This window comes from Quercus lobata, chromosome 6, assembly GCF_001633185.2.
Source record: "Quercus lobata isolate SW786 chromosome 6, ValleyOak3.0 Primary Assembly, whole genome shotgun sequence".
Classification (NCBI taxonomy): Eukaryota; Viridiplantae; Streptophyta; class Magnoliopsida; order Fagales; family Fagaceae; genus Quercus; species Quercus lobata.
This window is the reverse complement of record NC_044909.1, coordinates 3,147,347-3,282,310: the sequence shown is the minus strand read 5'-3', so window position 1 is coordinate 3,282,310 and position 134,964 is coordinate 3,147,347. Positions and strand designations below refer to the sequence as shown.

The 134,964-nt window shown below is 36.0% G+C and overlaps 6 protein-coding genes across 8 annotated transcripts; 3 read left to right on the top strand and 3 right to left on the bottom strand.

Annotated features, from left to right (window-relative positions):
- The first annotated feature begins 29,068 nt into the window (after positions 1-29,068).
- On the top strand, positions 29,069-44,538 carry LOC115994824 (long chain acyl-CoA synthetase 6, peroxisomal-like). 2 transcript variants are annotated; one of them, XM_031119103.1, is made up of 23 exons: positions 29,069-29,443; positions 33,704-33,764; positions 33,858-33,935; positions 34,551-34,622; positions 34,752-34,833; positions 34,992-35,097; positions 35,190-35,266; positions 36,152-36,196; positions 36,280-36,366; positions 37,530-37,619; positions 37,737-37,816; positions 37,938-38,031; positions 38,550-38,638; positions 38,730-38,818; positions 39,335-39,464; positions 39,572-39,690; positions 40,671-40,794; positions 40,884-40,970; positions 42,708-42,811; positions 42,900-42,985; positions 43,828-43,914; positions 44,012-44,098; positions 44,191-44,538. In XM_031119103.1, the coding sequence occupies exons 1-23, from the start codon at positions 29,329-29,331 to the stop codon at positions 44,284-44,286; spliced, it is 2,085 nt and encodes a 694-aa protein (XP_030974963.1). In that variant the 5' UTR covers positions 29,069-29,328; the 3' UTR covers positions 44,287-44,538. The 2 variants fall into 2 exon arrangements, with proteins under 2 accessions (XP_030974963.1, XP_030974964.1); XM_031119104.1 differs by lacking the exon at positions 29,069-29,443 and adding an exon at positions 33,321-33,464.
- A 13,203-nt stretch (positions 44,539-57,741) lies between these two features.
- On the top strand, positions 57,742-58,875 carry LOC115994691. The gene has a single exon (XM_031118922.1). It carries the CDS (start codon positions 57,742-57,744, stop codon positions 58,873-58,875), a length of 1,134 nt encoding a protein of 377 aa, XP_030974782.1.
- A 6,512-nt stretch (positions 58,876-65,387) lies between these two features.
- Positions 65,388-77,245, top strand: LOC115994760 (chloride channel protein CLC-d). 2 transcript variants are annotated; one of them, XM_031119006.1, is made up of 23 exons: positions 65,388-66,011; positions 66,115-66,187; positions 66,728-66,949; positions 67,049-67,095; positions 67,187-67,285; positions 68,915-68,989; positions 69,869-69,957; positions 70,211-70,351; positions 70,435-70,505; positions 70,581-70,660; positions 70,797-70,946; positions 71,552-71,611; positions 71,715-71,789; positions 72,052-72,203; positions 73,555-73,690; positions 73,763-73,891; positions 74,660-74,737; positions 74,828-74,883; positions 75,522-75,608; positions 75,692-75,848; positions 75,956-76,057; positions 76,141-76,187; positions 77,070-77,245. In XM_031119006.1, the coding sequence occupies exons 1-23, from the start codon at positions 65,832-65,834 to the stop codon at positions 77,164-77,166; spliced, it is 2,403 nt and encodes an 800-aa protein (XP_030974866.1). In that variant the 5' UTR covers positions 65,388-65,831; the 3' UTR covers positions 77,167-77,245. The 2 variants fall into 2 exon arrangements, with proteins under 2 accessions (XP_030974866.1, XP_030974867.1); XM_031119007.1 differs by having other exon boundaries at positions 65,415-66,011; positions 76,141-76,182.
- Positions 77,246-80,031: 2,786 nt separating this feature from the next.
- LOC115995192 (mavicyanin-like) lies at positions 80,032-82,351 on the bottom strand. The gene is made up of 2 exons (XM_031119651.1): positions 82,013-82,351; positions 80,032-80,575 (listed from the first exon to the last, which is right to left on the bottom strand). Exons 1-2 carry the CDS (start codon positions 82,179-82,181, stop codon positions 80,190-80,192), a joined length of 555 nt encoding a protein of 184 aa, XP_030975511.1. The 5' UTR covers positions 82,182-82,351; the 3' UTR covers positions 80,032-80,189.
- A 1,841-nt stretch (positions 82,352-84,192) lies between these two features.
- LOC115995010 (sugar transport protein 13) lies at positions 84,193-89,941 on the bottom strand. The gene is made up of 5 exons (XM_031119405.1): positions 89,675-89,941; positions 88,412-88,731; positions 86,770-86,894; positions 85,399-85,690; positions 84,193-85,098 (listed from the first exon to the last, which is right to left on the bottom strand). Exons 1-5 carry the CDS (start codon positions 89,805-89,807, stop codon positions 84,385-84,387), a joined length of 1,584 nt encoding a protein of 527 aa, XP_030975265.1. The 5' UTR covers positions 89,808-89,941; the 3' UTR covers positions 84,193-84,384.
- A 16,390-nt stretch (positions 89,942-106,331) lies between these two features.
- Positions 106,332-110,140, bottom strand: LOC115994190 (sugar transport protein 13-like). Its single transcript, XM_031118245.1, has 5 exons — positions 109,880-110,140; positions 109,131-109,453; positions 108,897-109,021; positions 107,914-108,205; positions 106,332-107,507 (listed from the first exon to the last, which is right to left on the bottom strand). Exons 1-5 carry the CDS (start codon positions 110,007-110,009, stop codon positions 106,881-106,883), a joined length of 1,497 nt encoding a protein of 498 aa, XP_030974105.1. The 5' UTR covers positions 110,010-110,140; the 3' UTR covers positions 106,332-106,880.
- Positions 110,141-134,964: the final 24,824 nt, after the last annotated feature.

Genomic DNA, 134,964 nt, shown 5'->3' with positions numbered 1-134,964 from the left:
TCACTAAGTGTTAAACAGAACCCAAGTCTTGCCTAGCTCCTCGGACCACAGACTTGGGGGAAATTAACCTCGCAACAGTTCTCACTAAGTGTTAAACAGAACCCAAGTCCTGCATGGCTCCTCGGACCACAGACTTGGGGGAAATTAACCACGAAACGATTTTCAATAAGTGTTAAATAGAACCCAAGTCCTACCTGGCTCCTCAGACCACAGACTTGGGGGAAATTAACCTCGCAACAATTCTCACTAAGTGTTAAACAGAACCCAAGTCCTGCCTGGCTCCTCGGACCACAGACTTGGGGAAAATTAACCTCGCAACAGTTCTCACTAAGTGTTAAACAGAACCCAAGTCTTGCATGGCTCCTCAGACCACAGACTTGGGGGAAATTAACCACGAAGCGATTTTCAATAAGTGTTAAACAGAACCCAAATCCTGCTTGGCTCCTCGGACCACAGACTTGGGAGAAATTAACCTCGCAACAATTCTCACTAAGTGTTAAACAGAACCCAAGTCCTGCCTGGCTCCTCGGACCACAGACTTGGGGGAAATTAACCTTGCAACAGTTCTTACTAAGTGTTAAACAGAACCCAAGTCCTGTATGGCTCCTCGGACCACAGACTTGGGGGAAATTAACCACGAAGTGATTTTCAATAAGTGTTAAACAGAACCCAAGTCCTGCATGGCTCCTCGGACCACAGACTTGGGGAAAATTAACCTCGTAACAATTCTCACTAAGTGTTAAACAGAACCCAAGTCCTGCCTGACTCCTTGGACCACAGACTTGGGGGAAATTAACCCCCCAGCAACTCTCACTAAGCGCTAAACAGAACCCAAGTCCTGTCTGGCTCCTCCAAACGCGGACTTGGGGGAAATTAGCCTCACAGCAATCCTGTCTAAATTATTGACTATCATTCTTTATACATTCATTCATTCACACATGGTTTTCAGCAGTTAATGGCAGAATAAACATCCATTTATGATAAAAGCAGAAGAGAAAGTAAAACAACGAGAATAAAAGGAAACAACGTCTTTCATTAAAATCCCCAAAAGCGATCCTTTTACAACCATTAAACAGAACAAAATATGAAAGGTCTAACAAGAAAGATCCTACACTACTTTCCTAAATCTGATCCCTGAGCAGGCCCGGGTTGATCATTTGCTGGCTGTGGCCTCGGAACAGTCTCCTTAGCCTGTGCAACAACCTCCCTGATTGAAAGACTGTCCTCGGGCAACTTTTCCTTCACGGCCGGCTGCGAATCCTCAGCTTCAGGCATAACGGAGACCGAGGCTAAAGCCTTCGTTGGGAGAGGCTCTTCAGTCGCGACCTCGTCAGGGATCTCGCGAACGTCTTCAGGAAAAAAGATATTCTCAGTTTTCCTAAAATCGGAATCCGCTGGGACTGTAGCCCGGTCCAAGGCTACACCCCAAGACAGGGTAATATATTCCCTGCATACAGTAGCCACCTCCTCGGCCAGCCTGGCCTTAGTGTCCTTAGCCCCGTGATCATAAGAGGCTGCCACTGCTTTCTCGGCCGCCTCCCTAGCCAGACGGGCCTCCCCCTTAACCTTCGCAAGCTCGGACTTGAGATCAGAAACCGCCTGCCTCTCTGTCACGAGATTTTCCTCGGATTGACGGAGCTGTAGGCGCAGATCGTCAGCCTGCTTAGTAGCATTTTTAAGGTCGGCCCTTCTTTGCCTCTTTTACCTCATGGCTCAGACTGTCGTTTTCCTTCTTGAGGTCACCAGTAGTCCTCTCGGCAATGTGGCGGGACTACGCCTCATTATGAAGGTCCTCATGTGCCTTTTTGGCCCACTCCTCAGCAAAGAAGATTTGCTGAGTGACCTGCACCAGAAAATAAAAGCTTAATAAAAAAGAATGGTGAATAAATGGATGCGTAACAAGAGAACGGGATAGTAAAAGTTTTCGCTTACCATTGCCATGTCCCTCTTCAGTGACATGAAGAGTTCTGGTTGCTGAGTATCCCGGAGCCCCTTCATGTCGCTAGGCAGAAGAAGAGGCTGCTGCAGGGCCTCAGCCAAGAATGACGCCTCTTGTCGTTGGGATTCCCACAAGGTTGCATCCCAAGAAATTGGAGCGCCATCCAGTTCGAGCCGCGGCGACCATATTTGTTGTTCCCTCCGAATAGCCGCCTCATCTCGGCTATCAATGGACTTGGTCCTCTTCTCTTTGGGCTCCTTGGTCTCTTTGCCCTTCTTCTGGGGTTTGGCTTTTTCTTGGCCGACCTCACCCTCCAACTCCCCCACAGGCCTTTTCCACCTTAAATTGGGCACAGGTTGTAGTGCCGCATCCGATGTGGGAGGAGGAGGAGGAGGAGATTTGGAGGTCGGCTGCTCCTTTGGGGTATCCTTGGAGGACTGCCCTTTGTTCCTATTGGCAAGGAGGCCCTTGAGGCTAGACCTTTGTCTCAAGTCCATTCCTTCTTCTTCAAGCTCTTGGCTGGTACCAACTTGTGCGGTTACTAAACTCGGGACAGGAGCTGCCGAGGCGCGGTCTAGATCCGAATCAGAATCCGAGAGCTCTACTATCCTGGCCGACATCTCTCCCTCCTCGGCGAAGTGAAACTGGTCTATCTGATCCTCCAAAGACGAGTGCGAGGAGCCGGCTTCTTCCTCTGGAACAACCACTGCGTGAAAGGCATGCTGAGCAGGCAGCTAGACAGGAGGCAAATCTCTCGAGGCGAGAAAACCTGGTATGGAGACGTCGATCCGTGCCAATCGCGGACTACCAGCCCTGATTGCTTGGCCGGGTTCCACTAGAGCACGAGTAAGGGGCACGTAGTCCAAAATCAGAGGCGCAGCCCGCAATTGCCCATCTGCACTCACGTAAATCTCAGACCTTAGAAGGAAATTGAGTGCCTGGACGTTGACCAAACTCAGCCGAGGAGTCGTACGCGCCTTGTCTGCAAGGTCCGAAGAGAGGGTTATGTTAGTCCGAGGAGACAAACAAGCAAAGTTAGAATCGAGACAATAAAAAAAAAAGGGGAAAGATCAAAACTAAGATCCTTTCCAAGGGATCTAACACTGTGGTGCCCCACCTGGTTTTCCTGCCTTGACTGGGCAGTGAAGACCGTCATGCCACTGTCCGGAGACGATCAAAAGGTCGTCCTTCAAGCCTTTGTCGGACTTGGGAAGGTAGGATATCAACCTCACCTCATCGGACCTGGACTTCAAGTAATATGAGTCGCCGAGGCTGTGCAGTTCATATAAATGAACCACGTCATGCCATGTAAGGCCGAGGTTCATCTGATTGTTCAGGACCTTTATGCACCCCAGAATCTGGAACATATTCGCGACGCATTTGTGAGGGGCCAACCTATGACCACGCAAATAATCCCTAGTTATCCTCCCCATAGGGATGGTCATCCCTCCTTCCACAAAGGCTATCACCGGAATGGCAACCTGCCCCGTTCTTCTCTTGAGAAAGAGCTCCTCCAGAGGACAGTACTCTAAACCTACCTCCGGCGGAATACGGTATTTGGCCCTGAAGCCTTCCATACCGGCCGGGGAATTTACCAACTTGTCAAGCTTACCCATCCCCCTAACCCTAGGTGACGCGAAGACGATTTACTTAAGGAATAACGCTGGAAAAAGGGCAATGGAAAAAGAAGTGCGCACTTACAGGTGAGGAACTTGCTGGAAATCTCCGAGGGGACGACTGCGAAGGCTTGAACACTTTGAAAGGGAAAGTGCGGGAATGCTCTGAGTGCTTGGATGCTTGTCCAAAAATGAGGAGGAAATGCCCTCGAAAATCTTATGTAACCTGGAGAAGATGGACAGATATACTCCCGCCTAGGGAAACGGAAACGATCCCAACCGTTGATCTAACGTCTAACCGTTGGATTAAAAGATATAAAACCGCTAAAAGTAATAATTAGTGCCTCCTGGGTCATTAAACACCTCCGTCATTAATGAGTCACGTGAGAAGCATACCGCCGCACGAGTGAAGCAGGAATCCACAGTAAATAGACCAATGTATGTCAAAATCCCGCCTTTCCTCCTCGGTCGAGAAAGAAGGAGCCGAAATTTTGAGGGGCTGTTGTAGGGGTGAAATTTACAAGCCAATAGTGGGCTTTAGGCCCTGCGCGGAGTCCAGCCAGGACAGGAAGGGAAAATGGGGCCAGAAGATTTCCAGCCCAATCCTGTTGAGCCGAACTTATTTAAGGGGCGTCCGAGGAGGAGTGCCTCCTCGGACACGCCAAATGGGAGTCCAACGTACACCCTGCACACAGTGAGGAACCATCCCAAACAAGAGGAGAATGTTAGACGTCTAGGAGGCAACCACAGCTGCCGCATTAAATGCAAGGAAGCTACTTTTCTAGCCCCATTAATGTGGAGAAGACAGGTGAATAGTGTTATCTTGGCCAGTGCAACTCACAGAAAGATAAGGTGGATGTCCGATGGGACAGACACTCAAGTGAGAGTCCAGATGGTTAACAAGTGTAAGGCCCTTATCAATTTGAGGGTGCTATATAAGAGAAATCCCCAAGAAGAGGGGATCGGAGAATTAAGAAAAAAGAGAGAGAGAAAGGTGAAAGAACTCTATAGTCTGTAAACAGAGTAAAAGGTGTACTTATACGTCTCTTCGGACCGATATCCTATTAAACGTAAATGGAATATTCTCACGTTCAACATGTTGCATGGCGTACATCTAACTGACGTTCACTTCGTCTAGTCCTAGCTCTGTAACCCACTCTCTACAAATTCATTGTCTAGGGACATTTGGGCCAGAACCACTTACTTGCTGGGCCTGGGCCCCAAAAACCGCCCCTACACTAAGCATGACCTAACACTACACGTGACATCTCGGATGATGCCTATATCTCCATTGAATGAGGGTCAGACATGAGTTCAAGGCTCTACAGGTGCAGGTAAGCTAACGTTCTGAAACACGATTTTAAATATATCGCATGCAAAACTATTCATACGTGTTAAGATACTTAGTTCAAAATTCATAAACAATAGTAAGTATCGACAAGGGCAACTAATAAGTAACTAAAAGGAAAAAGGAAGAAAATAATTTCATATACGTGTTCAACAGGTTCAAACTACTGGCAGATTACACAGTTTTCAAAATAAAAAAGAAACTAGTTAATCATTAAACTAAAAACAAATACGAGGCCTAGTTAGGGTTTCTACTTCTTTAATTTCGCGTCGGCCACATCCTAGGAAGGCGGAATGGGATCAGCTTCGACGCCCTGGAGGACGGTCCCTTCTGGGGAAGGCTGAACAGGATCAGTGTCGGTACTCTAGGGGACCACAGCAAGAGGAATCGCTTGTAGGGGCTAGGCAAGTATGGCTGGCTCTTCGGCATTAAGCATCTGAGTGCCAAGCACGGGCTCAACAACTTCTTTGGGTACCTCGGGATCCGTACACTGAGATGCTTCTATCACATCTTGAAGCTCTCCTTCTTTGAGCGGCTCGCCAGGAGAGGCGCCGACCTGTACAGTATCTGACTGAGTGACCTCTCCTTCATGTTGGTCGCTCACGGCCTTGGAGCTAGTGGAGGTGTCCTCACGGATGGCTGTAGGGTAGAATATGTTCTCCGCTTTCCATAAATCGGATGAAGCATTCACTCCAGCTTACTTCAAGGCCTCTTCCCAAACCTGGGAGCAGTAAAGCCTGCATACTCCGGGAATTTGGGCTTTAAGGATGGCTTGGGTTTCAGCTACCCCCGCGTTATAACCATCAACCTCGGCCGTTTCCTTGGCAATCTCAGCCTCGTTCCTGGCAAACTCGGCCTCCCGCTCATGGCTTCGTCGCGGGCATACTCCGCCACGCCTTTGTCATGCTCCGCTGTGATCAGTCTTTTATTTAAATCAGTAATCAGCTCCTTGGTTATTCGCAACTGATCCTCGGCTTCTAGCAGACGTTTTGTTTGGTCCTCGGCCTGTTTTTGGGCGCTAGCTAAACCCGTCGAGGCGCTATCCCTATCTCGGATAGCATCTGTTAGGGTAGTCTTGGCCTTGGCGAGGTCGTCCTCAGAAGTTTTGAGAGTCTGCGTGGCCACTAAGCGCTTGGAGCGTTCATTCTTGGCCGCCTTACTCTGATTGTTCACCTTTTCCTCCATCCTATAGGTGGCTTGGAGAGCCTGTCAAGGGAGATAAATATATCGTGAACAACAGACCGGGAGTGAGAGTTAATAAAATTTTAGGTTTCAAGAGCCTTACCATGCCCAAGTACCTCTTCGTACTGAGGAAGACCTCCTGCATCCTCATTTTCTTCAGACCATTCATGTTGGTGGGGAGCAGCATGGCTCTCCCTAGTGCGTCTGCCACATAACCACCCTCACCATCTCCAAGGTCCCTCATGGACGCGGTCTCCAGCAGTGGACCCCCGTGAAGCATTGTGGCAGGAAGCCAGGCATTTGGCAAGGATTGGGCCTCGATCCCCTTTCCCTTACCTTGGGAAGATTGAGACTCAGTCTCTTTACCTTTACTTTGGTACCCAATCTTCAATTGTTTCGCACGTGGGGCTTCCTCCCTCTCCTTAGAAGGGTGAGATTTTCCTCCATCCATGGTTTCCTTGCCCTTGGGACTCCTCTTTCTCTTTGAATCAGTGCTCTCCGGCCGAGGAGGCAAAACTGGTTGGAGAGGAGCAGGAAGTTTGGGGCGGGGGGATTGTGGCTGTGACTTTGTGGAGGATGACCTAGTCTGGATAGCCTGGGGTGGAGGTGGTGGGGAAGGAACATTGGGTTGCGGCGTTTCCTGCACACCCTTCCCTGGCTGACCCTCGAGGAGTTCGAATAAGCTGGTCGGGGGTTTTCTCTTGAGTCCCATCTCGGCTTGAGAAGATGTGCCTGCTGATGACAGTTTCGCCTCAGATAAGGCTGGGTCACCTATATCACCAGAAGGATCCTCGGATTGGTTGGCTAGGTCAAACCCTTCCTCGGGCTGATCTAACCCGCCTTCGTCCTCCGCTACTTGATGAGATAAGGAGAGGTCCACCAGTGGGATGCTCTCTGGGACAGATGATACTTCGGAGATTAGAAATCCTGTCTCGACCACGGTAATTTTTGAAAGCCGAGGACGGCTGGCGCTGATCACGTGCCTAGGGTCGGCAAATGACTTCTGAACGGGAGCGTACCTTAGTATTTTGTGAACAGCTTGGACTTGACCATCATCGTCATTTACGAAAACTGCCGCTTGTAGAATAGTCTCCAAGTCCACCCGGTTAACTAAGTGAAAATGCCGTTGATAAGCGTGTGGATCTACAAAAGAAAAACATATATGCATGGTTAGTTACCGAACCACATCAGATTAGAATGGCGCAAAGGGTCAGCGCCCTTCCATTCCCTATACCCCACCTGGTTCTCCTTCTATTATGGGGCACGGATTGCCATTATGCCATTCACCGGAGACGATAAAGAAATCCTTGTTTAACCCCTTGTTGGAATCAGGAAGGCATTGAATTAGTCGAACCCTTTCGTCTCTCGACTTCATGTAGTAGGATTTCCCCTTCAAATTTTGGAGATTATAGCACTAATTCACGTCATGGTGGGTCAGTCGTAACCCTATCTTTTCCTTTAAAGCATCCACGCAACCCAGAATCCTAAACATGTTGCCGGTGCACTGGGTGGGGACTAATTGGAAGTGCTGAAGGTAACCCCTCGTTACTGGCCCTATAGGGATTTTCATACCCCCCTCTACAAAGGCGAGGACGGGAATTACTACCTCGCCCGTTTCCCTCTTATAGTGCCACTCCCCCATCTTACAATGCCTCAGACTTACGTTGGGAGGAATCCTGTAATCGACGATGAACTTTTTCATCGCCTCTTCAGTATCGACTAATTTCCTCAGTCTCGATTTAGCCATCTCTATGATTTACTAAACAAACTCAACCAGCGATGGGAGAAGAAAGGGAACCAGAGAAAAATAAACCTAGAAAAGAAAAAGTACGAGTTAATGGAGGCAGGGAACTTACATAAAAGAGGCAAGACGCTTCGGGCAGGCTTTTTTGTGCTGGAGATAGACTTGAGTTTGGACGAAAGTTCAGATGAACCCAGGGTATACGTGCTAGAACTTTTAAGTGCAAAACTAAAGGGACAAATCTGTTCCCAAAAAACATTTAGGTTTCCTATTGAGAGTAACTGCACGAATTTTCCCGCCCATAAAGGCCAAGGAATCCCCACCGTTTGATCTCCATCATGCCGTAAAATGTGGGAAACACAGAGCCGCCCGCATTTAATGAAACCACGCTTCACCTTCCAAAGTCTCCAGGAACGTGTCTCGAGCAGATGAAAAGTCTCGGGAATCGATAAGTGATAAGGATTGACAGGTATTGACGGATGTCTGATGTCATCAAAACCCTCCTATCTGTCCGAGGAGTCGGATAGTAGGATTTTGAGGGGCTATTGTGGGGCCTGAGAACTTATGATCCGGCCCACGATCTACCAGGGTCCAGGGCCCATGCCGAGAAGGGTAATTGCCGAGGACGAATAGGGAAGGGCCGAAATGCCTGGGACACGGCCGAGGATGACCCTGTCCTCGGCACTCCAAGACTTCAAAGAGAAGAGCAACATCTCGTTGAGGGCTACCCTCAAAAAGCCCCCTGAAGGAGATGCGAGTAGAATGGGACCCACGTGGGGGTACGGTGTGAAACTGGTTCAGGGTAAATACGTCCCCTCTGCATTAAATGCACCCGCCAACGTCCTAATCATGTTAATGAGAAAAGACACCTGGACAGGGTGACTTCGATCGTCGCGACTAACAAAAAGCAAAGAGGGACAGTTGATAGGACAGGTACCGAAGTAGGCACCTGCCTAATCAACAAGTGGAGGGCTAAGATCAACCAAGAAGGGCTATATAATGTGAAGGTTGACGCACTAAGGAAGTGGCTAGGAAAAATGGCAAAAAACCAGAGCCTCCCAGCCCGCCTCCAGGAGAAAGACTCCTAGGGCGAACACGATTTAATTATGTATGAATACCACGAAAAATCCACCGTTTGGTGACTAAGGCCTAGCCTTTCAAACCCACGCTCTATAAATGATATTGTTTGGACCTTTTTATGTGCGAACCCAACACTATCACGGGTCGTCACAAATCGTGTCCTTACAATATAAATTATATTTTCCATCATTTCCTTTTTCTCTCTAACTAAACAAAAGAGTTTTCCATTCTCTTACTTTTCCATCCCTCCAACCAAACACACAAGAGGGAAAACTAAATATTTTCTATCCTTTCACTTTTCCATCTTTCCACTTTTCCATCATTCCAACCAAACAGACCTTTAAGTAATAGGCATATGATTTCTCTGTTTAATATATATGATTTCATCAAAATTTTTTAAAATGTATATGAGATGTCATTTAATGTAATAGGAATATTTAATATATATATTTTCACATATCTGTCAGGTATCGCGCCATTCCCACACATTTTTCTTCTTAAAAAAACAAGGAAAAGAAGAAAATGAATATTGCATGTAAACATGAAGAGTTTTCTTCTAAATTGTTTTTTTTTTTTTTGCTAAATTGTTCTTCTAAATTGTTGTTAAATCTAGTACTTGAACATAATATGATCATCCATATGTTTTGTTCGTACGTAGATTTTTATTTGAGAAAAGAAAAATTCTGATCCCATCGATGTTTTGATTCCTGTGGTTTAAAAAAGCTAGACATAGTAGTCATAGATGATTGATAGACCAGCCAACCTTAAAAGGCGTGGAACCGAACCCAAAAAATCAGTAACAAAACAAAAAATGCTTCCACACTGTGGACCTGTGGTGGCCGGTGGGGTGGCTGAAAATTCAGATTTGACTTCTTCTAGTACTATCTCTAGAAGCATAAACAATGATAAAATAGTTGATAAAGAAGAGAATAGCAAAATAGATATAGTCAAAATAGATTAAAACAGGGTATGGAATATGAAAACTGAAACAAATAAAATCTTACTTGAAAATACTTCTGTCTTTGATTAAAACTGAAAACTTCTGTCTTTCTTACAAGCTTTGAAAATAAATACTATCTGAAGAGTTACAAGATTACAAAGTAAAATCTGTAAAGGGTTACAAGATTGTCTGTCTGGAGGGGAGGTTACAAGATTACAAAAAGAAAAAGTAAAGTACAAAAGTCTTTCAGAGAGGGAAAGGAAAAGCTAAAAGTCTTTTTGAGGATTGGACCTTGGAATTGAAATGGAAACTTGGACCTTGGAAATGGACCTAAAATCTGGACCTATCTTCTGTCTTCGGAGTCTGTCTATTTATAGATGAAGTGAACCGTGGTAAGTCTTCAAAAGTAACCTGAGTTAAGTAAAGTGGACTCAAGTTAATCTGTCGGTAGAATCTTGAACAGTAAAAGTCTATCTTGAATAGTAATAGTCTGTCTGCATGTGAATAATATTCTGTCAAAATATCTTTCAAAATATCTTTCTGGATCTGTCTAGACTGTAATGGATCTGTCTGGAAGCTATTCATGCATGTCGGTGAATAGTGATCTGTCGTTGGTGAATAGTGATCTGTCGGAAGAGTATTCTGTCTGTCTGTGCCTTCTGTTTATCTTTCTATCAATCTGTATCCGCGTAGTTATCATAATCTAGCGGATCAGAGTTATCCTCATACTGCTTATGCTCGTGGAGCACTCCATAATCATTACATAGGGCACAATATGAAATCGGAAGGAAAACAGGAACATGATCCTTAGCTGTCATCAATCTGGGGTCTTTAACAATCCTTCTTTTCCCAATGATCCTTCCTGTTGAAGGTCTTGGGCCATACACAGCTATTCTGTCGATGTAGCCATATAAATGAAAACCTCTATCTAATTCTTTCTGTTCTTCACAAATCTTATTACTCATGAAATTAGACCATTCTTGAGCCAAAGCACCTGGATCATCCAGTGATAAGTAAGTATCACCTGTATACCAGTTATATTCAAGGATACCACACCAATCATGGATAAGGACTAAAATGTGTGCTGGCTGAACTTCCATATAATAGCTAGTGTCCCAAACTGGAAGAGTACTCCAGATTTCTATCTTCATATAATTAAGTCCTCCAATCTGTGCTGCTGCTTCTTGGATGACTCTGGGAAATAAACTAATCTAATTTGCCGAAGTAATGGTTAATTTTCTGATAAACCCTGCTTCTAGCATTTCAGATAACCATAAGGGATCACAGATTACTGGATCTTCTGTCTTTGTGTTGATAAGTAATCTCGGGTAGGGATCAAATATGTCTCCTGTTTTTTCATAAACTCTGTCTGAATTTCCAAAACTGTCATACCATTTAGCCTTATGAGATAACCATAGATCATCTGTCATGTCTTCTGTTCTGATAAATGTTGTAGAGACTAATACTGTAAAAAGATACATCCATCTGTCATAAGAACTTGTTATAGCTTTATGAGTTAATATATTCTGTTGGATTTCATGGGGTAAGGTTCTAATAGCAAGTCTCGTTTTTTGCTGAATCTTAGGGTGGAGCTTTGAAAAGCTTGTTCCCATAAGATAGCTTTTTAGAGACTGTAGTTCTGTCTTTGTGGAGCTTGAATCTCCATCCTCCTTGCTAGGGAGTTGACAACCGAGAGCTTCAATAAATGCCCCGGTGCTAACAAGATGTAATTCCAAAGCCTGAAGGGTCATTTGGAATAGGGGTGCCCCGGTGCTAACAAGATGTAATTCCAAAGCCTGAAGGGTCATTTGGAATAGGGTTTCTGTTTGAGGGTGAATGCAGCCTGTAAATTATCAAGAAGTAGTTTAATTTGAAGAGGAAGGTCTGTAAATTCTCCATCTTGAAACATAAGATCACTGTCAAGCACTTTTTGCAAAATTATACTTTTATTACCATATGAATACATTGCCTCTGCTAGCAACGTATCCTGAAGGGATATTGTCTCTATCGAGACACCTTCATGCATATCCGAAATTTTGACTGAGGGCTTTCGGAAACCTCTGGGTTGCACTGCTGGTGCCTTGCCCTTATCTTTCTGAGAGAATCTTTTACTCATGGTAGTTTGCATTTGGATTTTTGGAAAAGGGTTATATTTAGAACAAATAAAAACTTCTTTTGAAATTATTTTGTCCATGTCTTTTTGTGAAATTCTTTTGAAATATTTTATAAGAAAAACAAGAAAAGCATTTATAAAATAAACAATATTTATTAAACAAACATTTCTTTGGACACTTTCGTGCTTTTGCTGAGTAGCAACAGTATTAGAGTAATAATGATAGGATCTGTCAGGATAAGTGATATTCAGAATATTTCTGAAAGCTAGTATGATTCTATCCATGTATGTATTACTATATATCTCTTCGTAAAGTCTTTCATTAATAGAACAATCTATTAGGGGATTAATTCTGTCTATAGGGAGATTAAATCTGTCATTATTCAAGAGATTACCACAATTAATATTTTCTTTAATGTTTAATAAAGAAGAGTCTGTCAAAGATTCTTTTATTAAAATATTTATTATATGAATATTTAAAAATGTTATAAAGAGTGTACATTTGTCATTTAGTACTTCTATCAGTCTATCAGTATGCCTGTCATTATTATTAAAAGAAGTAATAATTTTACCATCTATATTTTGTGTGGGGGCAATAGTCTCAAATTGCCATCTGTCAGTCCATATACTATTAGTCCATGCATATTGATTACAAATGACTATATTCATTTCTTCTGTAGATTGGACTTTATGTAAGAAAGCAATAGGAGAATAAGAATGTATCTCTGTCTCTTTGCCTTGTTTATCTTTCTTTTTGTCATTTTCTGTCAATTGATTAGCAAGTAGCATTTCTGTCTTTAAAGATTCCTCTTTCATTGATATCTGTTAAAATAGTAACCTCTTTGGAAGAGTGTATTTCTTTCAGGACGGGTGGTACAATGAATTTAAAGAATATATCTTTTCCTAACACATTAGTTTTAATTCCTTTATCTGTCATTAAAAAAGGATAAATTAAAGCCATAAAAGGAGTTCTTAAAATAATTTTAGAAGGAAAGTCTTTAATTAAAACAAAGGTTGTCTCAAAATATATTATATCATGGCATATATGAACATTAGGTATATTATAATTAATTATTAGTTTTTCTCTATTGGCTTGAATTAATCTTTCAGATGATTTTTCATAATACTTTAAGGGTATTAATCTTTCTTGTATATAATCCATACCAGCACCTGAGTCTGTCAAAGCAATTTCTGTCAAAGAAAACTGTTTAGTAGTTTCTGTATGCCATCTTTGGAGAATTACTCTGTCAATAAAATTTAAGAAATTCTGTCTATCAAATTTATTACTATTGTTTGAAACATTAATATCTATAACTTCTTTATCTGTAGGCGGATCAAAGGGGTCTGTCATAGAATTAGAAAATTCTTTTACAATATCATGTTTATTTATGTCTGTTGGATTTTCTTCTTTAATTTCCTTTTTTACCATTTCTTCTTCTGTCAGTAGAGCTATTGGTTTTATCTTTACACCATCTTGTTTTAATTTTATTTTTACCTTTTCTTTCTTGTCTTTTTCTTTCTTGGCTTTTTCTTCCTTTCTACAATCCGTAACATGGTGACCATATTTCCTGCACCTAATGCAAGCAATAGGTATTTCTATAGTGTCTTTCAATTTTAATAAATATTCTTTCTTGTCTTTATAGTGATTTGGTAGATTTTCTATCAGTTTTATTATTATGTCTTTTTGTTTTCTTTTTCTCTTATTAATTTTAAGGGGGTTGGTTGATTTTAACTCTTTTTTAACTTGATCTACTTCTTTTTTACTAACATTAAATATTTCCATTAATTCATTTATTATATCTTTCTCAAATTCTAATTTACTAATTTGTTTGATAATTCTATTATGTCTGTCACATTGTTTTTTAGTATGTCCATATCTTTTACATTTATGACAAATAGTACTATAAAGATGTCTGTCAGTTTTCTCATTATCTGATAACTTTGTAGTATTTAAAACTGTTATGTCTCTTTTTCTGTCTGTCTCCATTGGTAAACTTAAAATTTCTATCTTTTTAGCCAATTCTATTAAACTGTTATTTTCAGTTCTATCAATTGTTTTAAGTCTCTCATCAATTTCTTCTTTAAAACTATTACACTTTCTGTCTTTTACTTCCATTTTTACTACACTATCACTATTACCATAATTATTTTTCCTACCATTGTTGACTACTTTTTCACTATCTCTTTCTATCTCTTTTGTATCTAACATCTTACGTACCATTTCATTGTTTTGTCTTTCATGCAATTCTTTCAAGCTATCATCATTATTTCTAGGACTGTCATCTTTTCCTATTTCTTTTCCTATCTTTCTACGTATAACACCTTCATCTTTATGTCTTTCAATTCTTCTTCTATCATTTGTCTCTATTAGGCTTCTTTGTCCTTTTATCACTTTCCCTACATCTTCACTATTTTGTCTTTCAAATATTTCTTTCATCTCTTTATCTATCAACTTCTTATGTAAAGATTCTTTCTTGTCTGTGTCTATTAGGCTCTTTTGTCTATCTATGTCTAGCTCTTTACATATAATTTGTAATGAACTAGAAACTTCTCTATTATTTTGCTTTTCCACCATTTCTTTTAGTCTGTCATTTTCTATAGTACTTTTATCTTTTATACGTGTTACTCTTTCTTTAATAGGGCTAATTTCAGTTCCTTCATCAGCTAATCTGTCAGTTGCTTTAAATGTCTGTAAATTCTTATTAACTTCTTTTGAATTACTATTTATATACCAATTATCTGTCATAGTTTCTGTAAAAGATGATCTATGATGGGGTCTAAATTCTATATCTTTTTCAAAATGTGAATTTAAAGCTTTCATTCTTTCATAGAGGTCCAAAAAGCTATCATTTTTCTTTTCAACTTTAGTATATATAGCAGATCTGTCAATATTTTCCAAGGACTCCAATTTTCTATTAATTTTGTCTAAAAAACTATTATTGTGGTTATTAATCTGTCGGTTGATTTTATCTCCTATTAAATTTCTCCAATTATTTGTGTTACCATTATAATTATCAATTTCACTGTCAGAATCAGTTTTGTAATCCATATCACTATTTGACCAATCATCATCTATATCTTTCATGCTATAACCTTCATCATAAACTATATCATCATAGTCCATGTTTCAAATTAGTGTGTGCCTAGCCTAAGTGTGAACAAGCAAACAGATGATGAGCTGATAAATGTATTTATTCTCTTTCTAAGCAATTAATAATTACTGGCGGAACTATTACTAACCACTAGTATCCTTGCTATCGGGACCACCTCCTCGGGAAACTCCATTGCGGGACCACCTAAACAACGCCTGTCCGTCGACTACAACAAAGGGGCTGACCAACACGAAACTATGGTTTGCCAACGAGTCTCTAGGCTGACCAACGCTAACAAGGAGCAAGTAGTGGCTATGTAGTAATATAAGTTCCTAATAACTTCTTAATTGCAAAGAAATAAAACTCATACACCTACCATCCATGGCTCCACAAGGGTAGTCAATGGTATCAGAGCCATGAATGGTAGGTGTATGAGTTTTATTTCTTTGCAATTAAGAAGTTACTAGGAACTTATATTACTACATAGTCACTACTTGCTCCTTGTTAGCGTTGGTCAGCCTAGAGACTCGTTGGCAAACCATAGTTTCGCGTTGGTCAGCCCCTTTGTTGTACCCGACGGACAGGCGTTGTTTGGGTGGTCCCGTAATGGAGTTTCCAGAGGAGGTGGTCCCGATAGCAAGGATACCAGTGGTTAGTAATAGTTCCGCCAGTAATTATTAATTGCTTAGAAAGAGAATAAATACATTTATCAGCTCATCATCTGTTTGCTTGTTCACACTTAGGCTAGGCACACACTAATTTGAAACATGGACTATGATGATATAGTTTATGATGACGGTTATAGCATGAAAGATATAGATGATGATTGGTCAAATAGTGATATGGATTATGAAACTGATTCTGACAGTGAAATTGATAATTATAATGGTAACACAAATAATTGGAGAAATTTAATAGGAGATAAAATCAACCGACAGATTAATAACCACAATAATAGTTTTTTAGACAAAATTAATAGAAAATTTGAGTCCTTGGAAAATATTGACAGATCTGCTATATATACTAAAGTTGAAAAGAAAAATGATAGCTTTTTGGACCTCTATGAAAGAATGAAAGCTTTAAATTCACATTTTGAAAAAGATGTAGAATTTGGACCCCATCATAGATCATCTTTTACAGAAACTATGACAGATAATTGGTATATAAATAGTAATTCAAAAGAAGTTAATAAGAATTTACAGACATTTAAAGCAACTGACAGATTAGCTGATGAAGGAACTGAAATTAGCCCTATTAAAGAAAGAGTAACACGTATAAAAGATAAAAGTACTATAAAAAATGACAGACTAAAAGAAATGGTGAAAAAGCAAAATAATAAAAAAGATTCTAGTTCAGTACAAATTATATGTAAAAAGCTAGACACAGATAGACAAAAGAGCCTAATAGAAACAGACGAGAAAGAATCTCTACATGAGAAGTTGATAGATAATGAGAAAGAAATAATAAAAAAAGGAATGGTAAAAGAGATGAAAGAAATGTTTGAAAGACAGAATAGTGAAGATGTAGAGAAAGCGATAAAGACAAATGATAGAAGAAGAATTGAAAGACATAAAGATGAAGATGTTATACGTAGAAAGCTAGAAAAAGAAATAGGAAAAGATGATAGTCCTAGAAATTATGATGATAGTTTGAAAGAATTACATGAAAGACAAAATAGTAAAGATGTAGGGAAAGTAAAGGACATGCAAAAACCAAAAACAAATAGTAGTAAAGAATCTCTACGTAAGGAGATAGAAGTAGAAGAAAAAGAAAAGATAAGACATGAAAGAGAAAAAGTCAACAATGGTAGAAAAAATAATTATGGTAATTTAAAAGAAAAAGCAAATAGTGATAGTGTAGTAAAAGCAAAAGAAGGAATAGTGAAAGAAGTAGTCAATAGAAAAGACAGAAAGTGTAATAGTTTTAAAGAGAAAATTGATGAAAGACTAGAATTAATTGAAAGATCTATAATAGATACCCTGTTTTAATCTATTTTGACTATATCTATTTTGCTATTCTCTTCTTTATCTATATTTTACCCAGGAGAGAGCACAGCAGTAATATAGAAGCATAAACAATGATAAAATAGTTGATAAAGAAGAGAATAGCAAAATAGATATAATCAAAATAGATTAAAACAGGGTATGGAATATGAAAACTGAAACAAATAAAATCTTACTTGAAAATACTTCTGTCTTTGTTACAAGATTTGAAAATAAACACTGTCTGAAGAGTTACAAGATTACAAAGTAAAATCTGTAAAGGGTTACAAGATTGTCTGTCTGGAGGGAAGGTTACAAGATTACAAAAAGAAAGTAAAGTACAAAAGTCTTTCTAAGGGAGAGTACAAAAGTCTTTCGGGGAAAGGGAAAAGGAAAGCTAAAAGTCTTTCTGAGGATTGGACCTTGGAATTGAAATGGAAACTTGGACCTTGGAAATGGACCTAAAATCTGGACCTATCTTCTGTCTTCGGAGTCTGTCTATTTATAGATGAAGTGAATTATGGTAAGTCTTCAAAAGTAACCTGAGTTAAGTAAAGTGGACTCAAGGTAATCTGTCAGTAGAATCTTGAACAGTAAAAGTCTATCTTGAATAGTAATAGTCTGTTTGCATGTGAATAATATTCTGTCAAAATATCTTTCAAAATATCTTTCTGGATCTGTCTGTATCTGTCTGGACTGTAATGGATCTGTCTGGAAGCTATTCATGCATGTCGGTGAATAGTGATCTGTCTTCAGTGAATAGTGATCTGTCGTTGGTGAATAGTGATCTGTCGTCGTTATCTGTCGGAAGAGTATTCTGTCTGTCTGTGCCTTCTGTCTATCTTTCTATCAATCTGTATCCGCGTAATTATCATAATCTAGCGGATCAGAGTTATCCTCATACTGCTCATGCTCGTGGAGCACTCCATAATCATTACATAGGGCACAGTATGAAATCGGAAGGAAAACAGGAACATGATCCTTAGTTGTCATCAATCTGGGGTCTTTAACAATCCTTCTTTTCCCAATGATCCTTCCTGCTGAAGGTCTTGGGCCATACACAGCTATTCTGTCGGTGTAGCCATATAAATGGAAACCTCTGTCTAATTCTTTCTGTACTTCATAAATCTTATTACTCATGAAATTAGACCATTCTTGAGCCAGAGCACCTGGATCATCAAATGATAAATAAGTATCTCCTGTGTACCAATTATATTCAGGGATACCACACCAATCGTGGATAAGGACTAAAATATGTGCTGGCTGAGTTTCCATATAATAGCTAGTGTCCCAAACTAGAAGAGTACTCCAGATTTCCATCTTCATATAATTAAGTCCTTCAATCTGTGCTGCTGCTTCTTGGATGACTCTGGGAAATAAACTAATCTGATTTGCAGAAGTAATGGTTAATTTGCTGATAAACCCTGCTTCTAACATTTCAGATAACCATAAGGGATCACAGATTACTGGATCTTCTGTCTTTGTGTTGATAAGTAATCTCGGGTAGGGATCAAATATGTCTCCTGTTTTTTCATAAACTCTGTCTGAATTTCCAAAACTGTCATACCATTTAGCCTTATGAGATAACCATAGATCATCTGTCATGTCTTCTGTTCTGATAAATGTTGTAGAGACTAATACTGTAAAAAGATACATCCATCTGTCATAAGAACTTGTTATAGCTTTATGAGTTAATATATTCTGTTGGATTTCATGGGGTAAGGTTCTAATAGCAAGTCTCGTTTTTTGCTGAATCTTAGGGTGGAGCTTTGAAAAGCTTGTTCCCATAAGATAGCTTTTTAGAGACTGTAGTTCTGTCTTTGTGGAGCTTGAATCTCCATCCTCCTTGCCAGGGAGTTGACAACCGAGTGCTTCAATAAATACCCCGGTGCTAACAAGATGTAATTCCAAAGCCTGAAGGGTCATTTGGAATAAGGGTTTCTGTCTGAGGGTGAATGCTGCCTGTAAATTATCAAGAAGTAGTTTAATATGTAAAGGAAGGTCTATAAATTCTCCGTCTTGAAACATAAGATCACTGTCGAGCACTTTTTGCAGAATTACACTTTTATTACCACATGAATACATTGCTTCTGCTAGCAACGTATCCTGAAGGGATATTGTCTCTATCGAGACACCTTCATGCATATCCGAAACTTTTACTGAAGGCTTTCGGAAACTTCTGGGTTGCACTGCTGGTGCCTTACCCTTGTCTTTCTGAGAGAATCTTTTACTCATGGTAGTCTGCAATTGGGTTTTTGGAAAAGGGTTATGTTTGGAATAAATAAAAACTTCTCTTGAAATTCTTCTGCCTCTGTCCTTCTGTGAAATTCTTTTGAAATATTTTTCAAGAAAGGTAATAAAAGCATTTACAAAACAAACAACATTTATAAAACAAACTTTTCTTTGTACTCTTTTGTGCTCTTACTGAGTAGCAATAGTATTAGAGTAGTCATGATGGGATCTGTCAGGATAAGTGATATTCAGAATATTTCTAAAAGCTAGTATGATTCTATCCATGCATGTATTACTATATATCTCTTCGTAAAGTCTTTCATTAATAGGACAATCTATTAGGGGATTAATTCTGTCTATAGGGAGATTAAATCTGTCATTATTCAAGAGATTACCACAATTAATATTTTCTTTAATGTTTAATAAAGAAGAGTCTGTCAAAGATTCTTTTATTAAAATATCTGTTATATGAATATTTAAAAATGTTATAAAGAGTGTACATTTGTCATTTAGTACTTCTATTAGTCTATCAGTATGTCTGTCATTATTATTAAAAGAAGTAATAATTGTACCATCTATATTTGGTGTAGGGGCAATAGTCTCAAGTTGCCATCTGTCAGTCCATATACTATTAGTGCATGCATATTGATTACAAAAGATTGTATTCATATTTCTGTCTCTTATGAATTCTTCTGTAGATTGGACTTTATGTAAAAGAGCAATAGGAAAATAAGAACGTATCTCTGTCTCTTTGTCTTGTTTATCTTTCTTTTTGTCATTTTCTGTCAATTGATTAACAAGTAGCATTTCTGTCTTTAAAGATGACAAACTTCTTTCAGTTCTATAGATTCCTCTTTCGTTGATATCTGTTAAAATAGTAACCTTTTTGGAAGAGTGTATTTTTGTCAAGACAAGTGGTAAAATCAATTTAAAGAATATATCTTTTTCCCATATATTAGTTTTAATTCCTTCATCTGTCACTGAAAAGGGATAAATTAAATTCATAAAAGGAGTTGCTAAAATAATTTTAAAAGGAAAGTCTTTAATTAAAACAATGGCTGTCTTAAAATATATTCCATCATGGCCTATATGAATAATAGGTATTTTATAATTAATTATTAGTTTTTCTCCATTAGCCTGAATTAATCTTTTAGATGATTTTTCATAATACTTTAAGAGTATTAGTCTTTCTTGTATATAATCGATATCAGCATCTGATTCTGTCAAAGCAATTTCTGTCAAGGAAAACTGTTTAGTAATATCTGTATGCCATTTTTGGAGAATTACTCCGTCAATTAAACTTAAGAAATTCTGTCTATCAAATTTATTACTATTGTTTAAAACATTAATTTTATCTGTAGGAGGATCAAAGGGGTCTATCATGGAATTAGAAAATTCTTTTACAATATTATGTTCATTTATTGGATTTTCTTCTTTAATTTCTTGTTTTATTTTACCCTTTTCTTTCTTGTCTTTTTCTTTCTCTTTCTTTCGGCATTCTGTAACATGGTGACCATATTTCCTACACCTAATGCAAGCAATAGGTATTTCTATAGAGTCTTTTAATTTTAATAAATATTCTTTTTTCTCTTTATGGTGATTTGGTAGATTGTCTATTAGTTTTATTATTATGTCTTTTTGTTTTCTTTTTCTTTTGTTAATTTTAAGTGGGTTGGTTGATTTTAATTCTTTCTTTACTTGATCTATCTCTTTTTGTTTAACATTAAAGATTTCCATCAATTCTTTTATAATATCTTTCTCAAATTCTAATTTACTAATTTGTTTAATAATTCTATTATGTCTGTCACATTGTTTTTTAGTATGTCCATATCCTTTGCATTTATGACAAATAGTACTATTAACATGTCTGTCAGTTTTCTTATTATCTGATAACTCTGTAGTATTTAAAACTGTTATGTCTCTTTTTCTGTCTGTCTCCATTGGTAAACTTAAAATTTCTATCTTTTTAGCCAATTCTATTAAACTGTTATTTTCAGTTCTATCAATTGTTTTAAGTCTCTCATCAATTTTTTCTTTAAAACTATTACACTTTCTGTCTTTTACTTCCATTTTTACTACACTATCACTATTACCATAATTATTTTTCCTACCATTGTTGACTACTTTTTCACTATCTCTTTCTATCTCTTTTGTATCTAACATCTTACGTACCATTTCATTGTTTTGTCTTTCATGCAATTCTTTCAAGCTATCATCATTATTTCTAGGACTATCATCTTTTCCTATTTCTTTTCCTATCTTTCTACGTATAACACCTTCATCTTTATGTCTTTCAATTCTTCTTCTATCATTTGTCTCTATTAGGCTTCTTTGTCCTTTTATCACTTTCCCTACATCTTCACTATTCTGTCTTTCAAATATTTCTTTCATCTCTTTATCTATCAACTTCTTATGTAGAGATTCTTTCTTGTTTGTGTCTATTAGGCTCTTTTGTCTATCTATGTCTAGCTCTTTACATATAATTTGTACTGAACTAGAAACTTCTCTATTATTTTGCTTTTCCACCATTTCTTTTAGTCTGTCATTTTCTATAGTACTTTTATCTTTTATACGTGTTACTCTTTCTTTAATAGGGCTAATTTCAGTTCCTTCATCAGCTAATCTGTCAGTTGCTTTAAATGTCTGTAAATTCTTATTAACTTCTTTTGAATTACTATTTATATACCAATTATCTGTCATAGTTTCTGTAAAAGATGATCTATGATGGGGTCCAAATTCTATATCTTTTTCAAAATGTGAATTTAAAGCTTTCATTCTTTCATAGAGGTCCAAAAAGCTATCATTTTTCTTTTCAATTTTAGTATATATAGCAAATCTGTCAATATTTTCTAAAGATTCTAATTTTCTATTAATTTTGTCTAAAAAACTATTATTGTGGTTATTAGTCTGTCGGTTGATTTTATCTCCAGTTAAATTACTCCAATTGTTTGTGTTACCATTATAATTATAATCATCAATTTCACTGTCAGAATCAGTTTCATAATCCCTATCACTATTTGACCAATTATCATCTATATCTTTCATGCTATAACCTTCATCATAATCTATATCATCATAGTCCATGTTCCAAATTAGTGTGTGCCTAGCCTAAGTGTGAACAAGCAAATAGATGATGAACTGATAAATGTATTTATTCTCTTTCTAAGCAATTAATAATTACTGACGGAACTATTACTAATCACTGGTATCCTTGCTATCGGGACCACCTCCTCGGGAAACTCCATTGCGGGACCACCCAAACAACGCCTGTTCGTCGGCTACAACAAAGGGGCTGATCAACGCGAAACTATAGTTTGCCAACGAGTCTCTAGGCTGACCAACGCTAACAAGGAGCAAGTAGTGGCTATGTAGTAATATAAGTTCCTAGTAACTTCTTAATTGCAAAGAAATAAAACTCATACACCTACCATTCATGGCTCTGATACCATTGACTACCCAGGAGAGAGCACAGCAGTAATATAAAAGCATAAACAATGATAAAATAGTTGATAAAGAAGAGAATAGCAAAATAGATATAGTCAAAATAGATTAAAACAGGGTATGGAATATGAAAACTGAAACAAATAAAATCTTACTTGAAAATACTTCTGTCTTTGATTAAAACTGAAAACTTCTGTCTTTCTTACAAGCTTTGAAAATAAACACTGTTTGAAGAGTTACAAGATTACAAAGTAAAATCTGTAAAGGGTTACAAGATTGTCTGTCTGGAGGGAAGGTTACAAGATTACAAAAAGAAAGTAAAGTACAAAAGTCTTTCTAAGGGAAAGTACAAAAGTCTTTCGGGGAAAGGGAAAAGGAAAGCTAAAAGTCTTTCTGAGGATTGGACCTTGGAATTGAAATGGAAACTTGGACCTTGGAAATGGACCTAAAATCTGGACCTGTCTTCTGTCTTCGAAGTCTATCTATTTATAGATAAAGTGAACCATGGTAAGTCTTTAAAAGTAACTTGAGTTAAGTGAAGTGAACTCAAGTTAATCTGTCGGTAGAATCTTGAACAGTAAAAGTCAAAAGTCTATCTTGAATAGTCTATCTGCATGTGAATAATATTCTGTCAAAATATCTTTCTGGATCTGTCTGTATTTGTCTGGACTGTAATGGATCTGTCTGTAAGCTATTCATGCATGTCAGTGAATAGTGATCTGTCGTCGATGAATAGTAATCTGTCGTTGATGAATAGTAATCTATCGTCGCTGTCTGTCGGAAGAGTATTCTGTCTGTCTGTGCCTTTTATCTATCAATCTGTATCTGCGTAGTTATCATAATCTAGCAGATCAGAGTTGTCCTCATCATGCTCGTGGTACACTCCATAACTATTACATAGGGCACAATATGAAATAAGACGGTAAATAGGACCGCGATCCTTTGCTGTCATTAGTCTGGGATCCTTAACAATCTTTCTTTGCCCAATAAGCTTTCTTGCTGAAGGTCTTGGACCATATACAGCTATCCTGTTGGTATAGCCATATAAGTGGAAGCCTTCTCTGTCTAATTCTTTCTGTACATCATTAATCTTGTTACTCATGAAATTAGACCATTCTTGAGCCAGAGTACCTAGATCATCAAGTGATAAATAAGTATCTCCTGTATACCAATTATGTTCAGGGATACAACCCCAATCATGGATAAGAACTAAAATGTGGGCTGGTTGAACTTCCATATAATAGCTATTATTCCAAGCTGGAAGAGTACTCCAGATTAGTAATTTTATATAATTAAGTCCTCCAATCTGTATGGCTGCTTCTCGAATGACATTAGGAAATAAACTGATCTGATCTGCAGAAGTTATGGTTAATTTACTGATAAACCCAGCTTCTAGCATTTCAGATAGCCAAAAAGGATCACAAATTACTGGATCTTCTGTCTCTGTATTGATAAGTAATCCTGGGTAAGGATTGTATCTGTCTCCTAGTCCTTCATAAACTCTGTCTGCATTTCCAAAACTTTCATACCATGTAGCTTTATGAGATAGTCATGTATCTTCTGTCATATCTTCTGTCCTGATAATTGCTGTAGAAACTAATACTGTGAAAAGATGAATCCATCTGTCATAAGAACTTGTTAAGGCTTTATGAGTCAATATTTTCTGTTGAATTTCAGGAAGTAAAGCTGTGATGGCAAGTCTCGTATTTTGCTGAATCTTAGGGTGGAGCCTTGAAAAGCTTGTTCCCATAAGATAGCTTTTTAGAGACTGTGATTCTGTCATTGTGGAGCTTGAATCTCCATCCTCCTTGCCAGGGAGTTGACAACTAAGTGCTTCAATAATTGCACCAGTGTTAACAAGATGTAATTCCAAAGCCTGAAGGGTCATTTGGAATGAGGGTTTCTGTCTGAGGGTAAAGGCTGCCTATAAATTATCAAGAAGTAGTTTAATATGAAAAGGAAGGTCTGTAAATTCTCCGTCTTGAAACATAAAATCACTGTCGGGCACTTTTTGTAGAATTACACTTTTATCACCACATGAATACATTGCCTCTGTTAGCAGTGTATCCTGAAGGGATATTGTCTCTTTCGAGACGCCTTCATGCATTTCTGAAATTTTTACTGAAGGTTTTCGGGTACCTTTGAGTTGCACCGCTGGTGCCTTGCCCTTGTCTTTCTGAGAGAATCTTTTACTCATGGTAGTCTGCAATTGGGTTTTGGGAAAAGGATTATATTTGGAACAAATATTTTCTGTCAAAACTTCTTTTGAAATTCTTTTGCCTCTGTCTTTCTGTGAAATTCTTTTGAAATATTTTACAAGAAAAGTAATAAAAGCATTTACAAAACAAACAACATTTATAAAACAAACTTTTCTTTGTACACTTTTGTGCTCTTGCTGAGTAGCAACAGTATTAGAGTAGTAATGATGGGCAGAGTAGTAATGATGGGATCTGTCAGGATAAGTGATAATCAGAATATTTCTAGAAGCTAGTATGATTCTATCCATGCATGTATTGCTATATATCTCTTCGTAAAGTCTTTCATTAATAAGACAATCTATCAGGGGATTAATTCTGTCATTATTCAAGAGATTACCACAATTAATATTTTCTTTAATGATTAATAAAGAAGAGTCTGTCAAAGATTCTTTTATTAAAATATCTGTTATATGAATATTTAAAAATGCTATAAAGGGTGTACATTTGTCATTTAGTACTTCTATCAATCTATCAGTATGTCTGTCATTATTATTAAAAGAAATAATAATTGTTTCATCTATATTTTGTGTGGGGGCAATAGTCTCAAATTGCCATCTGTCAGTCCATATACTATTAGTCCATGCATATTGATTGCAAAAGACTGTATTCATATTTCTGTCTCTTATGAGTTCTTCTGTAGATTGGACTTTATGTAAAAGAGGAATAGGAAAATAAGAACGTATCTCTGTCTCTTTGTCTTGTTTATCTTTCTTTTTGTCATTTTCTGTCAATTGATTAACAAGTAGCATTTCTGTCTTTAAAGATGACAAACTTCTTTCAGTTCTATAGATTCCTCTTTCGTTGATATCTGTGAAAATAGTAACCTCTTTGGAAGAGTGTATTTCTTTCAGGACAGGTGGTTTAAAGAATATATCTTTTCCTAACACATTAATTTTAATTCCTTTATCTGTCATTAAAAAAGGATAAATTAAAGCCATAAAAAGAGTTCCTAAAATAATTTTAGAAGGAAAGTCTTTAATTAAAACAAAGGCTGTCTCAAAATATATTCTATCATGGCATATATGAACATTAGGTATATTATAATTAATTATTAGTTTTTCTCCATTGGTCTGAATTAATCTTTCAGATGATTTACCATAATACTTTAAGGATATTAATCTTTTTTGTATATAATTCATATCAGCACCTGAGTCTGTCAAAGCAATTTCTGTCAAAGAAAACTGTTTAGTAGTTTCTGTATGCCATCTTTGGAAAATTACTCTGTCAATAAAATTTAAGAAATTCTGTCTATCAAATTTATTACTATTGTTTGAAACATTAATATCTATAACTTCTTTATCTGTAGGCGGATCAAAGGGATCTATCATGGAATTAGAAAATTCTTTTACAATATCATGTTTATTTATGTCTGTCGGATTTTCTTCTTTAATTTCCTTTTTTACCATTTCTTCTTCTGTCAGTAGAGCTATTGGTTTTATCTTTACACCATCTTGTTTTAATTTTATTTTTACCTTTTCTTTCTTGTCTTTTTCTTTCTTGGCTTTTTCTTCCTTTCTACAATCCGTAACATGGTGACCATATTTCCTGCACCTAATGCAAGCAATAGGTATTTCTATAGTGTCTTTCAATTTTAATAAATATTCTTTCTTGTCTTTATAGTGATTTGGTAGATTTTCTATCAGTTTTATTATTATGTCTTTTTGTTTTCTTTTTCTCTTATTAATTTTAAGCGGGTTGGTTGATTTTAACTCTTTTTTAACTTGATCTACTTCTTTTTTACTAACATTAAATATTTCCATTAATTCATTTATTATATCTTTCTCAAATTCTAATTTACTAATTTGTTTGATAATTCTATTATGTCTGTCACATTGTTTTTTAGTATGTCCATATCTTTTACATTTATGACAAATAGTACTATTAACATGTCTGTCAGTTTTCTCATTATCTGATAACTCTGTAGTATTTAAAACTGTTATGTCTCTTTTTCTGTCTGTCTCCATTGGTAAACTTAAAATTTCTATCTTTTTAGCCAATTCTATTAAACTGTTATTTTCAGTTCTATCAATTGTTTTAAGTCTCTCATCAATTTCTTCTTTAAAACTATTACACTTTCTGTCTTTTACTTCCATTTTTACTACATTATCACTATTACCATAATTATTTTTCCTACCATTGTTGACTACTTTTTCACTATCTCTTTCTATCTCTTTTGTATCTAACATCTTACGTACCATTTCATTGTTTTGTCTTTCATGCAATTCTTTCAAGCTATCATCATTATTTCTAGGACTATCATCTTTTCCTATTTCTTTTCCTATCTTTCTACGTATAACACCTTCATCTTTATGTCTTTCAATTCTTCTTCTATCATTTGTCTCTATTAGGCTTCTTTGTCCTTTTATCACTTTCCCTACATCTTCACTATTCTATCTTTCAAATATTTCTTTCATCTCTTTATCTATCAACTTCTTATGTAGAGATTCTTTCTTGTCTGTGTCTATTAGGCTCTTTTGTCTATCTATGTCAGCCAACCTTAAAAGGCGTGGAACCGAACCCAAAAATCAGTAACAAAACAAAAAATGCTTCCACACTGTGGACTTGTGGTGGCCAGTGGGGTGGCTAAAAATTCAGATTTGACTTCTTCTAGTACTATCTCTAGAGAAAGGTTAAACGTCAGTTCAAATAGTACGAGGCGTAAGGTTATTGATTTTTTTTTTTTTCCTAAGAAAAGTTATTAGTTTATATTTTACTGTACAATGCTAACTATTTATGTAAAATAGTGCAAAATAAAAAAAAGTGTTGAGATATATATATTTTGATAAAAAAAATTTATATTAGTAGGTGTAAAATTATGTATATATGCATAAGTATTACAGTAACTGTGTATTATGTAAAATAGTGCAAATTAAAAAAGTGTTGAGATATGTATATTTTGATAAAAAAAATTTATATTAGTAGGTGTAAAATTGTTTATATATGCACAAATATTGTAGTAACTGTGCATATATGCAAATTACTGTAGCTCATGCATTCAATATTTTAGTATTTTTTTGATAGTGTTGGGTTTGTGAGAGAGAGAGGGGTTACTTGTGAGCGAGGAAAAAATAAAAAATTGTAAAAGAATGAATATTTTATTAAATAAATATATAAAATAGATAAATTGATATGAGTGTTTTATAAAATGAGTACATAAAATAAAATAAAAAGTAGATTTTTAACCTAAAATAAAAGGAAATTTTTACACTTATTTGATGCGATTGCTCTAAAATTGTATATTATACCTGACAGGTAAATTATAAAGTAATAATTGTCCTTTTCCTAAATATAATAATGGTATGAAGTTGAAAAAAAGAAGATGATGATGAAAATATTGCTAAATTTGACTTTATGCTAGAGGATTCAAAGCAAAGTCCGATTCTGAGGCAGGAAAGTTACTTCAATAAGAAAAGGGCAACACATACGTGTTAACAATGGCTGAAACAAAAAACCAACCCTTCCTAAAACCAAGAAGAAAACTCCTCCAAGAAAACAACAAATCTTAGCCATTTTAAATGCCAAATAATGCTAAATACTAATTATATACCATGTTAACGTTATGTCAATTGTTAATAAATAATAATAGAAAGGTTTTTTAACAAACGTATTCAAAACTCTTCCAACACGTTATCCTAAGATACTAGTCAAAGATATCAAACCCAAAAATAATGAATATTTATATTATAAAGGTTTAAGTAACTACCAATCCAAACTATTACAATATATACAAAATTCAATTCCAAATTTTTAAGGTAAAGCTTTGAGACCAAATTGACTACAAATTAACATCAACAAAATGTGCACCAAATCCATTGCTCCTCTCAAAGTTGACCACCTCACCAAGCCACCAAGAGTTTAGAAACATCAAACTGTTTACATTAATGTCGGTATAATAGTACCACCCAGTTTCATATAAAAAAAAAAAAACTGGTCAATGAAATCTTCACAACAAAAAGAAATTGCCAACTTGCGTAAAAATCATAGCAATTGTTTTGGAAAGTGCGTGTTCGCACGTAAAGTGATTTATTTACCATTTTAGTGCCAAGTTACCGAATTATCCAAACACAAAATCCACAGACATACAGAGTTCTATATATTCATATTACTATTATTTAATTTATTAAAAAAAAAAAAAAAAAACCAATCATGGAAGTTACGCTGATATAGTAGCTTCATTCGTCATCGTCATCATCATCATCATCTGCGTTGTAAAGCGTGCCGTACATTTCTCTCTCTCTCCCTCTCTCACATTTTCGTTTTCTCTTTCTCTTTCTTTTTCATATTCTCGAGAAACAAACAGAGAGAGAAAAAGAAGAAGAAGTGTTACGTGCCGACTTCATTGAAATCAAGATCGCCGGCTTGCAATGGATTCGATCGCAGCTCAGCGTCGTCTCAAAGCCATTCACGGCCATCTCGCCGTCGACGGTGACTCTTTCCCTCAGCTCCGACCGAACCTCACCGCCGGCGAGTTTTTTATCGGTACTCTCTCTCTCTCTCTCTTTCTCTGATATGCTGAAGCTTATTACAAAAAGTATTATAAAGATAAGATCGTTCGCTTTTGATGTACAAAAAAAGAACTAGGTTATTAAATTTTTGTTATAATATGCTGCAAAAGTAGGTGAAGTACAAAAAGTGTGGCGTATTTAATTGCACTGTGTCGTTTGGCGCAGTGGTTGGTATATTGGCCTTTTGGAATATTGATTTTAGTTGTGTCTTTTTGAAGCTCCAATAAATCTCTGTGAATGTTGGTTTCTATGGGGCCCAAACGGAAAATTTTCATATTTTCGGGATAAAAAAGATGGCATCATTTGGTTTTTATTCCAATTTTGTATCCAAAAAGGAAATTCAAGAGGGACTTCTGGGTTTGATTTGGTTTTATTCATTTGGTTTTTATTCCAATTTTGTATCCAAAAAAGCAAATTCAAGAGGGAATTCTGGGTTTCATTTGGTTTTAGTCATTTGGTTTTTATTCCAATTTTGTATCCAAAAAAGTAAATTCAAGAGGGAATTCTGGGTTTGATTTGGTTTTAGTCATTTTTGTTGGTTTAGGAATTTAGTAAATTCAAGAGGACTTTTGGGTTTGATTTTTAAGTTTTTATTTGGATTAAAAAAACTGTGAATTTCAGAGCTCGATTAGGTTTATGTTTAAATTTTTATTTGGATTTTTTTTAAATAAAAAAGGAATAAAATTCTGTGAATTGCAGTGCTCGATTTGGTTTTATTTTTAAAATTTTATTTGAATAAAAAAAAAAAGAATAAAATTCTGTGAATTTTAGAGCTCAGTTAATTATTATGTTTCTGTGGACTTGCTTCTTGGGGCCCAGTAGGCATTTCTGCGGAGTTTTGGTCATGGTCTCAACTTAATAAGAGGATCACACAAGCACGGTAGCAAAAAATATGAAACCAATGAAATTTGATTGAAAAGGGAATGGTCACTTTGCATATGGGAAAGAGATATATGAAAAGTTTAGTCATCATTGCTTTGAGATAGAAGTTAGGACTTAGGGGTCTTTATCTTTTGTTTGTGTGTTTTTTAAATGAATAACCATCTTTCTAGATTTGGTAGGCCAATTAAATTTAAAGGCATTTAACTTTCATTTGCTAGTGTTCTTTTTCGGGTTAATCTTTGATAACACGAATGCTTTCCAAGAAGGGTTGCTCTATTTGTCTCTTCTTTTCAGTAATCAGGGAAAAAATGGGTTTTGCTCTCTCTTTATCTTTTTCTTGTTAGGGAAATTTGTTTAGATGATCGCGAGTAGTTGAACATTTTGGAAGTTAGGTTTTGTTGTAACTGAGTCAAGGATGAAGAAGAGAATTGAAAGGGGCAGATGAAATAAATACATTGCATATGATGTGCTAATTATACTGGAAAAGTTTGGGTGGTTACTAGAGATATTTAGCAAATAGATCGATAAACTAGAAGTAGGGTTTTTGCGTTGGATAAGAAGTGAGCAAGATGACCTATGGTATTCAAGATTAATGCCTTCAAATTTAACAGTTTACAGTCTAGAAGGTTAGTTTCAGATTTAGGGACTAAATCAATAAAAGGTTACAAGATTCCTGCCCAACAATGATATTTTAAAGGCTTTCAAGAACGGTTAGAAGTTTATAAAGGTGAGGCATGGGAATGGGTTTGTGACAAGGTTTTTTAAAGATGAGATTGATTTTAAAGATGGAATTGGAAAACTTCATAATCTTACTAAGGCCTCTAGGATTCTCACTCTCACCTAAAAGAGTTTTGAAGGAGTCTTGCCAATAAAGATGGGGCCAAATCTGCCAAGTATTCTATTAATTTAAGTTCATTAATTTTTTTAGAAGACTTATTGCTCTAAATGCACAACAATTAGAGTTAGGTAATTCCTGAAATTGGAGGCCACCAAAACTTATTCCTCTAGAATGTTGGGGCCCATTGGTGGAAGCTCTTAGTCGGTGGCTTGAATCGGATTGCTATTGAAGTTGGTTTACTTATTGCGGGCTTGAGTTCTCTCTGTGCAAGCCAACAAGAAATTAGCCTTGTTTGAGCTCTTTTTGTGCATAGATAGGAAATTATCTGTGCTTGAGTGGCATTAGAAAACCGTATTGCAACTGTGGCTCATATATATTAGGTTCTTTTTCATAGATTTAGGTAGAATGCTCTCTCTTGTGCACGGCTAGGGAATACACCCTAGGCGCTAAATTTTGTATTTGTGAGAGAAAGCGCTTTGGATGTATTTGACTTATGGGTTTTGTGAGAGTAGCTTTTTGTCACTATTGTAATATGCCCAGGTGTTCTTTATGTGGGCTGCGGCCCTTGGAAAATTCCTAACAATTGACAACCTTCGCAGGAGGCACATTTTGAGAGTTGATTGATGTTGTATGTGCAAAAATAATTGGAGGGGGGGGGGGGGGGGAGCTTGTCTATAGTTCACCTGATCCTCCATTGTCCCACGGCTTTAGATATATGGTCCTTCTCTTTGTTTGGGCTAAACCTGCATCAGGCTCAAATTTGTGGTTGAGTTGCTGGGGTGTTGGAAGGGACAGTTTCAGCTCCACAGAGCTAAAAGGGTGTGGCAAGCTTTACCTTTATGTGTCGTGGAATTTGTGGTTTGTAAGAAACTAGCAGGTCTATGATGGAGTTGAGCGCCCTCCTCTTCTAATCAAAGAGCATATTTTTCAGACTTGTGTGATAGGATGTGCACTCTAGGCTGCTTCCACTCAATGTCTTTTGTTTTCTTTGAAAAGGGATAGTACACATCTTAATTTGCTTCTCTATTTTATATTCTAATAATTTTTACTTACAGTAATGAATTGTAATATCCCTAAATTCTTAGTGAAATTTTTTCTCATTGCCTCACCCTTGGACTTAGGCCTAAGTCAAACCACATAAATCCTTAGTGTTCTTTATTTTTTGTAGTTGTGTCTAATTTTTCTTTCTAGTTTTATTTGTTCCTATTATTTTTTTGTGAGAACTATCTTATACTCATAATAATGTTCACAATCAATCTAGTGTGCAAGTGCTTGGAGGCCTGAAATTTTGTTGATTGGTTTGTGGATATGGTATTGGGAAGAAAGATGTCAGGTGAGTCTTTTACAAAACCTTTGGCTGTATGGACTGTGGTCCTTGATGCCAAATTTGAGGTATAGAAATTTGATGGAATGAAAAACTTTGGCATGTGGCAATGCGAAGTTATGGATGTTTGGATCCAACAAGAGGTTTTTTTTTTTTTTTTTTTTTTTGGTATAGGGATCCAACAAGAGTTGGATATTGCTTTGGAAGGCAAACTTCAATAGTTTTTGGATAAAAAAAAAAAAAGGGAAAAGATCAATAGATCAGCCTGCGGCTGTTAGGCACCATCTGTTTGTGTTTGACTAAGAACCAAAAGTATTTTGTTATGGGAGACGAAGTCTAAAGTGCTGTAGAAGTTTTGATTGTGAGACGTCATTCAATTCAAGCAAAGGTATAGATTTGTTATGTGGTAGCTTGAATTGGATTCCTATTAAAGTTGGTTTGCTCATTTTGGGCTTGAGTTCTTTCCGGGCACTACAACAAGACATTAGTAGCATTTATTAGTGTTATTATAATACCACTTTGCTGACTCTGGCTCATATATATCTCTTTTTCATTGCTTTAGATAGAATGCTTTCTCTTCTGCACGGTGTGGTTAAGGGAATAAACCCTATGCCCTAAATCTTGTATTTTTGTGAGAGAGCTGTTTGGGTGTAATCGGTGTTTGGGTTTTATGGGAGTGCCTTTGTATCACTTTTGTGATCTCAATAAATTCCTTCTGAAATATTGTCCTCATCACCACCCCTAAAGTTGAATCATGTAAATCGTTAATGTTCTTTTCTTGTGTATAAATGAATCAAATTTTTCTTGTTAGTTTTATTTGTTCCTATTTTCTATTTGTGAGATCTTTCTCAAGCTCATAATAGTTTTAACAATCAATTTTGCGTGGGAGTGCTTTTGGAGGACCTTTTGCGCTATAAACTAGTATCAGAGCTTCTTCATTTTCTAACAAAGGTCATGATTTCATAGCAGATATTTATTTGACAACCATCTTTATCATTTTAGTTCTAGCCTGTCTGCTGCTAATTGTTAAGTTATGGACATATATATATATATATATATATATTCTGGGTGTTAATTCAGTTTACAGTATTAGAATATGTATCCAATTTTGCTGTTTGTGATTATGTTTCTTTATATTCCACCTGTATTACATTATTGATATAGTACCGCTTGCATAAAATACTGAACAGATCACGGGTACAGCGTTGTGCTTCCAGAGAAATTGCAAACAGGGAAGTGGAATGTGCACAGGTAGGAATTTCCCATTTTCTTGGATTTGCTTATTCTAGGTTTCCATTTTGTCCTATATTGCCCAATAACTGCTTCCCCCCTTTTGTTGGGCAGATCAGCATATTCTCCTTTGAAGCTTGTGAGTAGATTCCATGATCATCCTGAAATTGGTACACTGCACGATAATTTTGTGTGAGCATCCCCAATAATTTCTGGCTAAATTACTCCTTAAGCTGGTTTTGTTTCACAGAAAATATATATTTTTTGATAGTTATAATGGGATGAGAGGATTTGAACCCTGGACGTCTCTGTTGGAGATAGCAGGAGATGTCACTTGAACTACAAGTCTCTTAGCTTTTTATGATTGAAAAACTTTTAACGAATTATATTTGTCAGTCCTCTCCCCCCCTCCCCCCCAAAAAAAAAAAAAAAAATCTTCGCCCCAATTTTCAGGTAATACCACAGCATTAATTACTCAAATGGTTCAGACTTTAATGAGGAGATCATTAGTACCTCTATTTAATAACCTGAAAGCTTTGGTTTGTGGTTATAGGATAATATATTCTAGAACAAGATGTGGGATGACATTTTATTTTTTGAACTTAGAAACTTGTTTCTCCAAGATTTTGAGAAGTTCCTAATGAACAAGCGGTTAGCAAATAGAATTTTACCTGAATTATTTTGTTTTTCTCAATTTGTTGCGTAACAAACACATCCTTTGTTCAACAACTTTCACTGTAACTGTAACAAGCACTGTCTTCTTTCATTTAGATGTTAGCTTAATGATTATCTTCTTTGAAAACATAGGCACGCTGTTGAAACTTTCCGAGATTACAAATATCTGGGAACACGAATTCGGGTTGATGGAACAGTTGGAGAGTATGTATCTTTTCCTGTAATATTGCTACGAAAAGTTTTCAACTTTACAAATATTGTGTTCATTCATTTTTTTTTTTTTTTTGATGATATTGTCTCCTCATTCATTGCATTCATTTCTCACCCTTCAAGGTACAAATGGATGACTTATGGAGAAGCAGCTACTGCTCGATCAGAAATAGGTTCTGGCCTAATTTATCATGGGATACCAAAGGTGAATATTTGATAAACATTCTATTTTTAAATAATTTTGTGCTTCATTGAAGTTTATAATTTAATTTGGTCGGATTGCCTGTGAAAATTTTCATATTTTATAGTAAATCCTTGATTTTTTTACCTTGTAGCATCTAATTATGTTGCTTCATTTTACAGGGATCTTGTATTGGGTTATACTTCATCAACAGACCTGAGTGGCTTATTGTTGATCATGCTTGTTCTGCATATTCTTCCATATCAGTTCCTTTATATGACACACTTGGTTTGTCACTGGTTATTAAGTAGAGCTTAATACAATCTTGCCCGCTTGGCCTAGCCTTTAGATGTTAATGTAGACTATCGTGTTCTTCTCAGGTCCGGATGCTGTCAAGTTCATTGTAAATCATGCTTCTGTGCAAGTTATATTTTGTGTACCTCAGACATTGAATTCTGTGAGTGAAATTTACATTCTACTTTATCTGTGTTTTAACATAAACAACGCCATATAAAGTCTAGGAGAGGCTAACTTTAATAGCATCAGTACTTCTCCTGCAAACATATTCGTTTTAGAATGGGATTTAGTTATCATCGCCCAAAATAACTATAACCAAGCCTTATTCCCAAAACTTTGTGCCTAGTTATAAATCCTCAATAAACTAACTAGGGCTGGTTGCTTTTCATACCAATCCATCCTAATGCAAAATCATACTCTCTGTCACCTCTTTAATTGGCATGTCCTGTTTTTTACTACTAATAATGTTATTTTAGGTTTTCTTCTACCTTCTCTTCTCGTTCCCATGACTTGAATAAACTCATTCTTCCTCATTGATGCATTCATTGCTTTCCTCTGCACATGACAAAACCATCTTAAGTGAGTCTCCCTCATTGTTTCATCAATAGGAGTCTATCTTTAGGAGAAATTCTTTCGAATATTATATTTGCTTGCATTTACATTTTTCCATTTAACATTCTCAGTTAAGATACAGTGATTTTTTGGTCTTTAATAGCCCAACATTTTAGTACCATAGGACATGGTTGGTCTTTAATTATCTTATACATACTTTTAACTTAAAAGGTATTCTACAATCACACACTATTCTTGATATGCTTCTCCACTTCATCCAAACTGTTCTTATCCTACGATTCACGTTCTCTTCAATCTTTTCATCCTTATGAATTATTATTAATCCAAGATGTTGAAAGCACCTACTCTTTGGCATCTCTTGGCCATCAAGGTTTACAAAAATTCTACTTTTACAAAACTTATTTTCCATGTACAATTTATGATTTTCAAATGCTTCTGCAATATTTCATGTCATGTCACTTGGAATTTGCAGTTGTTGAGCTTCTTGTCAGATATTCCAACAGTGCGTCTGATTGTGGTATGAATATACACCTTGTTCCCTGATTCTGCAACTTTTTTTTCCTTGCTCTAGTTATTTCATTTGTATTTCTCAATAAACAGGTTGTTGGAGGGATTGATGATCAAATTCCTTCGCTTCCATCAACAACAGGAGTTCAGGTTGTAACATATTCAAAACTGCTTAGTCAGGTAATTAACTAATTACTGTGTTCTTTGCTATCAACAATTTTTTTTTTTCAGGTTTTGGGCAGAACTTCAATGAATGACAGGAGGGATACATAGATGGGATTAAAGGCTTTGGTTTTTTTTTTTATTTTTTTTTTTTGGATAAGTGATAAGTTTTATTAGAAAATTATGAACATCAAGTACACAAGATGTATGCTAGATGCATATTACATCTAAACTTTGAAAGTACAATTATCAAGAAACTGCAATAAGTTTGAGAAAGAAAACTTCCCCGAGGCTGATAACCACTCATACAAAGTCCTCAGAAATGCAATTTCAGATCTAAGGTTAACTTCTCATAGCCTTGAAAGTTTCTGGCATTTCTCTCCCTCCAAATGCACCACATCAAACAATGAGGATGAGATTTCAAATCTCACTATTACATCACCCACTAAACACCAAAAAGTGCAAAGACCACTCCCTGGTGGTAGGGCAGTGCAACAGCAAATGATTCACTGTCTCCCCAGCCCCCTTGTACATACAACACCAACTCATCCCAAAAGAAGCAGCCGAAAGAAAGAATGCCACTATTGTTGAAACTGTAGGCTTCCGAATGCTTTTCCAAGGGAACGTCTCAACTCTCCTAGGGTCTAATAATAAGATCAAACCTCAATTTTTCAAAAAAAATTTTGAATTTTTCTTGATTGTTTAAGGATGCAAATGTGGATCCAATGTGTGCGCACACACACGTAATTTGTGGACATGCACACAGATGTCACTCACTCATGCAGCCGTGTTCTCATGGCTAACTTTTGGAGAACTTAAAGAAACCAATACCTGTCTTCAAACATGCAGTGGAATTTACAGCTTCTCTCTAGTAGTTATGGGTTTATTCTCCATATGTGTTTTTTTTATATTAGTAATTTACACACGTAATAATGAGTCTTGAACCTAAGACCTCATTCTTCACCTTGTTGTTACGAGGGAAGGGGTGCCATTTGATCTCATTGGCTATCCTCTCATACATTGTAATAAATGAGTCTCTCTATATTATGACATGTTCATGAGAATTTTTGTCAAGTTCTGTTTGCATAACTATATCAGGATATTTTTACATGATTACTTGGCTTTGTTTGAGTGCTAGATATTATAATTGTTTCCTCATTATGTAAATGATTTCATTTTAGGGCCGCAGTAATCTTCAGCCTTTTTGTCCTCCAAAACCTGATGATGTTGCAACCATTTGCTACACAAGTGGTACAACTGGGACCCCAAAGGTATAGTGTACTATGATTGCTCAATTTTCTGATATATTGAGTAATTGCAGAAATGATTTAATGATAAAGTGTTACTCTCTCAATCCTTCCTTTCTCCCTTTCATGAAATCTGGTCAGGGAGCTATTTTGACACATGGAAATTTGATTGCAAATGTTGCTGGGACCTCCCTCTCTGTCAAATTCTTATCGTCAGATGTGTGAGTATCAGTGGTTTTGTCCATTGCATGGTATATACATCCTTATTGTTTAATAATGTTTAAAATTTATAAATAACCACTTAGTGTTTGCTGAAAGTACCTTTTTTTCTTGGTTGGCCAGTTACATATCATATCTTCCTTTGGCACATATATATGAGCGAGTTAACCAGATCGCGACAGTATATAATGGAGTTGCCGTTGGATTTTACCAGGGGGTATGAAACCTATCCCCTTTTCCGCCATGTATTAGAAGTCATAAAAGATGATTTTTTTCTTGCCAAGAAAAGATGGTTTGAATTTTTTTGTCCTTAATTTTGCTAAAGGAGTTGAAATAATCCCATAATCAATGTAATATGCTGCTTTAAATTCAATATGCTAATCCAAAATTTTGTTTATGAGCAAATATGTATTGCTTTGTATCAAGCGTAATGCATTATGGTTTAGAGAATTTTTGTCTATCTTGTAGTGGTTACAATTGTGATTTTGTTTGTTACTTTTTGTTATAGTCATCAACTTTTTTGGAAAAAACAATTTGCTGTTAGTAACCGTGCTGATGTGCAATCTTATTGCTTAAATATAAACCATCATCCTATTTTAATTTAGTAGCCGATCCGTAAAGGCAAACTATTGGCTGACCTTTTGGTGATACCTATGGTAGATGTTTGACTGATTTACATATATTCTTATGTGAAGAGCCGTTACCATCTCTCTCTATTGAAACTGTTGTATGCAGGATAACATGAAACTAATGGATGATGTTGCTGCTCTAAGACCTACTATCTTCAGCAGTGTTCCTAGACTGTATAATAGAATATATGCTGGGTACAATCATTGTCTGTTGCTTCTGAAATTTTTTATTTAACATCAGCTAATATGTTCACTTCCTCATTCAGTTGAATGCTTTGATGTGCAGTATTTTGAATGCTGTGAAGACATCCGGTGGGCTACGGGAGAGGCTCTTTAATGCTGCCTACAATGCTAAGAAACAAGCAATATTGAGTGGTAAAATATATCATCAATATGATCTTTGTAGCATAAGCTTCATTCTTGTTTTCAGACTCTAGAAATATTTCTTTTGGTTGAAAAATTTGAATTCATTTATCACAAGATATGGGTTTTTATTTTTTATTTATTTTTATTTGATTATTTGAACTATATCTGCAATGTGTTTGGCATTCCTCCATTCTCATGTAGCTCCTTTATCCTACAACTTTCTCTGAAGCAAGTTTTAGCTGCCACCACGTAAATTCACGTGATAGAATAACCCACTAGAACATTAATTTTCACTCAAGAAACAAATTAAATTGCTACATATAATGATGTAGGAGTTTTTCAAATCTATTATTGTGTTCTATGCAATAAAAAAATGGTTAAATTGCATTGTACTTTCATGAGATTCTTTGGTGTCAGTCACAGAGGACTAGAGGAGGAACCTCATGGCTTGTATTCTTAACTTTTTTTTCTTTTACACTCCCAAGTAACTATTCCCCTTTTGGTGCCTATTGATGATTGTTTCAGGAAAGAATGCATCTCCCATGTGGGACAAATTGGTTTTCAATAAGATTAGGGAAAGGCTCGGAGGACGAGTTCGTTTCATGACATCAGGTGCCTCACCCTTGTCTCCCGATGTCATGGACTTTCTAAAGATGTAAGTTTTTTTCTTTTTCAAGGAATATACAATGCCTAGTACATACATGTTTTTTGTTCTTATTCCCCTCTTCTTTTCCGGCTGAATAATATGATAATACTTCACAGCTGCTTTGGTTGTCGAGTGTCTGAAGGATATGGCATGACTGAAACTTCTTGTGTTATAAGCGGTATGGATGAGGGTGACAATTTATCCGGCCATGTTGGTTCTCCTAATCCAGCTTGTGGTGAGTTATTGATGTGAGTCTTACATAATTTTACGTTCTGATCTTTTGGTGTCACCAATTGGCTTTGCTATTAAGTTGATGCCATATAACATGTAACTCTACACAAAATTTGATCAGCATAGGATGCACTGACTTTTTGTCTTTTCATGGATAGCCAGCCAACTAATAGGCTGGCACAAAACTGCATGCATAAATATTCATAATTTGAAGATGTCCTTAGTTTATGTTCTTTGTTAAGGATAGAACACATATTTACAAACATAAGTTTTGGGCCTTAAGGCTTTTGCAACCTTAACTTTGCTATATTGAGAGTTGGATGTGGTATTGGTTTTTGCATATCAGAGATTCACTTGGTTAAGCTAGGCTGACTTTTGTAATTGCATTAGATCATACCAGATGGTGATAATTATTACATGAGAGGCTAATTTTGTGGAACCAGTTCAATGAGAGGCTAATTTTGATACCTATAGATCTGTCTTCTGTGTGTGTGCATGTGGGAGAGTTTTTTTTTTTTTTTTTTTGATCTGTACATGTGGGTATTGTGGGAGTGTTTTTGTTGTATATTACCTATATGTATATTCATGTTTCTTGGTATATCTTCCTGCGCTTATTTCCCCATACGTTTTTTTTATTGTCAGCATATGCAATTGACCTTTGTAGGCAACTTGTATAGTTAAATTATCATAGCTAGGGGGAGATCTGTGTAAGGATGTGATATTAAGCAGTCATTGGATGTATGTGCTGAAGATTGAAGAGCTTTCATTTGAAAACTTGAAAAGAATTTAAAGCCAATAGGATTTTTGTAATAAGGTGAATGATGACTTAATGAATATGTTAAAGATTGAACTGCTTTTATTCCTATCAGCTGAAAAGAATGTACAACAATTGGGCTTCTTGGATGCAGGATTTCCTTTTTATCTTTGTTTTATGTTCTGATTTTACTTTGGACTATGATCTTATTTGATCTTTCCTTTTTTTAGAAATAAAGCTTGTGGATGTCCCAGAAATGAACTACACATCTGACGACCAGCCCTATCCTCGCGGTGAAATCTGTGTTAGGGGTCCCATTATTTTCAAAGGTTATTACAAAGATGAAGTGCAGACGTATGAAGCTTACCTGTTTACTGTTTTTTTTCAGAGTTGTTAAATCTGTCAAATATGAACACATCTGATGATATAATCAAATTGGACAGGAAAGAAGTGGTTGATGAAGACGAGTGGTTTCATACTGGAGACATAGGGATGTGGTTACCTGAAGGTCGTTTAAAAATTATTGATAGGTAATCACACCATCCTAAATATTTGTCTCTACTCAAATTAGTATACTGTGACATGTTTCTCATTTTTCTAATTGTGATGGGTTTAATGTATGTGTCATTGTGAGGTATGCTTAATATACATTTGTGGCCCTTCTACTATATTTTTTTGAGAACGAGGTTTGCATCCTTTTAAGCTTTGTATTGTAAACATACATATCTTAAATTTCTAATCTTAAAGTTAGTCGTAATTCATATAAATTAGGTTTAAACAAACAACCGACGAACCCAACCCACCCAGGCTGATCTAACACATTTGGTCTGTTTCTAACGCTCCTTCAATGGGCATTGTATTTTACGTCATGATTGATCTTTGGCCCCTATTATCTCTCCACAGCCACCGCCATTTGTAGCCAAGACACTTTGAGAAAGGCTGTGGGAGGCCAATCTGACCTTGGTAAGGTCAAGATATGGCTGTGGAGATCGAGATCTGACGGTAGCCAATGGCCTCACTCACCTTTCAATCTTTTCATCATCAACAACTCTATCAGACCAATTAAAAATTTGACCGATAACCGATGAAACCATTTTTCAGCCAATAACCCAGTGGTGGTAGGATGGCATCCCTCCTCCCCCATACATTTTTTTTTTTTTTTTCCAACCTGACACAATCGGGTTGAGTGATGGGCTGATCCTCAACCAAGCCCGATCAAACACAAAACTATCAACAAAATTTCTTTTTGAAGAGAAAGTATTATTTTTCTAAACTCTAATAAATATATGAAATTTGTCTAGTCTGTCATAATGTACAGAATTATCTAGAAAAATAACTTAATATCTCCCAAGTAATGCTCAATGACAATGTTTCATAGATCGATTATCATCTTTATATTGAAACTTTTAGCAATTTACTTTCACTGTGAATTTCCTAATTGAAAAAAATTCCAACGGAACTTACAAAGTCCTCAAAACCATGAAATATCCAAAACTTAATCAAATGTAAGAGCGTGGTTTTTTGTCATTATTTGAGTGGCTGGTAGAACCTTTGTTAGCAGCTGTGTAGTTTATTTTTCTTTAGAACTTTGATGGATAGATGTCAATTTTGCGTAGTCAGTCCTTATGGTCTGTTATTGATTTGATGGATTTATATAATTTGCGTGGTTGATTCCCTAGTTGTATAATCCCTGCATACTTAGGCGACTCTTCTTTTGATATCAATAAAATCTTCATTGCTTGTAAAAAAAAAAAAAGAATGCCAAAACATCACTTATAAAATTAGTGTTGTAGATTTATGTTGGCTCTTTATTTGAGCGATGAAAGTTTTGTTCATTTTGAGCAATAATGCTCATGCTCCAGTTTGAGTCTTTTATGTTATTTCTTTAAAACATGCACTGGGCTTTGCTGAAGCAATTGAAGTGCCTTCAGGTTTTGTGCATAAGGTTTTTTTTAAAGACAAGATGGTTGTATTAATTTTTATGCACTGCCTCTTATATCTAGTCAGAATTGTACAGAAAATACCTTCTGCTGAGCTCATATATGAATAAGGATCCACGTTAATTTTAGGTGTTATTACAGCCAATGAGCTCTAGCTCAGCTGGCTCCTCCTCCCCTTATAATTTTTAGGTGGAGGGTGAGGTTGTGGGTTCAAGGCCCATTGGGTGTGTGCAACGTACCAATAAAAAGAAAAGTTTGTGATTGCAATCTAATATTTATGATTTTTAGACAATGTGAAAGCTTACTGAATTTTGTCAATTAAATTAGAAAGAAGAACATTTTCAAGTTGGCACAGGGAGAGTACATAGCTCCAGAGAAAATTGAGAATGTATATGCAAAGTGCAAATTCATTGCCCAGTGCTTTATATATGGTGAGGAAATGGAGTTCTACTGCTGGATACTCTCTCTCTCTAGCTCTCACATTTGGGTTGCTGACTGATTATTTGTTACTGTTGGTAGGTGACAGCCTGAATTCTTCTTTAGTTGCTGTTGTCTCAGTGGACCAAGATGTTTTAAAAGCATGGGCTGCTTCTGAAGGCATTAAGGTGTTGATTTAGTGTTTTTAATCTGACAGAAAAGTAATGATTAACTACAGACAAATGAACTTCATAAAGTATGACCTGTTTTCATGTTGCATTCAGAGATGTGCACTTGGCCTTTTAATGTTATAGCCAATGAGGAAAATATTGATGCTAATAAAAATTGTGAAAAAAAAAAAAAAAAATCTTTTCTAGCTATATGCTTGAATGTTGAATAGGTGAAAAGGAGTCGGATAAATCAAATGCATAGGGATGCATGCTAGCTTGGTGCTACATCTTATAGGCGTAATAAGGCAGAAAATAAAATTTTGTTAGTGAAAAGATTTATTAGTTTTGTTATCTTATCAGTTCAGTATCATGTATTTCCAATGGTCCGCTTCATCTATCCTTGTCTTGGACCATGTAACTGATAAACTGTGCAGGAAAACTGTTCTGTAGGTTATGTGTGTCCAGCTATCCTTTTAATAACGTCTTATTTATCAGCTGAGAATGATTCATTTGAGTTCAGAGTCTCATGATTGGGTAGGATATTTACCAATCTATTCTTGAACTGAAGCCAGTATAGGTCCAGTTAGAAATTTTCGGTCTAACCTTTGTTTGGCTCAAAGGGGAGGAATGGACAACCTTCAAGAATGAATGAAGGATGAACTCTTTTTCTTCGTTGCTGTTGAAAGATTTATTGTTCTTAGGAGAATATGCATTTGCCCTCATTTTTTTGTCTTAAAGTAATACTTGGGTTTCGTTTGTAGAAGAGAAAAAGAGGATGGGGGAAGGGGTAATAGGAAAAAAGGAAAAAGTTCTAAAATTCCGTACATACCTTACTTGTGATTCTCAATGTGTTAATGCAGTATGAAGATTTAGGGCAACTGTGCAATGATCCCAGAGCAAGGGCTGCTGTCTTGGCTGACATGGATGCCATTGGGAGAGAAGCTCAGGCAAGTTATCTCAAATACTATGCTGCTCTGGCTGTCCGATTGCACCTTCTGAGATTTCTGACAAATTTTATTCGTAACTTATAAATTTGATTTGCAGTTGAGAGGTTTTGAATTTGCAAAAGCTGTGACTTTGGTGCATGAACCATTTACGCTGGAGAATGGTCTGCTTACTCCTACCTTTAAGGCAAGTGTTCAGCTTCAAGAACCTAAGAGCTATGCACTATTGCATGTATTAATTAATAATGAGTCTCTGACTGTTTTCTTGTTTTCCACCAGGTTAAGAGACCTCAAGCAAAGGAGTATTTTGCAAAAGCAATAGCTAATATGTATGCAGAGCTGTCAATGTCGGACCCCTCTCAAAAAGCACCGTGAAGTTAAGAGTTTGTAAAGAAGCAGGGAATTAGAAAATCAAGCCAAGTATCCTCCAAGCAATAAAGAGATTTGTAGTTATTACACGATGGAATGGTTGGCGCTGCCATTATCTGCTGAAGCATCTTGCGTCATGATTTTTTTTTCTTTCTTACAAAATAAAATCAAAATTAATTTGTCATGTTGTTCATTGTATCAGTGTATTCTACATTTTTTTTCTCAATAAGAAGCCATAATTTTGAGCGAGTTCGAATATGGAAATGCTGAGGCATTAATTAAAATTATCTTCTGGAAGTGTGTTTTTTTTTTTTTTTTTTTTTTTTTTCCATTGCATTGATGCAGAAACTCGTGATGAGGGGGGCTGGAGTTATGTATAGATGCGGAGGGGGATGATGTTTTTGGTCATATCAGGTGGGGCAAGAAATTATATCAGGGTAGCCAATTCATCCTAGGCAGCAGAAGAGTGAAAGAGAGATTTACATCATAAATATGACTAGGAATTTATAAGTCTTAATATTTTATTTTGGGCTAATGTTGATATTTATAGCTTTTCAAGCAGTTGATTTCATTCTATACCAAGTAATTACATGAATAAATCCATATAATATAGTCTTAAGATGTTCATTAGGAGCTTTGATCCCAAAATCTCACTAATCCCTTGAGAACCGTGACCAACATTGAAAATCATAGAGAACCTCTCCAAAGTTGGCTCTACAAAAGGTTGCAAAAGTGACTATACTATGGTAACTATTATGGCGGATTGCCAACATCAAAAGTATTTTATGCTACTTCCTGGTGTACAGGAGGCTATTTCAGTCTAGGCTTTCAATTGCTTTGAGAAATTTTTGTTAATTTGGGTGACAGTTTCATGGGGAGTTGGGATTTTGTAATATAAAATAATCTAGTTTCACGGGGAGTTTGGAGTTTAAGGATTGTAAATATATAATGAATAAAAAAATGGAAATGGGAAGGAAATAATATTCAATTGGAATAAAAGGGGGAAAAAAATTATCACCAAAGATATAACCAAAAGCATGATATTTTTTAAAATAATTTCCTTGATGTGGTCAATTTCGTGAACTAGAAAAGATCTATAAATTATCCTTTTTGAGTACACAAGAAAGCTATTTCAATAAGGTTGTTGTTTCTTGTATTAATCTTCTTGATCTATATATGTGGTAGTGGTACCCTTTCATGCTTGCTTGCAATAGCTTTCATTATTCCTCGTTACCTTTAAAATCTTCAAATGTCTACAAGTTGTTGGTATTCCTTACTCCAACCATTCCTTATCACACACATTCAGATCATTTTCTTTTCACCGTTAATTAGAGACCCACTGTAGTAAATTTCAATATTACATGGGTAGGTAGGTGTGTTTCCAATTTTGAATTCTTGAATCCCGCTCACCATGCAACAATTATCTTCAAAAATCAAGAAAAACTGAAAAACTCAAATATTTAATCATCCAATTGCCCAAGCTTCTAAAATGGATGTTGCCCATGGTGAGGCTTGAAGCAACCTGATTCACCCCATCCTTTAGAATCACACCTACCCACCCACCCATCAAACACACTCAAACAACTCTAGAAACCCACTGCTATTCCTCACAAAAATCCCATGACCAAACCCACATCATAAGCTGAAATTCACATTCTCAACCTATATTGTGCCTCTGAATAGATTAAATGGTAAACATTCAAATTGGACTCGCATGACCAAACCCAACTACAGAAGAGATGGATAGAGTCACTTGTGTTATGTCCAATTGAGGATATGAAGAAAAACAAAAGGCTGAAATAATAATTTTGAAACAAAAATTAGGTCCAAGATGAACTAATTTTCTTTCATTAATATATATCATAAATATACATTACAAAGTATGATGTATAATCTACATAGAAGAATTGAATTTGACAGAAATGCCACAATGCAACAACTATGGCTTTGTCATCGGGGTATTTTTGTGCTTCAGACATGTTAGGTTTTTAGATCCTTGTAAACTAGATTGTTTAACCTAATTAATTAATTAAGTGGATATTTAGGTTTATTATTCAGATCTAGGTCAAACAAACATAAATCATATATGTAAAGCAGCGGAAATATAAAAAACACAATGATATCATCACCTAGGAAACCAAACCGGTAAAAAATTTAGGGAGGATTTAACCTAGCTATTCTCAAAGTAAAAAGCAAACCCACTAGAAAGAATTGAAGTTTACAATAGGATTTAGACCACTAACATCCTATTGCTACTACATGTAGAACTTACTACCACAACCCCATGATAGCTCCGAGTCGATAGACTACTTCTTTCTTTGGCCTTTACAACACAACACCCACACTTGTGACTTTGAGACTCCACTCAAAGATTTATCAACAAAAACTCTCATGTTTGTGACTCCAAGACTACCCTTGAAGGTATAGATCATCAGCACCTTTAATGACTAGATAAGGCAGTAACTTTTACAACATTGGATCTTGAGATTCTTCAAAGAATAATACCAGTAGAAGATATGAGAGAGCTTTTTGGGTACAAAATCCTAGATACAAAAGAGACACACTCTTTTCTCTCTGAAAAGCCTTATTAAAAACATGCTTAGGGTTTCCTTTATATACTAGAAGAAGTAGATTTGAAACCCTAATCCTTTTTGGGCTTGAACTATTGTTGAGCCGAACTTAAAATTCTGCAGACCCGTATTTTGATCGATTGAGCCGGTCTCTCGATTGGTCGAACCAGAAAAATTTTGAAATATTCTTTCTGCAGCTTACTTGTTCTTGAATCTTGACTTAAAACACCTTGAGCATTGTCTAATAATACCTATAAACTCTAGGATCTATATCTAGACAAGTTTGTATTCACGATTTGCTAATTGTTCTAAACTTTTAGAACCTAACAAGACATTTACTAATGAATTATTTTAGGAAAATTTTGATACAAATACTTTCATAAAAAAATATAAAAAAAAATTGTAAAAAAGATGAGTTGATTTTTCTTTTTTTATAATTTTTTTTTTCTAAACCAATACTCTTAGGATATTCATTAACATTTCCCAATTAAAAAAAGGGCTAGTAATTGTAAATTGACAATAGCCAATAGAAATGAGGTAAGAGTAGTGGCACTAGTACACTTTGTTCTTGTTGTTGTTTTTTCCCCCTTAAAATTAGGGGTGGCAATTCGTGTTCGTGTGTCGAGTTCGTGTCGTGTCAACTTATGAATACTTGATGATATAGGTCAACACTAACCCGACATGTTTATTAAACGGGTCAAGATTTCTCAACCCTAACATGACCCATTTATTAATCAGGTCAATTGTGTTGACTTGCTATCAGATTTTATCAAAAAACAAACAAATATTATGAAAAAACAAACAAATAATTTTTTTTTTAATATAAAATTCAAAACTAACGAGTAATTACATCACAAATAATCATTCAAAACTAAAGCATATCATAATATCACAAATCACAATATGTCAAAGAAAATAAACCACAACAAACTAATAAGTTTATATACCTAGAGTTTGAAGAGTATAGTGGTAAAATGTAATTTAATTAAACGGGTCAGATGGGTCAAACAGGTTCTATATGTTCAACACTAACTCAACCCGTTTATGAATCAGGTCAGCCGTGTCAACCCGAATACAACACGAATCCGTTAAGCTTCAACTCATAACCTGCTAATTTCATGTTGTGTCGTGTCGGGTTCGTGGGTCATGCCCAATTTTGCCACCCCTACTTAAAATGAAGGAAAAAAGAAAAAGAAAAAAAAAAAACGAGGTTATTTTAAGATATCCCAGTAGAGTGGAGGCAGGCATGCCAAAACTCTAAGGAGGTCTAGTATATTTTCTTAATAAAATTTATAATAAAAAAAAAAAAAGAAGAAGAAAGAAACGTTTCGTTTGGATTGTAATCTAATAAGTATAAATATAAATTAAAAATATAATTAGAGAACCAGTTCTCACACTCTCTTAATTTTAGCTAAGCTCACTTTCTTAGCCTCTCTTAACCTTACCAAAGCATAGGGGTGGCAAATGGGCGGTTTGGGTCATAAACGGATTGGGTCATAAATGGGTTGAGTGTGTAATTATCCATTTATCCATTTATGACCCGTTTATTTATAAATTAATTATCCATTACCCGCCCAACCCATTTAATTAGTAACCCGCCCATTTAACCCAATATGACACAAATAAATAAATAACTTGTTAAAAACTTTTAAAAAAAAATTAAAAAGTTCAAAAATCACTTTTCCTAGTCTTTCCTTTCATTTTCCCTTCATAAAATTCATTTCTCAGCAACCAAACAAAGCCAAAGAGAGAGAAAGAAAATGACTTTTTTCTTCTCTATTTTTTTTTTCTCGGCAACAAAACAGAGTCTCAAAATTCCTTTCATTTCCTCTTTCCCTTCTATTTCCTCTGTTTTACTCGGCAACCAAACAGACCATTAGAGAAAGAAAGAGAAAAAGTAAATTTCAGACTAGGGTTTCTGATCCTAAATTTAAAAATTCAAAAACAAAAGGCATAAACCCAATAGAGGAAAAATGAAATTCAAATCCTGGTCAAGTACCTTGAAGATTTCTGGGTCCGATCACGCCTGGATTGTTCTCGTCCGATCTAGCCATTTCTCTATCCAATCCAAAAATATAAAGAATAAAATAAAATAAAAATAAAAATAAATGAGCGAAGACGCTAAGAGAAGCATCCAAGGAGCACTGGCAATGAAACCACTGAGCTCCGATGATCGGAAACCCTCATCTAAGGTGGCTGCAGCCACCCCTCCCACCAACAAGCACGTCATCATCAAGATCAACGATGTGCTCCCCGAAATGCAGAAGGAGGTTGTCGACACCGCCATCTCCATTGGCCTCTCTTTTTCTCTTTCTATCTCACTTTATATCAAAAAAAAAAAAAAAAAAGTTGGGTTTGTGATTTTTACTTAGTTTTTATATCTGGGTTTGTGTTTTATTTTATTTTATTAGTAAATAAGCTGATACACTGCCTCTGGTGAACTCCGATTCCATCCTCGTTCTCTCTCTAAAATTTCCTTTTGTTTGGTTGCTGAGAAAATCTGAGAGAAAGTGTTAGGGCTTAGAAATCTAGAGGTTAAAGTGTTTGGAAAAGTGTTTGGTTACTGAGAAAATCTGATGGAGAGGGAGACTGTTTATTTAAGTTTTAGATTTTAGAAGGGTTTATTGGGTATTAGTGGCTTTATTTAATTCTAAATTTTAGATGGGTTTAGTGGGTATTAGTGGATTTATCCATTTAGACCCATCTAATTAAATAACCAAATGGATCTTTATCCATTTAACCCAAATACTCAAATGGGTTGAGTTAAGACTTATCCAAATAAGGTGGGTAATGGGCGGGTTCATGGATATGGATTAAAATTGCCACCCCTAGCAGAGCAACACTCCACCGTCTCCTACTCTACGGGATCCTTCACCGTATGTCTCTCTCTCTCTCTCTCTCTCTCTCTCTCTCTCTCTCTCTCTCTCTCTCTCTCTCAGGCTTGTATTTTTTTCTTGATACATAAGGGATAGTGTTGTTCAATTGATTAAATCATGTTGCAATTAATAGAGAAGAAGTTGCAATTAATCCTTTGTTGATGATGGAAACGGAAACGAAAGCGAGAACTCTGTACGTATGTTTCGAAACTGTAGGGGAATTTGCGACTTACTTGATCCACTCCATGAAATTTAATGATCTCTTGTCATGCTCATGGCACTGCAGCGAAGAACGCATTTTTGCTATTCTACTAATACTTGTAGGGTGTTGTTAACGAGTGCTGTGCAGCACCTGTTAATGTGATAAAATTTAAATTAAATTATTCACGTTTTTTTAGGGATGTAGAAAAAACTGAATATGTATTAAATGTGTGTCAGTTTAGATGGAGAAAGTCAAATCATTTTGTGATAAAACACAGCTGAAAAATAAAATTTTGTCAATTTTCTATGCAGGTGGGATTTGTGATAGATCATAAATGAATCACAGTTAGTTCATTAACAGGTGCTGGCCGGCACCTATTAACAAAGTCCATACTCGTATTACAAGAAAATAGCCATATTGCAACGAAATTTTTTGTTGCAATAAGTTTCATATTGTTGCAACAAACCTCTATTGCAACGAAATTTTTTCATTACCTACTGTTGCGATAAAGTCTATGGCAATAGACTATTGCAATAAAAATTTTGTTGCAATAGAGTTTTGTTGCAATAAGTCTGTTGCAAAAAAAGATTTTTATTATTATTAAAAATACTTTATTGCAACAAAAAATATTGTTGCTATAATTTATTGCAACAAATTTTTTGTTGCGATAAGTTATTGCAATAGTAATTTTTCAATCTTTGTTCCTAAAATATCCTCAATTAAGCTTCTTAGTTGCCCTCTTTCTACGTTGAACCTAGTGCGCTCACTGTTGTGACTTGTATTATCCGATAATTTCATTAGCTTATGGCGATTACCGATCATCCCAATATTTAGAGACCCTAAGCTTCCATGTGTAAATCCACTCAACTCCAACTCAATCACCGCCTTTATAATACTTTTGATGATACATCAAAAATATGGTTTCACGCAATCATGAACATTCCAAACTTTAACTTTATCATCATTCCAATAGTGGCATAAGGTGTTGTCAAAACGTTCAACAACAAGCCGATATTTGTCCTTAATCTTTTCATCAATGACACAAATTGAATTAAAATGTGATTTGACCTTCAGAACCGATTGAGGAGTCCTTTTGCTTGGATGGCTCGTTCTTTTGAGTCGTAAGCCAAGAATGAAACGGGACATCCAGTAAATTCACCCTTAAAACACCAGCATATACCTCGTTAATCTTAACAAGAATTTCAACCTCGTCCACTTCAACTGATTTTTCCTCTAACAACATATTATAGCTTGGATTTAGTCTACACTTCTTCTGAGATGCAACCTCAAAGAACTTCTTCAAACAAGGTGGTTTTGTGACATCCTAAAGTGCATATTCGGGACCTAGAAATTTTGTCAGGTGAATTGTCCTTTTCCCCACAAATTGTTTAGGCTTGAATGACATTAAAGAGAGTGACTAGGGTTTATGGTAGGGTTTTACTGAGAGTGAAAATAAAGATTTTCTGTTTTTGAAGGTCCTTGTGAGGGACGGGGACGTGGACCATGTGGTAAATAGCCGAGCCCGTATAAAACAATGTGGCGTGGGATAGCATTATATGTCTATGGGTCTCGTGAGATTGGGTTTGGGGTTAGGCTTTTTAATTCCAATTCTATTTCTATTCCCTCCAATATTGTGTGGGATTAATAGCTTAAATTTATCTAAAAGTAGTTACATAAGCTCAAGTAAAAATTTCTATTTGTTTTAGTATAATAAATTCTTTTTTTAGCATAAGAAATTTTCAAAAATACTCACATTATCTATTCTAAACTCCATTTCACTAAAATATCATTATTTATTTATTTTTTTAATTGTTTCTCTTTCTTCACACACAACAATCATCATTCATTCTTGAGACGCATAAATAAATACTAAAAAACTAAATGCGAAATAAATAGTGTCTATGTAAATTTGCGCAATGATTTTGGTAAACATAACATTTGAGACACTATTTTGATATTTGTGTGTGTGTGTGAAAATAGTAACTTTTTGTAGGATTAATAAATTGAAAATCTCACGTTAAATTGCATATATTTTATGTTCTTAACACGCATACTAAATTTCGTGTTAATTGAACTTTATTTACTATTTAATCTATAAACCCATCTTTGATGCATAATTTAAAACTATAAAAACTTGAACTTTTTTTTTCCTACTAAAAATAAAAACTTGAACTTTAAACATTTGATTGATTATATAATTATTGACCTTTGATTGTCTTGAAATTTTCCAAGTATAGAAAATATATAAAGATAATGTAATCTAACAATGAATTTATCAATTTCATTTATAATAAAAAAAATATTGAGTGGTGTAACTTAAACTCATCCCAAAATAAATAGCGTAAGTGAAGCAAAGAGAATCAAAGAGATAGATTCCCCAGCATAATAGTCAATTAGTAGGGGAAGAGGAGAGCATGAGAATGATGGGAACAACGTAGGACGGGGTTTTATTTGCTCGCAATGTATGGTAGTAGATGTGGGTCGCAATTACCAAATCGGGAGGGAGAGACAAATAGATGATAAATGATGATTTGCTACTTCTTCAGCAACCAACAAGTAACAATGACGTAAAAGCCGCTTTCATGGAATCAAATTGGGATATCGACTTGGTGCAAATAGAGCTAATATAAAAAAAAAATATATATATATATATATATATGTGTATATATATAAAAATTGTTCTTACAATTGTCAAAATCTGACATGGCAAGTCCTCCTTCAACTTGAATACCAAAGATTGGCCTAATGATATCTAGATCATCCCCATGAATGGTGATAATGACATTTATGAGGATATCCAACCTTTTGGTATAGAGAGGATGGCACCGCTCCAATAGAATGGATCCAAGAACGACCCAATAGCAAGTTGAAACATGAAGAGATATCCAAGACTTTAAGTTTTACCTTCTAGATTGCTGGCCCAATTGTTAAATCGAAGACCATATTTCCAAGTACCTCTCTTCAAGTATTGTCATAGGCATGGAAATTTTGGCTAGATGGTAAGAAATCTTTAATTCCAATGCCCAAGCAACTTGCAATTCTAAAGGGACACACATTCAAAGCGCCTCAATCATCATTCAACACCGTTGGAACCTTTTTACCTCTGGTAGGTGTGAAGGGATTATTGTGATCTTGCCCCTTGCTTGTCAAAATAAAATATTGTGGACTCCCTCCTTATTGCTCCGATCATGGCATTGAGATCTTAAGGGGAGCATTATAATTGGTGATGCTAAAAAGTCATATTGCTATTTTTAGCATCACCAAATACAAAACTATGCCTACATTGGTGGAGTCAAAGCCAAATAATTTGGCTCCACAGCTACAGTGTACAGCTACTTTTGGTTGTGCACTGTAGCTCATATGTAAAAATATATATATATATATATATATTTATTCATGTGTTCACACTACTTTGTATTATTATTCACGTGTTCACGATACTTTGTATTATTATTTATGTGTTCACACTGGACGGTAGCTCATTCACTTATTCACACTATAGCTCATATGCAATTAAAAAAATATTATTTTATTGTGTTGAAAGCTAAAATAAAACTACTGATGTTAGGTTTTTTTTGTAAAGTGAGAAGGTAAAATAGATGAAATAGTTTTTTGTAAAGCCATATTACTAAATTTATGGCTCTGATGCACTAGGATTTGATTGAGCAGTTTGAGTAAGGCTTTAAGGTGATGGTATGAGGCTACAAGTAAACCCTACAGAGAAATGCTGGCTTGGGTCTTTTGGAATTGTTTTAGAACAATGTCATCTTCGGGTTAAGAAGGATTGTAATTGGCTTGTTGGCTCAAGGCTTCCAGTGGGTTGTTGGTTTCAAGACAATGAGGATTTGAAATGTCTCCCTCATGTGATGTGGGCTATCTCATCTTTTGGCGAAGTGGGCTATTTTGTAGAATACGCTTTTTTCTTTGGGCTTCACTTCCCAAATGTTGTACTTGGGCCTCAAATGGGGAAACAAGGCTTACATGACTTCTTCCCAAGTCAGAATGGCATAGATAAGACCGTAACTAATCATGGACAATGGATCTCTCATTACTGTTCTTCAAAAAAAAACCAATTGATCCTAGGGCCTTGGCCCATATCATGCTTGAGGGCCAAGCTTTAAAGAAAGTATCGTGCCTTGCAATTTGAATGTTGGTGCGCCTGTTGTTGACATCAAACTACTTTTGGCAAAGGATTAAGCGTGAGTCTTGGAAAAAGTGAGCGAAGTAGGCCCATTCCTTGGAGCTTTTCAAATACCTTGTTTAAGGTTATGTATAATAATTTGATAAAGGCCGAGGACCCCTTACTATTCTTATTTAATAATATCCAAGTCCCGCCTAGTGATGTTGTCCTCGGTATTATACTTGTTCTAGTTGTTAATTCGTGCAATGTACAGGTTAAATTCAAAAAATATATATTCATATATTATTCATGTTTAATGAGTATAAATTAAGAAAAAGTGAAATTGGAAAATTTGTAAAAAAAAAAAAAAAAAAAAAAAGCTTACCTAATTTAATTAGAATTCAGTTTAACAGATAAGAAAAAAAAAAAAATATTAAACACTAACATAAGCTACAGAAGGTATAACCAAAATTTAGTCATAGAGTACGTATAATTAATGAAGGATCAAGATCTATAAAATGTAGGCAGTACCTTTAAACAAACCGAAAAAAAAAGCCAATAAATCTGTAAGCCAACGGCCAAGAGGAATTACGGATAGCAGTTGAAACAAAAAATAGCTATCCGTTTCCCTTCATCCATTGAGATCCAAATAGTTGTTTACTTGTTTATATAGGAACTATACTCTATACATGTCTCAGTTGCTTTATTCAAAACCATTTTAATGTGGTATGTCAACACGTGTACTTAAACTCCCAATCATTTTTTTAGGAGGTGGGGGACTCTATCTTTTTTGTCAGAATATCTGTTTCAATTACAAATTCTACATTCAATACCTACAATTATGAGTCTATCACTTAATTCAGTGTTTATCTTCTATTGCTATAAATTTTTTTTTTTTTTGAGAGTTTCATCCTATGATGTTCTGGGAAGTTTTTTTTTTTTTTTTTTAAGAACCATGAACAGTATACCAAGCATACGAATACTGACCTTAAGACACTAATCAGTTTTTGATATAGGTGGGGATTGTACTACAGATCTCTTATACAACTATCAGAAACTTTACTAGTTGAGTTAATTAGAACCCACAGATCTCTAATGCTATAATATATTGCATTGTAAAACTTTTATGTGTATGCGTGTGTGTTTTCATTTTTTTTTTTTTAATACAAAAAATTCAACATTGTAATATACAAAAATTCATATCCAATGGTGACACACAACATGAGGAACATATTTCTTTTACTGCATTAGTCTTAGCACTTTTATACTTTATAGTCTTCAAGAAATGCATCATACGAAGACAGAGAGTGTGAGTTGGGTTGCAAATAAAAAATAAGAATTTATTAAATTGGACCATGGTGACAAAGGCAGGATACTTGAAGCTTAACATGGGGTCAGTATGGGGTAATTGAGGGGCAGTTCATGAGAGATCCCTTGAGCAATTGCACTTTGTTGATCCACATTATGTTTGATTGGGCTAGGACATAGGGTTATACTTGTTAGTCCATTTTTTATTTTTGACACTCTTTAGGACCTATTTTGTAATTGTTTGTATTCTTTAATACTTTGTTTTCATCATCGCAAACATAAAGTAGTTCTTTTTTTTTATAAATATCATAAATATAAAAAAGAAAAAAAGCTATGGCTGTCTTGGCCTCCTTCCTTTTTCTTTATGTGCTTTTCAGTTTTACAATGCTTTCATGAAAAATCTCTCCTTGTAGGAAGCAAATGTGATTTCATGAGCTGACTTTATAAGCAAACATCTGATTTTCTCAACCCATTCCCCATTCTTCCGCACTGCTTGAGTGTGCGACTTCGTATGAGAACCTTCCTTCCCTTCTGCCCACTCTCTGTTCGTACGGTTTAAAAAAAAAAAAAAAAACCTTCCTTACCGTTGGCGGCTTAGGAAGCCGTACTCAAAGCCCCGCTACCAATTCTACTTTCCCCAACTACTTCTACATTTGTGTTTTAAACATATAGAATACTACAATGAACTTGAAATTTATAATCTTCCTCTTGTTTCTTGTTACTTTTATTATCCATTTAATATATTCTTGCTTATCTCCATTTGTAACGGAGAACTTATCTGAATTGGGAATAACGGCAGTTGATGAAGGACCACCAGAAGCAGAAATTGAAGAGTGATCACATATTCCTGAAGAGACGTGCTTTTGTAATGCACTAACACATATTCAAAGTCAACTACCACTAGCACTTGTTTACCATTAGTAATGCAGAGCAACTACAACATGGGCCACATGGCAGAATGAATGCACAGGGAGCATATGCTTTTGCTTTTTTGAGGGAATAGGATGGGTACTAATCCATCAAGAGCTGATACTCTAATGTTGATTCTGAGTTTGTGAAATGGATAATGCTCACCTTGTATATATAAGATACAAACTCAGTTGTAAATTCAAGGGTAATGAATGAGAGGTACTCATTTTCTGTACAAACTCTTCTCTGTGCATATTTCTTCTGCATAATGCCTTTTTCTTTTCTGTATACTTTGTATAACCTCTGTAATTATCCCCAAATCTTTTATTGCCAAGCTGCCTTCAGTTTGGTTAACACTTCCTTGTGTTGCATCTAACTTTGAGATAAATTCTTTTGCATTAATTTCAGGCTCCTAAGTCCTAACCACAATCCAAAAAATATTAATTTTGTTTCGTATCAATCATAAAAAATGGACCTCAAAAGAAAATAAGTATAAAAACAAAGGAAATTAATAGATATTGAATGTGTGACATAAAACACAATTGAAATTCTAGTAAAAAATCTTGTAGTTCAATTTGTTGATATCTTCTAGTATTTCTAATGGAAACATCTAAGTTTCAAATCCCCCATCTTTGAACTATCAAAAAAAAAAACTCCCCCATATCTCAGTAATCAACATACACAAATATATGCACATTTAAAATACCAAAAGAAATTTTTTTTGAATAGTTTGTATACATTTGATGTAGTTATTTTACTTATATAAAACATATATAAATAAACCTGTTGACATTTGAAATTTTTTCCCATCAGCTTATTTGCCAATTCAGAATTAAATTTGAATTTGCTTGATAAATTAATGATGTTAACCTGCCAATTCAAAGATTAACTTTGATTTTGCTTGAGAGGCTAACGGTGTTAACATGATTTAATTCACTAGGATGATGTGACATAATGCTTCCATGACCAAGTTTTGCAATAATGTCTCCTTTGTTTGTATGAGGTTGCTCGCTTCTGTGTGACTTTTCTCTCTAGGAAAGCCTCCCCAGAGCGTAGCACTGTCGTCCCTTCCCCGGAAGGTGAGTGTGTCCCTGGTGGTAACACGGTTACTGTCAGGCTAGTGGTTTTGTTCTTTTAGGGACTTGGGAAACACCTTGTTAGTTCTTAGGACCCTGCTCTGGGCATGGACGACCTGACGAAACACGGGAGCTCGCTTTCTCTTTCGGAGCTAGAGGGTCAGGGTCTACATCTAAGGAGTGACCAAGCCATCATGGAGCATGGTATAGTTGCAAGATTTCTAACCAAACGCCCGTTAAATATAGAACCATCGCCAATACCTTCACCCCGTTATGGAGGACAAAGTCAGGCTTCAAGATCAAAAATATCGGCGACCATCTCATCCTATTCTCTTTTGATAGTAAGCATGATGTTGAAAGAATACTTTCCGCGGAGTCGTGGAGTTTTGACAAGCACATTATGGTGCTTACCCGATACGATAAGGACACCACGCTCAAAGCTTCTGAACTGAAAATGGTCCCGTTTTGGATCCAAATATATGACATCCCACTTCGTTTCAGGCACAAGGCGATTGCAGAACAAATCTGCCAGCCTCTAGGGGCGATCCTCACCGCCAATGATTTGATGGAATATGACGGTGGCAGCTTCATACGTGTCCGCGTGATGCTGGACATCTCACAACCCCTTTGCAGAGGAAGACTCATTACTCTGGAAAATGGTAAGAAACAATGGGTCTCTTTCAAATATAAGAGGCTCCCCAACCTCTGCTACTGGTGTGGCTGCCTCACGCACGACGACAGAGACTGTGCAACATGGCTTGAGAGCGAGGGAACTCTTAACTCCGACGAACAACAATTCGGTGCTTGGCTCCGAGCTCCCCCATTTAACTCAGTAAGGAAGAAAGTGGTCTCTGTCCCGGGTTTTTTTGCGAAGAAGAAGGTGGCCAACCCTGCCTCCCCGGGCACTGAACCACCCCCTTTCCTTCAAGCGACGGTGCACACGGCCACAGTGGAACCCTGCTCCCCTCCCCCGAGAGCATTAAATGAAAATCCCGTGATTCAAGGAGTAGACTCTGACAGAGTATCAACCCCCACTCACCATGTGGGTTTTCAAAAATCTGAGGAGATCTTAGCGCCGGTTCCCCCGAAATTGGCTGACTTTGAGAAGACACTTCGTGAACTGGACAGAGACATTCACGGATTTGAAAAGGACACTGTTGGGGAGAGTGCTTCAAATGTTATTCTTCCCGCCACGGCCCATGTCCATTCGCCCCAGTCATCCTTATCTCCTAGCCCAGATGCACGAAACCCTCCAGTGCAACGGGCCAAGCCCATCCCACTAAATGACCGAACGAATATGGCTATGGATCAAAGTGAACGCATAGCCCAGCCCGAAGGGAAATGGTTAAGGATCCAACGGCCCAAGAACTCAAATGATACTTCGGTCTCTAATGTGGTCTTAGGTAAGCGATCCCCACTCAGCTCACTTGCCTCTCCTATCCCTTCCAAACGCAGAGCCCTCAACGGCGATGCCCTAGAAGAAAATGTTCCACCATCGGCGGAGGCTGCTCTTCAGCCCCGTCGGGGACGATGAGTTGGCTGTGCTGGAACGTGCGTGGGCTTGGGAACCTGCGCGCACTCCGAGAGCTCGAGGTGGTGACTCGGGCACAAGATCCAGCTGCCATGTTCCTTGCCGAAACGTGGGCAGAAGATGCTAGGCTCCGTCGATTGTGTGTTGATCTGAAGTTTGATCACTGCTGGGTTGGTCCAAGCGCAAGGAAAACAGGGTGTCTGATTTTGCTTTGGAAGAGCTCTGTTTCGATTGATGTGATAGCGTCATCTCCGAACCACATCGACGCTATTGTTGGAGTGAATCCGGGTGAGCAATGGAGGTTCACGGGGATTTATGGCTTCGCCGAGTCTGCTAGGAAACAGGAAACTTGGTCGTTGCTGAGAGGCCTTCACCGCCGTTCCTCTCTGCCTTGGATGTGCGCCGGTGACTTTAACGAGCTTCTCTGGTCCCATGAAAAGCTCGGTCTAGCTCCCAGACAGGAATGTAAAATGAAAGAATTTCGGGATGTTTTAGACGAGTGTGGGCTCATGGACCTTGGCTATGTTGGGGAGAAATTCACTTGGCGCGGTAAAAGAGCTGGTGGATTAGTTTTGGAAAGGCTGGACGGGGCGGTTGCATCCAACGGATGGTTCTCCCGCTTCCCGGGTTCCAAGGTCCAGCACCTCCGCACTCATTCCTCCGATCACAAAGCCATTCTTGTCAAACCGGAGGGTATTCTCCCTAGGCCAAACCGCCCCTTCAAGTTTGTGAAAATGTGGCTAAAGGAGGGTGGCTGTGGTGACACGGTGGTGCGGTCGTGGGGCACTACCTCCAATAGTGCAAATATGCTCCAGATTGCTGGGAAAATTCATTTATGTGGGGAAAAGCTCACTGCTTGGAGTCAGCAGTCTTTTGGCAGTGTTAAACACCAAGTGGAAAAGAAAAGCAAGCTCCTCTCCAAAGCGGAATGCGATGCGGCGTGTGGGAAAATTGGCTATGAACAAGTCAAACTGCTTAGAACTGAGCTTAATGATCTCCTGGACAAGGAAAGTCAGATGTGGCAGCAAAGGTCCAGAGCTCTCTTCCTCAAATGTGGAGACCGGAACACAAGTTATTTTCACAGTAAGGCCTCTCACAGATTCCGTAGAAATAGAATTTCTGGTTTGAGAGACTCATCCAATTTGTGGTGCACTGAGGATAGTATGATTAAAAAGATTGCTTGTGACTACTACCAATCCCTATTCACATCATCTCAGTCTTTGGATTTTTCAGGGGTCTTGGATACTGTTAATCCTTCGGTTTCTGTGGAGATGAATGCCCTGCTTCTTAGGCCTTTCCTCAGAGAAGAGGTGGAGGTGGCTATCAAGCAAATGAAACCTATCTCTGCCCCGGGTCCTGACGGTATGCCTCCCCTGTTCTATCAAACTTTCTGGTCTTTAATTGATGCGGATATTTGTTCTGCCGTGTTAGATTGCCTTAATAACTGTAAAATTCCTTTAGAAATTAACAGTACCAATATCACCCTGATCCCTAAGGTTAAATCCCCTGAGTTTATCACTGACTTTAGGCCGATTAGCCTTTGTAATGTGGTATACAAAATAGTCTCTAAGGTCCTTGCCAATAGATTTCGTGATGTACTCCCCTCGATAATTTCTGAAAACCAGAGCGCCTTTCAGGCGGGTAGGGTCATCACTGACAACATCCTAATGGCCTTTGAAACCCTTCATTTCATGAAACACCATAAGTATGGTAAATCCGGCTTCATGGCCCTTAAATTGGACATGAGTAAGGCCTATGACCGGGTTGAATGGGCTTACTTAGAAGCGATTATGAAGAAAATGGGGTTTGACGTAAAATGGGTTAACCTTATAATGGAGTGCATCACAACTGTTAGTTATTCCATCCTCATCAATGGTGAACCCTCCCCAATCATCCAGCCGTCTTGGGGCATTAGGCAGGGTGACCCACTGTCGCCCTATTTATTCCTCATATGCTCTGAGGGTCTTCACAGCCTTCTGCAGCAGGCAGCCGAGTCCAACCAGATCCAGGGTGTGTCTATTTGTAAGAAGGGCCCCCGTTTGACCCACTTATTTTTTGCCGATGATAGTGTAATCTTTTGTAGAGCCTCCCTTGTGGAATGCCATAGTCTTCAAGGTCTGTTGGAGTGCTATGAAAAGGCTTCGGGGCAGCAGCTGAATCGTAGTAAAACGGGCCTTTTTTTCAGCAAATCCACCCCCCTCCTCATAGCAGATCAAATCAAAGATGCGTTGGGTGTTCAGGAAATCAAGCAATTCGAAAAATACCTTGGGCTTCCTTCCCTAGTTGGTAGGAACAAGAATGCAAGTTTACGTTACATTAAAGAAAGGGTCGAGGCTAAGCTCCAAGGCTGGAAAGAACAGCTTCTATCCCAAGCGAGCCACGAAATTCTCCTCAAAGCTGTGATCCAGGCAATCCCCACTTTTGCCATGAGCTGCTTCAAGCTCCCGACCAATCTTTGCAATGACATTGAGATGCTAATTAGGAAATTTTGGTGGGGCCAAAGAGGTAATCAAAGGAAGATTCATTGGACCAAATGGAGCTCCTTGTGCCTTCCAAAAAGCCGTGGGGGTATGGGTTTTAAAGAGCTTCAACGGTTCAACATTGCCATGCTAGCAAAGCAAGTTTGGCGGCTGCTTGATAATAAAACATCTCTCTTCCATAGATTTTTTAAGGCGAAATTCTTCCCTAACGGGTCCATTCTTGATGCAAAAGAAGGCAATGGCTCATTCGCATGGAAGAGTATTTTGAAGGGTAGAGATGTGATCATGAAAGGGGTTCAATGGAGAGTGGGTACGGGGTCCTTGATTCGGATTTACCATGATAATTGGCTGCCTGACCCCTATAGCAAAAGGGTGGTGTCTCCTAGGGACTTCCTTGGCGGTGATGCAACGGTATCGGTACTAATTGATAGTGACCTCCGCTGCTGGATGGAGGAAACAATTCGTAACATTTTCTTGCCCCATGAAGCTGCTCTAATCCTATCTATTCCTCTCAGCCTTAGACCGAGTGTGGATAGGTTGTTTTGGCCGCATAACCCAGATGGTTCTTACTCTGTCAGATTTGGTTACAGGTGGCTCATGGAGGAAGCCCTAAATGGTGAGCCTTCCTCATCGGATTTGTCAAGTACCAGAAGCATTTGGAAGGGTGTGTGGAGCCTACACGTCCCCAATAGTGTCAAAACGCTGCTTTGGAGGGCTGGTTCTGATGCGCTGCCATCCAAGTCTAATCTTTTGAGAAGGAAAGTTATCACAGATGATCTTTGCTCGGGCTGCAAGCTTAAGAGTAAGAATATTTTTCACGCTCTTTGGTCCTGCCCTGCTCTGGCCCCTGTTTGGTCTTCCAAGTTCACCTGGCTCATGAATTATACCAAAGGGTGTTCTTCATTGCTGGAAGTATTCCAATGCTGCCAGTCCCATTGTGACTACTTTGATCTTTTTGCCATGGTCCTGTCCCAGCTCTGGATGCGTAGAAACAAGATGCGGGCTGGTGAGTGCGTGGCTCCGTTGGCAAAAATTATAGGCTTGGCTACAGACTGCTTATTGGAGTTCCAATCTGCCCAACCTTCCTCTCATCCTCCACCAAAACCGGCTTCAGCTTCCAGGTGGTCTCCTCCGGAGTCGGGTTGGGTGAAAATCAACTTCGATGGAGCTACTTTTAGTGATAGGAACTTGGCTGGTTTGGCTGGTGTCATTCGCGACGACAGAGGTCTTGTCATGGCTGCTTGTACACAAACTATTCCACTGCCTACATCAGTAGAGATGGTGGAAGTGTTAGCAGCTCGTACTGCACTGGTCTTGGCTCAAGATCTAAATCTGAATCGAGTGCAACTTGAAGGCGATTCGGAAATAATTATCAACGCTCTTTCCTCAGGTGGCAGGGACTCTTCAAGCTTCGGTCACATTTTGGAAGACATTAAGGCTCTTTCTTTGGCTTTCCAATCCCTCACATTTAGTCATACACGTAGGATAGGGAACAAGCTGGCCCACTGTTTAGCCAGATCAGTATGTAACTTCTCCCCATTCCAAGTTTGGATGGAGGAAATCCCAATTGGGTGTGAATCGGTGTATTATTCTGAACTTCCTTAATGTTATTGACTCTTCCCCCCTCTTCATGGGGTGGTTTCTCAAAAAAAAAAAAAAATGTCTCCTTTTGTATTGGCATGGACTACTGAATATTCTCTCAATAGAGATGGATATAGTCCATTTCAGTTATGAATTTGGTTGTGCACCGAATACATATTTAGAGCAATCATCATTAAACGAGCATCATAAATTTGAAATATTATTGTATTTATTAAAAAAACTATAAAATAAATAAATACATGTTAGGTTACTTTTTTTTTTTTTTTTTTTCCCTCAAGTAAAGAAGAGGAGAGGATGGTTACATACTTACATGATACAACTTGAAAGCTTGATTGTGCTCTCACGGTCTTGGCATTAATTTTGAAGCTTTAATAGTTGGCGATTAAATGCATATTTTTATTTTGGGGAAATTACATTAAAAAAAAAAAAAACTCATAATTTTTACTTGGAAGTTGGGACACAATAAATCCTAGACTTTTAAATGAGAAACAAATCCTCTCTCCCCTTACACCATTAGTCCTCTAATAGTAAAACCAAAACAAAGCCCATCGAGAGAGAGAGAGGTGATTCCACCGTTACAGTATTCACGTCAATTTGTATAAAAACTTATGTCTATTTTAGCATAAGAATTTACTTTTATTTTATTTTATATATTTACATTTCAAAATATTCCACATCAGATTATCTATTTACATTACATTTCATTAAAATATAAAATTTCCTTAATTTTTAAAAATTATTTCTCTTTCTTTGCATATAATAACCACTATTTATTTTCTTCATTTATCATTGGGATATGTAAAGAAATTTAAAAAATTAAATGCAAAATGAATAATGTTAGTGTAAATTTACACAGTTACTGAAACAAACTTGTAAATTTATAGAATTATATACTGACTAATGTATATCATTTTTAGACAAAATTGTGTAAATTTTACATATTTTTTTTTATTATACTACACCCACTAATGTAAATGCTCTTTTGAAAGTTTGGAGTTTAATGCATCTCAAGGATAAGAGATAATACTATGGAATATTTTTAGATACTTTTTCTTTTTATTTTTCATTTTTTTTATGAGATATTTTCCATCTTTTAATCTAAAAAAGACGCATATTTTTATATTGAGGTGTGACTTTTGTTCAGTGACTCTAGTATACTGAACTCATTGTAATCATGACATGTATTCATTTTTAGACATGTGTTATGATCGCAGTGGATCTAGTGTCATAGGATACTGGACAAAAGCTACACCCTTTACATTAGCGCACTTACTTTTGAGAGAAGGTGCGCTTAATTTTTTCCTCAACCGTCAACAAATGTCCCATCAAAGCACATGTTATGATTACCGCAAATCTAGTGTCCTATGACACTGGATAAAAACCACACCCACCCTTTACATTGGTGCACTTACTTTTGAGAGAAGGTGCACTTAATTTGTTCCTCAATCCTCAACAAATGTCCCATCAAAGCACATACATTGGACATAGAATTTTTCCTAAGCTATTAAAAAAAAAAAAAACAAAAAACAAACAAACAAATAAAACCAATTTTCCCTTCCAAGTTCCAACCAAACGGTGTCAACGGTGGTAGGTAACTCAAGTCCACAACAACAGTTGCACTTTCAAACCCACGACTCAACTATTGGTTACAACGAACTTTCAGTAATTCCATTGCAATTTTGGCCCACGTCATCCGCCACCACCAGCGAATTCACGTCAGTGCTTTCCACGGAGTTGTCACCAATCTTACATCACAGACACTGATCCAGCCGTCCATCTAACATGTTTGTGCAACCAACAGTACAATAACCTACACTAACCTTGATGTATCAACTATTTATGTCCATTTATTTAGCAAATAAGTGAAGCTTATGTCTAAATTTAGTTTGACTATTAAACTAGTTAAGCTCAAATATAACAATATATTCTTGAACAAATTCTTATGAGACTCGATTTCTGATTATATCCTCTGATGCAGCTATTTATGTCAAGTTTATACCTAAATTTAGTTAAACTATTAAACTAACTAAGCTCAAACGTAATAATATATTTTTAAACAAATTTTTTTAAAGTTTACTTATTTAATTATATGTTTTATTTTTAAAATAGACACGATAGTATTTCAAATTATAATGTTCGTTTTTGGTGATTATTTTTTATCATCAAATCAATATATCAATTAATATTTAATATAGGTGAAAATCGAACCACTAATCTCTTATCAACATATATATATATATATATATATCTTGAGATTTTTTTGTTTTTTGTTTTTTTTTGTTTGAGAAAGATATAAACTTGAGATTTTTTAAGTCATTTGATGGTATAAATTTGAAAATAAGTATATATACTTATTCCCCCTCAAAAAAAAAAAGAAAAAAAAGAGTATATATACTTATTAACATTATATACTTATTTTATATACTATTCTTATTTGAGCATAATGGCTCACCTCAGATCATGTTAAAAATAAAATAAAATGAATGCCTTTACGGCCAACCTTCGTTGCAAAGACAATCGAACTGTCATTCGAAGAAAATCGAACTGTCATTCTCATTACTCCTAAGTCCTAATAAAGAAAGAAATAGACTCAACATCCAGACTCCAGGAAGACCGAGATTGAGCGCGAGAGAGAGAGAGCCAGTCTTCGTTTTACGCAACGGTCATTTCCGTCTCTCAATTCGCTCTTCCTCTTCTCTAAATAAGCAAAATTTTCGGGTTTTTGAAAGTCTCCGATCTGCTCAAGAGTCTGAATATTCGAATGCCGTACGGGACTTGAATTCCCGAATCGGAAGAGTTTTGGAGGGAAATTGAATTCTTCTTCGGTGAACTCTAGGGTTTTGGAATTCGATTTCGTAAAACCAAGATCAAAATATCATGTTATCGAATCACCTTCAGAATGGGATCGAGACTGCGAGGCTCGCGTGGTCGCGGCTACCGAACGCCGAGGAAGGCGAGCAAGAAGACATAGGGCTCGTGCAGAGAAGCGATGGGAGTAGCAGCGTTGAGAGCCTTGACTACGAAGTCGTCGAGAACTATGCCTATTGGGAAGAGCAGGTCTTTGTTTTCTTCTCTGTGATCACAAAATTGTACTTGAAATTGTTGAAAAATTCGTTTTTCTCCGAGTTGAATTTTGTGTGATTCTTTTTGAGATGTATAGGCACAGAGAGGAAAGCTCTACGTTGGATATAATGTAATGGTGAAGTGGTTCTTTTCTTTGCTTATTGGCATAGGTAATCTCTTTAGTTTTTTTTTTTTTTTTTTTTTTTTTTTTTTTATTCAGTGAGTTTGTGAATCTATTTAGACTAAATCGATTATTGCCGGTTTATTCATCACAATGGAATTTTTAGGTTTGGTAGATAGATTGATAGATAGTCGGTTTACTTAAGGAAATCGAGAATCGAAGATACTTTGATCGGAAATGTGCTTGTTAATATTGCAAATGGTAGTATTTAGTTTAAACGAAGCATTTGAACTAGTGGATTGGAAAATAAATGATCCAAAAAAAATGTAGTTCCGTACATTAATCCAGTTTATTTCAGATTCCCACGGGTTTTGATAAGAATTGATGCTATAAAATAAAGTTCTACTCATCAAAAATGAAATCTGATGCTATATAATATATAGTTTTGTACTCCAAAGACGAAAGCAGATTTTTTGTTTTTATCTTTTTGTATTTATAGATGTGAGCGAAGGGTTAGATTCATGTAGTTAATCTAGTTTCCGATGTTTATGTTATATATATCGTTTTTCCTTTTGAACTTTTTTTTCAGGTACTGGATTAGCTGCCGTTTTCATAAATCTTTCTGTTGAGAACTTTGCTGGCTGGAAGTTTGCATTGACTTTTGCTATAATACAAAAATCATATGTGGCCGGGTGTTTCGTTTACGTATTAATCAACTTAGTTCTAGTCTTTTCGTCTGTATATATTGTCACGAATTTTGCACCAGCAGCAGCTGGGTCCGGAATTCCTGAAATCAAGGGTTATTTGAATGGTGAGCTAGACCCGTCAGTTAGCTATTTTGAGATGTATTCATCAGTCAACTGTCTCAATGTCATGTATGTTGACAGTGAAGTGTCAATCTAATGTACAGGAATTGATATTCATGGTATCCTTCTTTTCAGAACCTTGATTGGAAAGGTACAAAGGTCTGTCTTTGCATTCTGAGTTACTTGTTTAGTTTACACTTGATATGTGTTTTAATTGTGGTCCTTTTCCTGGTAATTTACAGATATTTGGAAGCATTGGCTCAGTGGGAGGTGGTCTAGCTCTAGGCAAAGAAGGTCCTCTTGTTCATACTGGTGCTTGTATTGCTTCTTTGCTTGGACAGGTAAGCACATGCTGCTAGTAATTAAATATATTCTGACTGGGCAGAACTTTTTTTTTTTTTTTTTTGGTCGTTTTAAATAAATTCATTTTTTATTTTTTCAAATCCCGCCTCCCCTCTTTCAGTGCAGGGTCTGCAGATACCAAATTAGACCTGTTAAGGCCCATTAATGTTGATTGAATTTGTTGGACTTGAATTATGATTGATTGTAATTGATGTTGTGTGATTTTAATTGAAGCTATTAGAGAGATTTGATGGCTATTTGAATTTTATTTCCATATATGATCTAATGTTATTATGATTTTATTTGCTTCCATGTTTGATGTAATTTGGGGCTCTATCTAAACTGCTTAAATCTCACTATTGAAACAGTTGATGGATTTGTAAAATTTGGGTAGGGAGTTTTCTTCCAGTGCTTGGTGCTGATTCCTGGGTTTCTATCATACTTAGTGCTGATTCCAAGCAACCCTAGGTGTTGATGCCTAGGCTCTATCTAATTTTTTTTCCCTCGCTTGATGCTGATCTCTACAAACCTTTAGTGCTGATTCCTACGTCCTATGCTTTTGTTTTATTCTTCTTTTATTTCCCAAACACAAGTCCCTTACAGTTCATTGTCTTTTATTACCCTTTTTTCCATTTGAAGACTACGGGTTTCTAAGGCCTCAACAGAAAAAAATTAAAAATTTGAAATTAAAAGAAAACATTGTGGTTTTCATGGTGAGAAGGTCATTAAAGTCATGTTCCCAAGTGTCCCTGCTCCAAGACAATAACTGATTATTTCTAACGTGCAATATTATAAAATCAGATATTAGACATGGCACTATGTGATGAGGGACTATTACTTCACAAGGAAGCTAAATATTATTAACGGAGAAAAGTTTTGATTTCTTTTGATCATGATTCATTTTATTCTCCAATACAAGTTTCAAGTCCATTTCCTACTAATGATTTTTGCGCAACCACAGCCACTTGATTCTGTATTAAGGGAGGTCAAATATATTAGTTTGGTACTTATATATCTTGATCCTTTTTCTTTGACATCCCTCGTCTGGCTTGCTTGAGGTGTGTCAATATTTTATTTAACATGAATGTTTTGTCTTACTGTTCTTCTTATTTGAACATGGCACTGCCATCATGAATCTAGGTTGGTTTAATAAGAGCTGCCCCGTGTGATTTTGTAAATCTGTACTCAAAAGACATTTGTTTTACTATACAACCATGTATTGTTTTTAGTTCTATGACATAATCTAAGATTGGTTCTTGATACGCCTGAATGGTGGGAGTTCTGTATTGCTGGTCCTTAACAGTTTGCTTAGCAATATGGATAAACGAAAATAACTTGCATCAAAATGTATTTTTGGTGGAGTTTATTTCATTGCTTTTATGATTCTTTTTCATGCAACTTGATGCGAAGATCTGTTCTGGTGTTTATTAGTGATTTTTGTAACTTGTATTTTGTTGAAGTTTCTATGTATAATGCTAATAATCAAACATGCTCCCAGAGTTGGAGGAAAGAAAATCCTAGCTATTACCATATCTTCATTTTATTTATTTATTGACATTGTATGTGTAGCCTCTTTCTAGAGTTTGCCTTACAAACTAAAGTTTTCTTTTGTGTTGTGTGAAATTCAGGGTGGATCCACAAAATATCATCTAAGTTCCAGATGGTTGCAAGTTTTTAAGAGTGATCGGGATCGCCGTGATCTTGTGAGTGACTTTAAGCCTTTTATTTAGTAGTCTAAAGCCTCCACATGTGTCATATTTTCCAAATTCAACTGAGTATCCTCTAACCATAAATTTATTTCTTTGTTGATTTTGACATGTAGAAAAAACCATTAGACAGAATAATATGCTTTGTTTAATCTCTTTTTGTGACAGTCATAACTAATAATCTTAATGCCCTGTGCAAGTTTTGTTTAGTGTTCTGGATATCACAGGATATTGGCACAACAATTTGTATTTGTATTTTTGGGTTTGCTGAAAGAGGAATGTACCATGTGTAATATAATAAATCTGAAAAATTTTCCAGTTCACAGTTCTCAACATGTTTTATGTTCATTTCCAATTTATAGATATTTTTGTGCTAATATTTTATCAATGATTGTATCATGCAAGGGCATCATATCAATCTGTACATGCATAATAATATGCTTTAATCACAATAGTTCTCAAGGTCTTGTCTATGGAGTGTGCACTTGTGTTATTACTTAGTTAAAGGGGTTATATTAGGAGTAGAGAAGTATTTTTGTTGGATAATTCTAATTCTTAATATGGATTATAACTACAAAAGATGGTACTGACTTGGGTGCTTCTCATTCACTTGGAGATGATCTACAGTCCATAAGAAACCTTTTCTGTCCAATTAAAAGGCTAATCCTGCTGTAAAACTGGTACTTTCTGCTGATAATCTTGTACTGCAACCTCTTCAGTTTGTATGTTAATGTGAAGAATTGCTACTTTATTTGTAATCTTTCTTATTTGTCAGTGTGCTTAGATATGTACTACTCTGGGCTCCTGTCATCTGACTATGTAGGTGGTATGCCTCTAAATTTTGCTCATTTTCCATTTGTCTAATGTTTTGAAAAGGTAACCTGTGGGTGTGCAGCTGGAGTTGCTGCTGCTTTTAGAGCTCCAGTTGGTGGTGTATTATTTGCATTGGAAGAAGTTACATCTTGGTAAGATAATTTTGTTCTTGATTGCATAATTAATATTGGGATTAGAGGGTATGCTGGGAAGGGTAAAAAGGTGCCTTTTCTTGATCAATTTATATCTCTTGACACATTTTTGTATGCATGGTTCAAAGAGCTTTAGTTTCTTTGGAAATGTGCTACTTTTTATGCTGTGAAATATTCAACTCTAGAAATGTTTCAGATTTATAAATTTATATATGGGAGACCCTTTAAATTGATTTGCATTATACAATTGAAGGTGGAGGAGTCAACTTATGTGGCGTGTCTTCTTTACTTCTGCTGTTGTGGCTGTTGTGGTGCGTACTGCAATGGGGTGGTGTAAGAGTGGAAAATGTGGACATTTTGGCTCTGGTGGCTTCATAATCTGGGATATATCAGGGTTAGAATCTAAACTTACTTGACTCTTCTGTATTCATCTCTGCCTTGAGCTTTTTCTTTTTTTCTAAGTGATCTTATTTTCAGTGCTCAAGAGGACTACTCTTTTGAGGAGATGCTGCCAATGGCAATTATTGGAGTTATTGGAGGTCTACTAGGTAAGTTTTGCGAAGATGGTTTACATAGAAATTTTCTTCATCAAGTTTTTGGTTTAATTTTTGTCTTTTTGGCAGGAGCCCTGTTTAACCAACTTACTCGTTATATATGTTATTGGCGCCGAAATCATTTACACAAGAAAGGGAACCGAGTCAAGGTAGTGTTCTGAGGAACAATTATGGAAATTACATGTTCTATGTGCTTATGTTCTTTTCTTCCTATATTTATTGTTATCTAATGATTATATCTTACCCATCACCTCTCCCAAAACAAAAACAAAAAAATCCTTGCAGATTATTGAAGCATGCCTTGTCTCCCTGATAACCTCATTTATTTCCTTTGGATTACCACTTTTAAGAAAATGCAGTCCATGTCCTGATTCGGATCCTGATTCTGGTATAGAATGCCCAAGGCCACCTGGAATGTATGGGAATTATGTAAATGTAAGTTCTGATACTGGTTTTTGTTCCTTTTGGATTACTTTTAAGGTTTTTTTTTACAGTTGATTATCTATCTGACATGTAATTTTGAAGTTCTATCACATGCCCAACATAAACTCCATTTATTTTACTAAATTACTATCATAATTTTTTCAGTTATCTTAAACTTGAATAGATTGTGTGTTCTTGTGATTTTGAAAAGAAAAATAGATTATTATACCCACTTATATATCAAAATAAATTTGTGGTTAGAATTTGGACCCTAAACCATGAATGGTGTGACGTTGCTGACTCTAAATGCATGTGCAAGTGTTACATGTTCCCTGTTTTTTAGTAATACCAGAGATTTTCTCCCTCTTATTATTTTAATAGAACCCCTACTTCAATCAATATTCTTATAACCTAATTGTAGATCCTTTCATATGATGAAATTTGTTGTTGCAGATAATGAGAACTTTTTGTTTTATTTTTTTTCTTCCTTCTTAAAGTTTTGAATGTCAACCCTTGTCTTTTTGGTGGGTACTTTTAATTTTTAACCTTAAGATATATGTTGTGGAGTCTTGATGTAGCTTTCACATGTTCTTATCTTAATTTTTTTCCATTTTCAGTTTTATTGCAGTAAGGATAATGAATACAATGACCTTGCAACTATATTCTTCAATACTCAGGTTTTTCTTTATTTTCGGAAAGTCTATTCTTTCATTTACATGGCTACATTAGCACGGTGCCTCTATGGTTTCAGTTTACTGGAATTTGTCTTTGTTGGTACAGGATGATGCCATAAGGAATTTGTTCAGTGCAAAAACAATTCATGAGTACAGTGCCCAAAGTTTGTTGACCTTTTTGGTACTGCATTTACTAGCTTACTGCATAGTCTTTTGAACAGATATACTGCTTATGCACTACACTGTTTTCTCTTAATTACTTTACAGCATCTTATTCTGATTAACTATGTTGCATACTTGCATATACATCAGTTGAGCCAGGACTTCCAACTAACATTTGAATTAAACTTTTGAAGTTCTCATAATGTGCAAAGATATTGTTGCTGTTTTGGTGCTTGAAATTATGCTTAATGCAAGTTTTTCCTTCTTTTAATGAACTGCAGGTTATGTTTTATACCCTAGCTGTGGTGACATTTGGTACTGCAGTCCCAGCTGGTCAATTTGTTCCCGGAATAATGATAGGATCAACTTATGGACGTCTAGTTGGCATGTTTGTTGTTAACTTTTACAAGAAGCTCAACATCGAAGAGGGAACGTGAGTATCATGATCATTTCATCCTGTGGAATTTTTATATCAGATTCATATTTTTTGCGACTCGAGCTTCAGAATTCTTCTTTCTTGAGATTGGTCTATGAGTGGATGAGGGCCTTAAATTGGTTATTTATTTCTTCTTTGTTGAAAATTTCCAGTTCTTCAATTGAAAGCCATAACTTTAGGCATTACACTTGTATATGTAGGTTTGACCAACATTTTGTGTTTAAAGATCTAATGAACAGAAGCTCTATCCACTGTCTGAATTTTATAAATGCTAGTTTAACCATGGAAAACTTCCCTGAAGCTCCGGAAAATAGGTCTCCCTGTTAATACTATGTACTTGTGCGGCTCTGCCAACAATTAGTTAGAAAATGCTATATCTGATTTTTGTATTCCTTTTTGCGGTTCCATTGTAATTTAATGATTGGGAAATAGATTTGGTGGCGGCTTTTACTCATATTTTGAAGTCTAATATTCCACTTAGTTAGGGTGGGGACCAGATGAGGTGGAAGCTAAGGAAGAATGGGGATTTTGAGATTTGGTCTTTCTATAGTGTGTTGAGGTGGCCTTCTTCTATTGTCTTTCCTTGGAAAGCTATTTTCGGGGTCAAGGCCCCCAAAAGAGTTTCTTTCTTTGTTTGGACAACGGCTTTGGGGAAGATCCTCACTGCAGACAATTTGAGGAAAAGCAGTTATTCCATTGTGGATTGGTGCTGCATGTGCCGATGTGATGGGGAATTTGTTAACCATCTTCTAATCCATTGTGGGGTGGCGCATCAGTTGTGGAGCTTTGTTTTTAGATCTTTTGGGGTTGCTTGGGTGCTTCTTGAGATGTTTGATGGGTGTATTTGGAGGGACTGGAATAGGTGCACATTTGAGGATATGAAGTGGCCAGGGGCATCTCCTAGCGTCTTTCACAGGGACTTTATTTGATTGGTCTCGGGATTGGGGACTCATATCTAGTGATTCCATCCGATGTTTATAGACTCCCTTATTTCTTTTATATAGTTTTTTTGTCCTTTTCTTTTCTTCTTTATTATTTGATGTACTCTTCTGACTGCTGCATGTTCTTTTTACATGTAGCAGTCCCTTTTTAATGACATTTTGTCTTTACCTATATGAAAAAACATTTCTATGTAACACACAATTATGTGCCCTCTTTTCTGTTTCTCCGTGTTATAGTCAATACATATGCTGCTATTACCTCCATATGAACCTTTTCTATCGCTGCTTCTATTTTCATGATCACGTGCTTTGCTTAAGACTGTTTTCCGTTAGATTGCCAGCATATACAATTTGCTACATGCTGCCTTCATTCTTGTTCCTGATGTGCTTTTTCTTGGACTTTTTAGATATGCTCTACTGGGAGCTGCTTCTTTTCTCGGAGGTTCAATGCGGATGACAGTCTCTCTTTGTGTCATTATGGTTGAGATCACAAATAACTTGAAACTTTTACCTCTGATCATGCTTGTTCTTCTAATTTCAAAGGTATTGTTTTTAGGGTTTGTCATTTTACTAATAGTTGTGTTATGAAATGTACTTAGTCTTTTCCCATGGCAGGCTGTTGGTGATGCTTTTAATGAAGGCCTATATGAGGAACAAGCACAACTGAGGGGCATTCCATTACTGGAATCTAGACCTAAGTACCAGATGCGTAAAATGGCAGCTAAAGAGGCCTGTGGACAAAGGGTGAATGTCACTTATAATTTCAAATTTTCCATTAATTATTGATTTTGAATGAGGATATGTCTAGTGTCAAGACAGACATGAGTTTTCCCAACAGCAGCCTTCATAAATGTAGACGTTAGGATGTTGACACATGTAATGTGTATAGGTGTAAAAAATTATTGTATTCTGGCCCAACTAATTTTTTTGATTGGTATTTTGGCCTAAGTAAATTGGAATATGCCTACCTGAAATAGGCCATGCAGAACCTAGGGTCATGGTTCACATAATTTGACTGAGGCTTTCAGAGGAAGAAAACCCTGCTGGCTTTCAATTAATGAAAAAAGAAAAAAAAGAAAAAAAGAAAAAAGAAAGAAAGATAAAATGGTCTTATTTGTGGAAGATTTGCATTTGCTGTTGTGCTATAATATAATCATATTAGTACAATAGAATAGGAAGACAAAAAATGGAGAAGCTTTTGGTAAAAGATTGCAAATGATTTCTCTCCATACTGAAAAGGAAAATTTAGAAACTATTAAAAAATTTGGAAACTAATAACAAAAAATAGGGGGAAAATAGCACCTCCAATATCAAATGTTATGCTCATTATCTTTTCAAATCAAGAGGTGTACCTTCTGATGAACATGCATATATAATATGGTGGTGGATATATTTCTTTTTCCTGCTATTTGGCTTTGGGTGCATTATATTGTTTTTTTTTTTTTTCTTCTTCTACTTGCATTGTGCATGCCATCATAAATTCACTAAGCACTTTCTTTCCCAACTTTGAAGGTGGTCTCCTTCCCTCGTGTTGTTAAGGTTGCAGATGTAGTTTCTATTTTGCAGAGCAACAAACATAATGGTTTTCCTGTAAGCTTAACTCTACTTTGCTTTTAATTCTAATTTTAATGGTGTTCTAGCCCATTTCTTAAGTACTTTATCATACTTCAACCTACCCAGGTGATTGATCACACAAGAAATGGGGAAACGCTTGTCATCGGACTTATGCTTCGCAGGTATAGCATATTGAGTTGGTTTTCTTTCTGTATGTATGATATCATTTATTAAAAGCAGAAGCATGTATTTGCACTCCATTTGTTTCAGTGGAAAACATTTTGTGAAGATAGTTTTCTGCATTTTCCTGTATTTCGTGTCAAAATAAAAATGTCAAAGGAAAAAACTATCTTTGGTCAATGGAAAATCCTATTAAATATATAATATATTTTTAGAGATTGTTTTATACTTAAATTTTCCTAAAAACAATTCTATCTCAAGCCATACTAAATAAAGCAAGTTAAGAGGCAATATGGAAACTATTGAAAACAGCTATATCTCATTTTTAAAGACGGTATTAAACATGGAAAATTATTAGGTACTTCCGGAGTACTATAAATGCGTACTCCCTCCTCTCACATGAATGGTGGGTCCTACCGTGAATTTAATTAGTGGGACCCACCATTCATGTGAAAGGAGGGAGTATGCATTTATGATACTTCCAGAGTACACAATAATTTCCCATTAAACATAGGAAAATAAGATAGTTTTCCAAAAATTATTTTTAAAAAATGACTTGTTTTAGAAATTGTTAATGTCAAAACAAATGGATCATTAGTGTAAAAAAAATAACTTTTTTAGTATTTGGTTCATGATGCAGTCATATGTTGGTACTTCTTCAGTCAAAGGTAGATTTCCAGCACAGTCCTTTGCCCAGTGATACAAGAGCTGGATCCAGGCCTACAAGGTAATTGGCAGTTTCATACTACAGTTAAGTCTTGCCTTATCTTCACTTCTCTATAAGATTTTGATTGTTCCTCTAAACTCCAGGCACACTCCGAGTGAATTTGTCAAACCTGTTTCCAGTAAAGGATTAACTTTGGATGATATACATCTTAGTCCTGATGACTTGGAAATGTACATAGATCTTGCCCCATTTTTGAATCCATCTCCATACATTGTCCCTGAAGATATGTCTCTGACAAAGGTGATAATATGTCTTTACATGTAGGATTATGTTTGTATGCATGTGTCCTGTCTGTCTGTCTGTCTCTAATCTTGTCAAATAAACATTGCATCTTCTTGCTTGTACAGGTATATAATCTTTTCCGCCAACTAGGTTTGAGACATATATTTGTTGTCCCTCGTCCATCTCGTGTGATTGGTCTGATAACCCGGAGGGATTTGTTGATTGAGGTATTGCTACTGTCCTTAACCTTTCTATATATTGAGATTGTATAGACTATATAGTAATCGACATTTGATGGTTTTCATCACAGGATAATGAGGAATCAGCTACAGTGGAGCTCCAATCGACCAGTGTAAGGTCTCTATAATGCTTTGCTTAGATATACCAACTTTGATACTCTGCGATGGAGAATCTGAACTTAATCTGTAGAGCCAGTCTAGTACTTTTTTGTGGACTTATGACTTGAGAATCAATTTTCAAATGGTAACTCTTTCTTTAATGGTGCTTAGCACATAGGATTCAGAGATGTCTATCAGCATGTGATTTTTTACTCTGCAAAAAATTCTTCCTATGTTGATTTTGATGTTCCTTTAAACTTAACAGTAATTACATGCCAGTTTTTGTCTGTTTTGATGAGTGTATTACAGTCACCCCCTATATGTTGAATTTATTTATTTATTTGATAATTATATATTGAATTTATTGGACTAATGGTAATTTATTTATTTTCTTCTGTCTTGGTTATTGACCAATTACTTTATTAGAGAAGGGTGATTAGAAGTCCATCTCAAATGAAGAGACGGCTAGTTGCACACATGAATTGGAAATTGAAAACCAACTTTGGCTGTTTGGTGTACTGCGTGACCCTCTATTTCAATAAAATATTGCATGTTACTCATTTCATTTTGTAGAATATATGGTACATTTTAATGGGAGTGAAAGCTTCCATTTTGATTAGAGCTTTACTTTTGGAATTCTTTCCAGATCTTGAACATGTCAAAATTATATTTCTTTCATGCCTACGGGTTCAATAATCAAGTTAAATTTTTAAGTCATCCTTTGGCCATGTACTAGCAATCTGGTCTTTGACTGAGCCATCTGTTTTCCTTATAGACAACTTATTCTGTCATTGTATTACTTGCAGAACTTAGTGCCTATATTATCAAATGTGAAGCAATACGTTTTCATTTATTTTTTATTTTCAACTTGTTAATCCTGTCCATAAACATCTGATTGCAGAGCACGGCATCATGATAGAAGAGTATCTATGGGGAATGGGGATGCAGAACTCCCACTTCTCAATGGTCTTCTGGTCCAAGGTCATACATCCAGCTGATGTTGCTGTCCTATCTTCCTTGAAGATTCATTCATTCTGCTTACTACAATTCTTTCCTGAATCTAATTCTTTCTTCTATTTTGTAATCATAAATGTACCAAGCTTATAGGTTTAGAATTGACAATTAATTACTCCCCCTTTGATTGAATGTTGTCGGCTTGTCGCTGTAGAAAAAGGGCGCCCGGGGAGGTGGGGGTGTCATTGACCACACCCATCTAAATTTTGTATCATATACAACTGAGAAAAATAATCATATGATAGATTAGTGGAGCAAAGTAAATGGTGCCCTACCGGGTTTTTATTTATTTTTTGACCTACCGAACAAAACGCATAAACTTGACTTAAGTTGAGCTTCTAATTCAAATCAAACCAAAATAACAACAAAAACTAGAACCTTCTTTTGTTTTTCTTTTTTCATCTTCTTACGAAATGCCACTTCCACGAACAATCTAAGCTTTTCAAAATCCCCAATATCTTTATATGTTAAAAAAAAAAAAAATTTATTATAACCCTCTGCATAATAGCTCTTAGTATACAAATGTTAGAATTAGGTTTTTTCTCACCGGTGATCTTACACAAGAAAAACCGATCACCCAAACAAGTCCAGCACAAAAAAACTCACTAAGAAGAAACCCTAATTTCAATATCCCAAATCCAAATAAATACAAATTAAATGAACATTTATTTAAAACTAGAGTTTGCTGTTTGCATAAATAAGATATATAGAGTGTTGACAGTGGAAAAATAAGCGGGATTTTAATGCAAAAATAATGGAAAATTATATTTTTCCACTCTAAACTTCTCTTTTATAATGTCTCTCCAACTCCCAACCTATCAATTTGAGAGAATTGTATCAAACTACACCTGGCGGAAATGGGATGTAATGATAAAATTACTCATTATCTCATTTAATGCCATATTTAGATAGCAGAGTGAACATTAATATAATTTATATGTTATATATTGTAGGGTTAAGAACCCAAATCATATATTGGGTCTTGAGCCTTGACCGAGAGCGTGAGTAGTCTGAGGACGAATGAATGGTAATGAATGGTTCAAACTTAGGACTTAATGAGCAAGATACAAATGGAAAGGTGATCCGAGGAGGAATATCTCCTCGGATAAGCTAAACACAGATTAGATATAGATCCTAATGATCAAAGTGACCTTCCAGGAAGCTCTAGTAATAGTGACGTGCATCATAAACGTACAAGAAAGATGGGAGCCCAAAAATATCTAAGAGAAAGTTGCTACCATCACATTGAATATTCTGTAGCTAACTCTCTGGCTGCATTAATGAGAAAGTGATCTCTGAACAGTACTTTTTCAGCCTTACAACCACTCCCAAAGACTTCTAGAGGAGGCTGATGGGACAAGTATCAGCATAAACCATCAACTGTCCACGTGTAGGGTAAAGATAAAGGAAGAGATGTTGTATAAATGAGAGTAGAGACCTCAGAGGAAGAGGATCGGAAAAATAGAGAAAGAATACTGTAGCAATCAAAATTGTACTTGTACTCTGTTTAGTTGATTTATATGAAAAATTACCTCCTTGGACAAGAAGTTCATTTATATCAGTACCTCTTATTTGTGCTTGATTGTCATCTAATTTCATATTAACCGTTGTCAAATTCATTAGGACCTAGTTCTTTAATCTACTCTCTACAAATTTATTGTACTGAGCTTACTTGGCCAATATACCACACACTTTGGGCTTGGATTGCAAAACGTGTCTCTACATATATAAATATATATTAATAGGTGTGGTGTGGTTTTTGTGGTTTTTTGAAATCAAAACCACAAACCACACATCACTTGTAGTTGCAATTCAGTTTTTGCATATTCACCGTAGTTAGCAGTGCGGTGACCATATTATATAGTTGATTTAAGCGTAGTCACCATAGTTTTCTATACAGCTCTAGTATGGAGAATCGAGTTCTTACATCCTAATTTCATAATTAAATGAGTGGTTTAAATTCATATTTCCGACAAAAAGTACATGTAATTCCGACAAAAAGTACATGTAATTCCGACATAACTTTTTCTTTTTCTATTAGAAATGTTACAATCTTTTTTTCTTTTTCTTTTTTTTTGAGAAATAAATGTTACAATCCTTGATGAACCATTTTTGACCGAAGAGATTTGTTGTCAACCGTCAAAACTATTTTTTTGGCAGCTCTTATTATTTGTTAGAAATTTTTGTTGAAGACGACAATTTTTTTGTAGTGTATCAATAGTAGTTTAAATGGATATCGAAATAATGTAGTTAGAATATATTTAAATGTTAATCACATAACAAAATCCAAATGCATGAATAGTTAGAATTTTAAAAACTACATGATAGAGTTACCATAAAAATTCTAGAAGATCAAATCTCATAGATGCTGAAATAATTGCAAACAAAATGTGATGCTAGTCACAATTGGAACCACACTTATAATAGTGGATCTATTGTGTGGAATGTTCAGTCCTCCTCGTTCAAATTTTTTTTTATATTTTAAAAATCAATAATTTACCCGTCAAAGTTTCAAACTCAATTTCAAATACTACACTTGTCTACTAGGCATATACATCAAAATAGAAATAAGCCTTCCCATACAAATCATCTATGCATTTACCAGTTCATCAATTGTCAATGGTTCAATCACAATTTTGGTACAATTAACCTGGGTTTGGGTAAGAATGAAAAATTAAAGTTATTTCATTATTCAGTTTATTTTTACTATTATTCATGGGTCCCACTGCACTTTTTGGTACTATTTACAGGCTCTATTGTACTATTTCAACTAATTTTTATTTTTATCTACAGTACTTTTAGCAATAATTTTTCAGTTTCAGCAAAATAAGCAGTATCCAAACACACCCTTAACGAAACATTCTATGAATCTTCAATATATGTTTGTATATGATCTATTCAATAAAAGTCACAATACTTTTACATTCTATATAATTCCCTCCAAAAAAAAAAAAAACAAAACAAAATTCTCAAAAAGGCCGCAAAACCCAAAGTAAGACACTCCTGATTAGGCAGAGCCAGAAGCAAAAAGTGCAAGAAATGCCATAGCAAACCCAAGCATACCAAAACCACCCTTGAGAGTATTCAATGGAGGAGCAGCGTTACTAGGAGAAGGAGCAAGTACAGAAGGAGCTGAAGGAGACTTAGGAGTGACCAATGCAGATGGAGTTAAAGCAGTACTTGAAATATTGCGAAGCACATTAATGTCAACCTTCTGTCCAGATTGACAGTGGCCAGGTACACCACAGAAAAAGAAGTGGTGACCACGAGTGGTGATAGTAATGGAGTCATTTCCAGTGGTATAAGTGGCCATAGGTGCTGATGTATTACATGTCTTGTACATTGCATGTGTTACTCGCATCACATTGTGAAATTGTGCATTGTACTCAAAACCTGATACAAAATCAATAGAAAATATACCCCCAAAAAAAAAAAATTGTTACATTTAAACACCAAAAGCTCAGCTATTATAAGAACTTTGTAATAAAATTAATAATAACTTTAGCGCATTTTCCAATTGACAAATGTAAAACTCTTGCTTTAAGGATCCTTACTTGTGTAGATGCTTGAATTTCTTTGAGAATGTCAATTTAGATTTTACGATAGGCCTTTAATAAAAGAGTCCATAGTGTCTTTAGGGTATTAGTTAATGGAAAATTATTAGGTACTTTCGGAGTACCCATAAATGCATAGTCTCTCCTCTCACATGAATGATACGTCTCACCATAAATTTAATTAATGGGACTCATCATTCATGTAAAAAGAAGAAATACATATTTATGGTACTCTGAGAGTACCTAATAATTTTCCTTAGTTAACAATCCATTTTAGGAAAGTTTTGACACAATTTTTATAGAAAATGAAAAAAATTGTCAAAATATTAATTACTTTTTTATTTTTTCTTTTCTCAGAAATTTTTTTTTAAATAGATTATTAACCATTAGTTAGTATTTCTCATAATAAAAATCCATTTTCTATCGTACAAGTGTCCCAATTGTAGCACTTTTTTCAGTACAATTGCAGAGACAAACAAGTTAATATGGTGAAAAATGAAAGACGGTGGTGGTGGGCCGGTGGCGGTGGTGGTGGGTCACTCAATAAGTAATAATTGTATTCAAAAGTGGAAGCTAGCTATCATCATGAAAGTATGGACGAGTTGGTGGAAACAAACTGCCTATGCATGTGGGGTCCAAGATGCCCATGCAGTATATGGCAGACCCCATCATGAAACCCAAACAAAAGCTTGATCATTGATGTCGTATTATTGTGATTGTTAGTGTTAGCCATACGATGATGGACACGTGTCAATTGTGATGCAATTACTCTCCTCCTTTTTTAACGAGGAAACCACCATTAGACATGTTGGCTAGACTATGCCTAGTAGTGCCTACACTCTATATTTTAGGCAGTGGCTGGAGCACTCACTAATAGATTGAGGTCACTTTAAGCTAAAGCAAAATACAACCATGGAAAGAGACAATGTTCTTTCAAGAGATTTGGACAAAAAAAGAAGAAGTAATGGAAAGTAATTAACAACAATGTTGTACTTACTATTTCAGCAATTGTAAAAAAACTTGTTTAACACTTATTTTGAGAAAAATCAGGGCACAAGCTACTAGATAGAGAGAAATTTCACACCAAGAAAACATTTTTTTTTAATCTTATACCATAAATTTTCGTTTGTGGGGAAGAAAGCTGAAGACTTGATAAGACAAAAATGAACATCCAACTATCAGAGGAACTAGCAAGACCCAATTCCCACAAACTACAAAGAACCCAACATGAAAAGAGAATTCAACAATGAATTATGAAGAAAAAGAAAAAACTTACGGATAATGTCACCCACTTCAAAGGTCTTAATAGCAGCCCACTGCTTGTAGTTTACGTTACCAATGGTGGTCCAACCTGCAGAGTCCCCAACCTTGTACACAGCTGCATTGGACACATGGACAAAGGCCATCACCATGAACAGAACAAAGACTCTCTCCACCAAAGCCATTGGTATGTTTTGTAGGCTCTGGAAGAAAGGGACTGACTATTTGTTCTTTAGGTCGAGGTTGGGTTGTGAGAGTTGGAGATGCTGTGTGTTTATAAATCTTTTGGACCTCCTGGCTTTGTAGGATGGTGGTTGGAACATTTAAGGAAGTCACTTTGGAGTTTGGTGACTTGGTCCCCTATACTTTTTTGTTTATTATAAAGAACACCTGTTTTAGTGAAAAACAGACTATAGGCTGTGGCCCAATGGCTGGGTCCTAATTTGAAAATTTTGAGCAACTCTTTTGGAGCATTCATCCTTTTTGTTTTTATTTTGTTTGGTGAAATAATAATTTTCCCGTCAAAACAGAGTGATATCACTGTCACCTAACAAACTACACAATTCAATTTACAAAATCTGAATGCTTGTGAACTTTCAAATATAGCATAAGGTTTTGTTATTTAATTTTCCATTACAGTCATGATTCAGTCTATAGAATTTGCACTTCATTCTTCACTTTTCCATTGGGTACTCCTCACTTTTCTTTTCTTTTTTTCTTTTTTGTTACTGGGTTTTTGGTTGATTGACTAATATATTTCATGTTCTTAATTATGGTCAGTAATTCGCTTATGTTTGAAAGGCTTTTTATTTTTATTATTTATTATTTTTTATTATTATTTTTTTTTTTTTTGAAGTGGAGAGAGATTCAAACCTTAAACATCTCCATTTGAAAATAAGAAAGTGACAGTTAACCTAAAAATCATTGGCGTGCTTGGGAGTTAATGAAAAGATGAAATGGAATGAAATAATAATAAATATGGTGTATTTTTCTACTATATTTGAAATAAATTAGTATGTCACCTTCATTTCATTGAAGTAATGAGTATACCATCAAAATACGAGAATGAATGTTTAAAAGGGAATAGAATAGAATGGAAATTCTCTCTAACTATTCAATTTCTTCTCACCAAACTACCAAATCAAGGACTAGATGGATTGTCATTTAAAGATCCATTCCATTCCCTTTGTCCTTCTCAAGCAAATGGTCAATGATATTACATAAGTCCAATGGGCTACAAGCCCATTGTAATATACTTGTATGGTACTCATATTACTTGCCTTAACACTCATATAACTACCTGTATAAAGATAGTCACTTATACAATTTTATATACATTAATGTAGTGAGAATTCCTTCTCAATTCTAACATGGTATCAAAACTCCCCATTCTAACAGAGTTTAGTAATCAAGAGATATGATGTTACATTTTCAATTTAAAATGAAGCTCAAAGAACTAGTTCAATTCCCTTCCTCTTTCTCCCATTAAGATTGGGCAAAACAAAGAGAAATAAATGAAATTTGTATCTCTGAGGAGTATTTTTGTTTAGGGTTAATTTTTTAGCGATTCTTTTTCTATCTTTTACTTGAAGAATCAATTAATATAAACTTTTACGGCTTCTAGCTACTACCACTACAAAAAGATTGAGATCTAAGTGAAAAGGACTAAATTCATTGATTATGAGTGTTCATATTAATGAGAATGAAGTATCCATATTTGGTACTATAATATTATTGTAGTTGTCTTTAAGCACTCGTGCTGTTTGCATTGTCATTATGTACTTTTTTTGGGCCATGGTTGAAGGACTTGAAAGCAAAGAATGTTTGGGGGTATTGGTTTGGTGGGGTGTGCATCCTTCTTCAATAGAAAATTATTGGCAATGCCATGATGACATTGCCTACCACTAAAATTTCATTTTGGTTGAGCTGAATTGCTTTATACAAGGGAGAAGTATAAACTTGCTCAATACACTCATCTATTGGAAGTTACATGGACTTGCGTATCAAATCTGCATTTTATATTGCAATTTGATACTGCTAGTGCTGGTGCTAGTTCTCTTACCTGTTAGACATATAAATGGTCTTTAAATTTTGAACTAAATGTTAGATTTGAATTCACATATGTGATTTAGTAATTGCACATCTTATTGCTTCCAAAAAGCTTAGGAGTTAGGAATCACAAGTTGAAGAAGAAACTGTGAAAAAACCAATAATCATTTTTATCTTTTTTTGTAGAAAAAGAATCTTAAAAACATATTTGATACAAGGATTATAAAAACCAGAGAAAGGAATACATTCCTAAAGCTTCTAAAACCATAGCAAAAAGTAATAGTAGAAAATAATATATTGCCATTGTCTACGTTCTAGTAATGGAATTTCCAAATATACTTATAGCTGTGAAGAAGGATCAAATCCATTATGGACCCCATTTTTCTTTTCACCATTGGTAACTGCTGCAACATTGTCATAATCGTCATCATCCATAAATCTCTTCCATAACCAGTGCCTTTTCCACACTCTCTCAGTCATCTCTTCAATTGGGATATTCTTTGTCTCCGGGAGCAGAAATAGAACAAAGACTGACATGATGAAAACCCAGCCAGAGAAGAACAAAAAGATGCCAAACTTGAAATGGCAGAGCATTGAGAGGAAAGCTTGTGCTATAACAAAAGTGAAGACCAAGTTGACACACACAGTCACACTCTGTCCTGCTGAACGAGTCTCTAGTGGGAATGTCTCACTAGGGATGAGCCACCCTAGAGGTCCCCAAGACCATGCAAAAGATGATACAAATGTGCACACCAGAACAACAACAAGGACTGCAAAACCTTTGCCAAGGTTATCAGAATGGTCCTTAACCTTAATTCCTAGAATGATTGCTATCACCACTTGAGAAAAGAACATTTGGACGCCAGCTTCCAATAAGAGCATTCGACGCCCCACTTTGTCCACTGAGTAGATAGACACAATGGTGGAGAGGACATTAACAGCTCCTGTTATCACAGATGAGTATAGGGATGCATCACCACCAAATCCAAGAGTGTTGAATAGCACTGGAGCATAAAACATGATTGCGTTGATGCCAGTGAATTGCTGGAAGATCTGTTGCAATTAAACATTCAAATAAGAGAACATTAATTAGTAGGACACGTAAATATAATTCATGTTGCAATGTAACTTAGGTTCTACGATTAAAATCAATCACATGATTACAATAACCAATGAACTTATGAACCACATGATTGAATACTCGGGAGAATTGGTCAATGCAATCATGCGACTGACTTTTAAATTTTAATTGAGAAATTTTTAGTATGACATTTAAGTAACTGTACCGAAGTTCTACTTGAAATTAAATATACATGTACAATACATAATTTAAAGTGAGAAATGGGAGCTGACCTGCAAAGCTACTGCAATGATAAGCTGGGGACGATTTTTACGCTGGAGGAGATTCCTGAAGGGGTGCTTGACTGCTTTAGCCACACGGCTTGCCTCAACAAGCTCCAAGTATTCAGGTTCGACGTTGTCAGTGCCTCGGATTCTTTTAAGCACAGCTTTTCCTTCATCCAAGTGACCACGTTCTATGAGACTGTTAGGAGTATCTACCACGAAGAGAGCCCCCACGGTTAGGAGTAATGCAGGAATGCCAGCCAGACCCAGTGACAGTCTCCAACCCCAACCCCCTTTGATTCTGTAGTTGCATATATATATGGAAAAACATTAAATGAGTGTTGCATGGAAAAACATTTGGAAGCAAAACATCATATAAAAAAATGTTGGTATAAATTATTAAGGGTTCAGTTCTGTCTCCCTTTGAATTGTTGCGCACAAAAATTGCACATACAAAATTACAAATTCATCTTCTAAAAGGAGACCATTTGGGAAGTTATGGACTAATTGTCACATAAGTAAATGCACGGCAATGAGAATAGAGTATGGGATATAAGGCATTACAAAAACGAGCATTTCTAAATGCAAATTAAAGCCATTTTAAGGTTTTTTTTAAAAAAAAAATTATCATTAGTAATCATTTTAAAGTTAATTTACTACCATAAATGTTTAGCCACATACTCAAGTTATATACCTATTCCGTATACCAAGAATAATGAAACTATTCCTATACTATAATTTTGTCTGACAAGTCAATTAATGGTATATTTGAATATATGGGGAGTAGATATTTCTAATTAATACGATTCTTGTGCTTACAGCAATGTTTGATGGCTCAATAACTTGACCCTCATGAAAATTAGATTAAACAATCTTTTTAGGAAAGAAATTAGGGGAAAAGTAGTGACCAATCATCAGTGTTAAAGATTATCTAGTTCTATAATTCATCCAAAATACAAGCTTTTGTCCTTAAGGTTCAAAATAAACACACTTCTTTTGATATGTCGGCAGTGCATTCATTGACCATAAGATATTGCAGCTGAAATCTCAATTTCAATGGTCAAGGAATCGTTTTGGTGAGCTAACCGAGGAAGAGAAGTCAAAGTAACCTTCAAATTTGAATTGATTTATTGCATTATTGTCGTTTATTCAATATTGACCATTGATAAGTGATCTAAGCTAAGGGGTACGTGTAGTGTGTACACTCATAACGGCTAAATTATTTGAACAACGGCCAAAGTTGGTTGTTTAAACATAATTTTTATATGTAAAGGAATCTTATTATTTTACTACCAATAATAACTTCATTCTAGGCATAATATAATGTCAAAATCTGGGGCAATATTTTTCTGTTTTTTTATGAATGAGAATTAGACTTACTTGTTTGTGCCGTAATTGACAAGGTTGGCAAAGAGAATGCCGATTGTGACATTGAGTTGAAATAAAATGTTCAATCCTCCTCGTATCCTTGTTGGTGCAATCTCAGAAAGAAACACTGGAACTGCCTGTTACACATTGAAAATGTTGCAACTTATTAGAGCAATAATTTATGAAGAAATTCAACAAATTCACCTGGCCCTTCTTTAGCTTGCACATGCCCTGGACCTTCAATTATAATTTAAGGGTCAACTTGAATTTTTAATTTCATTACTTAAATTAGATTCCTTCTACCTCCTGGCAATTAAAATTTCTACCGAAAACAATTAAATTATATTGGTAGTCCAAGCATGTTTGTGAATACATGACAACTTGCATTTTTATTTATTTATTTTTCAAATTTTAAGAATGGTATCGCACTACTAATAAAGCAATTATTTGTCATAGTTCATAACATACATATAATTTGTCACCTACAGAATCAAATTAGGATCAATTTCTACGTGCCCCAGCTATACGGCCTAAGTAGACAGTTGAAGTTAAGGTCCAAATTAATAATCATAAAAGATAAGATTTAGAGTATTCAAAAATACATGCCAAACACAAGCGAAGACAAGAAAGTTAGAAGGAAAAAAAGGGTCCAAAACGTCACGTTATTTCACATAAAAAACCAAGGACTTTACAAAAGAAAATTGATTTCTATAGCATAAAAGGAAGATACAAACAAACTGGGGTTTAGTCTTTGTTTGGACTCGGCTTTCTCAGTATGAATCCAAGAAAATGATATTTATTATGTATTGTTTCTTAAGCAATAGCCACTGGAAAAGATACCACAAAGTCTTTATCTTGACCTCATGTGCTAGAATATATATGTAACATATAAAGCAAAAAAGAGTTGGAAAAACTTGTGGATGATTATGACTTGCGTTTACAAAAAGAAAACATGACTTTCGTAGCTCCTAGCTTATTGATCATGAGCATGTGTTTAATCCAATTGTTGAGGCAGCTCGTGGGTAATTATCCCCACCAAAGCATTGGCCCTCCTTTTCTCTATTGAAACTTTATTTTTCTTCTTTCTTTTTTAATTTTTAATTTTTAATTTTTGTATATATTTCTTCAAAGAAAAGAATTACACAAGACTACAACAGTATTTTTTTTTTTTTGAAGAGAGACTACAACAGTATTAAATAAGCCTGTATTTGACTCCTAACTTCCAAAACTGCCTAACCCACATAAAGTTATTATATATCACCAAGTCATCATCATCATATATATACAATTTAAAGAATATTATGGTTGACACTTGAGAAAATGACGTTGATAATTAAGTCCATATTTTGCCTTGCCCCATGAGCATACCTCCTTCTAAAATTGCCTTGGCATAATTTTTTTTTTTTTTATTTAAAAAATTCCAAGGTTTAGTCCTTAAAGTTTAAAGAGATTATATTTAGTTCTCGATAAACTTAAAATAATTGTTTGTAATCCCTAAAAAAAAAAAATCAATTTAGTACCTGAACAACATAAAAGCAATTGTATTTCATTGTATCTAATGCAACGATGACATGCAAGTTTATGGTAAAAACATACTATACTTTATAATAAAGCTTTATTATATATAACATAGTAAATAGGTTATCAAACAAACCTGATTAGCAAAACCAACTCCACAACCAAGCAAGATTCTACCAACAATGAGCATGGCTAGATCTTGGGCCGCAGCATTAAAAGCAGTCCCAATTAAGAAGAAAACCCCAGCAATCAACATGGTTATCCTACGGCCCAGCTTTCGCGTCGTGTAGGACGCGAAAAACGTCGCCGTTAAACCAGCAAGGTACAACGATGATGTGAACAATTGCAAATTTTGATTATCATATTTGCAGTAATTACTGTCCTCTTCTTTCAGAGTATTCTCATAAACCACTGGGAAAAACTTTTTCAAGAAGTCAGGCATAGAAGTAACACCACCTACATCAAATTAACAATAAAAAAAATTAGTGATAATTGAGAAGGGTATAAATGTAATTTTAGGAAGAACGTGAAAATTGAGCACATGGTACACAGGTTACAGGCTTTTGGTAACAACAAAATTCAATTGGTCATTATGCTCAGATTGAAAAGCAAACAAAAAATGGGTCAACGACCTTCATGATGAATAACTATGTGAAATTCCCAAAATACCCTCTTTCCTTGTTGAGAAAAAAACTATTGCTCTGTTTCCCACTTTGGCGGGAGAGAAAAAAGCTTTTACTTTTGCATCACCCACTTTCTGTATTTAGTCACAGATTCAAAACCCAAAAGATTGGATAAAACATTTTTATTTTTCTTCTTTTTTGGGTAATTAATAAGCTCACCAAACTCTCATGTTAAAGGAAAAAAGAAAAAGTTATCAGATCTTAAATGTGATCTAATTGAGTAAGATCACACCTCAGTCCTCAGAAAGTGGAGGTTTTAAAAAAAAAAAATTTAAAACTAAAAACTCTCACTAAAAACATATACATGATTTTTCATACAAAACAAGAATGAATTGTTTTCTTAAAGTAATCTCTAAAAGAAAAAGCCAAACAAATTAACAAATACAAGTTTTTCATCAGTTATTTTCTTCATACAAAAATAAATATATGTATGTAGGTTACTCATGTAACTGATAGATCTTCATGAAAGTGTCTTTGCTTGGTTCTTGGGAACACCGAGCAAAGCAATTTCTTGTCTCTCAAAAAGCCATATTTTAAGGAAAAAAAAAAGTTCTAATCTCCCTAAACACGTATTCAACAAGATCTAATATTATATATTATATATATGGGACTTTGCAAGAACGCAAAAAATATATAGTTAAATACTCGAAAAGTTTTGTATACCAAAAAAAAAAAAAAAGGGGTATAGTAATAAATGGAAAGGTAATTATAATTACCAGAAACACCAACATCGTAACCAAACATGAGGCCACCGGTGGCGGCCATTATGCAGGAAATGATGACAATAGGTGTGATCTTGGCCTCAAACTCCGTGGCGCCACCACCTGTTGGACCGAATCCTCCGGCCATGGTTGTGTATGTCCGTGTTATATATCAAATGGTTTGTTTTGGACTAATCCAATCAAACAAAGGTTTAGAGAAAAGAAGAAGAAGAATGGAGTTTAGGACTATGGAGTGAAATACGAAATGGACTATTTGTGTGTGTTAATGACAGAGGACTTGTAGCTCTTTATATAGAGGAAAAAGTGAACAGAGAAAGTGGATGATGCTTCCATATTTAGTGGGCACCACCGTTTGATCTTTCGACGTGGCAGTTTCCAATGGGTGACTATATTCTTAGTTGGGGGGCTTGGGGCTGACTAGTCAACCCCCCTTAACTAATTTTCGGTCTTTTTTTTTTTTTTTTTTTTTTTTTTGGGATAACACACAATTATGTTTTTACTATAAGAATAATACGCAAATTTTTTTGAGAGAATTTTTTTTTAATATGTTTAAGTACTACTACTTCAGTTTTTAAATGGTTGGTCCTTTATTTTATTTTATTTTTAGGATGTCCTAAAATGAAGTATTCTAATTTTACAAACTATTGATGTGGTAAGTAATTATTGGTAAATGAAAAAATGATGTTAATTATAAGTATAGATGAAAATCAATAAGAAGCTGATTATATTAATAATTTGTAAAAATATTATAAAATAGTTTTTGTGGCTGTAACATTACTCTTACTTAGGTGCGGTTTGGATACAGATGAAATGGCATTTGCGTTTTCCACGTTTTTTTTTTTTTTTTTCCTGGACACGCGCCTAGCACTGTTCATTGTCCATAAACAGTGATTTTAGGCTTACAAACAATGCCAAACGCGTGAACAGTAACTTTTTATTTTTTTTTTTTTTTTGTTTTCAGTTTTCAATTTTCAACAAAATAAACAGTATCTAATCAGACCCTTAATTTAAAAAGTTAGTATTATTCTTTCATTAAAGTTTAAATTAATAAGGATAATTTTGGAAATTTGTACTTTTTTTATTGATAAATAATGTATTAAATTATATTTCCTTAAAAAGTTGAATTTTCTAAACAAGGCCAATAATTTAGATAGAATGTAGTAGTGATAAGGATTTCTTATAAAAACTTTCCATATTTACACTCTACATTTCTTATCCCATCCTATTTTTTTTAAGTGATGTAATAAATAACTTCATAAATAAATAATCATAATAAATAAGTGTCATAATTATCAACTTTCATATAAATATATTTTTGTTGAAGGGTAAAACCTAAGTACGGTAGCTTTTTTTTTTGGAAAAAGTAAGTAGGGTGCAATACATTAGGTTTTTTTTAATTAAATTTGAACACCTAGTTTTATTCACCAATATAATACAAACAATATTATCATTTCTAAGAATAATTAAATTAATGCAACTGTAGGGACTCAATTTGTAACAACCCCAAGATGGTATTGGGTTCGTACATTAAAGGCCCAAACAATATAATTTGTAGAGCGTGGGTTTGAAAGGCTAGGCCTTGGTCACCAAATAATGGTTGGCCGTTGTTTTCATGATAACATTCATGAGGGAGAACTTGGCGTATCTGACTAGATCTTTTCCCGGTACGGCTTGGGTGGCTCCGATCATTGAACCTCGTTCGAGGAGTTTATGGAGTTTCGTGCTCTTATTATCCTCCTTTTTTAGGACTCCATGGTTCGGGAGACCACTTCCCCCCCCCCTCTCTTGCTTCTCTTTCCTTTTATACTAGCATTTACCCTCCCTCTAGTGTCCACGTGTAAGCTCAACTTTCTGGAGTCGAGACTTATCTTATCAGCCCATATCTAGAGTGATTGGGGGTGGTTGTAAAAGCTGAAGAGCATGGACATGTCAGACGCAAAGTTCTTTATTGCAATATTGACAGCTTTTTACTTGGGCCGCTCCTGCACTGTGCTCGTCCTTTCTTTTAGGGGCTCTATGGGATGCCGAGCATGAGATCGTCCTCGGCCATATCCTTGGGCCTTTTTTGGACTTTCATTGTGCGTTCTCGGCAATATTTCTCCTTGACTCAGGCTTTGGGCCTTAATATAAAACTTAATGTGTTGGATTTTGATTAGAAAACTTAATGCGTTGCATCTAAGATATATAGCACTTATGCTTTGCCATTTGCTTTTTACTTTTTAAGCTATGCTTACTTTTGTTGAATATGATATTACATTTTTGTTGAATATTTTAAAATTCTTTTTTTTCTAAATATCAAAGTTGGTAACTATGATACTTGTTAAGAGGTAACTATTATGATTGTGTTTATTTTTGAAGTCATTTATTATTTCATTTAAAGAAAATATGATGTGGCAATATTCTAACAGGGTGTGTAAGTACAAGAAGTTTTATAAGAAAGACCTTATGGTATTTAAACATATTAAAAATAAGGTAAATTACACTTTCAACCTTTACCTATTCAGTCATTTAAACTTTCCCTCCTTTAACTACTAGGTTATTTCAATTTGCCTCAAATGCATTTTAGTGATTTTATTGTGAAATACTATAAACATCAAAAGATTTCATTATGGATTAACAGTTTAACTAAATTAAGGGGGTATTTGCTAATTTTCATTAGTGAAGGAGGAACATTGCTTGATTTTATAGTTTAGAGGAAAATTGTGCATCACTTCATAAGTTTATAGATAAAAGGGGGAAGTGCTATTTTTTCTTTGTATTTATTGAGAATATGGTATCTTGTAAGTCTCTCCAAAAAAAAATTAAAATAATATAAAATTTGGGAGTAAGATTAGGTACAACTTTTTATTTTTCTGGTTGTATCTTATCGAAGGAGGAAGTAATTTCTGTAATTGTGAAGAATTTTCAAGTTGGTGAGTATATAATTGAGATCATTATCCACTTCTTTTTAGTGTGGTTTTAATTTTTAAATGTACTTTGGAGGAATCTGCTACGAATTTGTATTGCTAAACTCTGGCTTTTTTTAGATTAAATTAATGGTACGTAATTGTGGAAAATTGATGTCGGTTGAAGATAATTGTTATTTATTGGAAAGGAGGTGTGAAACAAATCAACTAATAAAGTCAACCACAAAAGGATTTATGACGTGTACAAAACTATGGCCCAATTATCCATTGTTATTAATTTATGGCAAGAAAATTAAACTGGTACTTAAAAAAAGTGCAGTTTCTGAGACTTTAGGGAAGCTAAGACAATTATGGTCTGTTCAGGAAAAAAAGGTAACCCAACCAATGCCAACTGGTGGCAATGTTTAAGAACATTGTAAGTAGTAATTAAATTATATGACTTTTTTTTGTTTCCCTTTATCTGAGTAGATAAAAGGATAAACACTAAAAAAAACAACACGCTTTTAAGGTTTGTAGGTGGATTCATCAGTTACACGTACACCAACCCACAATAACTTACATCTTACTTATTTCAAACATGGTCATCCAGATAAGATTTTCATTAAAAAAAAAAAATCCTTTTTTGAGAAGCTTCAAAGTTGTAGCTAAGTTGTTACTTTCTAATATTTACAACCAATTATCTAAAATTCAATTTCTCTCTTCCTCAATTACTATTATTATTATTTTTCATAAAACAATTAATTTGGTAATCATCATCATCATCATATATCATTGCCATCCCATTGCCTTGTGTGTGTGTGTGTGTGTTTTGCCTTATTGGAATGGACTTTTTAAGAGTAAAAAAATTGAACCATAATATCATTTTATTATTGACAGAAAACTTTATAATAAATTTAATTACTATAACATTCAGTTGACCTGTCTATTCATCAATTTATTTAAAATTCGACATATTTATTTGTTTAACTTTTTATTCCTTAATAATTCAACACTACAATCGGGAATGGGGATTTGAATCTTGGATAATTCAATTGAAAATACCAATAAGTTTCAATTGAGTTAAAAGGCTCTTGTGTTTATTTGTTGTAAAAATTTTGGTTTCAAACAATTTGGAGCCATATTACTTGAATCTATGATGTAACGATTAAAGAGATTATTCATATGTAGTATTAGTCATATAATTTTTTTAATGAGTCATGTGACTTGTGTAAATAATATTCATAGATAGTCCAAACCATTTGGAGCTTCCTTATCCTTGTTTGCTTAACTTGAGTAAAAGTATAATTATTCTTAAAAATATGTAAGACTTGACATTGTTGTATATAACCAAATAAACTCAACAGATAAATCAAACCAAAACACATGATAATAAAACTATCTATGTTTATTATTCAAATAAGTCACATGACTCATTAAAAACTTCATGTGACTAAAGCTACACATAAATAGTGTTTTTAATTGCCACATCATGTATTGGAACAAAATCACTCCAAACTAGTTTACATCCAAAACTTTTTCCTTATGCTATAATTGTATAAAGTTATCTTCTAACCCATAATCCCATCTATCAAACTTTTTCCTTATGCTATAATTGCATATAGTTATCTTCTAATTCATAATCCCATCTATCTTATAAATTCTTGAATAAAGAAAAAAAAAACTAATGAATATACTGATAAAAAAATGGACAAAAAAAAGTTGATTTACACTAGAGAGCATATACGAATAAATAAGAATGAAAGTTAAAAATAAGAATAAAAAAAATTCTGGGTCAGGTAGTGAAATACAAGTTAATACAAGGAACTATTGCTAGCTACTATTTTTACTTAGGTCAATCAATTAATCTAAAAAAAAAAAAAAAAAACCTTTCCATCAAGCCAAGTTGGGTGATACATTGCAAGTCAGTTCACCACCACTAGAATCAAAAGAAAAGTAACAGCCACCTTTTTTGAGTTACGGTCTCGACTTAGTTGTAATTATGCACTCTAGGAATTTTGGCCCCTCCAAAAAAATGGAATATGCAATGATCGTCAAATTCACATGATTCAATATCCACTTCGGTACAGGAAAATTCATGAGAGGTCAAATAATTTGTGGAAGCTCCAACTCAAACAACACAAATAATTGAGCACTATAACTTTCCAAGTTCCTTTCCAAGAAGCCATCAGTCCATCACTATAACTTTCCTAGAAGAACGTGTAAGTGATTGCCAAGTTTACTGGGAGCTGACAAAAAAATGAACAAGAAAAGACCTTATTGACAGAGAAGTTAAGCAATCATCAAAAAAATATGATCCTTTAGCATTGTTTCCAAATTTCCACCCCTATTCTACCTAAAAGAAAATATTGAGTATGATTCTTCTTTATATTTTTTATTAAAAAAATAATGGAGAGTGCTCTTATTATATAGAATCATGGATATATGATTATATTCCCTATAAACCTAACCCAATTTTAATTGGAAAAAATACTATAGGATTAGTCAAGCAAAATTTATAAGGACATATAAATTCGATATCAAAAGAAAATGCACTTACTATATTAAATTATTAAGTGATGGTCATGCTGATTTGTCGATGACACTATCCAGAATTTAACATGTGTAGAATTAACTATATAATATTAGAGGTGCTCTTACCTTTTTCTTTTTCTTTTTCTTTTTTTTTTAAATATTTTTTTTCCTCTCAATTCTCAAAAATGGGTATTTTTATGTATTATTGAAAATGATTAAAGATTTTAAAAAAAAATATATGAAAATGATTTCAGATTTTTTTTTAATAGGAAATGATTTAAGGTGGCAGGCTGGCAGCTATTTTTTGTTCCATAAACTAGTAGGCCAAGTTGAGCATTCAAAATCTGATAGTTTGGCGTATTATTATAAATTAAAGAACATGTCCTTTGTTTTACACGTGACCTTTCACCTAAAACATGTGATCATCATCTTGTTCTTTTCTGGACAACTGGAGTCTCGATCTCAAACAGAATATGACTTGAAACTCTTCACGCCGACCATTTACAATATGCACTTTTATCATCAATTCATGATTGTAGAGAAATTGAATTCCATTATCCATTCATAATCTATTGAATTCAACCTATTGAAAAAAATAGGGAAAGAAAAAAAAAATGCCAATAAAATATGAGCGTTTTTCTTTTTGATAGCTTTTATGTTAAATGTGTGAAGAAAAAAAATTAAAAGTTATTTTTGTTAAATGAATTAAAAAACAATAATACAAAAAGCAAAGAGTAAAAGGTTTTGAGACAAACAGACAAATATGGGCAGTAATAATATTGATTAAAAGAAGAAATAAAGGTCATAACTCATAAGTAAATTATATGATAATAATTTTTTTTAAGTAAATAACTTGATGATAATACCGTAAGACTTCCTTTTACAATGTATTTGATTTTCACTGACAATTATTTTTTAATATTTTGAACTTGAATTTTCATGTCCTCTTGTTTTTTTTTTTTTTTTAATTATCTTGGATGTGTTCCACTTGCTTTTTGTTTCCTAACTCATCACTATCAAATAAATTTTTTAATATAGAAAATAGTTGAATTTACAACAATTTTTTAAATTCCAAATGGCTGCAAATTCTACCACAACCACCGTCGACTTTTGTTTTCTATTGACCAACTCAGCAACCGTAGATTTTTGTAACTGTACTGAAGTTTACAAATATCATTAATCAATTCACATCAGTATCACACACGTACGTCCACGTATGTCCACACACATATACATGAAGCCAATGTGTGATTTGGACTTTGGAGGCACCAAAATTGACCATATTTTTCAACGTCCAAAAACAACGGTAGCTAGCAATAGCATATTGCACATCGAGTTTGATTATAGAGTTTTGTCCTTTTGGATAAGATGAGAAGAAAACAATCAAACATTGGTACAGAACCTTTTGTCATTCACGAGGAAACTGAACTTTAAAGAAAGAAAAAGGAAAGTATTTATGTATGGACAAGAATGTGCAGGGTTCACACTTCGCAGCCCAAAGGATGGAACTTTCATCGAACTTTGATCTTTATTGTATTTCATGCACAGCACACAATATTTTGAGACGGGTCAAGCCTAGGTAAGCCGCCAAGGCAAAGGATACGTGCGGAGGAGTTGTGATTTCGACTTTCAGGCCCCAAATAAGATGGGGTTTCGACTTTCGTTGGTTGACAAAGAAAAAATTGGAGCAAAAGTATAACCTATCAACAATTTGACACGAAAACCATGCCGAATATTTTTGTAACTCTCTGCATGATAGCTTGTTTCTTGCCACAAGATTTCGCAAAACTAACATATTTCAAGAGCTAAAGGGTTGAGAAATTATTGCACTCACCACCTTGTGCCTTGACCCTTGAATAACCTCACAAGAAATTGACGAATGCTAGCTAGTTGACCAATGGCTATAAGGTCAGAACTGAATTTGTTATGTGTGGCACCACATAAACGAACATGCTCTTGAATGTTTACATGCGTGGCACCTCGCAAATAAACAAAATCACTTTTTTTACCTTACAATTTTTCTTTTTTTGACAGAAAAGATAGAAGTATATTATTAAAAAAGAAAGAAAGGTACACGTCCCAATGCCTGGAGGTCGTACATAGATAGCCAAACACAGTGGCATGCAACCCAGGAATCAAAACAAACTATAAAAAAGAAAGAAAAATATATCAAAAGCCAACTAACAAAGTCAGTGGGTTCGACGGGCAATTATAAGTGAGGGAAAGGGATTTTGATGCAGGAGCATAATGACAACTTATGTGGCAGTTATATAGGCAATTTGTGTCATTTATTTATTAGTCCATCTATCTTTTATTTATCTTTATTATTTAGTCAAGGTTAATTATAAGTTTTGTTAGTAATTGTTCCAGCCTAATAAATCTGATCATAGGATGATGTAAAGTTAATTTAAGGAGTTGTCATTTGCATTGAAAGTTATCAAGCATTTAATGTAGACATTTATTTCACATGCAATGTATTCACCTATAATCATAGAAAAAAAAAGTTTCTATTTAGAAAATCATTTGCAAGTGTCCTTGCTTTAGAGTTGAGTGATTTTTCCTAACAATCAAGTGTGTGATTTGGTCGCGTTGAGTGACATCTGCTACCTCCGGTTTAGTAGCGTTCCTAAACTATTCATCCTATCATTAGGTTAAATCTTTGATTCAATCTATCTAGCCGGTCTCAGTTTGCCTCAGATTCAAAACTACATTCTTCTAAGTAGGATAACTTAACTAGGAAATGCCGCCAAGTTATTGAACTCTTGATCAAAATCATTTTATAAAACAAAAGTGGTTTTTTTTTTTTTTTAGGGAAACCAATTTTTAAAGTGAAATTTCACTTAATAATAAGGTTTATTTACTTATTTATTTTTATTTTTTGCGCTATTATTTAATATTACGTCATATAAATAGAAGAATTTACAAAGTAAACACAACATTCAAATTTAAAATAAACACATTCCTATCTACTACAAGTATATATGATTTATTCAAAAACTAATATAACAGTTTATCGTAATATTATCTATTTACTTCACTCTTAATGACAAAAATACAATCTTAGATATGATTAAAGTACATAAAATTAGGGATGACATTGGGGCAAGGAAGATCTGGATCAAGGGTGCCTTACTCGTGTCCCCACCCCCATAGGGGCATTACCCTGCTCTATTATTGCACCACCATGTTTTTACCCTGTGAAATCCTACCTCACTTTGCCTCATAGGGCTTTGCCCCACACCTAATTTAAAATATACAAAAATTGATATTTAATAACATAAATAAAACATTTACCAAACATAATACTTAATATGCTAAATTAAAATTTACCCCTCTAACCTTAGTTTGGTTTTAATTCAATCCTCTAATTTTACTCTTCTTTCTTTTTTTCAGTCTTTTAACTATTCTGTCAGGGGAAAAAAAGTTTCATTTCCGATAAATGAGATTTATGTTGGGTTGGAGGGTCTAAACCGAAACTCGACGATGGGCTTGATGCATGGCCTAAAAGCTATCGGTGAAGATCCAAGGAATCCACTATATTTTATGCCTTGGGCCTAGATTGGGACTGACAAGAGTAGCCCATAAACAATCCCTACAGCAGACACATCAGCACGGTTAAAAAAATATACTGTAGGAAATAACCCAGCAGTAAAGTGTTTCTGCAAAAAATAGCCCAACGATAAAATGTTTCTGCAGAAAACAGCCCAGCGGTAAAATATTTCTACAGAAAATAGCCCAGCGGTAAAATATTTTTACAGAAAACAGCCCAGCGGTAAAATGTCCCAGCGATAAAGTAAGATAAAACGGTGTAAATCTCCAGCTGTTAGCTATTTCACAGATTAAGGAAAATGTCTACATTTTCAGACTCATCATCAATTATTTCTGGAGAAGAGTCTTCCAATACAATAACATGAGGGAAAAATGTTATAGTAACAGTTACATCATAGCCATCAATAGTAAATGAATAAGTAAATATCATGGATTCCATTATGACAAATAATGAGAAAAGCTTAGTGTGAGATGAAGGGAGAGAGAGAGAGATCCCAGCTAGTGCAGCAAGATCATTATGGTGCCAAGACATGCTCATGAATATAGTGAGTAGTGAGGGATATTTCAGATAGTATGAGTAGTGAGAGTCATTTGTAAGTAGTATGAGTAGTGAGTGGGAGTGTATACTAAGACTGTTGGGACTTTTTGCTGGGGGTAGCCGAGTGTTTATGAATAGAACTATAAGCTGGGGAACCTAGTTTCTAAGCTTGAAAAACTAAGAATTCAATCTTTTTTTCAAAGCTTAGAGAAGACCCTTTTACAGAGAGGTTAAGGAAAAGTCTTGGTGTGTAGCTTAGTATCCTCTAAAGATTTAATGGAGAATTCCATTTATAGTTGGGTTTTAGGGGATAATTAGCAAATAATCTTTGCTAAATCTTCCTCAATCTTCAGAAAATCCTTAGAGAATCGTTCTTAGGATTTTAGCTAAGAGTAATAAGCTCAACTTTAGAAGGTTTTTGCTGTTTTGGGTAATAACAGGTAGGATTCTAACTTAATATTGAATGCTGATTGGCCTTGGCTGATGGGATTAGAGCATGCTTTAGGCTAATGATCTTGGTTGTATTGCAACTAGAATCAGAGCTCCCTAGGGCAGATTTGACCACCCCAAGCCAGGTGTCAACCTTGGAGCCCTTGCTGGGAACTCTGTTGGGATCCCCTTAGTGCCCTCCAAACCACATTTTCCTAAGTTTTCCCATTTGGGGTTCATGTGTTTGGTCCATGAACCGGAGAATACACATTTTTAGTATGAAAATGAGCTGATTTCATTTTGTTTCAGGAGCTTTAGTAGTCTGTTCATGGCTGCTCTTGATTTTTGACTGGCTGGGTTGGAGAAGAAAAAAGGGACAGCTGGCTAAAACTTCCTAGCTTTCTGTCACATCAGTTTTAGCTTTATGTCACATGAGAGATGATGGAATTTCAGCTTGTGAAGGAAGGGTTCAACCCTTGATGGACACATGTCATCTTCTGGCCTGATTGGACAAATTAGGACTTGATGGGAAGGGGCTCTAACTATTCAGTTGTTACTGAAATTTGGCTGGTCAATTCACGTGACCTCAAGTTGCTGGGATTTGTGTGTGGGCTGGCCTAACTCAGCTGGGCTTTGTAGTTAAACTTTCTTGGGCTTGGTTACCCTTACAAAATGAATAGTTTTGTCATGGGTGATATTCATGAGCTTTTATAAATCTTGTAAGAGAGGTATTTCTTGAGGGATGAATAATTATATTTCCCATGAGTGAGGGATTTAACAAGTGTCAAAATAATATTTGAATTTAGTAAATATGTGCCAAACGAATATTCAGGCTTTGCAAAATAAGTGCCAAATTAGTATTTGGGCTTTGAGCATAAAGTAATTGTTTTTGCCAAAATATTATTTTGGGCTTTGTAAAATAGTTGCCAAAATAGATTTGGGCTTTGTAAAATAAGTGCTAAATATTAATGTTTGGGCTTTACGAAAATAGACGCCTGTTGAGGGCCATTTGTGAGAATCCAGGTAGGAAGAAGAAAAGCCCAATAAAAAGGGTAGCAAAGAATTGGCAAGCAAATAGCAAAACCATTAGGCCCAAGTGGCAGGAATAATGGATCATAGGCCCATGAAATAAACAAATGGGTCTTGAAGAGGTAAGTGGGCTTAAAGAAGCCCGAAAAGAGAGAAATAACATCCCATGGGCAGTGTATGATGTAGAAAAGTGAGAAAGGGTCGCCGCAGGCCAAAAATAATGCAAACTAAGAAAGTAAGGGGTTTATGGCAGGTCCATGGATCCCAAGGATGAGAATAAGGTAATTGGGCCAGGGAAGCCCAATGAAGTTTGTAAAAGCCCATGGAAATGCAGAACTAGTAAAAAGGTCAAGGAAACCCAAAGAAAGCAAGTGGGCCAAGGATGCCCAAGAGAAAAACAAAAAGGACACAAGAGCCCATAAGTAAGAAAAAACCAGTGGCCATACCAAGCCACTGGGGGAAAGAGTAAACGGCTGGCTTAAAGAGGCCCAGCAGGATTGAGTCATTACAGCAGGAATAACAGAATAATATGACAGAAAATGAGGGAAATCAAGAAGTGGGCCAAAGAAATATAAGGTCCATCATCAAGTAAAGCCCAGCTCCTGAGAGAAGCAGGAAATCAAAAAGCAGCCCACATAAAAGGTCAAAGAAAACGAACGGCAGACTTTCCAGGCAAGCCTCCAGACCATGGCAGATGAATGGGCAGCAGGCAGATTTTGGACACATATGGAAGGAAGGCACGCGCAAGGCCTAGGTACCACCAGCCTGTACCCAGCCAATATAGAGTATGGTGAGGTCGGGGGTCAAAGATTCAAAGAGCATGGTTTAGTGGTGGGGAGAGGGGAAAAATCTATTTTTGAGGTTCTGGCTCAGGTTTTTTCGAGAAGGTGTCCTGTTAGGATGACTTACTATCCAAAAGAGGCAAGTTGAGTTGGAACCACTAGGTACATACCATGAGGGATAGGGAGAGAGAAAGAACCCAGACCGTAGCAGGAAAGGGTGTCACGGCAGACAAACAAACAAAATACTCTTCTTTGTCTGGTGATGAGGGGGTGGCACACAGACGGAACAGTGATGGTCGGCCAGTACACCTAGACCAGACAAAAGAGATTAAGGGCTAAAACAGTAAAATCCGGTTACGGCAGGCACTATAAAAAGAAGGTCTTGCCGTGAACAGAAAAACAGGGGTAACAACGTGAACCTTGATTAAGAAATAGAAATTTGAAAAGAGAAACCAAGAAATAGAAAAAGAAACGAATGGGAAAGAAAGAAAGAAAACAACCAGAAAGAAAACAAAGTGAGAATTAAAACGACAGGCATGCACTAGTAGATTGATTCCCTCTCTCCCTTATGAAGTCCTGCTCTCTGTGAAAACCACAAGGAGTCTCTGTGCATAAACCACTCAGACCCGTTTCCCTTAGGGCAGTTAATCTCCATGGTAGGACTCTTCCTGAGAGATTAATTGCGTTGAGAAGGGACGTTCTTTCCTCTCTGGCTCTGCTCCTACGGACTGGACTTTAGTTGATTTCCTAACATTTTGATTAACTAATATATATTGATACTTGTTCACTTTTGTTCTGCTCTTTCCCTTTCGTAAAAATGATTATTATTGCTGCTGTAATTGTGTGTGAGGGTTGTTTAGTCATTTCCCACTGAGTGGCTAGATATTTTATTTATTTTATTATTATTATGTTTATCTGCCACAACTTGTCTGAAACAGTTCTGCTTGCCGTAAGCACGTTCCTAGCAAACCTGACCTAGTTTGCGCACAAGCCGAACCAGCTTGAGTTACAACTGGACCGGTCTCGACTCCCTTATCCAGAAAACTTAGGCCTAGTATCGTAGGAAGCAGCCCAACACCACTAGCACAGCCCACCACTTTACAATGCCAAATTAGCATTTGGGATTTACAAAGATAGATGCCAAATTAGCATTTAGGCTTTACGAAAATAGATGCCAAATTAGTATTTGGGCTTTATAGGATTTTGTAAAAATATTTTCGTATCGTAACGGGTTTTAGAGATGCCGCATCGTAGCGGGCTTTGTAAATGGTGTTGTGTAGCAACGGGCTTTAAAGATGCCATGTAGCAATGGGCTTTAGAAATGCTGCATCATAGCGGGCTTTAGAGGTGCTGTGTAATAACGGGTTTTAGAGATGCCGCATCGTAGTGGGTTTTAGAGGTGCTGGATCGTACCGGGCTTTAAGGGTGTCGTGTAGTAACGGGCTTTAGAGATGTCGCATCATAGCGGGCTTTAAAGGTGTCGTGTAGCAACAGGCTTTGCAAAGATTTTGTTGGGCTTTTGAGCTTTGCCCGCAAGGTAAATGAGCTTGGGCTTTTTATGGAGATGGTATAATTTTGTGGCCCAATTTTGGTAGTAACATGGTGAGTATTTTTTTGTGGGATGTAATGGGTAATATTTGTGAGAGGACCCAAATTAATTTATGGGGCTTTATATAGGAAATATTTGTGGGAGCCCAATGTCATGGAGAATATTCGAGTAATATGCGGGAAATATTTATGTAGACTTAAAATAATGTGTGGGCTCATGTGGGTATTTTTGTGAGTGGGCTAAAGAATTTAAGACCCGAAAATTTGTACCTCAACAACTTCTATTCATATCCAAATTCAATGTAGTTCTTCCATTCATCTCTATCCAATACACACCATTAAGTCTAATTGAAATGACGTTGTCTTGCTATTTTTCTGATTTCAAACGTAAAAATAAATTAGGAAAAATATTTTTTATTCAAACAATTGTTTAAAATTATGTTAAAATTTTAAAAATAAATATTTTTCCTTGCCTTTCTCTCTCTCTTCGCCCATTTGTCTTCGTGACCTAAGCTATCTTGACCTAGATCTGCTCATGACCTATCGCGACCCAGATTTTTGTCTCAATACAGTCACTTTACAACTTTGTTTTTGAAATCAAGATAGCTCACATAGAGTCCTACAATCCCAATCCCCCCTTCTAATGGCTCCACCATTTGACTTCTCAGGTTCTCCAATTACTCCCTTGGTGGTGCCTTCATACTTCATAGGCTCCACCTTTAGCAACAGTCTCCCTCCTCAGTCGTCCCTCTAGTGATGCTGATATATAAAGGCCTTTAGTTTAGATGTTAAAAAAGCTTTTATTTTTTACAATTAAATTTATTGAGGAAATTGAAAAAGCTTAAAGTTTGGTGTTGTTTCGAGGGTTCTCTGTTGCTATGGGTCTTAACGAGCTGGTTTTTGTAGTTGGACTTTTGTATGGAATTTCGGGCATTAGAAATTTTAATTTGGTAGAATATGTGTAGTGGAGTTTTTGGTTGAATATGGGTATAAAAACCTTGTATTCACATAGAAATTTTTGTGTATGTAGTAAGATATTAAGATTATTTTTTTATAATTTATATAGAGTTTTAACCTATGACATCTACTTTTGATGATTATATTTTTTATCATCAAATCAAAACACTAATCGGTTTTTGGTGTTTTTCAATCTCGAAACAAAAAAAAAAAATGAGAAAGATTCTTATAATTTTGGGAAGAGTTTTACTCTCTATTTTTTTCCCCTTCTTTTCTTTGTGTTCTTCCCTACCATAAAAAAGATTTCATTTTTTGTTTTTTGTATGGGATGTTAGTAAGGATGAACATGACGAGGTCTTATTGCATTACTTTTTTTTTGAAAATGAAAATTCAAACATATCTATCTCAATCTTGTGGCAATTTCCTCTTCAAATCACATCAAGATGAACTTGGAAGGAGTAGGGAAGGCGACTCCGGGAATTCGGATTATGGTGGGGTCATAAGAGATGGCAATGGTGCTGTCATGTGGAATTGAACAGGTCTCCTCTAGGAATCAAAAGATGCAACCTTTGCATAAGCAAAAACTCTCCAGCACGGCCATTGTTTTGTCCAAACTATTGATTCTTTTTCAAGTCATCGTATCAAACAAAAAAGGGGTTCTCTTAACATGATTAGATGGGCAAGGCACTGAACTGATCCGCTGCTTGAACCGATCCCACTACTGCTCCTAAGGATCTGGTTAGCCCACTTGCCCGAGCACACTCTCAACTTGTAGATGCGCCAATCCCGCCTTCCCCCATGAGAACAGAAAAACCAACAGACCACGAACACCAGCACACATGAAAACAGCCCTTTTGAAAGCATACCCAAGGAGCGGGCATCCATCCAATCTTCACTTATAGACATAAAATGGCCTTATTTCCATTCGTTAACTACTTATAACGAGCAAGTTAGTAGCCAATTTGAAATTTCTATTTTTCAATATTTTCCACTCAAAAAATTTATCATTTTTTTTTTTTTAAGTTATGAAACTAAAAAAAATATAAAAAATATTTCATTTTTTTGGCACTTATCAACAATCTACTTAACAAAAGTGGACAAAATGACAGTATTGACTTACAACAAATTAAAGTTAAATGAATGAAATAGAGAATTTGATTGAAAAAATGCCAGGATGTAATTTGTTATTTAGCATGCTTAATATTATAAAGTAAATCTTTAATACTAATATAAATACAACCTTTCATTTATACCAAATTGTTTAACAAGATAATAATACAAAATCTTAATTTACCGACATAAAAATGCATAACCAATAGTTGTGACCAAGAAATAATACTCAAAATTCTGAAACAAAACCAAATATTGAACACTAAGTACAAACTACATACCAATATGCTTAACAAAACAATAATATAAAATCTCAATCTATCAAACAATCAATTAAAATAAAATAAGTACTAATACTTTCGTGTTCCTGTATTCTAATAAGTATTATTATTTTTTTTAAAAATAAACAAAATTTTTAATAGTTATACTTGTAGTTATAACTATAGAAAAAAAAAATAATAGCATTTTAGTAATTATTTAGGTGGGACAACCAAAATTATCATACCATCTTAGAATAGCAGCACATAACATAATTATATCTTTATTTGTCATGAATCCATTTTAAATAAGCATGAATTAGGTATTTTTTATATTGATTTTCTTATTTGATGAGTAATCATAAAATTCCTATAGAAAGCGAGAGGTCTTGGCCAATTAAAAACTAAGGACGCCATTTATTCAAATAAACCAATTCATTTATATTTCACCAGTAAAAAAAAAAGTCGCAAATTGTACCAGTAGTGGCCAATAGATAAATCAAGTGGTTAAACTCAGAGGAGCATCTTTTCTAAAGTTTTCTATGCGCACAAAACATGGTGACTTATCATCATTTTACATTGACCAAATGACATTATGAAATAGAAATAGTAATTAAAGTGCAGCTACTTGAAATTTAAGCTATCTTCATCATATAATGCTTAATTATTCTTATCTTTTCAAGTACTAGGTTAATCATTTGTGAAGGAAAATGGAAGAGGTGATGGGGAACCACTATGGAAATTTGTTCAATTAAAATCTTCTAGAGAAATTAGGTACAAGGGTATGGACCAGACGCACTCTACTCTAAACTCTAAAGTGAAGTAGGAATTGCAAGTCCAATAAAAAAAATAAAAATAAAAAGTAGTAATTGCAAGCTTCCAAGTTCCAAACCTTCCTCTCTTTTTTTTTCTTTTCTTTTTGATTAACTTTGAACTTTCCTTTTGAACCCCACAAGGACTTCCTAAAGTACAAAGAAAGTACTTATAAACTAATTTAAAACAAAAAAGGGGTAAATTGTTGAAAGGTTTTTACCTAAAAACTTATAAGTTCTCATATATTATGTGAATTGGTACAGATAATTATAAATTACAAGCCACGGTAAATCTCCAAATTCTACCGAACCCAAAAAGAAATAAATACATCATGTAGGATATGAAGGAGTATTATCGTATTTGCAATTGAAGTTACACATTTATTCTCATTATTTTGAACAAATAAGTAATTAAGTAAAAGTAGTCCTTTTCTTTTCTTTTCTTTTTTTTCTTTTCTTTTTTTTTTTTCCCTGCATTAAGATAGGAGAGAGGATCATATATTGAACCTTCCTGTCCGGGAGACCTAAGAGGTGCCAACCGACTCATGGATCATTGGTAATAAAAGCTCTAATTAGGAAATTAGAATTGAGCAAAATTATCACTTTCAAAAGTGTAATTTTCCTTACCAAGAGTCATGTGATTCAATTGGCACCTCTTGAAAAACCGAAACATTTATGATTCAAATCACTCACTCCCAACTATCAATGCATAAAAAAAAAAAAGTAAATAAAAAAGGGTTTGTTTTGCCTTTTTCACCTTTGCTCTAGTTTATCAATCAAAAAATCTCTTCCAATACCAATGCTGCCTCCAAACTTTATCTGTCATTTCTTCAATCGGGACATTTTTGGTCTCAGGAAGCATGAAAAACGCGAAGAGTCCCATGATAAACACCCAAGCGGAGAAGAACAGGAAGATGCCATACTTGAGATGGCACAGCATTGAGAGGAAAGCCTGTGCTATAACAAAAGTGAAGAGCATGTTGACAGACACAGTCACACTCTGCCCAATAGAACGAGTCTCTAGTGGGAATGTCTCACTAGGAATCAACCATCCTAGAGGTCCCCAAGACCATGCAAAAGATGAAACAAAAGTGCAAACCATAACTACCACTAGGATTGCAAACCCTTTTGAGAGGTCGCTAGTGTTATCCTTCAGCTTGAATCCTAAGACGATTGCTATCACCACTTGAGAAAGGAACATTTGGACACAAGCTTCAAGTAAGAGCAGTCGACGACCAATTTTGTCCACCGAGTAGATGGATACCAAGGTAGAGAGGACATTAACAGCTCCTGTTATCACAGCTGAGTATAGGGATGCATCACCACCAAATCCAAGAGATCTGAATAGCACTGGAGCATAAAACATGATTGCGTTGATGCCAGTGAATTGCTGGAAGATCTGTTGCAAACACACAAAGAAAAGAAAACATTAATTTACAATATTGGAATGTCATATAAATGTTTATATACCAAGAGATTGAATTGAGAAATTTGTATAATATATACTAGTCTCATGCATGACTTATGAAAGAGTTCTGATAGTTTTAAGTAGTTTGATCAATTTGGATAAAATATAGGGTACGTTAAGAGTTTTTTTTTTTTTTTTTTTCAATTTAACTATACTTCAACTCCTCAAATCATATTATGTTATGCCAGTTTGTCTTACAATCATATCTGTGAATATACTTTTATGTGCTTAATGTATGTTTTTGGGAAAATCACTTAGAACTAAACAGTAAGGGATATATATATATATATATATATATATATATTCAGATTAAATTGTGAGAAGGACACTGACTGACCTGCAACAAAATTGCTATGACAAGTGGAGGACGATACTTCCTCAACAAAATATCTTTGACTGGTGCCTTCACTGCTTTGGCCACACGACTTGCCTCAACAAGCTCCATGTACTCTGGTTCGACATTTTCGATGCCACGGATCCTCCTAAGCACAGATTTTCCTTCATCCAAGTGACCACGCTCAATCAGACTATTAGGAGTGTCAGTCACAATGAGAGATCCTATGGTCAGCATAGATGCTGGAATGCCACCCAGACCAAAAGATAGCCTCCAACCCCATCCCCCTGTGATCCTGTTATTGCACAAAAACATTGATTCTATCTCAAAAGATAAAGATTGTCTTTTAAAGAAGTTAACAAGAATGGTGATACTATAGTTCATACAAATTTTACGATGTAGGGCTTACAAACTATGTGCTTTCTTTTAAAATACAAACACAAAGCAGAAAAGAAAAATGTATAGTAATGAATATGATTCATGTCACATCAATCATATATAATAAATAAAATTATAAAAAAAAAATTTATAACAAAATTATGAATTTTTTCTATTATATTTAATAAGGTATCACATCAGTTTATAAAGTATATATTATTAAATTCATTGTAACTTTCATTACTCAAATAAAAGGTTATTTATAAACTTTATTTATTATGTAGTTAATTTAGTACAAACCATATCCATTGGAATGTTAATTTGTAACAAAGAGTGATATCATAGGTATAGGGAAAATACAAATTTTACTATAAAAACCTTATAAACCAATTTTTTGTAGATTTTTTTGTATATTAAAAAAAATAATGGACATTTATTTATTATATTATTAAAATGGCACCAATCACATTTTTTTATATTAGCATTCAAAATATTTAGTAGTACAATTTTGATAATAATTTAGTATTTTCCAATAAGAAAACTAATCAATTAACAGTACCATAGATAATTAAGGTTTGCAAAAAGAATAGAAGAAATAGAGGACTTACTTGGCAGTGCCATAGTTGATGATATTTGCAAAAAGAATGCCAATGGTGACATTCAGCTGGAACAATATGTTAAGAGCTCCTCGAATTCTAGTTGGTGCAATCTCCGAAAGGAAGACTGGCACAGCCTGTTATGTAATTGATATTTCAAATGATCAAACAAGAAAGAAGAAGAAGGAAAAAAAAGATTTCTATGATTATGACATTTTGGTTTATGGGGGTGAAAATTTAAAATACCTGATTAGCAAAACCAACACCACAACCAAGAAGGAGCCTTCCAATAATGAGCATGGCAAGGTTTACTGCTGCTGCGTTTAGGACAGTTCCGAGTAAGAAGAAAACCCCAGCAATCAACATGGTTAGCCTTCGGCCTAGCCTTCTGGTCGTGACGGACGCGAAGAAAGTCGCTATTAAAGCAGCGATGTAAAGAGATGAAGTGAACAATTGAAGGCCTTGATTATCGTATTTGCAGTAGTTGCTTTCGAGTCCGGTTTGCTGGGTCTTTCTGTATACCACAGGGAAGAACTTTTCCAAGAAAGATGGCATCGAAGTAACACCCCCTGCATGCATAAAAACAATTCAGACAACGGTAAGAGGTTTTGTTATAATGCACTAAATGGTAATGTATTATGCATGCATGAATTTATTTTCTGCTGGCCCAAGTGGAAGGGAATAAAAGATTCAAAATTAGTAATAAATGTTTCATGGTACATAAATAATTTACCAAAAAAAAAAAAATATGTTTATAAATTGTTAAATTAAATGATTAAAGAATAAAGTTTAACTACAAAATTAGTTGTAATTTAAGGTTACAACTTTATTCAATATTATTAATATTATTACATATTTTGAAAATCTAACCGTTGGATTATGTAATTTTTATACTCTTAATACAGATGTCAAACTTCATGCCAATTAGATATTATTTACAATATGATCAACAGAGAATCCATAAAAATGAGAGATCAGGTGAATTAAACATGTACCTGAAATACCAACATCAAAACCAAACATTAGGCCTCCGGTGGAAGCTAGAATACATGAGATGATAACAAGAGGCGTAATCCTTGCCTCAAACGTGGTGGTGCTAGCCGCCGGTGCAAACCCTCCTGCCATGATCAACGATTGATCAAAAGCAAAAGCAAGCTAACAGGCAAAAGCTCTTAACAATCGGCTTCCAATGGCACGGGGTTCGGAGACAAGCACCACCACAGCCAAGTCGAAGATTTGGCAGAAGGAAAGCCTAAAATGACCTTTCAACGTTAATTATTTTGTCTATGGGCGGTTTTATAGTGACAATGAGGAACGAGTTCCCTAACGTCTGTACATAATCCAACTTTAGGTGCTCCAGCTCCTACAAAAAATGCAGTTCGCTAAAGTTGGATTAGTCTACATGCATTCTGATCCTTACAGCTGCATACAAATCATACCAAGCTAAAAATAACAACAACAAAAAATATATGCGGTCTAGGAAACAGAGTTTTTTTTTTTTTTTTTTTGGTTGTTGTTGAAGGAAAATCGCAATAGAATAGATTTGTGTTCTACTTTATACTCTATTAATGAAAGTATGTCATATTTCTTATTTGTTTATAGTTTAAACTTTGATAATTGTATTAGGAAAGTAAAAATAATACATGATAAGTTAAATATGATTGGAGGAGTAAAAAGTAGAAGAAAAAAAAAATACGGCAGAGGTTTTATATTCCTATATTACAGTTTACAGGTACAAAAAAAGTATGAGTATTAATAGATTGAGATTAAGTGATCAGGCTGTTGTAGCATGTTCAACTGCTCTCAATGATAAGAAGGAGAGCAATTGTGTCATGTTTTTAGAGCTTATCTCTCATTCTTATCTGATTTTATCCTTAATTTTTTTAATATAGTTATAATATACTGATAAATCTTCAACTTGAACTTTTTTCCTTTTAGACTCCCAAACACATTGTGCGTGAAAAGATGTCAATTAGGTTATAAGACTCTTGACAAAACTTTCAATTTAACTATTAAAATTAATGTGAAATAAACTTGGAGAAAGGGCACTAGGGTCATGGTTTTTCGGTTTGATTTTAATTTACTTGATTTACTTTCCGTAAAAATTACAAGTTTTTTGTATTTAAAATTGTATAATATATGAGTTTTTAGATTGAATATAAAATAGTATTAGATTGGCAAAGAACATGGTATGTATGTAAAAATTATAGAGAACGTGTAATTTAACGGTAAAAATTAAAAAAAAAATTAATTCAATAAAAAGTTATTAGGTAGTGTAATCTCTCTCTCTCTCAAATGATTACTTTATTTTAGAAGATTAAAAAAAAAAAAAAACTAACTGTGGGGCCCGAAATCTGAGGTCCCAGCCCACTTTGTATTAAAAGCCCAAAGTCCAGGCCGAGGAACCCTACTGCTAAGAACGCGCAATGAAAGCTCCTTGAAGGTCCAAGGATGTGGCCGAGGACGACTTTACGCCCAACATCTCACAAAAAAGCCTGAAGAAAAGGACAAATTCAGTACAAGAGCAGCACAAGGGAGAAGGCTGCCAACGCCTTAATGTGGAGCCCATCACCTGACAAACCCATACTCATACCATGCTGTCGAGCTTTTCCCAACCACTCTAATGTGAGGATTGACAAGACGAGTAACCACCCCGAACAAGGAGAAACGGACATGTAGGTGAAGAATGGGAAGGAAATACTAGTATAAAAGGGAAGCTCGTTGCATTGACAAAAGGGGGGGTTCTTCCCAGGAACCAGAGAAAAGAGGAAGGACCCATAAAAAAAAAGAATGGCGAAGAGGAAACGCTCCTCGGACTTGAGATAAACCTTTCAAACCCCATCCGTGTAAGGCTTAGCCCTACAGGCCAAATCCACCTTCGAGTGGGCTTCCATGAAAATCCTGACTGAACCGTTGCCCAACGACCAAGGTCCAGCCTTTCCAAACCCACTCTCTACAAAACATATTGTTCGGGCCCTTTACACACGAGCCCAATGTCATCCTTGGGTCGTTAAAAATCGTGTCCCTACAATTGGCGCCGTCTGTGGGAAGGCTTGCGCGTTGGCGCAGGTGGCGGTGGAGTCAACTCTCTAGCAAGCAGAAATTCCTGGGGTTTCCTCCGTCTCCAGCGACATACAGTTGTTGCTCCGACATAAATTTCTGCTAGGGGCTACGCCTTGCAGTGCCAAGGGCGCGGGCATCTCTAGGGGCTTCCGGCCTCAAGCCAACTCTCCCCGCCCTAGTATAGGGGCTTATGGTCGAAAAATAAACAAGTACTTAAACAAAAACTCACAAGTTTTGGACAGAACCAAGGCCTTGCATGGTCCTCGGACTCAAGCCTATGGGGAAACCAAGTACATAAAAGAAATCTCACAAGTTTTGGACAGAACCAAGGCCTTGCATAGTCCTCGGACTCAAGCCTATGGGGAAACCAAGTACATAAAAGAAATCTCACAAGTTTTGGACAGAACCAAGGCCTTGCATGGTCCTCGGACTCAACCCTATGGGGAAACCAAGTACATAAAAGAAATCTCACAAGTTTTGGACAGAACCAAGGCCTTGCATGGTCCTCGGACTCAAGCCTATGGGGAAACCAAGTACATAAAAGAAATCTTACAAGTTTTGGAAAGAACCAAGGCCTTGCATGGTCCTCGGACTCAAGCCTATGGGAAAACCAAGTACAAAAAAGAAAAATTACAAGTTTTGGACAAAACCAAGGCCTTGCATGGTCCTCGGACTCAAGCCCATGGGGAAACCAAGTACTTAAAAGAAAATTTACGTTACACGAACCTTAGAATATATCCGAGGAGAACTACCCATTAACAGTTGGGTTAGTCCCTATACTGAACGGATTCCCCAGTCTACCCTCGGATCCTCAGTACCAAACGGATTGATGCAACATAGAGCAATATGCTACCAAAAACACGATTGAAGTCCCTCACTGCTCGGCTACCCTCTCGAATGAATTATTTAGAAGTTTATCGTTCTCGGACGTTTGTCTAGCATGCATCGCACAGCGCTCGGCCATTATCCCGGTTAGTTCCAAGAGTTTAATTTATTGAGGATTACCATTGTTATACTTAATAATGTCAGTAAGTTTAAACCAGTAGGAATTTGTTTTAAGGCATTTTTCTGCTCCAAGTATCATTAAAGGCAAACGTATATTTAATATTCATTCACAAAGTAATTGCTGCCGAGAGAAAAAATATTTAGAAAGAAATAAACTCATCTTTTATTAAGACAAAGAAATAGTACAGTGTACAATGAAAAGCTGAAATAAGCTTATACTAAAGCTAACTACGTAAGTAAAAAGAAAAAACACAAGAGAATGAAGATAAAGCTGAAGAAGAAGCACAGAGGAGAGGTTGGCTGCTGTTCCGAGGAGTTGTGTAAGAAAACCATTCCTCAATACTTTTACATGCCCATAACTCAGACAGTCAAAGAACCCAACGTGGGGCCTGCACCGTCGAAGAAAAGGTGCAGAGAGCACCTGGCTTCGGGCTAGCGCCGCTGAAGAAAAGGTGCAGGGAACCCAACTTGAGGCCCGCACCGTTGAAGAAAAGGTGCAGGGAGCCAGAAGTTGAGGAGCCCCCGCGAAAATTTGCCTGCGACAAGGCAGACGGCGCTGATGGCGGAAATTCATTCTTCTGACATACCAAAAATCTGGCATGACCAGAACCTGCTTCGGATTTTGACTAAAAGAGGGAGGAATACCATCTTCCCCCTGTCAAAACGGGGGACTGGCTTGAATCTATGTCATCCTTATCTGTACCATATCACCTTGAGGATTCGGTGTCTCTGAAGCGTGCGGAGACCTTTCATCCCCATCCACGCCTCAAACATCTTGTTTTGAGGCAGAGTGGCACTAGAAATGGAGATCGTGAATATGAAAGAAGAAGTATGACCCTGAAAGGAACAGGAAAGTTCATGTGCAGGTGGAGTGACCCCCTACCCTATTTATACACAGAAGCAAACCGGTGGCATTTAATTCATGCAAATTTCCAAAGAATGCTACGAACAAAGCAGACTCGGCTCAATTTCCAACCTCATCCTCAACCGTAGGATCTGAAGATCCTCGTGAAGGCGCGCCTCGAGTACCGAAATGTCAAAGGACCCCGCGTGAGCAAAAAATAAAGGAATGGTCCTTATCTTGACACGCCTCCCATGTAAATGAAAAAATACAAATAATAATGGAGTACTGGATTTGAGCGAGCCATAATGTGGGCCTAATGTCACCAAAACCCTCCTCCCCAACTAAAAAGTCGGGCAGCAGGATTTTGAGGGGCTATTGTGGGGTCCGAAATCTGAGGTCCCAGCTCACTTTGTATTAAAAGCCCAAAACCCAGGCCGATGAGCCCTACTGCTAAGAATGCGCAATGAAAGCTCCTTGAAGGTCCAAGGATGTGGCCGAGGACGACTTTACGCCCAACATCTCACAAAAAAGCTTGAAGAAAAGGACAAATTCAGTACAAGAGCAGCACAAGGGAGAAGGCTGCCAACGCCTTAATGTGGAGCCCATCACCTGACAAACCCATACTCATACCATGCTGTCGAGCTTTTCCCAACCACTCTGATGTGAGGATTGACAAGACGAGTAACCACCCCGAACAAGGAGAAACGGACACGTAGGTGAAGAATGGGAAGGAAATACTAGTATAAAAGGGAAGCTCGTTGCATTGACAAAGGGGGGGTTCTTCCCAGGAACCAGAGAAAAGAGGGAGGACCCATAAAAAAAAAAGAATGGCGAAGAGGAAACGCTCCTCGGACTAAGTCCGAGGAGATAAACCTTTCAAACCCCATCCATGTAAGGCTTAGCCCTACAGGCCAAATCCACCTTCGAGTGGGCTTCCATGAAAATCCTGACTGAACCGTTGCCCAACGACCAAGATCCAGCCTTTCCAAACCCACTCTCTACAAAACATATTGTTCGGGCCCTTTACACACGAGCCCAATGTCATCCTTGGGTCGTTAAAAATCGTGTCCCTACACTAACTAACTAACCGCTACACACTCACACGCACATACTTTAATTACACTGTCTCACCAAGTTCAAAAAAAATTATTAGATATGCCTAGATGGACATAATAATATCCTTCTTTTTGAGTGGAAATGTATGCTTTCATCAAAACTGTACCATTTTTAACAAAGTTGTATTAAAGAGTTTGAGCCTTTAAGAAGCCGATTTATTTAGTAGATCCTTGATCACCATCATATTATATTATTAGTCACTAACCTGTAAAATGTGTAGAAAAGTTATCAAAACTATTTTTATATAATATTTATTTGATTAATAACTAAAAGGTCAAATATTAAATTTGTAGAAAATACTTTTTCTAATTTAATTATAATTTATTTAAAGAAGATAAAACCTAATTTGGTCAAAATTTGTTTAGTATTGAGTTGATTTATCCACACGCAAAAATATAGGGAATTTTTTATTAGTTCAAACTAACATTTTTAGCACTAATTGTAACTTTAAAAACTAAATTAAAAATATAATTATTATAATAAGGATTTTGAAAATGTGAGCTTTCAAAAACTTACATGGAAACATTAAAAGAAGTCAACAAAATTCCAAGCAAGTGTATCCTAATAAAACAAAAAGTCCGGTTAACGGATGCCCTTAATTAGAGTATTTGTTAATGAACTATTTTGAGAAAAAATTTATACCACTTTTATAGAAAATATAAAATTAAAAAAAAAATCGAAAAAATTAGATACTTTTTTTTCCCATAAAAAATTTCTAAAATATTTGTTAAACTAATGCCCTTAAAGAATCCATTAACTTTTTTTTTCCTAAAACAAATATTGGGAGATTGATAACTAAGTTCCCAACTTGCTCCTCTCACATCCCCACTTCCAATGGTCACTTATTATAAGGGGGAAAATCTCACTCTTCTGAGAAATTAGTCTTTTTATTGGCAACCAATTGCGTACGCATTTGGCTCCTGAGAGTCAATTAGCACTTCAGCTCAGGAAAATTTTGAGTTTTTTTTTTTTTTTTTTTTTTCAATTTGCATTTCTGATTTTCCCATAGCCCCTTTTGAGATAAATGATAAAGATTGAATCTCCGAAATCATGACTGGTAAGGCTTACAAACACTTTTAAAAATTCAATAAATAGGGGAAAGCACCATAGAACAGAGGATGGAAATTTCTACCCATCAGAATATTACTTGGTATACTTTTTGTCATAATAATCATCAATTCTCATTTTACCATCCATAAAAGTCATCCATTATATATAAAACACTCTTTATAACCACCTCAAGTTCCAACCATTAACAAAACTTCAAGATTTTCTGTCTATAAATTAAGAGTCCGAATTTGGTAAGGATGGAGTATAAAACTCATGTTTTACATCATCCAATAAGTGATTATCATATTAGCATTTTACTTAAATTTCAATACATCCTACCACACCTAATAACATCTCAATAAATTCCCAATTTGGTTGAATTTATGTATGGGTACTAGAATTAATTGGATGTGCTTGTACTTATTCTTAAATATGTGATAAGATGATGTGGCATATTGGAATTGGAAGGGTAAAACATGAATTTTACATCACTTCCTTACATAATTTAATCTCATAAATTAATACCCCTCTTGAATCACTTAAAGGTATGTTTTTCTAATTACAATTGTCACTTTTAGAAAGTTTTCTTTTGAATATTCTCCCAGATCAGATGCTATTTGAACCATTGGAGCGCTTACAAGTTACTACCAATCCCACTGGTTGTTTCTCAACCTAAAAAATAGGTATTTTCTTCCTTGCAAGGCTTACATAGAGCTCTGTTGGTTTCAACAAAAATGTTTTTTTTTTTTTAAACTTATTTATTTAAAAGTCATTTTCTAGAAAACTAACTCATTTTTCCATGTTTAGTTGACTTTGAAAATGAGATAGAAAACATTTATGGTGTAGACTTTATTTGTGATGGTTTTATTGAGTATCAAAAACTTAGGGTCTGTTTGGTAGTGTAACTAGAACAACAGTTTTCAGTATTTAAACAACATTACACGTATTTTTACATACTTTTTTACCCACACGTATTTTCAAAAAATACAACGTTATTAGAACAATATTACCAAACACCACCTTACTCTTGTAAAGTGGAAAATGTAATTTTTTCCTTTCAGTCATTGTGTAATTGTAGCCATTACTGGCATCACCAAATAAATCAATGTAATAAGTGTATTAGCAGCATTAGATAGTGATTGTAATGCCCACATTGCTGGGTGCTTTGGGCTTTTTTCTATGATTATGGGAGAAGACCTCATGGGTTACTGTAACATCAACTCCTGCGTAGGAGATGGGCTCACCACAAACCATTGCAGTCCAAAATGGCCTTTTTTTTCATACAGTGGCCCATATACTGGTTTTTGAATTTTGATTTGACCTCACTTTCTTCATGCAGCCCACTATGGATTTTTTAAATAACAAATAATAATAAAGAAAATTATAAAGAAGTAGTATTATAGTCTCTGCTCATAAAACACTCTGAAAATCTAACGTAACAATGGTGTAGTAAATGGGACTTGGAATATCTAGATTACTACACTCCTTCAAATCTATTGAAGAGACAGTCCACTATCAACTTGACCACAAAAACTTGGCAACCCTTCATAAATTTATACAAACCTTCATGGATGATTTTAGTGATCCACGATGCATTTCTCCTTGTTTTATTCCATCCCTCAATTTAAACTATGATGTAATATTTAATATTTTTTGCTAGGATATATAGATTAGAAAGGACTAACTTATAACTCAATCTTTGAATATATATATATATATATATATTAAGTAACATTATGAATACTAAAAAATATTGATCAGCCTATTTTTTATTTTATTTACTTATGAATAGATAGATAGTAGTGGAGGAAGATGTGAGATTCGAACCACAAATATGAAACATTACAAAAAATGTTATTACGATTAAGCTATCACTTAACCTCTATTTTTATTTTTTTGAATAGGACTAAAACTACTTATACATATTTTTTGATGATTTGACAAAATCCAAAATAGGATTGTAGGTTAATGGAATTTTGTATTAAACATTGAGTATAGAATCATTTTTTATTGATAAAGCATTCATTTATGAATCCCTCAAAACAATTTCACAATTTACCTATCACCTCACACATAAATTATTTTTAAAAAATTAAATGGTAGATTGTGGTGAAGTTATTAGACCCACATGTGAGGTGGTAGGTGGTAGCAAAATTGAAGTATGTTATGAAATTGTTATGAACCTAGCTTATTGTTTATTTATTAAAATAAGGGGCAAGCTTTTCTTTCTTTCTTTCTTATTTTGCTAAACCAAAGGCAAGTATTTAATTAGATTATTATAGTATTTTATTATCATTGAATATGCAAAATGCTTAATTACTACCAACTTTGCTAAAAAAATGTTGATAAATGTTATTAGTGCCACGAGAACAGGTGAACAACACAATAAATTATTTTTATTTTTATTTTTATATTTTAAACTTAAAGATCATTTAGTAAAATTTATAATATTATTAACATCAATTGATTGAGTTTTCCCATTAGCTTGAATTTACAAACAAAAAACTATGTTCTTTAATGTGTCATGTAAGTAACCCAGCTTTTCAACTCAAGTCGTGCAATAATTTTTTTATCAAAAAAAAAAGTCGTGCAATAGTTTGTACAATACTACAATTTAATAAAACCTTAGCAATGTTGGAGGTAAAAGTATATTGAAAACTTATAACAACCCCTCCCTCCCTACCCCGTCTTTTTTATGAATCAAGCAAGATATTAATTAATTTATGTTCCGAGTTTTCTGACATCAAATAGAAGCTAAGAGTCCTATAGGCTATAGCTCAATTTGTTCATATTTCCTAATATTTTCAATTGAAATATTCAAGATTCAAATCTTTCATTTCTAATTAATAAATTATTTAAAATATATCAAATAGTAATAATTAAAGAGAATGTTGTTATGACAATGCAAGTCCTAAATGATGGGAAAAGTCATTTAAATTTGTTTTACCATGTTAGAGTTATAACTGATTAGTCACATTAAATATATGGAAAAAAAAAAAAAAAAAAAAAAAAAAAACCCTACTCCTAATGAGTTTAATATCCTAAACTGTCTCAAACAGCTTCTCACTCCCTATATCTTCTGTCTATATCATCAAAAAAAATAATAATTAAAAAAAAATGCCTCAAACAGAATATATTTAATAATCTAAATTATCAAACAATTTTCATTTTTTTTCATAAATGATTATAGATTCAGTTAAATTACACACTAGATTCCTCAGTTTCGTTGAATTTTGGCACATTTAATCTATACCTATCAGGTAGAAATTATTAAAATTTACATAGTTGGTAACTTGGGAAATTAGATGGATTTTTAATAGAACACAACGAACTTAATTAATTTTAAATTCATTTACTTCGCATTGTATTTAGGTTGAGATAAGTAGAAAAAAAAAAAAAAAAAAAAAGATTTAGGCAAGTAAATCCGTAAGCATCTCTTTTTTATCCTAATCACTTTTAAAAGTTGTTAACTTAGAAAGTGATGCATTTTTCCATAGATCAAAATACACAAGATTTAAACTGTGACCATATTCATGTTATTATGTATGTTTACAAATATATGTGTTGATAAATATAATTTATTTTCTACATGTGTGTATAAATAAATAAATAAAATAAAAAATAAAACATTTGACTTTTGTAAACCTATTAATATTGTGCCATATAAACTTTTGATACCTCATAAGAGCATTAGTATTGGTGGTGCTAAAAAATCATATTGCTATTTTTAGCACTACCTATACTAAAAAGCGGGAAACCCAAAAAAAAAAAAAAAAAAAAAAAAGGCTGTTAAGTTATAGTGCATAGCCAAAAATGGCTGTGTATTGTAGTTAAGATGGTAAAAAAAAAATTTATTAAAATTTATTTTATTTTATTGTGTTGGTGGTGGTGGTTGTTGTTGTTTAATGTAGTAAATATATTATTTTATTGTGTTGAATGCTAAAATAAAACCACTAATGTTGGGCGTTTTGTAAAATATGATAGTAAAATAGATAAAATAGCTTTTTGTAGTGTCAAATTACTAAATTTTTGGCACCATCTATGCTAATGTTCTAATTTTATATTTCATTATTATAATATATATTTTTAGTTAAACTTAAATTATTTTCTACATTTAAACATATTTCTCCTTCATTACTTCCCCTTTGTGCATAAGGCCTTTCAACATTGTTGCAAAAAGCTGAAGTGGAGGGGCATATTCATGGAGCCTCTACTTGCAAATTGAGTCAAATATTAGAGAAGATAAAACATACTTTAACGATATTTTTTTTTAGTATTTTATTATTTTTTCTAAAACATATATTTGGGATAATATAACATTATAACCAACTCATACATAATTATTATTGTTAGAACAATTTTAGAAGTTTAACCTACAGTTTGTGCCTTTGTGGTTACATGGTGTCGTGGTTTAAGCTATTTTTATATGGTCATTAATTGTTTTCTCGTATATTATCTTCTTCTTTTTCAAATAAATATTCCCCCTTTTTTTTTCCTTCGAATCCATGCATGTCATAATTCGATAACCTAATACTAATAGGAAAAGAATTCTTTCTAAACTAATTGTTGAATCGCATGCGCTTATTATATTGTCCAAGTTTGCTAACTTTTTCCATACTAGTAATAATAAAATAATATTTCTTTGGAAGTTGTGGGGCCCAATAATCTATGAGCCAGGCCCATTTGCTCGTGGAAAGTCCGAAGGCCCAAGTCGAGGAGAGCTATGGCCCAAGCCGAGGAGAGCTATGGCCCAAGCCCGATAACATAAAGCACAAGACTGTTTTGGAATACAGCCGAGGACAGTTCAGTTCTCGGCAGATCCAAAATCCCACCGGAATAAAGGGGTAAAACTGGTATAGGACTAAACTTGAAAAGAGACCTAAAATATCTTGGGAAAGTTACCCTTATGACCCTTCCCAGCTAAGACTCTGCACCTAGCAGAGCCGTATTCTTCAGCCTTATCAATCATCTCCAACAATTCTGGGATTAGACTGATGGGACAAATATCAGTCTTGTAAAGGTTGACCCTACACGTGGACGAAGGACAGTTAACGCAGACGAGTATAAAAGAAGAAAGTAAGTAAATCTAAGGGGAGGCCCCATTCCACCTCCAAAAAACAAAGACTCCATGGGGGAAAACATCAGGAGAACACCTGCATATCACAGAAAAACCCACTGTCGGGTAACCGGGGTAAGACCTTAATGACCCTCAGATCAAGTCCGAGGAGTCTAACCCCATAGGATGCGACCCTGCAGAGCTTAAATATTCAAACCCAACTCCTCTTGCTATATGAATTCCTCTAAAATCAAGACAGGAGCATCGCCCCGTGACCAACGGCTAGTTTTTCAAGTCCACTCTTTACAAATCATATTGTGAGGGATCTTTCATGCGCGAGCCCAACATCCTTATTGGGCCGCCAAAGAATCGTGTCCTTACAATTGGCGCCGTCTGTGGGAAAGGCTTGCGCGTTGGCGCGGGTGGCGGTGGAGTCGACTCTCTAGCAAGCAGAGGTTCGTGAGGTTTCCTACGTCTCCGGCAACACACAGCGGTTGCTTCCGACATAAACTTCTGCTAGGGGCTACGCCTTGCATTGCCAACGGCGCGGGCAGCTCTAGGGGCTTTTGGCCACAAACCAACTCTCCCCGCCCTGGTCTAGGGGCTTACGTTCGAAACATAAACGAATGTAAAAGAAAAAATTACAAGTTTTGGACAGAACCAAGGCCTTGCATGGTCCTTCGGACTCAAGCCTATGGGGAAACCAAGTACAAAAAAGAAATCTTACAAGTTTTGGACAGAACCAAGGCCTTGCATGGTCCTCGGACTCAAGCCTATGGGGAAACCAAGTACAAAAAAGAAATCTTACAAGTTTTGGACAGAACCAAGGCCTTGCATGGTCCTCGGACTCAAGCCTATGGGGAAACCAAGTACAAAAAAGAAATCTTACAAGTTTTGGACAGAACCAAGGCCTTGCATGGTCCTCGGACTCAAGCCTATGGGGAAACCAAGTACAAAAAAAGAAATCTTACAAGTTTTGGACAGAACCAAGGCCTTGCATGGTCCTCGGACTCAAGCCTATGGGGAAACCAAGTACAAAAAAAGAAATCTTACAAGTTTTGGACAGAACCAAGGCCTTGCATGGTCCTCGGACTCAAGCCTATGGGGAAACCAAGTACAAAAAAAGAAATCTTACAAGTTTTGGACAGAACCAAGGCCTTGCATGGTCCTCGGACTCAAGCCTATGGGGAAACCAAGTACAAAAAAGAAATCTTACAAGTTTTGGACAGAACCAAGGCCTTGCATGGTCCTCGGACTCAAGCCTATGGGGAAACCAAGTACAAAAAAAGAAATCTTACAAGTTTTGGACAGAACCAAGGCCTTGCATGGTCCTCGGACTCAAGCCTATGGGGAAACCAAGTACAAAAAAGAAATCTTACAAGTTTTGGACAGAACCAAGGCCTTGCATGGTCCTCGGACTCAAGCCTATGGGGGGAAAAAAAAAAAAATATTACAAGTTTTGGACAGAACCAAGGCCTTGCATGGTCCTCGGACTCAAGCCTATGGGGAAACCAAGTACAAAAAAAAAAAAATCTTACAAGTTTTGGACAGAACCAAGGCCTTACATGGTCCTCGGACTCAAGCCTATGGGGAAACCAAGTACAAAAAAGAAAATCCACAAGTTTTGGACAGAACCAAGGCCTTCCATGGTCCTCGGACTCAAGCCTATGGGGAAACCAAGTACAAAAAAGAAAATCCAGAAGTTTTGGACAGAACCAAGGCCTTGCATGGTCCTCAGACTCAAGCCTATGGGGAAACCAAGTACATAAAAGAAAATCCACAAGTTTTTGACAGAACCAAGGCCTCGCGTGGTTCTCGGACTCAAGCCTATGGGGAAACCAAGTACATAAAAGAAAAACTGTTACTTGAACATTAAAATCCATCCGAGGAGAACTCCCCGTTAACAGTTGGGTTGATCCCTAAAACTGCACGGATCCCCCAGTCTACCCTTGGATCCCCAACACCAAAGGGATTGATGTGATATAGTGCAATATATTACCCAAAAACACAATCAAAGTCCCTCGCTACTCAGCCACCCTCTCGGACGAATTATTTCGAGTTTATCGTTCTCGGACATTGGTCTAGCATGCATCGCGCAGCACTCAGCGGTTATCCCGGTTAGTTCCAAGAGTTTAATTTATTAAGGCTTACCCTTGTTATACTTGATAATATTTGTGAGTTTAAACTGGTAGGAATCTGCGTTAAGGCATTTTTCTGCCCGGAATATCATTAAGGGCAAGCTTACATTTAATATTCATGCACAAAGTAGTTGTTGCAGAGAAGAAAAGTATGTATAAAGAAATAAACTTATCTTTTATTAAGACAAAGGAACAGTACAGTGTACAATGAAAAGCTGAAACAAGCTTACATTAAAGCTAACTACGAAAGTAAAAAAAAATACAAGAGAGTGAAGATAAAACCGAGGAGGTAGTACAGAGGAGAGGTTGGCTACTGCTTCGAGACCTTATTCCTCCTCAATGCTTTTGCACGCCCATAACTCAGGCAGCAAAAAAACCCAACTTGAGCCTCACACCTCTGAAGGGAAGATGCGGGGAGCCGGAAGCTGAGGAGCCTTCACCAAAAGTTTGCCTGCGACAAGGCAGAGGCGCTGGTGGCGGAGAATCTTTCTTCTGACACACCAAAATTCTGGCATGAACAGAACCTGCTTCGGATTTTGACTAAAAGAGGGAGAAACACCCTTTCCCCTCTATCTAACTGGAATATTCTCTTGAATTTATGACTCCTTTGCCCGTACATCACTCTTTTGAGTCTCAGGAGGACACGGCGCCTCTGTGGCGGAGAGAGTTCCTTTTCCCCAACCCTCGCCTCAAACATGATGTGCTAAGGGAGGAAACTGAAGGATTTGTGCGTAGGTAAAGCAACTTTCTCTCTTATTTATTTAAAAAGATGAGGTGGTGGCATTTAATTCACGCAGCGTCCCAAGGAACGCTGCAGACAAAATGTCTTTGGCTCGATTTCCAACGTCGTCTGCAACCCTGAGGTTAAAGGAGTCTCGAGAAGGCGCACCTCGAACACTGGGACGCCAAAAAGTACCGCGTGATCAAAGACTACGGAAATACCTCTTAATTTGTGGGCCCAGTAAATTCGTGGTCCAGGCCCGTTCAGCATATGGGCCCAGGGACAGAACCCAGGCCTTGCATGGTCCTCGGACTCAAGCCTAAAAAAAAAAAAAAAAAAAAAAAATCAAATCACAAGTTTTGGACAAAACCAAGGCCTTGCATGGTCCTCGGACTCAAGCCTATGGGGAAACCAAGTACAAAAAAGAAAAAATCACAAGTTTTGGACAGAACCAAGGCCTTGCATGATCCTCGGACTCAAGCCTATGGGGAAACCGAGTAAAAAAAAAAGAAATTACAAGTTTTATACAAAACCAAGGCCTTGCATAGTCCTCGGACTCAAGCCTATGGGGAAACCAACTGCTCGGATGGGAAAGTCCCCGGCTCAGATACTGTAAAATGTTAAGGCCGATAAAAGTGTTAGGATGATGGTGGGACACTCCACTATTCGGTAGCCTGAGGGGGCTGTTCATTTTGGCGGATGATATGTCTTTGAATGATTACTTCCTACACCGCATAGAGCATCCAATTCTAATCGCAGCATTGTTTCGGGCAAGTATCGTTATTCACAGGTATGCATTGCTATGTCAAGCAACTCTGTTAAAGTTATGGTGACATCTTTTTATCAAGCGAGTATTTTGGCCTTATTTATCATCGATTCAAATGCTATATTATTGTGCCGAACAGCGTTTGCAAATTTAAAAAAAGCATAGAGACAGAACATGCGAAATAAAATAACAACAATTTTTATTAATACGAAAAATTATTACAACGTACAAAGAGGGGCTCAAACAAGCCTATACAAAACGTGAACAGCCTAAGCAACGATAACATCCGCAGTACAGATAAGTAAACAGTCAGGCGTCTTTTAAACTCGTCTTCAAAGTCTCTCCAATCTCTGCCTCAATACTGCTCATATTACGATAAGAACCTTCTTTGGAAAAAGATGAAGGAGAAGGAAATAGTAAGGAAGAAATCAATGAAGAAGATGGAGGAGATGAATGAGGAAGATGGAGGACATGAGTAAAGAAGGAGGAGAAGAAGAGAGAAGAGATGAAAAGAAAGAAAATGAGCAAAAGAGGGAGAAGAGAAAGTACCAGAATGGATCTGGTGCTGGGAAGACTAAGAAAGGGAAGCGGAGAGGGCCACCAGTGAACGAAGAGAGGAAGAAGCAGAGACACTTAGTCCCTGCCTCGGTCCTGACTCCTAACACGCTGGGGCCATATTAGGTGAGCTCATAAGAGAGCGGTTGGTTATGATGATGGGAATTCTCGACTCAGTCACGCCGAAAGTTGGACGTGATGAGTCCCTGCTTCGGATTTTGGCTGAAGGGAAGGTGAGACGAATCTTAAGTCTCCGCCACCCTTGCCCTGACCGAGCCATTTCGAGTTTTATTAGAACACGGTGCTTTGAGGAGGGGTATGGTTCCTTCATCACTCGTTATGGTAAACGTATTCTGATTGGGTGTATAACAATTGGGTTAAGTGAACGCTAAGGAAGGATGAGGGTTTCAGATCTCAGAAAGATGGAGGGGTGTCTGCACAAAAGTGATGGCTTCCTACTTGCCTTCTTATAGGAAGGGCAAAACGGAAGGTATTAAATTCATTCAGGTTTCCAAAAGAATCTGAAAAATAAAGATGTGTCTGTTCCACTTCCCCACCTCATCAGATGAGCCGTCGGACGTAAATAAGTCTCGTAAAGGGAATGTCATTAAAGGCGCGTCTTGGACAGCCAAACGGCAGGAGCGAGTCACGAGCAAATTAAAGAGAGCGCCTTGTAAGCCGATATATCTTCTGGGCAGGTGGAGAAACCGTCAGCATTAATGGAGGGCTATATTAAAGGAGCAGTAATAAAGGCTCGGCATTGCCAAAACCCCATTTTCCAACCGGGAGGTTGGACAGCCGGGTTTTGAGGGGTTATTGTGGGGCCCAATAATCTATGGGCCAGGCCCATTTGCTCGTGGAGAGTTCGAAGGCCCAAGCCGAGGAGAGCTATGGCCCAAGTCGAGGAGAGCTATGACCCAAGCCCGATAATATAGAGCACAAGACTGTTTTGGAATACAGCCGATGACAGTTCAGTCCTCGGCAGATCCAAAATCCCACCGGAATAAAGGGGTAAAACTGGTATAGGACTAAACTTGAAAAGAGATCTAAAATATCTTGAGAAAGTTACCCTTATGACCCTTCCCAGCTAAGACTCTGCACCTAGCAGAGCCGTATTCTTCAGCCTTATCAATCATCCCCAACAATTCTGGGATTAGACTGATGGGACAAATATCAGTCTTGTAAAGGTTGACCCTACACGTGGACGAAGGACAATTAACGCAGACGAGTATAAAAGAAGAAAGTAAGTAAATCTAAAGGGAGGCCCCATTCCACCTCCAAAAAACAAAGACTCCATGGGGGAAAACATCAGGAGAACACCTGCACATCACAGAAAAACCCACTGTCGGGTAACCGGGGTAAGACCTTAATGACCCTCAGATCAAGTCCGAGGAGTCCAACCTCATAGGGTGCGACCCTGCAGAGCTTAAATATTCAAACCCAACTCCTCTTGCTATATGAATTCCTCTAAAATCAAGACAGGAGCATCGTCCCGTGACCAACGGCTAGTTTTTCAAGTCCACTCTCTACAAATCATATTGTGAGGGATCTTTCATGCGCGAGCCCAACATCCTTATTGGGCCGCCAAAGAATCGTGTCCTTACAGAAGTAAATCGGTACGCGGATGCTCGGGCGAGATTAGGCAATTCTAGGGTTGATGCCTTTATTTTGTTTTCAAGTCCACCACCTATATGGTGGATCAACAATGTACCCTTGATAAAGAGGGAATTTCTTGTAACAAACTTATTTAGCTATCCTTATTTACCAAAACAGAAATAATAATAATAATTATAGAGTCTTGATTTGTGGCCCAAACCCAAAGTATATGTGATCTCGACCCAATGAGTCCAATACAATAAATTTGTAAATAATGGGTCAAAGAACTAGACCTTAATGAATTGAACAACAACTAATATGGAATTAAATGACAATCAAGTACAAATAAGAGGTATTGATATTAATAGACTTTCAGTCCGAGGAGGTCATAATTATATGTATTGATCAAAGTTGGATACAAAGACAATTTAGATTGCTACAATGTTCTCTCTCTATTTTTCCGATCCCCTCTCCATGAAGAGTCTTTTACCTTATATATCCTCCTTTGAACTACCTTCATCCTACACCTATTGATCATCAGAGCCCTTACTTGAGTATCTATCCCATCAAACACCTCCTCTGGTTTTCTGTGAGTTGTAATAGCCAAGGTAGTACGGTTCAGAGGTCTTCTCCACATAAATGCGGCCAAAAAAAGTAGTTGCACTACATTTAATGCGATAGTGGCAGCTTTTCCTTAGATATTTTTAGGTTTCCTTCCTTTTAGTATGTTCATGAAGCATATCTCTATCGTTGGAGCTTCTTGGAGGATTATGCTAACAGATGGATTACATATTATGAATTACATTCATCATATCCAAGGAGGAATTCGTCCTTGGACAACCTCTCACTCGCTCCCCATCTTTGAGACTTTAATTAGGAACGTTTAACAACTATTTGCTCTTCCTCGGACTTATCAACGTCCTCAGACAAAATCCAAGACCCAATATACTATTTTGGGCCCTTGCCCGTACAATAATAATCTTTCTTTTTTTTTTAATTTTTTTCTTTTTGCTTTTACTCAATCACATTATTTTATGATTTCCCGCAAATAAAAGATAATCATTTGCTCTCGTATGAATTTTCCTGCTTAAAATATTGAAGGTAATATGATGATATCATTGAAAGAGTGTGGCCTCATCATTGCAATATTCAGTTTTTTTCTAATATTCTATTAACCGGCCTACATTATTAAGTTAGTTTATCTTTAATTTTACGTGCACTTAACCAAATTTACTTGCATATGAAGCTAACTTGACCATTCAATCTTTAATTTTCAAATTTCATATTGAAGTGAAGTTTTCAATCAGTTCATGTCAACTTCAGAAACGTAATGGTTTTCATTTTGTGCATTTCCCTTTCTTTTCCTTTTTTTTTTTGTGGTTTAATGTGTATATTTTTTGTTCTTATATGTCTTGGTGAAGAAAATGATAAATGATTTCGAAAGACGTTCAGTTAAACCAAACAGCTAGGCATAATTTAGGATTATTATTCACAAGGTCAATTCAATACAGTTGGGTTGCTATCTAAATATTATACAATTTTAAGCCCTAATTGAAGATTTAAATTTATAATAAAATGTAAATCTCATGACTTTTCGTTAATTCTTCTAATGTTACCACATAAAATTGTAAAAGCTCACATTTTATCATGTTGTTAACTTATTATATATTTTTATTCTTTTTATTTATTTATAAAGCAACCCAACATAAAACAAATTCTAATTAAATTATGAAAGTTATGTTCTATTAAAAATTGATTTAAATTTTATTTATTAATATTTACTAATTAAACATTTATCATATATAAATATTTTTTTGTCAAATGTTCCCATGCATTGTACAAATTGGCGACTAATTATATATAAATAAAAAAAATAACTTTGATTTTTTGTTAACTTCTTCTGTTATTGTCATGACTCACGTAAACTTTTGAAACCACATATTTTTAATTTGGTTTTCAGAGTTACAAATAATCCTAAAATAACTTATTTTAACCCAATACTAATTAATTAAATACGCATCATATATAATTTCTTATCAAACTTTCTTATGCATGTATTGCACATCCTTAGTGACTAGTATAATATATTAAAACGAAAACTTAATAAATTAGTCAAATTATATTTTAATTGCATTCTACTTTTGTGTCGTGCATCATTCTACTTGTAATTTGTAAGGACATGATTCGTGGCGGACCGTAACAGTGTCGGGTTCGCACGTAAAAAGGCCCCTAACAATATCATTTGTTGAGCGTGGGTTTGGAAGGTTAGGCCCAGGTTGACAGGCGGTGGGTTTTTCGCGGTGTTCGTACAAGTTTAAGTTTTCCTTCACCCCTGGAGTCTTTCTCCTGGAGGTGGGCTGGGAGGCTCGGGTTTTTGGCCATTTTTCCCAACCCCCTCTTTAGGTTACTTGTTTTTCCTTTTATATTCGCCTGCATTCATTGTCCTTCGTCCATGTATAGGGTCAACCTTTCCAAGATTGATACTTGTCCCATCAGCCCATATTCAAAGTCGTTGGGGATGGTTGTAAAAGCCAAAGAATGCGGCTCTGTCAGGTTCTGAGCATTGAATGGCAGTAAGGGCAGCTTTCCCTGGATATTTTAGATCTTTCTTCCCAGTTTCAGTCCTATATCGTTTTTACCCTTCTTTCAGGGGGGACTTTGGGTCTGCCGAGGACTGAGCTATCCTCGGCGGTATCCATAGGCCATTTTGTCGAGCTTGGGCCATAGCCCTCCTCGGCTTGGGCCTTCGGATTCTCCCCGGGTAGATGGGCCTGGCCCATAAATCATTTGGGCCCCACAATAGCCCCTCAAAACCCGGCTGTCCAACCTCTTGGTTGGAAAGGGGGGTTTTGGTGATGCCGAACCTCTTCCTACGGCCCAATCAATTTGGCCTATTAATAATGCTGGCGGCTCTTCATCTGTCCAAGAAATGCGCCGGTCTATGAGACAGTTTTTGATTTCGCGCTTGATGCGCTCTTATCGTTTGGGTATCCCAAAACGTGCTTTTAATGACCACTATTTACGAGACTACTTTAATTCGGCGGTTTGTTTTGATGGGGTGGGAGAAACGGAACCGGCATGTTTGTGTTGGCAGATTCCTTTGGAGATCTGAACCTATTAAATGTCTCCCGCTCCACCCTCTGTATAAGAAGGAAGGGAGGAGGTTATTGTTTTTGTAAAGAATTCCTTCTCATCCTTCTGAGATTTGAAATACTTGGCCTCCCCTAGGGTTCATTTTACCCACTGGTTCACAAACTAAATCGTGATACACTTTATCATAACAACGAGTGATGCAGGAGCCAAACCCCTCCCATAAACGCCATGTTCCAATAAAGCTCATTATGGCTCGATCGGGACAGGGATGGCGAAGACTCAAAATCAACCTCACCCTTCTTTCAGTCAAAATCCGAAGCAGGGACTTGTCACGTCAAACTTTCGGCGTGACTGAGTCGAGAACACCCATCATCAGTACCAACCGCTCTCCTATGAGCATACCTAGTATGGCTCCAGTGTGTTGGGAGTCAGGATCGAGGCAGGGACTAAGTGTCTCTACTTCTTCCTCTCTTCCTTCACTGGTGCTATCCTCCGTCTCCCTTTCTTAGTCTTCCCAGCACCAGTTCCATCCTGGTGCTTTCATTTCTCCCTCTTTTACTCCTTTTTCTTTCTTTTCATCTCTTCTCTCTTCTTCTCCTCCTTCTTTACTCATGTCTTCCATCTTCTTCATTCATCTCCTCCATCTTCTTCATTGATTTCTTCCTTACTATTTCCTTCTCCTTCATTTTTTTTTCAAAGAAGGTTCTTATCGTAATATGAGCAGTATTGAGGCAGAGATTGGAGAGACTTTGAAGACGAGTTTAAAAGACGCCTGACAGTTTACTTATCTGTACTACGGGTGTAATTGTTGCTTAGGCAGTTCTCATTTTGTATAGGCTCGTTTGAGCCCCTCTTTGTACGTTGTAACAATTTTTCGTATTAATAAAAATTGTTGTTATTTTATCTCGCATGTTTTGTCTCTATGCCTTTTCTTTTCTTTTCTTTTTTTAAATTTACAAACGCTGCTCGGCACAATAATATAGCATCTAAATCAATGACGACTAAGACCAAAATACTTGATAATAAAAAGATGTCGCCATAACTTTAATAGAAACGCTTGGCACAATAAGGCCGACCAGTGAAAAGTAATACTTACCCCATGCTAGCCGAGGAGTAAAACGAAGGTTTGATGCCGTGTGAGGAATAACCATTTGAAGATATCTCACCCACCAAATGAACAGCCTTCTTATACGACTAAATGCTGGGGCGTTTCACCTCCTTCCTCACAACTTTATTGGTCTTAACCTTTTAATGGTGTTTAAGCCGTGGATGAAGTGACCTAACATTTTTATCAAGTAACCCATCTCACAAAATTCAAATCTTTCCTTGTCCAAGTATTTGGTTTCCCCATTGGCCTGGGTCCGAGGACCATACAAGGCCTTGGTTCTGTCCAAAACTTGTGATTTTTTCGTTTTCGTACTTGGTTTCCCCATAGGCTTGAGTCTGAGGACCATGCAAGGTCTTGGTTCTGTCCAAAACTTGTGATTTTTTCGTTTTTGTACTTGGTTTCCCCATAGGCTTGAGTCCGAGGACCATGCAAGGCCTTGGTTCTGTCCAAAACTTGTGATTTTTTCGTTTTTGTACTTGGTTTCCCATAGGCTTGAGTCCGAGGACCATACAAGGCCTTGGTTCTGTCCCTGGGCCCATATGCTGAACGGGCCTGGGCCGCGAATTTACTGGGCCCACAAATTAAGAGGTATTTCCATAATCTTTGATCAAGCGGTACTTTTTGGCGTCCCAGTGTTCGAGGTGCGCCTTCTCGAGACTCCTTTAACCTCAGGGTTGCAGACGACGTTGGAAATCGAGCCAGAGACGCTTTGTCTGTAGCGTTCCTTGGGACGCTGCGTGAATTAAATGCCACCGGTTTACTTCTGGGTATAAATGGGATAGGGGGTCACTTCACTTGCACATGTACTCTCCTATTCCCTTCAGAACCATATTTCTTCCATATCCGCGATCTCTCTTTCTAGTGCCACTGCCTCAAAGCAAGATGTTTGAGGCGTGGATGGGGATGAAAGGTCTCCGCACGCTTCAGAGGCACCGAATCCTCAAGGTGATATGGTATGGACAAGGATGGCACAGATTCAAGCCAGTCCTCCGTCTTGACAGGAGGAAGATGGTATTCCTCCTTCTTTTAGCCAAAATCTGAAGCAGGTTCTGGTCATGCCAGATTTTTGGTATGTCAGAAAAAGGAATTTCCGCCATCAGCGCCGTCTGCCTTGTAGCAGGCAAATTTTTGCGGGGGCTCCCCAACTTCCGGCTCCCTGCACCTTTTCTGTAGATGGTGTTAGCCTGAGGTCAGGTTCCCTGCACATTTTCTTCATCGGTGCAGGCCTCAAGTTGGGTTCTTTTGCTGCCTGAGTTATGGGCGTGCAAAAGTATTGAGGAGGAATAAGGTCTCGAGACAGTAGCCAACTTCTCCTCTGTGCTACCTCCTCGGCTTTATCTTCGCTCTCTTGTATTTTTCGTTACTTACGTAGTTAGCTTCAATGTAGGCTTTGTTTCAGTTTTTCATTGTACACTGTACTGTTCCTTTGTCTTAATAAAATACGTATCTATTTCTCTATACATATCTTTCTTCCCCGTAACCACTACTTTATGCATGAATATTAAATACAAGCTTGCCCTTAATGATATTCTAGGCAGAAAAATGCCTTAACACAGATTCCTACTAGTTTAAACTTACAAATATTATCGAGCACAACAAGGTTAATCATCAATAAATTAAACTCTTGGAACTAACCGGGATAACCGCTGAGTGCTGCGCGATGCATGCTAGAGCGATGTCCGAGAACGATAAACTCTAAGTCATTCGTCCGATAGGGTAGCCGAGTAGCGAGGGGCTTTGGTTGTGCTTTTGGGTAATATGTTGCACCGTATCGCATCAACCCCTTTGATACTGGGGATCAGAGGGTAGATTGAGGAATCCGCGCAATCAAGGTATTAACCCATCTATTAACGCGGAGTTCTCTTCGGATGGATTTCAAGATTTATGTGCCATAGTTTTTTTTTTTAGATAGTTGGTTCCTCATCCAGGTAGTTGGTTTCCCCATAGGCTTGAGTCCGAGGACTATGCAATGCCTTGGTTCTGTCCAAAACCTAGTTTTCCTCATCCAGGTAGTTGGTTTCCCCATAGGCTTGAGTCCGTGGACCATGCAATGCCTTGGTTCTGTCCAAAACCTAGTTTTCCTCATGTAGTTTCCCCAAGGCTTGAGTCCGTGGACCATGCAAGTCTAGTCCATTGAGTCCCATAGTTTTCCTCATCCAAGTAGTTGGTTTCCCCATAGGCTTGAGTCCGAGGACCATGCAATGCCTTGGTTCTGTCCAAAACCTAGTTTTCCTCATCCAGGTAGTTGGTTTCCCCATAGGCTTGAGTCCGTGGACCATGCAATGCCTTGGTTCTGTCCAAAACCTAGTTTTCCTCATCCAGGTAGTTGGTTTCCCCATAGGCTTGAGTCCGTGGACCATGCAATGCCTTGGTTCTGTCCAAAACCTAGTTTTCTCTTTGTGTGGGATCTTGGCTTTATGGGAGTTAGCTCCTCAACCAAGCCCCTAGAGTTTATCCATACGATTAACGCTATCAAGTGCCTAGTCTGCTCTTTACGGGGGACCTTGGCTCTAAGGGAGTTAGCTCCTCAGCCAAGCCCCTAGTCAAGAAACGTAGCCCCTAGCAGAACTTTGTACTAGAACTCTATAACCAACGGTTAGAAATAACGAAGAAACTCTATCGACCCACATCCTATACCAACATGCAAGCCTTTCCCACAGACGGCGCCAATTGTAAGGACGCGATTCGTGGTGGACCGTAACAGTGTCGGGTTCGCACGTAAAAAGGCCCCTAACAATATCATTTGTAGAGCGTGGGTTTGGAAGGCTAGGCCCAGGTTGACAAGCGGTGGGTTTTTCGCGGTGTTCGTACAAGTTTAAGTTTTCCTTCACCCCTGGAGTCTTTCTCCTGGAGGTGGGCTGGGAGGCTCTGGTTTTTGGCCATTTTTCCCAACCCCCTCTTTAGGTTACTTGTTTTTCCTTTTATATTCGCCTGCGTTCATTGTCCTTCGTCCACGTATAGGGTCAACCTTTCCAAGATTGATACTTGTCCCATCAGCCCATATTCAAAGTCGTTGGGGGTGGTTGTAAAAGCCAAAGAATGCGGCTCTGTCAGGTTCTGAGCATTGAATGGCAGTAAGGGCAGCTTTCCCTGGATATTTTAGATCTTTCTTCCCAGTTTCAGTCCTATACCGTTTTTACCCTTCTTTCAGGGGGGGACTTTGGGTCTGCCGAGGACTGAGCTATCCTCGGCGGTATCCATAGGCCATTTTGTCGAGCTTGGGCCATAGCCCTCCTCGGCTTGGGCTTTCGGATTCTCCCCGGGTAGATGGGCCTGGCCCATAAATCATTTGGGCCCCACATAATTCAATTGCTATAATTCTATGCTAAGTTTCGTTTTTATTTAAAATTATTTCTAGCCCATTTAAATCTTTTGTTCTTTTTTTGTTGATAATTCTATAATTAAAGGATAAGGGATTTTTTTAAGAAGGTAATGGATAAGGGATTTGAACACTAAATGTCTCTTTTCGAAACACCATTTAAAATTATTTCAAGCCCATCCATAACTACTTATTGCTCATATTTAAAGCTCATTTAAAACTACTTCTAAACTTATATTCACTTTTGAGACTAATCTAAATTTTCTTACCAAATTTATTATTAATTAATGTATAAATTACTGTAAGGACCCAATTTGATCCATGACCCAAAAGAGATTTGGACAATGGTCCAATATGCCCACAACAATAGATTTGTTAGAGAGTAGGTTGAATAACAAACGTTCAATGAGCTAAATGTTAATCACAATGGGATAGATAGTAAAGAAAATGATTAAGACAAGCAATTTTGAAAGGAAAAACACTCCTCAGTCAAGCCCAAGGAAGGTATATTTTGATATATATGTGTTTCTTTTTGACTTATGCAAATGTTTTTGGAAGGATACAATTTGGTTCCTAAGCCTAAAAAGTAAAAATATCTAGGCCTAAAGAGCTCAATACAATGAATTTGTAAAGAATGAATCAGAAAATTA

Bases quoted from the DNA above. Each gene is read 5' to 3' on its own strand.
- LOC115994824 (XM_031119103.1), top strand. From the start codon at position 29,329: ATGGATTCGATCGCAGCTCAGCGTCGTCTCAAAGCCATTCACGGCCAT. The intron at 36,367-37,529 runs GTAATTAACTAA...ATTTCATTTTAG, and splicing joins ATTCAAAACTGCTTAGTCAG to GGCCGCAGTAATCTTCAGCC. The intron at 37,620-37,736 runs GTATAGTGTACT...AAATCTGGTCAG, and splicing joins GTACAACTGGGACCCCAAAG to GGAGCTATTTTGACACATGG.
- LOC115994691 (XM_031118922.1), top strand. From the start codon at position 57,742: ATGGTGCTTACCCGATACGATAAGGACACCACGCTCAAAGCTTCTGAA.
- LOC115994760 (XM_031119006.1), top strand. From the start codon at position 65,832: ATGTTATCGAATCACCTTCAGAATGGGATCGAGACTGCGAGGCTCGCG. The intron at 68,990-69,868 runs GTGAGTGACTTT...TGTTTTGAAAAG, and splicing joins ATCGGGATCGCCGTGATCTT to GTAACCTGTGGGTGTGCAGC. The intron at 71,612-71,714 runs GTTTTTCTTTAT...TTGTTGGTACAG, and splicing joins CTATATTCTTCAATACTCAG to GATGATGCCATAAGGAATTT.
- LOC115995192 (XM_031119651.1), bottom strand. From the start codon at position 82,181: ATGGCTTTGGTGGAGAGAGTCTTTGTTCTGTTCATGGTGATGGCCTTT. The intron at 80,576-82,012 runs GTAAGTTTTTTC...ATTTTGTATCAG, and splicing joins TGAAGTGGGTGACATTATCC to GTTTTGAGTACAATGCACAA.
- LOC115995010 (XM_031119405.1), bottom strand. From the start codon at position 89,807: ATGGCCGGAGGATTCGGTCCAACAGGTGGTGGCGCCACGGAGTTTGAG. The intron at 88,732-89,674 runs GTAATTATAATT...AATTTGATGTAG, and splicing joins TTACGATGTTGGTGTTTCTG to GTGGTGTTACTTCTATGCCT. The intron at 85,691-86,769 runs GTAAGTCTAATT...ATGCAACTACAG, and splicing joins GTCAATTACGGCACAAACAA to AATCAAAGGGGGTTGGGGTT.
- LOC115994190 (XM_031118245.1), bottom strand. From the start codon at position 110,009: ATGGCAGGAGGGTTTGCACCGGCGGCTAGCACCACCACGTTTGAGGCA. The intron at 109,022-109,130 runs GTATTTTAAATT...ATTACATAACAG, and splicing joins GTGTTGGTTTTGCTAATCAG to GCTGTGCCAGTCTTCCTTTC. The intron at 107,508-107,913 runs GTCAGTCAGTGT...TGTTTGCAACAG, and splicing joins TCATAGCAATTTTGTTGCAG to ATCTTCCAGCAATTCACTGG.